The sequence below is a fragment of the Sinohyriopsis cumingii genome, unplaced genomic scaffold, assembly GCF_028554795.1.
Source record: "Sinohyriopsis cumingii isolate HCF-2022 unplaced genomic scaffold, ASM2855479v2 utg002092l, whole genome shotgun sequence".
Classification (NCBI taxonomy): domain Eukaryota; kingdom Metazoa; phylum Mollusca; class Bivalvia; order Unionida; family Unionidae; genus Sinohyriopsis; species Sinohyriopsis cumingii.
Genome location: NW_028316127.1, coordinates 98,009 through 219,190, shown reverse-complemented (window position 1 = coordinate 219,190; position 121,182 = coordinate 98,009). Strand labels below are relative to the sequence as shown.

The 121,182-nt window shown below is 34.8% G+C and overlaps 2 protein-coding genes across 2 annotated transcripts; both read left to right on the top strand.

The window, feature by feature from the left end:
• The first annotated feature begins 6,978 nt into the window (after positions 1 to 6,978).
• On the top strand, positions 6,979 to 55,121 carry LOC149771162 (transient receptor potential cation channel subfamily M member-like 2). The gene is made up of 9 exons (XM_089948792.1): positions 6,979 to 7,111; positions 19,053 to 19,203; positions 21,200 to 21,288; positions 43,365 to 43,521; positions 44,821 to 44,998; positions 48,456 to 48,619; positions 49,497 to 49,695; positions 51,998 to 52,104; positions 54,994 to 55,121. The coding sequence occupies exons 2-9, from the start codon at positions 19,093 to 19,095 to the stop codon at positions 55,114 to 55,116; spliced, it is 1,128 nt and encodes a 375-aa protein (XP_089804918.1). The 5' UTR covers positions 6,979 to 7,111; positions 19,053 to 19,092; the 3' UTR covers positions 55,117 to 55,121.
• Positions 55,122 to 56,090: 969 nt separating this feature from the next.
• On the top strand, positions 56,091 to 116,556 carry LOC149771161 (transient receptor potential cation channel subfamily M member 3-like). The gene is made up of 13 exons (XM_089948793.1): positions 56,091 to 56,262; positions 66,160 to 66,209; positions 69,847 to 69,981; positions 78,290 to 78,344; positions 82,791 to 82,832; positions 92,527 to 92,639; positions 94,496 to 94,596; positions 95,455 to 95,680; positions 103,636 to 103,743; positions 105,221 to 105,252; positions 111,230 to 111,428; positions 115,634 to 115,762; positions 116,503 to 116,556. Exons 1-13 carry the CDS (start codon positions 56,091 to 56,093, stop codon positions 116,554 to 116,556), a joined length of 1,416 nt encoding a protein of 471 aa, XP_089804919.1.
• The last annotated feature ends 4,626 nt before the right edge of the window (positions 116,557 to 121,182 follow it).

The window sequence follows — 121,182 nt, the reverse complement described above, 5'->3', positions numbered from 1 at the left end:
TCACTTCAGATTTCTGCATATTTTGTCCCTTATTTATTAGAAGGGGAGAGGGAACCGAAAACTGAAACAATCGCGATGAAGTTTAGTACCATTTTAAATTAATTTGGAAAACGGGGATTATTAATAATATTTATCATTATTTTCATACGCTGCTAGTGATTAATGATTGGAAATTCATCATTGATCTATAGGCCTAGACTCGCATGGCACAGTTGCAAGAATGTTTGTGTTTGCGTATTATTGTGCCGGTATTGTTTGGTATATCAAATTGCTTTACACCAACACGTTAAAAAGCCATGCTATATATATATATATATATATATATATATATATATATATATATATATATATATATATATATATATATATATATATATATCGATATGGTTGTATTTATGCATGTATGTATATATGTGTGTCTGCACATATATATGTATGTATTTATGTAAGCATGCATGCATGTATGTGTGTGTGCACACATATACATGCACACGTACGTACATACATACATACATACATCCATCCATACATACATACGTACATACATACATACATATATACATAAATACATGTAAGGGTAATATCGTGTTCTATACACTGTTTTTTCACGATTTGCCTTCTTTGTTAATGTGTGAAAACTAGACAGACAGAATTTGAAAAGCTTTTAATTGTATATTTGCCGCCCGATGCATTTGTATCCCATTTGGATGATCTCGATTACTTCTGCGAGACAAAATGTATGCCTCTGATTTATAGCGTCGTACTACTTTGCAGAACAATACTTTTTGTTCGCCCCAAGTTTCTTCGCCAAAATAGAGACCCCAATCTTTTCGAACCACCTCTGAATTTTAACGATTGGATTAACCATATAATTGATAAGCGAATGAAAAAAATAGTTTGAAACATTCTCAAGATATCTGTCAATCATTGTTTCATTGATTAACAAAATTAGTCTGAATGACAGCTAATAGCAGTTATTGGCATACATTCCTGGTATGATCTGTATGACAGACCGAGAAGTTTCGAATGCCCTAAAGATAATGTCGCATAAAAGGTCAGTAACTCCCAAATCGTCAAGGGAGCTAATGGTCAAATATGTTATAGAAACTGTTTATCGTCCTCCCGTCTCTCTGTCTCTTTCTCTCTGTCATTCACACACACTCGCACGCACACGTGCACATGTACACAGACACAAATACGTAAATGCAGATACATATAGTCATTTGTCCATTTTTTTCAGTTTGAAACAAGTTACTCAGACGATGAATTAGGTTATCTTAATCGGCCTGATCGGAAAACATTGCTGTTATTTTCATAACCGCGATCATTTAACTAATCTAAAAATAGCAAAAAACGAAACTAAATACATTACATTACTAAGTTAACTGCTGTCATAATTTGATTAATTTCAAATAGTGTTATAATACCGGTTTTAGATCTTGGTTAATGATCTAGGTTACAGCCATCTGCCCCAAATACCTTTGTCCTCACATCACATGCGTATTTATGCGATCAGTGAAAGTTACCAACAGGTGCCAATGCAAAAGGATAGTGATGTGGTTTAGAAGGCCGTGACCTAGATCAGGTAACCAGCAAATGCCTCTATTAAAATACTGCTTATAGATACACCCCAAGTGTCAGGTGCAATCCACACGCAGGGGCTTGAGTGGTATAATTGTTTGAACAATGTGTGAATGATTGTACACGGTAGGAATGATTGTGCACTGTGGCATCGGTTTACTGACAGTGAGTTTACATTAACGATCGCAATTACGGCTATGTCACGTACACAAAACTTCTGAACCAGATCAAACCTCATGTGCGTGGCAGCTCATTTAACATGGCAAATTTAGTTAGATAATTTTGAATTGTAGAAATCTTCGTGGTAGGACTAAGCCATATTTTTGTTAGCAAGTATTCGACAATTTGTGCAAAAATATAAATGATACCTGAATTAAAATTTGGTGCTGTCTTGGCTAACTCGTACAAAGTTAGTTTGCTAGTATGGGCGTCTTTCGAAGTCTATAACTATCGTCGTGTATGTTCCTTTAGCGTTTGATAAATTATTGTGAGAACGTCCTTGACCAACTTGCATGCACAGTTCAACGATCGTACTTCTTATACCCTCCAGATGACATCAATATTCTTGCCATGGAAAATTTTCCTTCAGCGTTGTATGCATACTTGTACATTGCCATTATTTATTCTGAATCGAGGTTGTACAGTATAGTACTATCTTTTAAATACACCTATTCTCGATCTTGATAGATCGCTGTTGATTGTTTTGTCATACTCTGGCACTCGAGCGACATAATTGTAAGCAAGTCTGAAAGCTTCTACGACAAGACGGCAAATAAATGTCTCTCGAAATACTCGTTGTTATTAAATATCGCGGCTGAAATGCAATCTCGTTGGCGATAACATATCCATATTCTGTATGCAGCTCTGTCTTCCGCAACAACGATAACCCTGCCTCAGTAGATTCGTAGAAGTCGAAAAGAGCTTTACACTCACCACCGAATCAAATGATGCCTATCGCGATCGAATCCTTTTCATACCTGTAATAGTCTCTAATGTTACAGGTTTGGTCATACTTTGGGTAGAATCCAGATTGACTTAGCAAAAACTTGCGAAACATCGTATCTACAGTATGTTTATATCTTATGGTATTATGAAAGAAAATCTAGATCTGGACAGCATATGTGGCAAATAATAAGCAGGCAGCTAACTGACGTCTCAGAAATGGACACTTACATTCCAGAATCCTACTTATAGTGCCGTTTAGTATATAGTCATTCGAATTATATTCGTCTATTTTGTGATGCAGCCGTTGTTTCTAGTTCCTTTCCCTCCCTTGGTGATACCAATATATTTTCTGATGAATGGTCCACTTAATGTTCCCAAAGATAAGTCTAAGTTACGAAATCTTCTTTCTTTCCATGTCTTTTTTTCTGGCTACGTTTTCATGAGATGCAAATGAACATTAAGCAAGGGTTGTGATGAAAACAAAGCCACGCATTTTGGTTGGCATAATCTAGTACCAATCTGAAGACTTCTGTTTCATCTGATCCGCTTTCACAAGATTATGTGAGACAGCAGTCAAGTCAATTGCTTGTACTATATATTCTCCAAAACGGAACAGAAATATATTCTAGTTTAACATAGTTATTTTATGCAGGCATCTGCTATCATCATCACTATCAAATTTGTTTTAAATCATTGTATAAGCTTCATGTAGCCATCAGTTGTACATAAATGAGATCAGCAACTCTAAATGGCAATATGTCCATAGACGGCTCTTGAGCTCACACATATTTTGTTTCCAAAAGCTCCTCAGATCATTTTCTAAGATGTTTATTCAGACAAAATGTGTTTTCATAGCTCGAGACCACAGCATAGCTCGCCGATCATGATGAGAATACTTATTGTCTGCGATCTTGTTGTCATAATGGAAAAAATAAGGAAAGTCATTGGGAAAAACTAACGGTGACCTCGGAGCTCCATTAAAACATACTAATCATGTCTGTTTTAACATTTCGTTTTAGTGTTCTTAAAATTATATATTTTGCTATAGAGATAACATATTCGTTTCATCCATGATATTTTATCCTTTACCTTAATTAATATATCTTCTACTTTACATCTTGCACTTTATAAGCACCTTTTCTCCTTCCCAGTGTTTTAAATTTGTCATTGGCTACTGTATATCTAGATATATGATTTCTAATAACACAGGTAAAGGCATTTACGCAACTTTCTTACTCAATATATAACAATCTTGAAATTAGTCTTTTATATACGCAGTCTAATTCAGAATTATATTTGAAATAAATTATAAATTTCAAATCAGCTGACAAGTAATCTCTGTTATACTTGGAATGTATATTGATACAAGCTTCGACATTTCCTTGTAAACTAATAAAAGACAGTGAGCACACAAATGAAGATGTTAATATGATTGGTAAGAACATAAGTTTAGTTCCCATAAGGCATGTCACCCTCTGAAATGAAACTTCCTAGGCAACTTGCAAACCGTTCACTGGAACTTTAAAAAATAAGACGTGAATGTTTGAGGCATCGAACAACTTGAGACCAAACATTCTCCAGAGACTGAACCTAACTTAAAAAAATCAAATGAAACAAAAATATATATTTACATCGGTTAAATAGCACGAGCATTTTTATTTTATAGATGGTAGAGAGAATATTTTAGGGACCTTTCTCGCTTGGTCCAAAACAAAGTTGTTACTGATTTTAAAGCTCATGAGATGACAACTCTGTACATAATATGATGACGTAGACAAAGAGTATTAACCTGAATGACGAACAACACAACAGCCTCAACGAAGCCTGGCAATTTCAATCTGCAATATTCAACATGGTAAAACTCTGTTTACAGACAATCGAAACCCTGAAATGTTTTACATTTTTGGGAAAAAAGATGAGACATCTATTTCTTACAAACAAACGTCAATTGAAACGAAATAAAATGTAATTCACTATGTTTATCATTTAGTACTGGAACTCATAGTTTGAAATATCATGTTTGTAATACTTGTTTAGGACGTCATTTAATCCACAATCAGCTATGGATATTGGACAAGTCGTACATTTAATAAAACCATTTCACTTAGTCGATTCAATCGATCACTTTATACTCTCTGTCTCACTCTCTCTCTCTTCATCTCACACACACACACAGACACACACATACTTTATTGTCTGGAAACCGTTTTGTATTCAGTTCAGAATCTTAAATCGGCACACTTCAGGTTTTTCTATATAATCTACCTATCCATGTTGCTGTTTCTATCTGTTGAATATGTATGAGAAAGACCATGTTGTGATGTTAAAAATACCTTGCATCTTTGCATATAAATATTATTTCAAAACATTTTTTTTTAAGAATCTGCTATATAACATACAAAGGGTTATAATTTTAGTGATTTAGTGTTTTACTCCTCAAATTCATTCAGTTCACCGCTCCCAACTGAATATATAAGTAAAATTCTAGACGGTAATTTGACAGAGACTAACTATCGTACAATGAATGAAGTGTTTGAATTATTGACCGATTATTCTATATCCAAGATAAAATTTTGAGCATGTCAATACTACTACTACGACTGCTACTACTACTACTACTACTACTACTACTACTACGCCTACTAATGGTAATTGGAAAATTATAATTCTATGTCATGATTTTCAGGATATAGTTTAAGCGGAGATCTATCTTCATTTGAAGAAAATACAGAAAAGGACAAAATATTGTTTGTTCAATTATTTTATTATCGCACGCAAATTTGTTTTGTTAAATAGCCTTAACGATAGCCGTCGGTAAGGCATTGTCATGGGAAAAAATAACACCTACACTGAATATTGTTAAAACGTCTAATTGCTGATTCCCTTCTCGTATCTCTCTCTCTCTCCGAAAAATACAGTATTTATATGTAAAGTCCATCCGCACTATGTGTTAATAAGCAGTAAAGATACATGTGTTCCCAACGTACTTGAGGACTCACGGTAGTAATTTAGATCCCATAGCAAACCTATGCGAATTTCATGATATTAAAAATTGAAACACTTTACATTTCTGTGAGCTCATGACAGCATATGTGTGGTAAAAGCCTTCTGAACTGCAGCATTTTCTGGATCTGTCAATAAAACCATCTCTCTGGGTTATATTCAGTTACACCTAGGATAAGCTGTCAAAAGATTCAATGTACTAAAATCTTACTTTTCATTCTAAAACAATCATGGCCAGCCTAACTCGTATAAACTCTATTTTATCTTCACTCATTTAAAGACTGGTTCCCATTTGTCCATACAATTAGTACCGTGAATTAATTAGGGTTAGTATATAGCATTCATACTCCATTCGTTTGTAAGTACCCACATACCGATTTTGAAAACGAAAAGCATCAATAATGTCCAAAATGCACAAAACACACTCAATTCATTCATTAATTTATAAGTTCTAACCTGATAGTCGCCAGGTGGTCCTAAACACTATCAATTTGTTATCGTTCAGATTCAAGCCAGAGTATCTTTAGTCAGCAGGTTGCCATATTTGCATGGGTTAATCATTGTTTTCAAGAAAAAGATGTGATGTTGTCTACGATAATCGCAATAATTCAGTAAATTTTGCAGTCAGATCTCTTTTAATGCATGTGTACTAGCATTCCTTCGTTTTAGTTGTTCAATTTATTTTATAAATATTCAAACTATACAGTTACACTATTGGATGCGGACACAGAGTTACTGAAATGGGCTGTTATAGTAATCATGAAATGACAGTGAGCAGTCTGTCTGCTTGTTTACATTTTGTAATTCCGTTTACTTTGACATGCAACTCATCGGAGAGTGCTAGGAACCCCTTTGTGGCAGTCAGGTTAGAAATAATAAATCAATCAATGAAATGACTAAGTTGTTTGCATTGTCATATCCTTGATGCTTTGTATAAAAGCTGTATAGGGATGAAAACAAATGGGAGGGACTGTATTTAAAGCGTGAGGGTTTTATTAGTTTAGTGAGTTATTATCATAGCCTGAATATTTGCAATTAGTGCTGAAGTGATAACCCTTATATATATATATATATATATATATATATATATATATATATATATATATATATATATATATATATATATATATATATATATATATATATATATATATATATATATATATATATATATATATGTATATATATATATATATATATATATATATATATATATATATATATATATATATATATATATATATATATATATATATATATACCACAATGAACACAGACTAACATTCCCATGACACTTGTTATTCTAGATGTGACAGTTTTATTATACCTTGTTAACACACGCTTAATCGTTTCAGGTGTTACCCTACATTATTTCTCATGAGAGTTGATCAAAGTCTACTAATGTCATTTCTGGATCAATGAAAACATAGTTCTTGACTATGTTTCATGCTTACTTTAACTGCGCTCTTCGACCCTGCTGGTGAAGATCAAGTCTGTCACAAGGTCTTCATAGCCATATTCGGAATCATTCATCGACGGGTTCAAACTATCAAAGCTGCTTGTACTGCTTTTACTACTACTGGTATGTCCTAATTAAGCTCCGTCTCTCGTTCTTCCTATAGTATTTATGCTATGTCTGTCTGTATGCATAATTATGTAAATATAAAATCTGAGCATAAATTGCATCTATAGAATGCCCATGCCGAAAAAACGGTGTAAGGTAGATAGCATCTTGTATTACATAGTTGCTTCATTTGTGAATGGTTTCGAATTTGCTTACTGAGCAGACAGAGATAACGTCTGTGAACTTTTGGGCGTTTTTATAGGCATTGAACGTATTTAGCAATAAAGTGCCTGGCCTCAGAGCAACTATAGCAATATCTTCCAACCACCTGCTATGTTCAGATAATTAAATAAGCTCATGTTGTGGCTAAAAGGTGCCATTTAACACCCCTTACCAATATTGTAACGTAAATTCGTAATGTTTTGTTCCAGATATGATATTCAGTCCTTCCAATTTCCAACATGCAGCACATCATTTAATGTGCAGAATAATAAGTTGCAATGCAGTTCCCACGAATGGGTTGCACATTATCAAATTTACCCGAGAAACCTAACCTGTACTCTGAATTAAATTCACATTCACTTCATGTTTTTCATTCACTGAATTCACCAACGTCACGACCAATTAGATTTAAATAAAGCACATTTATCGGCTATGATTTTCATAGCTATTCCATTAGCATTTCTTAAATATTTATGACTGGATACACGATTGCATTGACATATTCTAGATATGACCACTTAGTACGTTGAAATCATTACATTTTGTTTTCAAACCAATCTTGTCAACATTAACACAATAAAAAAATGTATGAGTTCCATAATCAGCTTGTGCAAGTCATCATAACATTCATTAGATATTGAAAGTCACACGCATTGTTTCCTTTTAATACGTTTTCATTTCAGAATCTTGTTATAAGATTTTTAGCTGAGAAAGTTTATTTCTTATATTTGTTGATTTGAAGATAACGTCTGTAGAGTGCTCATATAAAGACCACGTTTGTATAAGTATTGTTTGATTTAATTTTGATAATATAGGTGAAATCTTGGAGTTGCAAGCATCAAAACAGTACTTTTGAAAGCTTCTCATGTTTTCTACACATCATATTATTCATTAGTGGAAGAGTCATGAAAAAGCCCAGTCCTGCCCCCTTTATGATGGAAAGGGAACTATTTTCAAAATGTGCATTGCCTTTTCCCAACACATCAACCAATTGTTATGCTGATAGAAACATGAAATTTGTCAAAACTATATCTGAGATGTCACTAATGATTTTACAGTTTGAAAAGGGATGGAGCACATATGCTTCATGGACTTCAAAGAGTAACCTAATTGCTGATTGTTCTAATACTAAAATATGAAAGAACGTGAATGTGTTTTGTAATACTGTATTTCTTGATTTCATTACAAAGAATGCAAAGAAACAGTTTCACTATACATTCCTTTTACTTAATGCAACATTTTAAAATTTAAGTTGGCTTTATTCCTGTGTTCCAAGACTTCTACATTCTCCATAATTAAGGCATTTGCACACCCACTACTTCCACTATGCATATCATGCAAAGAAGAGTAAAGGTAAGCATAATTAGGGTATTTTCAAGCCTAACCTCAATGTTTATGTATCGTTTCGTTTATAATAAAAGTCATTCAAAACGTTTCAAATTTGCTATAAGGCAGTGCTCTACAGTATTTCATTTTGCATGATGTTATAATTTTAAAGAAAAAGAGTTTCCAAGGCTTTACTCACTTACTAGTTATTTGAAAAAGGCCTAGTATATAATATATATTGTTGTAGGAACCTGTAATTCCCTTTACTTATTTATATGATTTATATGCTTGATTTGGGAAGTACAGTATACAGCTAGACGTAATTTCAGATATGCGCCTATAAACAGAATGTTAGACCCGCTTGGTAATTTTAGTTCGGGACTTCATCGGGAGATTTGCCAAAAGGAGCCTACAGCGCTTTTTAATTTCATTTATTTGGTAATTAATTTAAGGCACTTTCAAAAGCTGGTATTATCAAGTCATGCACATTTTATATTCGTTATCTTATAACTGTAAAAGATAGTGTACTTTAGATAAGTCCTGGCTGAGTTTTGGAGGACGAGGAATCAGACATTGGATTAGTTAGGTGCTTAGAGCAATAAGTACAATACCTAAATAAATTTCAGCGTTAGTACAATCAAGTAACATAGATGTTTGTCAGCATGCTCTCCATTACGCATGTTGCCAATGCTAACAACTTCACCTTCCACAAATCACTCTGTCAGAAGCTCATAATATATGTCGAGAGGCCCCATAAAGGCCACATAAGTATTATTATTGTATGATTTAATTTTGGTTTTCTATCTGAAGCATTCAAAACGCATTTGGAAGATAGTCCTTGTGAAAAATTCTTATATTTTTGTCTCCATAGAAGAAAGTATTCACTTGAGGCAAAGTCCCATATAAGCTCCCCCTCTCTTAACACGGAGAAAATGGAGCAATTTTACAAATGCACTTTGCATTTTGTTAACATAGCAACCACTGTAATGCTGAAAGACACCCTTGCCACAATTTTTCCTGAGACCTCATTAATAAATTTTAGATTTTACAACATAATGGAATATATAAGGTTCATGGAGGTCAAAGGTCAAAGAAAGAGTCAAATGTTTGCATATCATTTTAGTATAAAACATGGAAGAGATCAAATTTGTTTCTTCATCGTATATTGTTTGATTTCATTGTACAAGAAACATTATAACTATCATATTCATTTCATTAAATGAAACAGCGCTAAGCTGACTTCACTTATGTATTCGAAGACTTCTAATTTTTCCACAATTAAGGTCATTGCAAAAGCAATGTTTCCACAATACATATTGTGTAAACAAGAGAACAAAGGCTTAATTAGCCTATTTTTGATCAAAACATCTTTGCTAATGTATCATTTTATTGAGAACATCATAAATGATGATTTGGAAAAAAGAAAATTAGTTACACAAATATTTATATTTGATTTAAGGTTTTGCTCAACAGTTTCGTGTTTTGCTTAGGTTTATTTTTTGAAAGAAACAATTATCTAGAATTACTAGTTATAATGGGTTTTTGAAGAAAGAAAACACACACACACACACACACACACACACACACATATATATATATATATATATATATATATATATATATATATATATATATATATATATATATATATATATATATATATATATATATATATATATATTTGTTGTAAGAACCTTAATCCACTAATTTTGGTGTATAATTATATGCTTAATTTTGCTCGTTGAAAATACAGTTTGCCCTTAATTCAGATGTGCACCTATCAAAAACAGCAAGCTACACTTGGTCATTTGCACTTTCTGGACTTCAGAGGAAACTTGTATCATTTGCACTTTCTGGACCTCAGAGGAAACTTGTATAAAAAGAGTCGATAACTTGTATAGTTTATATCCTTGGTAATTCATTCAATGCGCTTTTCAGCTAGTATTGTATATTCTGGCAAATTTTATTTTCCTTACTTTAATAACTGCAAAATATACTGTACTTTACACTAATTATGGCTGATTGTTCCAGCACATGGAAGCTGTTATTTTGATTAGTTTTATGCTTAAAGCAGGCATAATTTCCACAAGTACAATAGCCAAAGACGTTTCAGCCACAGTACATGAACATAACATAGAAGTTTGCCAACATTCTTTTTAATATGCATGCTACATATGCATGCAACTTATCTTACACAAGTCTCTCTCTCTCTCTCTCTCTCTCTCTCTATCTCTCTCTCTCTCACACACACACACACACACAAAAATTCACAATACCTTCACAAAGCCCATATAAAGACCATGTATGTGTTATTATTATTGTATGATTTAATTATGATCGTATAGCGGAAACACTGAAATCACAAGCATCAACACAGGACACAGTCCTTTTGAATAATCCTCATGTTGTATTTCTCCACAGAATAGTATTCCTTTGTCGCAGAGTCTCAAACAAGCCGTCCCGTTATGATGAAAATGGAGCTATTTTAAAAATGTACATTGCAATTTCTCCACGTAACAACATTGTTATGTTAAAAGACAGGAACATGAAACTTTCCACAATTATTCCTTAGTTGTCGCTACTAATTTTACAGTTTGAAAAGGAATGGAACAGGTATCGTTCGTGGAGATCAAGTTCAAAGGGTAAAATGTTCGCTTATTCTTCTGACACAATAATACCTGCTTTTTTCATCTTCGATTCTTAATTTCATTATAAATGACTGAAAAGCAACATCTTTACTATATAGTTTTTCACTTGATACAACAGTTTTAATTTTACGTTGACTTCACCTCTGTGTTCAATGACTTCTTATTTCCCCATAATTAAGTTCACTGCACACACAATACCAACATAAGGCATATTACGTAAGCAAGAGCTAAGTTAACATAAGAATATGAAGAACGTTAATATACCATTGCGTTGAGAATGTTATAAATGATGATACGATCATAAATTATAACTGCAGAAATATTTTTATATGTCGTGAAGGCCTCATTTTACTTGAATAGTTGAAAAATTGAAGTCGCATGCTTCAAAAGAGTCCTTTTCAATAATTATCATGTTGCTTTCCACATAATATTAGTACAAGTTCTCTCACAAGCGCAGACCCTCCATGACACAAATCATTAAAGCGTTTCCTGTATAATTAGATAGATTACAATCTCAGTCACATTGAGGCTTTGTTCAACATGTTCTTGTAAAGTAGTTTACTATAGACCCACCTCAGATATGAATGAATGAATGGTGTTAAAACTTGTAGATACAAATCTGCATTAGGGTAGTTTGACACCGGGCGAAAATGTGAGAGTACTTTCTAAACCGGATGACCTGGTAGTCTGCGCTTTGCAGATCAATGAGTTCGCCAATATGAGTAATAATGTGAGAAAGCTTCAATGTAGCTTCACGTGGGTGAGTGGTTCTTTCCGGGAATTTCAGAGTTTCTCCATACACAATATACTGGCCGCAATGACTAGCCCATCATGTGCTAAAAATTCGTAGTTAACCCAGAAAAACTAACCATATAGATATATAAATTAGTTTATGTTGCTAATATAATTAATTGTTTCCATTTATGCATTATATTTCATTTTGTCTTTGATTCCTTTACCAAATTTGTGTTCCGTCTGTCTATTTGTTTCCATTTATTCTTCTGTCGTCGTTTGTTTTCTTACTTTGTGTATCCTGATATTTGTTCTATTTTCGCACTTTTGACATCTTTTCCATACCTTTTTCTTTTATAAGTATTGATTTCTTTACTATGATATGTTTGGACAAAGAGCTTTTACGGTAAATAGACCAAATGTCACGGTGTCATTACATAATCACATTTAATAATACTACAATACTGAAACAAGAAACTAATTATGACTTTTCTTTATTACTGGATCGACTACAATCTGCCACTGCTTTAGTTCTACATGGTCGTGTGAAGAAATTTTAGCTAAAAGTATCTGAATCTTTAATATAATTTTGAAATTTATTAACGCACAATATGCCATTATGTAACTGTTAAAATGTTAAAAACATTTTAGTTTGGGCGTGCAGGGTGGTATCAACTTATTTTTCTTTTCTTTTCTTCTTCTAACAATTAGTGCAGCAAAGGTCATATAAGCAGAGTTGATGTTGGTAAACCATGGGGTTTAAGGAAAACAAGAAAGATACAGAAATGTGTGTTGGCATCCGTTAGTCTTGAGAGACGATGCCAGTCTTGTGTTTCAAAGTGAGCCGATCTAACTCCAATAACCACTGACTTTGCCGACAGACTGAATACCAATTATTGTATTTGACGTAAATAAATTGCTTTAAAAACACGTGATGAGATCATCACATAACAAGGATAGTATTGGAAATACGTCAGTTTAAATTACAATTTCACGTTCACATACAAATATTAGCAAATTTCTGTTTTACACACGGTACCACTTAAGCCAGTATCAAACTTCGCTTTGGATCTTTCATAGCACGCCCAAATCCACACTACTTTGGTTTATACCGGATGTTTAAACGACTGTTTTTTTATAATTAGTACATAAAACCTGATATATCGATTGATAAGCAAGTTGCCTGGGCAATATCGATCGCTGTCTCATGCAATCTCAAAATATGTGCTTGCATATGTTGTATATATCCATAACAATGCAAGTAGTGATAATACCGGTAGGCTCTTATAGGACTCTTTGGGTCACTGATATACATCATAAAATCTATACCCCCCTTTGACTGGTGATTTTCCGGAATTATTAAATGCTGACATGCACGGATCGCATGTGGCCCAAATTAAATCATGCCGTAGAGGCTGTCAAATGTACCAGAGACCCAAATGGGACAAAAAAGCAAATCACCACTGCTGTTTGACACGAACGTGAACAATTGTAAATGAGTAAATATATACTGCATAGGAAAGTGTCCTTCCGAGTAATACTGCATGACCTAGTAATGTAGTAGTATCCTTTTTTTACATACTCATTTTGATATTTTACTTAAACCTTAATTATAAAAAGTACACTACCAGAAACAAAATAACTGAATTTTTATTTTTATTCCAAAAAAATAAGTACACATCCGAAGATTCATCAATACACAGTAAAAACATCAATGAAAACATAGCACCGCTCAGCGACCTTTGAACGCGGTCGCGCGCTTCAATTTAGTTTTAAAAATATTTTCGTTTTGGTTTACTTAAAATTGAAATTTAGAGTCATATTGTGAATGAATACGCATCGAAACAACTTTTCCATTTAGTCTGGAATGAATGGATATTGCTGATCCAACTGAATTCCGCTTGTGATGGACTGGACCTATAGGGTCAATTTCGTACAAAGTTCATGTGATTTGAGCAGTTGACTCAACTGTACCTGTGTTTCGGTTCTGTCAGTGATTATTTAGAATAATATTGTGGGGAAAACATGATTTTATTGCTTGAAATTATCAAAAAAATACATTGTGAAGAAACGCATGATGCATAGATGTAAGTATATTTATTGTTATTTGTATTGTCAGCTATTGTAGACGTACTTTTATGCCCTGTCTCATGCATGTTCTTTGTTTAAGGGACCCCAGCTATGACCTGTATGGTTTCGTTTACTTTCCTAACATTTTATCAAATAATTAAACTTGGAAATTGCAAAGCAGCCAGAGAGTGACGGTCAATTTAACCAGTTGAAACAAGACTTCTTCCGCGTTGTGGTTTATTGGCTCTAATGCCATTAGTTTCATCCAGAACCATCAGTTGCAATTTTTCTGGAATTTAGGTTTTCGACGGATTTGTAAAATGGTTATTATCTGATAGACATGTGATAGCACTTGGCCTCATTATGCTTTAGTAGGCTATTTCTATTATATTTGCAAACTGTTCCGAATGGTTCTCTTAATAATTGTTTAAATGATCAGAGTGGTATTTTAAATATCACGTCTATATTTTGTCTTGACTGAAAGATTCATTTGCGAGTCAGTATACTCGTTCACATCGTCAGCTTTATATTTCTACTTTCAAAAGGACGAAACAGCTTGTTCAGTTCATCCACTAACAAATCTCATGAGTCATAACTAAAGCGACTTCCACATGAGCGTACATCGTATTTTACAAACTCGTTCCTAATTCCCGCTACTATTTAAGACACACGTGTCGTGCAGTATGAAGCCATGTTGCATGGACAAATATTGTACGATACTGACAATGCAAAACTAACGAAGAAATATATATATATATATATATATATATATATATATATATATATATATATATATATATATATAAAGAATACAAATCAAATAACAATCCTTTGAAGTGGTTTTGGACAGCACTTTTGCCTGCTGGTATCCGTCCCTATACCAATGCGATTTAAGCCCCTGTGTATTCGATTTCATCGATCACCTTAGCTAGAGTAATTAGAAGTGAACGACGACATCAGCCTTGGCGAGTTGATAGGCGTTTAATATATCACACAGATCGTTGCTGCATACCATGTACACCTCTAACGTTTGTATCATGTCTTTCGAACTTGATAGTGTGTTAAATCACACGGTGTTTAAAAGTATTCATAACACATTGACATATACAATTTGATAAAACCGACACCTTATTAAAGCCATCTGAAAATAACTTTGCCTGTGCTGTTAAGGTCTTTGGTAGCGAAACTGTTGGGAATGCTCGTTGTATCGTCAAAGAAATGACAGAACTCGTGCCAATCCAGGTGCATGCAATGTGCACATTCATTCAATGAACATCAGTAAAACGGAAGCAGACAACCATATATGCGCTGTCAAGAATTATTTTTGGATAGGGCTGCAAAGCTGAGTGAAGTAAAAATATAGACATTGTGCGCCTTTAGCATCCCGTCATAAATACCGCATTAAAAAGGCGGCGTTCTTGTTGGTCTAATAACATTTGCAATCTGTCATCCTGGGAAATACAATGTTGAACTTGGTCTATTTCATCCAGCGGGTCAAGAGATGCAGCAATAGCTACGTCATTCAACTTCCGTATGAGCTATTAAAATGTTGTTCTCCAAGAAGTGTACACTATCATTAAGTATGACTCTGTTACTTGGTATCAGAGGGCGCCGACATCGATGCCGATCTTGAAAGGCTGCCCCGTAGCAAGTATCCCGGGAAAAAATCAACTGTGTTATAACTACTGCTGACCAGACATAGGGATAACAATCAACTAGATGCCGAGAGCGGACCAAACGCTCTACCGGCCCTAATAAACCATGTAGATGGTGTCTGCTTTCAAGACTACCTGACATATTTTCATATCAATGATTTCACCGGCAAAACGGTGACGTAGACATTGTCCATGACCAAAGCAAGATTCAGTGCTAAAAAGTGGTCTTGCTCGTAATACTGGTTCTGCATTAACACATGCATATATATTAGCTCTGCGAAAAACACTTACTCATCTTAGTGTTTTTTTCTTTTCTCGACATTACCATTCTTTTCGGCATATTTAAAAGTGCAGACAATATGAGCTATGGATATTTGTAATGTACGACCAAAGCATGGATGTGACCATGATACAACTGAAAAGAGACCCATAAATCAATTTGAAACCAGAGCTGGAGAGAAAGAAGTATCCAGCTAAGGAATAACTCTATATTTGGTAAGACCATAGAAAACACGTGGGTAGATACCTTGATTGCCAACGAGGCATTTTAGTAAAAAATCTATTGTGACATTATTTTTGTCATTCTGTTATTGATCTCGTAAGTACGCACTGTGGAAATGGTCTCTTTAAGAACCCCAGGTAATATTATCTCATTTTACTGTGGATGGCAATTTGTTTACCCGTTTTTTCTCCCTTGAGATGGATGGTAGCGCTTTTCATTATAAAAAAACAAAAGTTTTGTTTCAAATAGACAAAATTATTTGTGTAAATTAACCTTTACATCTGTGTAGGTGTTTAAACTTTCTTTGCGGAGCTTAACATGTTTTGAATTTATTGTTCAAGACAATGAATTGACGGTCTGATAATTAGAATTTGGCGTGGTCATAGGCCTTCTGCAAAGCAACACATTAAAACGTTTATATGTAGGTATTATATTTGTGGATAGCCTATTAATGAGCTACATCTAACTGACATTGTGTAGTGTTCTTATACTTATCAATAATGCAGTTTTGTAATCAATTAACAACCTAACTCAAATTCTAAAACGTGTAACGGCCTTTTTCTCAGCACTGACCTTGTCATATAGTAAATTAAGCAGCAATGTCTTATTGAAATATGTAATGACTATAAGCTCGCCAAAGGCTTTATCAAACTCTATCCATTCCTTTTACTAAACTAGTTTTAGTGTCCTTTATATTATATTTATACCACTACTTTGATAAATCCAATGATCATCTCCACCTCGCACGACGCATCTTGAGTATGGCATTTTTTTGGCTACCTTTTCTGTTCTGTAATTCATGAATGGCATACTATCATTTTTTCCAAATCATGAATATGATATTCCTAATTTGAATGGAGACGAATAATAGGACCTGGCAAACAATTGCATCATACACGTAGCGTCCAGTCTTTCGGTCTCGTCTCCAGTCTCTCACCTTTCCACGTGTCTTCCGCGTCATCACCGCTAAGAACAGCTATTAAAATTTGCAACAAAGTCCTCAAAAAGATCGTTGTCACTTATATCAGCGTCGCTCATGTCTACCAATGAGTATTTCTGTCACAATTTAACAATGTTTTATCAAAGTATTGCATACGTTGTTTTCTCCGCCAAGGTGACTAATATAACGTCTGTTTTCAGCTAGTTCCACGGAGTGTCTGTTGGTCTAATAACCTAACTTACTCTCCACTCTAAATCCAGAAGGTTAACTGTCTATATTAAGGGGTTACCAAATGCCAAACACCTCGACGGAGAACAGCCACCAACCGACACCTCCGAGGTTTACCACAGGTCATCAACCAGTTTATGCCAGCTGCGACGAAATAAGCATTTAACATTCACTGATGTTTCATACGTTTTCGCTGACTAGTGTTTATTAATTGACTACAAATTAAAGATTGCCTGCTACCAATAAATGTGTTAATGAACGGCCTTGTATCATACTGTTTTTAGTGCATTTTTTTGCTCAGGGTGTATTGGGTATAGTGGTTGGTGGCTGCAGGCACGCCAATGTATGCATTTACCAGCAGACTTGTATTCAACACTCCATAGTAAGAATTTAAAACAATCTAATCTATATTATAATAAGCTTCATGATATTAAACGTTTTGTTTCGTATGTCATCAATCAGATATTACACATGTGTCGGCTAATTTGCTTTCAGCGTGGATTCTAGGTGTAATTAACTGAGACTTGACATTACGTACACAATCTATTTATAGTGGAGTAATTTTACGCAATCATGTATTTGTTGAATAACATCTATTACATTTTGTTGCTACATTAAATTATAATTTTTCTAGTTTTTCAATAAATGTCATTTTTGTTGGAATACTACTCTACAAAATCTGATGCCAACTATATTTATCTCTGTGTGATTGAACTACATGTGAAGAAACACTAGTCTGAAGATAGAATAAGACATTTGGGCTACCGGAAATAGTTTCAGTTTTTTTAAGCTTTTTATTATCCACCTAGAAACACGTGATTTGAACGTACTATTTCTGGCAGTTTAGCAAATACTGTTTAACGATGTACATACCATAACAGCTATCCATATCAATTATAATACTAATTTGAAAACAAAAATAACACATTCATGTGGGTTTGGAAGGATTCGTGAAAACCACTCTTTTCAATTAAAACAGTACTGTTTTTAAGAATTAGCTGCCAGAGGCAAAGCTCAGTACTAAATTGCTCTTGCTTTAAAACATATGGCTATTTCATCTGATATTACTGTACGAAATAAATTCAGAGAAATACTTAAATGGATAGATAGCAGAAACATTTTATAGAAAGACCTGATTTTTAATCAGAACGTTCAGGGCTAATACATTCATTACATTTGCACATGTAACCTACAAATGACAAAATGTTAGGCTTACCAAGTGATTAAAAGACAGGCAGCGGTGGATTAAGGGGTAGATGTGATTTGATGGATGCATGATATATTAGAATCCTCTTGCCACGATGATGATGTACAAGAAAGGAAGCAAATATGAAACGAGCTGTATATTAAAGATCTGAATTGGAATATTATATAAAAATTCAATACTAATAATTAAATCCTTAAATATTACATTTGATAGTTTTTCACGAATCTCCCAAATCTTCAAATTGAATTGAATACATGTATTATATCTGACTGCACGAAAATTCATCGAGTGTGTCTGAGTTTGAATGTTAATATTTCGCTTACATCAAAACGTCCTATTTCATGTTTGATATCAATATTATTTACCTATAGTCACTTTTTGTCAAGACCTAATCACTATCTATCACCTCTGGTTTTTATTTTGTCCAAGATAACCATACAGGAAAGGGAAGAGATCATACCTCAGGACCATGGGATCAGTGCTAAGCTCCAGAGAATATAATACAGGCGGGATATCGAAGATGATCACGAGCAGGAGCACGAAGTACAAGCTTCAATCACAAAAAGCGGCTGCTTCTGTTGTAGGCATATTAATAAATACAATCTGGAATATTCTTTGTACTTAAAATATATTAATATAATTAGAATATAAAAGAGGCTTGAAATCTAGGTTTTAAAAAAAAATACTGCAAAGATTAAGCTGTATGGATTTATTGATATTAAAGCATTAAAGGATCTAATACTAATTTGTTGCATTGTGATCAGATTTGTAGTCATTAGAGTGCAGTTCAACTAAAATATGGCTCAATATATATTTTTACTAAATTAAACGTTAAACCAAACATTGAATTCCAGTTACATTTCCTTTTACCGTTTTTGGTGCATGATGACTTAAGGTAACAACAATTTCTGACTGGAATAGAGTAAAGACGACGATCCTATGATTGTTGTATCTATACTGGAAAAAAAGTTAAATCGTGTTTTATTTCGGAGCTGAAACTTAAAAGCTTCAAATATCATTTTAGGTTTCGTATCAGGAAGGTCTTACAGATAGGCAAATTGTGTGTTGTTTTCAGAAAAGAAAAATAGTACAGTGCATACAATCGCTATAAGCATAAGCAACACTAATACGGTTATTTTCTTTACAATGTACATAAGAATACTATTTTTAAGCGTCTGGTATAGTTTAAACATTATATTCATCCTAGAGCGTTGTTTGTAAATGTGTTTAGCTTTCTTACAAATTTTATTTTCGCTACTAAATTAAGTATTGATGAAATATGTTGTGGCATTACTCTATCCGGTTTGTCAATTTGCTGTATGGCAATAATTTATCTGAACAGTATTAACTTACTTTAATGGAGATTATTTTAAATGATTTTTTAATCAAAAACAGATAAATATAATCTAATTTAACAAAAAATATTCTTGCATGAATGGTTTTAAAGTTTTTTTTATTATGCCAGTCAAAAAATCAAATATGGCTGTAGATAAGCTGTAGATAGTAAAATATCCAAATCCACTCAATAACCTGTTCTGAATATTGCTTAAAAGTGTGTGAATAAATTTGACCGAGGATGTAATTGTTTCGATACCTTTTACGTATACAACCGATGGCATTCTGCCATCAAATCTCGTTTCTTTTACTATTGGTGGGACGACATTTACATAATTTTCTGACATTTTTTGATCCACATGAACACAGAGAATCCTTGCCTAGTGGCCTTGCAGTATAAAGAAAATAATTCTGATATGCGATCGCGTATAGATGAAGATACGAAAGCTAAAAAATCTTTACGAAACAGTTTTTATAATATATGCAGAAAATAGCGTTAAAACTGTTTCAACATAAACCTATCCAGATTTAATGCTAACTGCTATTGCATTTGTACATAAATCAGACGTCAAAATGTAGTAGAATGACTAACAAAAGAGTTTTGTGATGAGTCAACATACTAATACACACACTATTATTATATCATATGTTTATAAAATGCTTCACTTTTTGTTTTTGCATTTAACTCAAATGTACACCGTGATGGCCTCCCGTTTTTGTATAGTGGAATCACAATGAATTTGAAACGAACGTTGGGATTACATCCCATATTACTGCATAAGCCTAGCTAATCTTCTCTGAAAATGTTTCTCTTTACGCTTGTCTTTTGCATGAGAAGTTATTGAATGCATTTTCATGCTTTCATGAAGGAGTGTTTTACGCAAAATTTTCCTCTTCTTGAAATTTGCAAACATTTCCGACAAACTTACCAAACGTTTCACCAAGATGCGAAATTGTTTTCAGTAGATACAAATAGGGTAAGATAAGATAAAGATTAAGGATTTGCGTGCCTCATTGGCAGTGGTATGGTTTCAGTAACTAGATGCTTTCATTCGGAATTGTTTTCACAATCCAAATTTGTTATGAATCACAGATATGTTGCTGCTTGTCAGGAAGTATTAGTATGCCATTCTATTTTCATTTTCAAATACGTAATTTTATATGTCATAAACGAATGTGCCATCATGAAACATTTATTATTCATTTTTCATTGACTAATTTGAATTGTGTTCTCTTTAAAGAATGAAGCCTGGTGGAAATGGATCAAAGAAAACATCAACATGAGAAAATGTATATATTATATGCCGTCGGACGATGAAAATAACAAAGAGTAAGATCTTTCTATTCATTTGCATTGTGTTACAATATTTTACTAAACACTCAATTTATCGTATTTGGCTGATCATGCATTTAATATGAATTCAGCCTCCATTTCAGTATCACATACTAAGACCAGTTACTATAAAGTTTGTGCTGACATCATTAATACAACCTTAGTACATACAATCAACTGGATACATTTTAACTTGTTTTGAATTTCATTCAAATTGTACATTGGACAATTAAAAATACACAATCGTTAAAAAAACAAGGAGGCGTGATGATCCAAATTGTACATTGGACAGGTAAAAATACACAATCGTTTAAAAAAACAAGGAGGCGTGATGATCTTTACTTATCCATATGGCTTATCAGTCGTGCTGTCTCTGCCTATCAGAGACAATCGTGCAACATAGAACTACGAAGGCACAACACAAACTAAACAAAACAAACATGTTAAACATAATATTCAAGCTGCAAGTAGTGTTCCACGACATGATAATCCAAGATCATATTGTTTGAACTGAGAGGTATTTTTCCAGCCTTTTCAAAACATGGCATTGATCTTGTTGAGACATACAAAAAAACAACCAAGAATGCTATGATATCATCGTCTCATTAGAGATGCATCTGAATATTCTGTTATCAAATCGAACGAAGCACTAAACCATATTTGCGAACACATAATCCGTAATTTTGCTTTGTTGTTGTTATTGTGGGGTTTAAAGGCATTTTTCAGTACACGATAGGCTATATATGACGTCCTATATAACTAATGGGGAAAGAGCCGGGAAAACCTCGGAAAAATCACCGACCTACGGAAAGCTACTGGCAAGCTTTCTCACATATTCATATTGAGCAAGCCTGAAACTGGAACCCAGGTACTATAAATTTTCACATGTACTTAAAATATCATATGTTCACAAAATTAGGTGAAGAATAGAAGCGATGAAGACAAATCATAATGAATATCTGAGAATTTAACGAAAAATAGTAAAACAATTGCTGAAATAAGTGAATTTAATGCTACTGAACCAAAAGAAAGGAATTATGCATGTATTACAAGTGCAAATGAAACACAGAGTTCGTAAAAAGTACCCATTTATTGGTAATGCATACAACTTCATTTAAAAAGGAGGTATGTACATCTACAACTACTTGATCATTTCACATTTAATATCACTGCAAACCGTACACATGCCTAGTATTCATAACTTTTTAACGTGCGCCAGACCATTGATGGTATTTATTTAATTAATTGATTGACAAATTTCAAGGAAATCAGGAATTTATCGGAGAAAAATGGTTAGCTTAAGCAAATATTTTTGTCTGATTTTATAAAGCTTTCTACTTACATATGTTCAAAAACGATTAGTCGGATCGAATATGATTATTAAAAAAACACTCCGCAAGAATGACATTTGGAAAATTATTACTTCTCATGATTGAACATTGCTGTTCGCCTTCAATCATTGATAAAGAGAGGATTTAAATGTACAATATACAACAGGACTTTATTGGGAACATGGATCTAAACCAGCATATAATAGTAGATGAGAGTCTATTTTTATCACACGATCTGTTACATTATAGTACAGTTCTTTTGAGAGTGACACTTACATATGAGCTTAATGTTATAAATGCATATTGTGCAATGCATACAGTATTCTTGCACACGGATGAAAATCTCTAAATATGTTTTATGATCAAAGTTGACTTCAAAACACATGGAAAACATCGCCATTCAAGTTGTCCAGAAGGACTACAACAATTTGAAATCCCATGTGGTTGAGCGCAATGTCTCAAATACATTTATTTATTCATGTGGCATTGGTAAGTAATTCGAAATGGCCATATTAGCTAGGGTTGCGTTATTACACGTGCAGCTGCCTCTTTTTAAACATACTCTTTTATCTGGAAATATTCTGTACAGAATGTCAAAATGACTATGCAGCCGACCATAACTCAACAAGCGCGAATAAGCATCTAAAATGTACACAGATGTACTAAATATTAGTAATAGTCATTTGATGTACTCTCAGTTGTATTTTCTAAGTGACGAGGTAAACCTAACAAGCACACAGCGTTTGCGAATGCACAAGTGTACGCAGTGCATGAACAAGAAAGACTTCAACATATTGGCCTTTCCGCCGAGTTTACAACGACAGAGTCGAATAAATCAATTGTCGCCCTCCACCACCTCGGAGTAAATAATCAACTTCAAGTGGTGGAGCAACCACAAACGAGCAAAAATACAAAATTTCTCAAGGCGTTTCAACATATGCGACCCAAAGAACGACAGGTGCGGTTAATGAATCCAGGTTAATAATCCTGGTTTCCCACTTGCGGGGGACCATCGCCTGAGAGTGTGTGGCTCCGAAACCATTCGGGATATATGCTTGATTGACTATTTCATAGCTACTAAATCGAGATTAGTTAATTGACATTTGGTTTATTGCAAGTTGTACCGGGTAATTTAAGACCTCTGCTTGAGGCTATATATAGAATCGTCCAGGGTATTCGATGAGCTTTTCGTATGTTTGAGACCCTATGCGGCCTCCAGAAAAGTCGCCGATGCTTTACTAAACGCCTTCATAAAGTCATCCCGGCTGCATTTCCAATTGCTACTAATGCAGCCAAGTTTGGAACCACAGAAGCCTCAGTCACCAATAACGCTGCAACTGACTAAAGAAATGTAATGATTCTACCTTTTTTGTATTAGTTTCATAGCGGCCTGGACAACTGTGATGTCATTAATGCGATCTCGCACTCGTACATATTGCACTTGTAGTGTTGCAAGCTGCTTTGGGCCAAGGCCAACCACAAATTAATGATAAAACCCCATTTGTATTCATGCCTTTTTAGTTACAACATAAATAAATACGGAACTTCCATATCACAATTAATACCCCACTTCGACTACTTCCGCCCTCCAACAACAGTATATTAACAGATACACGTACATTTATACATCTGCATAGGAGCATGAGTAGGCAATACAACCACTGGTCACCTCAGTTGCACATGCATGAAGTGCATATTGATCATAGATTGTTTAGGTCTAGGTGTTCTAGCAAAAAGTAATAAATCGGGTACAAATGAATGAAGTCTTCTTGGAAAAACGATGTCAACGCTTTGGCAAGGCCCATGAACGACACCAACTTGCGATATACACGTACGATTTGGTTGCTTGTAAAATGTTCCAGTAAAATGCCTTTGAATGGCTCGTGATAAAAGTGTAATCGTAGAGAAACTTCAGATACTCCTAATTTTTCAAATTTCATTTGCGTAACTGTCTGCCCACTGCGCGCTCCATGTACCGCTTTGAATACACGCATTGATGCGCCTTTGAAACTTTGTTGAGCAACTATTTGCCTAGATACACGATAAGCGTTGACTTCATGAAATGAGCTAAAATTGGTTTTACATATTCGTTGGAGAAGGTATCCATGGTGGATAATGCAGTGAATTCCGTTTCGTCTTTGTAGAGACAATCCATGAGTGCGCCAGACAATGGTGGATTTGAGCGTGATAATGTTAGAATACCAAACTGACCTCTGCTTGGTATTCGCTCTTTAGGTTCGTCCCATCTATTAGTTTATATCTGAATCGGTTATATTTCAGTGCATACGAGGATTTAATAACACAACCATGACTCAGATATTCGTCGACAGATGGAACAAGATCACCATCACTGTCAGCATCCGCTGTCAATTGGCTTAACACTCCCTTATTCAAGGGAGCAACATTATTATCGCGGTCAGAATCCATTATTTGTATGGAGTGGTAAAATTAATCTTAAGCAGAAATGAATTTTATATTTAGCTACGAATGACATTACTTTCGTAAATATGAAATATTTGAAAAAACTTAGTCATGGTTCGTCCATATTAGTAATCATGCATCAGGCTGATTATTTACAGATGCTGTTACTTTACCCCTCCATCTGTATTAACCGAATATGATAGATACATACGATCGGGACTAGAGTGTCGTTAAGATATGTGATTTAGTTATATCAAATGCATTTAAAGTAACAAAAAATTCGACCATTTGATATTAAAATAATTATCAGTTTTATTCTTCATTGGTTAATAGGTTATGATCTAGAATTAGAGTATGTTTAATATTGTGCGAACTGTTTAATACCATTACCGGACGTTACTCAATTAGATATGGTATTGCGCATCCAAACAGGTTTTACAGCAAAGTGACAGTGTTTAACAGTAGTGCTGTTATTACCAACCTATACTTATGCGATCTTGTGATTTTTCAAGATCAATCTGGTAAATTACAAATGTCTAACGCGGAAATGTAATATAATGCTCTCTAATACAAAGGCTCTATAGCGAAGAAGCTTCCTGCACTCAGTGAACACGGGGACGTGGGAATCAGAGACTGATATGTATGTTACGCCTATGAAAACTTAAATTGAGGTTGCTAAGGCTGTGGGCAAACAATACTTGCATGCAAATCTAGCATACTTGACCCTGATGGAAGATCTATGTTTATCAAAACCAATAAAACAGTTTTAAAAATTTGAACATTTGTTGTTTATTATTTCTCCTTCATGGGTCAACAATTTGTGATATGATGTAAATGTAATTACAGCATTTGGTAGCCGGGTCATTATTACGTTGTCGAGGTCGCCTAATTAAATACTACATTATCATGATGATGATCATAGATGAATTAGCTTATATCGCATAATCATTGCTGTATCTCGCGAGTCCAATATTCTTCCTGAAATGTCATGGTTATCAAGAACTGATTCGACTATTTTTTCATCATTTGAATAACGCGCACTGTTGAACATAACCAAACTGCCATTCTAAAAAAATCCAAATATGGTAACAATCATCACCAGCAATGTTGTGATGAATAGGTTTTCCAATGATAGAAAAAAACTAGATGTCTCATGGACTTTTAATTATACTTTTAATTGATTAGGAAACGTAGCTGGTATGAATACTGCTGAAAAAGTTGGCTTTTGATCCATCAACACCGGCACATACATGTCCAATGCGGTATCAAAACAATAGTTGAATTGAGGCATTGTTTATATATTTTCGATTTTGTCAAATACCTAGGTGCTTGCCACTCAATTCTGCTCCCTATTGTTATTTATTTTTGAGAGGCTTCGTCAGTAGGTTTACCAGCCTCAACCGGTATTTTTTATGTAGATGGCAATGTAATCGAATTAGGTTCAGCCGTTTTTGATGACGCATTAGTCACTAATCTCTGTAGTAGATTTCAAATTAATTAAACCGCTCGCTATCCCAGATTTTTCAACCGATCCGCGATCACATGTTTTGAACTATCAACGACTCGCATTGTAATTTGTTTAGCAATTGGCGCAGCGCGCAATGACAAATCCGAGAGCACGTTTGATACCCATGGAATCAATGCACGATAAACATCACTAAGGCTAGTGTTGCAATATATCTGGAAAATGGGCTTTCACACGTTAATAACGCGCACACTGATATTATACGTGATCTTAAGATTATCATTAAATTAAATCGCATGCAGATCAATATTGTTCCGTGGTCAATATTTTACTACGAAGATGAACAATGTGCCGTCTTGATCAACGAGTGTAAAACGAATATGCGAGAAACGATTGTTCTGACATGGAATTTACACATGCAACTCAGGAGTAATTGATATTAAAAGAACTAGTTGCAGAGTTTGTGGAAACACAAATAGTATGCTATGTCCGTCTTTTCAGATCCGATTTCATAACTGCTCCTTATAGCATCATTGATACAGGTATTAAATGATTTGAATTGTTGATGTAATCCTGAAAATGTCAGGCGTGATATGATAGCCCATGTTTATAATTAGTTTATCATCTAAAATGGAGTCAGGCCAATCTAAAACGGATCTTATTGACGACCATTTAATATCAGCCGCAGATCGTTCTGAATTGATTGAAATGACTGAAATTAGCGTGGGGTCATGTTCTCTTATCTAAGTTGTAGGCTCCTTTTCGATCAAAAATTTAATTCGTCAACGAATTTCTTCGTTGCATGGATGGATTACAATAGCATTTAAGTTGGTGTCTTTGATGAAAACACAATTTTATTTTCGCACGATGACCACCAAACGGATGTGATGAATGCAATTTCGATTGTACCTGATTCACCAGCAACACCAGCTGTGGATAAAGTCACAATAAATGATGGCTGTAGTAATGAGATTGTAATCATTGAGGAAACGTTTGAGGTCTTCTACAACAACACGTTTCATCGCTGCATAGATTGCAGGTAAAGTCACTTCATAATTATCACCGGTATCGTAATATACGTCATCAACGTCTTCAGTAAGTATCATGCTATTTTGGTCCATGCTGTTCTAAGTGAACGATCCTTGAGAAATCGATGAGGCCTCATTAATGTCTCATAATGTGGCCTCAGCCTGTTGCATTGCTGACAGCGCGAACTGATCCCACATTTGGTTCCATTTGGTCCACAATGTCGTTGAGGTCACACAATCTACAAACACCTCTTCCTTCTGTTGTTTGTTGCTTTCACGACCCTATTAAATTCTTTGAGTTTTGGGTAGGATCGTACGGATGTTTAGAGTGTGCTTTTTGTTGCAAAATGTTGCTGTTAACTGTTCTCTTAAAGGTTCTATACATTCTTGCCATCTTTGTGGTTGTTCCTCATATGCACGGTGTCGTTCATTTTGAAATACACCTTGTTGTTGTTTCTCATATGCATGTTATCTTCTCAATTCTTGTTTATACTCGTTAAGGCATCATATATTTCCTCCATACATTTTCACCTTCCTAACTTTGTCCTTCTTTAAATACTTTTAACCTTTTTACAAAATGATTCCACCGCTCACCAACGCAATGCTCCTTTTTAGTAAATTCCCTTAGCACTATATTGGTCCATTTATTCTCCATGTATTCATCACGTGTCTCTGATGGTAATTTTGCCATGTTCTTATTCAAGTTGTCCGGACAGAAAAGAACGATATGCACAGGACTTGTGAAGATTATCTCAGGCATTGATTCCTTAAAGTAAGGAGGTGTTTGCAACTGTGACTTATACTCACGTGGCAAGTTTGGCATCCTGATAATTTCCTTTCTTTAAATCCTTGAGTACACTTTAATAGGCTTGGTCATCAGCTGAGGGCACAATCTCGTTTCAGTAATTGTAAAATGATATTTAATGGGTTTTTCCTGATCAAGCAGGACTAATCATTATTGCGTGAAATGAGTGTGGAAATATGTCGCTGAGATTTGGTGCATTTGTAAGTGCAGAGAACTCGAGGACAATGAATTTCCATTTGGTGATGCCATTGAATAATGCAATTACTGCATATAATACAAGCATACTGTCATGAACCTGCTACAGCATTTTGGATAATAGGCAGGAATGTGTGTGTTAAAAACTTTCGAGCCGCAGTTCTGATTAAGTTGACACTGTAAACACAAATGCCTCCTCAAGACTCTTCAAAATATAAAGAGTATATTTAATAAATATATTCAATACCAAGTTCTCAGTCTCTGCTAAGTAAAATTTACATAGTATTTCGCCTATCATTTAAAATAATAACTCACCATTCGAAAGTCCACAATCTGTTTCTAAGAGAGGCACCGTTTTATTGTTGTTGCTGGTATTAATACTTATCTGCATCCGAAATCTTGTCCTTCTCTTCTTACACTTCTTTCTTTCATCCAACTTATATTTCCTTCACCGCAGTTTCGCTGGCACCCTAAAACCTTCCTGTAGAAAAACAAGATAAGGGACATAACCTGTTTAACTCTACCATTGAAGGTAAACCACGTTACTATAATTGTTAATGAGTGGATTATATCCAAAATGTATTACAGTCCTGAGTTAATTGAGAGGTGAACCATTCGCTGTAAACTTTGCAAGCGCGGCAAAGGTCACCTATAGGTTGGTCAAACATGTCACGTAGCAAATTTACCTATCAGTGCCAAAACAAAACTGACCTATGTCCAGATACCGGATGCTCATCGTAGTGATCTCTTATTTCTTCCACATCATCTTGTACATGAACGACTAGGATGCAAACGACAACTGTCGTCTACACACATACAGGTGTGCGTTAACTGATCATTCTTTTTCAAGACGATACAAAGATTATGTGAGTGTCGCTGATGCACTCGAACGTATCTATGCCGCGTACATTTTACAAGGCGACGATAATTATGTGACGATACAGGGAAAGAATGTATCGGATATGCTACTGCGTTATTAAGAAAACATCATGTGAGCGTTCTTGTTTGCCATGCAAAATACATAGTAACCATGCTATGGTGGAATTATTTTATCTCACCCTTGAAGAGCGGCTATTCGGAAATCCGTTTGGCAAGTATTATTTTTTGACCTAATTGTAAATCGGTAGTACGACTTCCATTAATCATGACATCATTGAATAATACAACTACAAATGTAATCCGATTTAGCTGCAATTGTACAGAGCAACTATTAATCAAAATATAATTTTATAAGCACCACGGTTATATATAATAGTAAATAGTTTTGTTCGGTATTAACTATGTACCAGGACAATTATAAGGTCTTCTTCTGTTAGACCAAAACCAAGCAGAGCATTTGTGCAAGATAAATTGAAAGCCCTTCCAGCCGATGATGTATTACCACCATGAAACATTTTCTTACGTTAATGTATCAATGCACGAGTGCATCAATGAATCACAAGTTGATATGCAGACGCATAATGACCAAACAAATATGTCGTAATTCCATCGGGAAATATTCATTGTGTACTGTTAATCGGGGACTAACTCACCTAGTTACATAGACATACACTCATGCTAGTTTCCGAGACTAGATGATTTTAGCTGCCTGTGTGCATTTACATCATTTTCGAAGACATTCCACATACATATCATACTTTAGATCCTGCTGAAAAATAACGATGGGATGTCTTTTCGCCATTTTAATCCTCTTGCCAAGGCCTTTAGAACCACCAGTGAAACCGCTTTGCTGTCTAACTACAACTTAATCCATTTTAGGTCAACGTCAAACATATTCTTCGATTAGTTGCCTCTAGCATTCGCATTTGACTTTGCCAACAAACTCTATATTAGGAAAACTAAGCAACACATGTTTTTCAGACAATTGCTGCTGTCAAACTGGCTCCCAACCGTGCATGATGCGATTTCCAAATGCACATCAACGGTGGTTATATGCGTCAACAGCAGTTGATGCTGGTAATATGCATGTTGATACGATATTGGTAAAATGGTTTCATCTTGTCGTAATAAAACTCATTCATGAACAGCATTGACAAGTCATTTGCTGCTGAACCAAGAGAGAGAGAGAGAGAGAGTAGTTTTGCCCACTTGAGTTTTGCTGCTGACTATGAACGGATATAAGTCCACAATCAATTATCTTTCAGGATTTAAAGGACATATCAGCAATACGTTTTCATAGCTTATCTTGTTCACTGTCACAAACAAGGTCGACTCGAATCCGTTTTCGTAAATTCTCCATCGGTTTGCCAAATACGAAATTTGTCGAGAGTTTGAAGAAATCTTTGTCAGTGCTGTTGGTGGGGGCTGTGGGTAAATCCGCATTAATCTTTGCATACGCCGCCATCATAGCCCTTTTCCAAAAGAATCACTGAATTATATTTATATTCATATTCGCAGGTACAACAGTAGATTTCGTTCTTTCACCGCATTGTCGTCCTGACAACTGAAACAACCTTGGAAATATACGTCATGATTTATCAATAATTGCTCATTGATCAGGTGGCAACCAATCACCAGACACTAACTTTGCTTATAGCTTTAGCTGGTGATTAATGAGCGTGGCGATGTTCTTTATGGTATTTTAAATCAAATTCATTGAAATATCCGTGATCGTAGTTGCTGTTGTAATCGTGTATGTGAGTTTTGTCAACATCAGCGGGATCAGTCCACAATAAACCACCAATTGGTGATGGATGCATCATTGCTTGTTCATTGAGCTTTTTGTCGTAAAGATGCAAGATGTGACTGTTAGGGGCAGAGAGATCACTCTTTGTGTTGTTTGAAGTGTACCTCGATGCCTTGCCTTTGGTATTCCGTCACTAAGTGAGCGCCGGATAAGTATATGCATATCCATATCTGTCGACAAAATTCAACTCAATTTAACTTTTTATAGTAGTGCATTCCAAACCATATTAGGTGAGGTAAAATAGTACGATTACGCTAGATCGAGCTTCTACGTTTGCATAGGAGTCATGAAATGACTCTAACACATCAGAGACTATTACATTGGTGCGCATATACAGATCGAGATAGCCACCCATACTTTTGCGAATTAATTTGGACCAGACTTTGTTTGCTTACGTGCAGACGATGCTGGAAATACCCTCACAAAGCAAAACCCATTTAAATCATTACTGATTATAAGCATATCGCCGAGGGAATGGAACTGTTGCAGAATCTATTTTCATGCAACTCCGAGCGATTTAATAAATACATCAACGACACAACACTGGCGGCTCAGCTTGATAGCATTGTAACAAAACCCGCATTGGACTTGTTCATCAATTTGTGCTGCATGCTGTATGTTTATTATGTATTGATCGTTGAAGCTGAGCTTTCCATAGAAACATTGAGACAGTCCGCACAGACGAGATACTTTAACTGCATATTTGCTAGGTTCTGACATAATCTTACTCTGTGGTGTTTGACTGATTACACCTTAATAAAAGTTATGGCAATCAAGAAGTTATTGAGTGCTAGAGGTTTGCATGCAACGTCTCGTCTGTCTCTATATTTCTTACCCTGGTACTTATTGTGTCGGTTAAGCTACTTGAAAAATATTTTATCAAAACATACTGAATTGAGCCAAGAAATACATTATACACATAGATCTGCTCACGTTGACTATGTCGGGATGGGGTAGGCGGATGAAAGTTGTTATTTTACGTGAATGCATTAACATCGATACCCGGGTTCAGTGTTGCAAACGTCTAGAGTGTTGGCTAAGTAACCTGCAACAGAAATGGCATATTCCCAAAAACTGTATTCGTCCTGGTATTTCTGATATTTACACGCCTGATCTCGATGATCACCAGCCGGGTGTAACGTGGATAGTTTTGCCTGTTTAAAACACCGATCGTCACTGACTTTTACATTATCACCGACCGTGGCGGAACATTGGTGTTAATAAATAACTCGAACTTAAAAAAGGCTGGTATGGGGAAATATGCTCTTTAACTCTATCTTTCAAGAGGATCATTCATATCAACGATTGGTGAATTTGTCTAACGTATTGATAATCTTTACGATTTATTTGTTGATTTCATTGCGGTTGAAAATCGTAAATGGACCACCGTGAAACCACGATGATCGATTTTAAAATCATTCAAAAGCTACATAATCAAAACCACGCCGATAATAACATCCATAGCTCCGTAATATATATATATATATATATATATATATATATATATATATATATATATATATATATATATATATATATATATATATATATATATATATAGAAAAGACAGATGAGTGTGGACGCCATCGTTATATTAAAACGAAAACATCTTTCTCGTGTTGTTTGCTGCACCAACTACTACATTCGTTTGTTATATCAACCATTTTTATCGTCTTCATCATCATAATCATTGCAACATTCATTTGTACGCAACGTTAGCGCTCTTTTTTGTTTCTTGCACAATAGCAAATAATGACTTTTCGGGTATTTTACCAAACACAAATCTTAGCTGTTCCAAGATGATTCTTGAGTTACTTAATTTAGGAGCATGTTCCGGATATGAATTCGGAAAGTAATATAGTATCGTTTGGTCTTCTTTGACAGATGTGTAAGATGCTGTCAAATAAAACACCGATATAATATGTATGGTTTACGCTCCAAACATACTGCGGCTTGACATCTCCATAAATTATTTCAAAATATTATGCTCATCTATTTGTGAACTTATATATATATATATATATATATATATATATATATATATATATATATATATATATATATATATATATATATATATAACAAGATTATTTATATGAGATTATAAAAACGCTTGTGATTTTGAGCTGCTACAGAAGAATGTTTTGCAGTGACTTGACGTGTGCGGTCAGTGTCTATTAAGCGGATGGAATCTGTAATCCCAGATTTGAAGCAGGCATGAAAAATGACATACTATGAATAATTGATGTCGTCTCTGGTCAAATTAAATTACAAAGCATTATGTGTTTGCCCCTAATTGTAATTAGTTGCAAAAATGGATCATAAGACTAATTTTAGTTTCTTGTACAATCATCCTAAGCTTGAAGTTCCTCACTCATTATTTGAAAACAGTGTTATTCCGCAAGTATGGTTTGAAGATGACTCGCTAGCATTTCATGGAGACCAATTAATCCACTAGGAACTCGTAACAAATTAGTACAAGAACTCTAACAGCTATGATGAAGGCATGCATGTACATCTCTGTTATAATAAATTAATCTGAAATGTCATTCCATTACTTTTTTTATAAACCCATACATTATATTAAGCCGTGTAGTGGTAAGGAAAATTGTCCAAGGTTGTAATTTATATGTCTCAAATATTAATTAGTCCTTCCACCAACAAACACACTATTGGTTTTTCACGTTGATGTTATCAATTGGACCGTCTCTTGTATAATGGCAAAACATGTTCTATTCCGCTTTGACAATTATAGACACACCAGACTACTCCATATTTGGTTTAACGATTTTGTTTCCAAAAATTAAAGGCATAGAAATATAGGCTGTTTGCTTGATTTACTACATGTGTATACATGTACGCTGATCTGACTTTTCCCTCCCATAATACCCGATTGCATACCAAAACTACCACCAAGTGCCTATGGAGTGCCGGATTACCAAATATGCAGGGCAGGCACATCGACTTCGGATCAAAGTAATATGTTTTGGTCTTAAAAGAAACTTTCAATCAAGCTTTCTTAAATTGTTTCCAAACGATAGAAGAAGAAAAAGTAATCAAAGAAACGAAAACTTTACGCTAAAGACTGCTTAGAGAAAATACTATTTTAATGAAATGTACCCATTAACAACTTAAAGTACATAAGTCATAGAGAGGGACCCCAAGATTTTGACTGCCTATTGGCCTCGACAGGGTTTAATCTGGCACTGTGCTTATGTGAGAGAAAATTAGTTATATTCTTGTACTAGCGAGTGCATAAACCAGTATCGGGAAAAATCATAAGGATGTAGATGAGTACCAATAATACCAAATACTTACACATCTCAATAATCAAAATGCTACTGCTCCATTTTTGTTTAACTTTGCTGTGCATAACTGATGTGAATTATATGTGAATAATATTTATATTCTGGACTAAATTTATATTTTATATTTTATATTTTGTGGATTTGAATTTCTTGGATTATTCTGAAAGATCTTCTTGGATCAATGGACGCAGTGGGTGAGTGTGACACTCCATTTAATCATGTAACGTGTGAAAAAAAATAGAATGCATATTTGTCTTGGTCATCAACAATGTGCAAAGGGATGAAAAGCTGAACATGATATTCTAGTTTTCATGTGTATATGACGTTATAAATGGCAGAGATATCCTGATAGATGTATATATATACACTTAGTGCTCTTTTATGTTGTGTGTGATTGTTATTGCGAAAAAAGGAGTTGAAATTCGTACACGATCTGTGATTCGTACAGGTTCTGATTTAGTACTCATAATTACTATATATGACGATATGCCATATACATGTCAGAGATTTGCCATCTACAGTCAGATTCTAGATAAGATCTAAATTCACACTGGGGCATTCGGATCAAGATGTTGGAAACATGATGTGTGTGTATGTCAAATACATTAAGTATCGTTGTTAAATACTATATGTATTTGTGAGATGCTTTTGTGAACTGTTGTTCACGTTAACTCATTCCAGTGTAAATGTGTACTCAGTCCTAGTGCCAGTAGTTATATCCTTATATGTGTTATATATTTAGTTTTTTAGTGAGTAGATAGTGAGTAGATAGTGAGCAAATCACATATGTACGAATTCAAAATATTATGGTAGCGGATGCGTTAGCTTTGGTACCTTTACCATGTGTTAATTCTGAGTTAAGTTCTGAGTTAGACCAAATATCATTCATCATTCGAACAATGAGAACAATTTCAGTTAAGTGATGCACGAGAGGTAACAGAACATACAACTGTTACATATCTGTCCTAGCAGAAGAGGGCTCACATTCGTTAGTGCAAGTGCGTGCGATATATAACAGGTATTAACCTATTTATCAACTGTATACGGACTTCACTATAAACCGTTGAACATGAATGACAACCTAGAAATAGATGAGCGTTACAGTGGTGATGAAAGGTCCGGTTTAGAAGAAGACTTAATAGCAACTCAGACCGAAAAAAATATATACCTTCAAATTGATTCGAAATTTGGAACTCTGGACAGAGATGAATTTAAAAAGAAGATGTGTTTGGAATTGGATGTACAGAGTTTAAAAGATGTAAGACTATCACTTCACGACCTGGCTAAATTGGAAAATGTCAATTACCCTGTGACTCGTATAGTTGAGAGAACAGTAAGATGTGATAGTGCTCCTCTAGAGGAGAGATTAGCTGAGGATATATTTATTCTATACCATTTCTTAACAGGAGATAACAACTTATCTGAAGTGAAAAGCCTTGCGTCGAGACAGAAGCCGAGCACGGGTACGATTGATAACAGTACATGCGTGAGTCAAGCATCTAAAAGAAAAGGATCTAACAAACAGTCTCAGCGATCTGAACCAAAACCAGAACAGGTGATAACGTTATCAGATCACAATTCAGTATCTTCACTATCAAATGATAAAAATGACAGTTCAATAACAACAGAGAACTTATACAAGATAATAGACCTAAAACATTTTATACAAAGCAGTATTCAACAAATGAAAGATGACATTAGAAATGAATTGAAAACTGAGCTTGACAAGATACGTAAAGAACTGCTCAGTAGAGATGTTAACTCGACTAGGTTACAATCAGAATTAGGAAGATGCAAAGAGGAAGAGAAGAAGTTATCACAAGACAACCTGGCCTTGAGAATCTCACTCAAGGAGAAGAATAACCAGCTGGAAACTATAAATGCTCACCAGCTGTTTCTACACCAATTGCTCGGTGATAAAGTATATAACAAGGCTAAAGAAAATGTAACTTCAAAATGTGAGGCAGAAACTCAGACATTACTAGCTGATATAGTGCGTATGGGCAATCATTCAAATGAAACACAAACGGAAAAGAGGGCTACAGCGATAAATGCTCTGGACTCTGATTATATCAAACGGCGGAAGCATTTATCGGATCAAACGGAATATACGGCCAAGTCAACTGACTCAAGGGAAGGAGTGACGTTAACACTGTCCACCATACTCAATACCTCCAACGAAGAACATACATTAGTTAAAGATAACGGTGTACGTGATTATCACCAAGATCAGAAATACTCGGCACGAGTACACACAAGGAACAACGATAGGGAGAGAAGGTCACCATTAGCAAACAATCCGGGCACCTCATTGAAGGACACTGATAAAGTAAACAAACCGATTTTAGTTATCACAACCAACAGAAACTGCAGACCACATAAACGAATGAGGAACTCTTATGAACGTCGAGTTCTAATGTCAAGAATACCAGTTGATAGAACAAGAGAAGAGATGAGAACCTGTATTAAAAAACACGCTAAAATTAAAGGAGTAGAAGTAATTGACTCTCAAATATTAAAGCATTGGCGAGTAAAAGGAGGAAAGGACACTTTTACTGTTTTAATCACGGTAGATAAGTTAGACTTTGAGAAAGTTTTAGAGGAAGGTTTATGACCAAATTTTGTATGGGCAAGAGAATGGTATGAGGATTATGGTGATAAGGACACCCATCAGTACTGGCGTAAATAAATAAAGGAGCAGTAAGTAAAATACATATATTATGGTAAATTGCTATATAGTCTTTGCAATACTTGTGTTGAAAATCTTTTTTTCGTTAAGTCAACTAATGTCTAGTCATACATTTCGTTTGTTGACGTGGAACGTAAAAGGAGTCATGTACGGGTCGCCTTACTTGTATTCTTTGCTAAATGAGGTAGATGTTGCTGTACTTACTGAGCATTGGCTTCTCCCGGAGCAGCTCAGTTTCCTAGATAATATACATCCAGATTTTAAATCATTCGCACGCTCTGACAAAAGACTAGCAGTAAATTTCGAAGAAAGGCTAAGGCATACTGGGTTCGGGGGAATAGCAATCCTTTATAGGAAATCACTCCGCGTTAATCCCTTGTCGAGCGCTGGCAGTGACAGAGTTTTAGGGATAGAGGTAAAATGTAATGATAGACTTAAATATTTTATATTTCGGAGCACTTTTGCCATCAACTAATTTTCCTATTGCAAGTTACTCCGAAACAATAGAAGAACTAAAGGATCAGTTTGATATTTTCTGCAAAGAAGGCATTCCCGTACTTGCCGGAGACTTCAATGGTCAGCTAAGTTCACTGTTTAGCTCCAAAGCAAATTGTTTAACATCAAACGCTAGAGGCACTATTCTGGAAAAGTTTCTGAGCAATAGACATTTAATATCTGTCAATCCATTTGTGAAGGGCCAGATTTTACTTTTTTCTCAACTGATGGCAAATCAAAATCTTTGATAGACCATATACTATTGCAAAAAAGTAAATTCGATTTAGTGGTTAAGGCAGAAATAATAGATGATCATCCTTTGAACATTTCAGATCATCTTCCTGTAAAAATAGAGTTGGTCACACCTTTAGTACATAAGGCACCAATGGCTGACGAGCATATCATTCATTCCATAAATTGGAAGAAAGCCTCAGCAGAACAAATAAATAGATATAAGGAAGCAACACGCAATGAATTGTTAGCGCAAATGCATAAAGCAGAACTAGCGACGAACGTCGATATTGAAATTATTATTCAAGACACGGTAAAGATTTTACATGAAGCAGCTTCTAAGTTTCTTCCCATAAAGAGGTTTTGCCCATACGCTAACCCCTACTGGAAACTATTAAACGTAAAAAAGTTTCACACGGAAATGCGGCTGAAACGCAGGGTATGGATTTCTAATGGTAGGCCAAGAGGCTGGGAATATATATCATATGCGAACTATAAGAAAGCGAAGAAATTGTTTTCAAAAGAATTATTGAAAGCTAAAGAAATATACGATAGAGAACAATTTAATGAGCTTGAAAAGGCTGCAGAGCTCGATATTTCTACTTTCTATAAGTTTATACGGAATAAAAGAAATAAACGCGATTACATTCACGAAATCGAATCAAACGGAAAAATCGTACGCGATCACGACTCTGTTAGAGAGTTATGGGCAAATCGTTTTTCCAGTTTATCACTGCCTGACAATACTTATCTGTACGATGAAAATCATTACCAGATGGTCTTAGCAGAGGTCAGAAAACAAACTAAAGAAACCTATTCAAACTTTGATGAACTTGTTGATAAAATTCCCACTAGAGACGAAATCAGTAGTGCAATTAGCTCTGTCAATAAAGATAAGGCATGTGGCCACGACGGTACTGTTGCTGAGCATTTACTGTTTGCGGACCCTCCAAGCAGTGTACAATTACTTGAAATTATATTCACAAAAGTGTACGAGGCCGAGAAGTACCCGTGCCACTTTAAACAAGGTTTGGTTATACCAATATTCAAAGGAGGGGGAAAGAACAAATTAGATATGAATAATTACCGCGATATAACTATAATTCCAGTGCTTCAGAAAGTTCTAGAACAAATTATATATAGTAGACTACTTATATTTTCTAAGCAGATTTCTTTTCCAAATCCGTTGCAACATGGTTTTGGAAATAATTGCGGTAGTATCACTGCAGCGTTCTGTATCAAAGAATCTATATGCTACTATTTGGATAAAAATACTCCTGTCTATGCTACATTTCTTGATAATGCTAAAGCCTTCAACACAGTTTGGCATAACGGGTTATTCTACAAGTTGTACAGACTTGGCATCAAAGGGAAGACCTGGCGCATCATGAAAGATTCGTTTGAGAGAGTAACAAGCTCTGTTTTATATGCGGACAAGCTGTCCAAACGCTTCGATATTAGGCAGGGTGTAGGACAGGGCCGTATCTTGTCTGCCTGGTTCTTTCTTGTAATGATAGATGATTTGATCACGGAGTTAGATCACACTTTGCGAGGTCTAAATCTTGTTGATCTCCACCTGCCTTGTGTCTTATTTGCAGATGACACAACTGTAATGTCTAACTCGCATCATTCAATGCAACAGCTGCTTGATACAATTTCCGACTATGCGAAAAGGTGGAGATTAAGATATAATGCAGATAAAAGTTGCACCATCTTGTTTACTAACAAAAGAACGACTGGTATACCTTCCTTTATGCTCGACAAATCTCCAATTCCGGCAGTCAAAAGTAAGACGTATGCCGGCATACCTCTAAAATACAACTTAAAACCAAACGATGCGATAAAAGAAGCATGTGATAAAGGCAAACACTTGTTAAACTCTTTATATTTTATTGGTATCAAAGATGGAGGAATGAACCCTCTAACAAGTCTGAAGATTTGGAAAAGAATTATTCTACCCTCGGTCCTATATGGATGTGAACTATGGTCAGGTATCACAAACTCGAATATAGAAGAACTTGAGTTATGCCAGAGATATGCAGCGCGACGTATGCAAGCTTTCGATAAATATTCGCCTACGAAGGCAACGAGTAGTACCTTAGGACTCTGATCAATGGAAGCATACATAGATAGGATTAAATTTCTCTTTTTCAACCGATTGTGTAAGGGCGATTGGACTTTTATCTGGAAAAAGATTTTCATTATGCGCCTATGTCAATATCTGAACAACCCGCTAAAACAGACGGGATTTATACCTGATATTGACAAAATAACTAAGAAATATGGTATGGGAAGTGTTCTTTTAGACTATGCAGAAAGAGTACAAACTGAAGAAAAACTCATCTGGAATCGACATATTATTGATATTATCCAAATCCATGAAGAAACTACCTGGAGAGCAAATATGGAACTAAGGGATGATTTAATTCACTTCAGAAACATTCATTTGGACTTAAAACCAAGTAATATATGGTTTCTTGGGCGTAAATTTCCATCCATGTTATGGCCTCTCTCTGAAGTAATGAAACTATATATCATGCCTGTTGGTAAAGTTATGGTATGCAAACTCTGTGGAAAAGAGACTGACGACAGAGCGAAACATCTTATTTTAGGCTGCGAAATGCTGCTTGAGGAACGAAACGTTTTCTTTGAGAGAGTGATTGACTCTTTAGAAGTGAGAGACGGGGTTAACTTATTCAATCAAGAAGACGATATATTGTTGGAGACACTTCTTGGAAGCAGGGTTGACTGCATGTCGTCTATTGACGATGACGTATCAGATAGGCTCATGTTGGTGACCGCAAACAGCATAGGTTCATTCTACAATAAAATGTGTGCCCTACTATCAGCTAACATGCCCTAAAATGATATTAAAATTAAGTAGTAAATTAACATTAAATATAAACAATTAAAGGCCAAAGTCTTCTTGTCAAATCCGCAAATTTTGTTGTATGACAGCTGTTTGTGTGTGTGTTTATGTATTTGTTTATGTATTTGTTTATGTTTATTTCCAAGAGATTTCTATATGGTTTTCTGTATTTATATATCTCATTTTGTAAATGCATTAGTTGACGATGTATATATCATGCTTGCGTTCTCGTCTATGATGTGTCTCATAATCCTATGATATGTATAATATGTATCTTAGCAACCTGATATACTCTTTGTTGAAGAGGTAACTAAGTCATTTAGACAGTCAGTCATAGATAAATGCATGCACGCACGCATACGCGCAAACAAGTATATATATGCATAAATACATGCGTCATATGAAGTAAAAAAAACTACATATAGAATTACACTGTTATAAGTTTTTCATTTCATTTTCGTTACTATCTCGAACTTAATGTTAAGCACATAACACTATAGACGTATTAACTTTTCGAAATATTATCATCATCAAGCAACTGTTAAAAGATTAGTGCCTTGCTCCGCCAAATGACTGCAGATTTGCATAATTGCAGGCATTGAGATATTTCGTTTTGTCAATACGGTAGCTGACACAGTTTTACTTTTGTATTTTTGTCAATTTTCTGTTTTATTTTATGATCTTGTATTATCATGAGTTTGTTTATTCTGATGTAATCTCTTTTTAAAGAGGAAATAAAGTCAGTCAGTCAGTCAGTCAGTCATACATACATACATACATACATACATACATACATACATACATACATACATACATTGTCGTGGATTTGTGCATGTATATTGATCATCTATTCATACAATAATGTCATCCTTGACAGTTATACTGATATGGATCTGCTATTAAAACAGATAAACTAAATTCTCTTCTGAGTTTGCTCCCCAATACATACCTTACATGTAGGATATCTTTTTGTTCCGGTGAATCTATAAAGTAGCGCAGCCATGATCATTTCGTAATGGTTCAACAAATTTGTAAAATGTTTTGTTGTTGTTGCTGCTATCTTTGATGGTGTTTTTCATTTTTGTTTTAATATCTGCATTGCTTAATATGTAAGTATGCTGTTAGGCAGACATACGATCCTTTAGTAGTCTGATCAATGAAAGTTCCAATGATTGGATTATAATTGTAGTGGGCATTTAGGACGTCAGCATTTTAATTAATCAAACTGTAGGAATTGAATAGGATACTGATATCAGACAATTGAATTGTATACTATAGTATGTTTTTATCTATATCTAAAGACATTTTTATTTGCGAATCCATTTAGCCAGTTGGTTACATGCACCTGCCAAACATATCAATACAAAAGTACTCTATGAATCCGTTAAATCGTATCCTTATCAAGATGTGGCCATTATCCGAAGCAGCTGTATATAGTTAAACCTCAGAATGGAGATGATTTCCACAATAAAGTATGTATTTTGTGAAGAACATATTTATGGTTTTACAAGGGTAGACGGATTCTGCACAATTAACTTCAGAAAGTGTCCTGCAATATAATGAGCTTTTTTATTTTTAAAATGTGTCATCTGTATGGACTCAGCATTGGCATAATTAAGTTCATGCACATTTTGAATAATGAGAAAATTAAATTTTGTTTGCATTATATTACGTGTTTCTGTAAAGGTTAGAAAGAAGCAGAATCTTCGATCTCTACGGAATCACTTATGCAAAACTTATCACTTTATGTTCAATGCATCAATATTGTCTTTACTAAACGTAAACATGACAATAGTGAGCCTGAATGCATTGAGATCAGTAAGCGTTTGTATAAACTTTAATATCTATAATTACTGTTAATCTGTGAAGTATACCTCGAAATGTGTTTGGAAGTTAAGTGTCTATTCTGTAAGTCGAGTGAAGTGTGACTTTACGTTTGACATTTAAGGAAAGGCTCCACTTGCATGTGACTGTAGACTTAATCCATTCCTATGTCCCATGCATCACTGTAGTCAAATTCAAAGCTACAGAGTAAATCTATATCTGGAATGCAGACAGAAAGATGGCCTTGATCTTTCAATGCCGTATCAAGTTCGTTCTTTCCTCCCACTCGGGGAAAAACACGTGGTGTTGTCTATGAAACAACTACCACCTTATTTTTTTTTTGATAAATTGTCCTAGAAACTGTATGATGTTGTACTTAGCGCGAAAATCGTTCGCAGTGTGTTTTTATATAATGAAATAAAACCCTACATTCTAATAGTTTTAGAGAATGCATTGTTACGTAGATTTTATATATTTTGTTTTATCTTGTTTTATTTAAATTGTGAATGAAATTTGAAGGATTTATGTTCCTAAAGTTCTTCTGCAATTCTTTCAACATTTCAGTTTTATAATTTTATTTTAATAGGCACTATATATCAAATATTTTCAAATGTGATCTTAAAGCATATTAATACATTGTAGAGGGATATTAAGTTATCTTTATTAATCAACACTGCATGCTACCTTATCGTGCCACAATGCACAATGTGTACTTCTTTGTTGCAGAATTTGTAAGTGTGGGACTCTCAAAAAGGACCATGACACCATTCAAACTGCTAGAGCTAACGAAGAATGGAATGTTGATATGGACACAGTGCCTGTACCTACTAATGCCTTTGGGAAGATTCAGTTTGATGATGATGTAGCAAATATTGAAAGAAAAGTAAGATTGACTGTATACCAGTTGATCTCTCTCGCCGCAATTGCGACATGACACACTTGCAAAATTATGTATACAATTAAAACCTTGTTCTCTAAAATACAGGTCATATGTGTATTTATATGAAGATTACAGCTTTTGAAAATTTCAACAAACAATATTTTGTCTTAAAATTTTAAAAAGAACTTAAAGCATTGTGAAATAAATTCCAAATAGTCCACAAAGTTCTATCAAAAGTCCTAATGAATAACGTTCTGATTACGTTTTAGTGCTGTTCCAAAAAGAGATCCAACACTGTGTTGATATGCCTGTAGTCTTAAATGTATTGATATACCTTTGGACTGTGGTCTGATGATGTACCAACAGTCTTTTGATGAATCTGAATATGATCCACGATGTCTGAATGCAGTATAATTCCATCTTCATGATTTTTTCCAAGAATATTCTTAAGAACATTGGTATTCCACAGAATAGTATTTTTTAAAAACAATTCCAACCAAATCAATAATTGAGCGCAACAGTACTAATGATGTCTGCTTCAAATGTTATCGCATGGATTAATAATTGTTCTAGTATACAAAATTATAAAACACTGTATTTGACCTAGGTCACAATTAGTATTTCTTGGAACTACTCTGGTACTTTAATATAATTATCCATTTTAAGTCACACACACACACACATATATATATATATATATATATATATATATATATATATATATATATATATATATATATATATATATATATATATATATATATATATATATATATATATATATATATATATATAGTTACGCATATTTAAATTTTATTGTTTGCTAGTTTTTAATCATGTGTTATGTTTAATTGTAATTTGTAATTGACCTTGTGTAGAATCAGGTTAATTGTGTACATGACTGTGGTACAAGACACAATGGCCATGTAGGCATTCATAGCCCATTATTTCACTAACTGATGCAAAACATCATTTGTTATTTGGCAATATATATATATATATGTAACAAATGAAATGCTATCTTTTGCACCAATCAAGCAATTATTATCTAACAAAGTACTGATTTGTAAGTAAACTTGTATCATAATGGTAATCAGCCTATTCAAATGATAACTATGTGCGTAATTTTAGCCGTATTATTTATTTATTTCCAGCTAGATTTCACAGTAATAAGAGATAGCCACCTATTGGAGGTTTATAGTTTAACATACTTGAACAAGGCTGTAAAATTATAATTAGTTCGACATATAAACAATCAAACACAAAAAGTCAACATATGCTATATTATTTTCAATTTCGCAGTTTGTCCGTGTTGACATAAAAACTGAAATGCCAAAGATGATGACAATGATGAAAATGTGGGGAATGGAAGAGCCAAACGTGATCATTTCTGTGACTGGTGATGAAGAAGACTTCAAGATGGACACACGTGTACAATTAGCGTTTGAAAGTGGCCTGATGAAAGCAGCACACAACATGGGTTTGTATTTAACATCTTGTTTAAGATTATTTCATACTTGTCCTATACATTGTAACATGATATTACACAAACATTCGTCTCATAATCCTTTTGATTTGTTTAATTATCTGACATAAAATGCATTGGCGAGAACATTAACATTCATCAGTGTGGTTTGGTTGGGGTTGCGGTAATATAATACAAGAGAACCGGCATAAGTCATCAAGCCAAATAAAAAATGTTTGCTAGGCCATTAAGCTTTTCTGTCACTTTGTTGAAAAAAGCAAATAAGGAAGAGATGAGTAGTGGTAGTGGTAGCACTGAAAAACCAGGTGATATAGGGTTCCCAGGGCACCTGTTTATTAAATAGTTGCTAAAGACAATTATTGAAACATTTGCATATTGATAGTAGGCCACAATCTATTTTATGTGGGAAACGGCTCATGTTGATTGCCACAGGCGTCTGTAAACTTAGAATGGTTCCCTCGGAAAATCAAAATAATCTCATTTTCAGACACTAAAATAGCTTAAAGATGGTCTTTAAAGTCCAAATTCAATATGGCAGCCAATCCCACTTATAAACAATTCAAGATTATAATTCTTTTCAGATATCCTAGAATTTAAGTTATGTTAAATATTAGGAATACATGTATCCTTGAATATGATTGTCAAATCGTATTATACATTTTGCCTATCAACATATTAATGCTTTAAATATCCTCTAATATATCGTGAAATCATATTATCAAGTTCAGGTGCCCTCAAACTTCGTTGGTAAATCGTATTAAATGTCATAAAACTTCCAATGTTTTGGTTACAGCATACAAATATTTGATGTGCTTGGCTTGTATCATTAACTCCTCTAATACACTTCCGTATGTCTATATCTGTATCATACATTTTAAGAAATAGAGTTGTGAAAAGGAAATACATTAGCCAACAAAACATGATGTTAAAAAATGGTACATATCTTGTAGTTTATGGTGACTCCCATGCCGAATTTAAGAAAAACTCTTTTGAAATTTTTCATTATTGCCAGTAAGAAGCACTCAATTATGAACAGAAAAGCCTTGATCAGCCTTATTTCTCACCCCCTCTCCATTACAGTTAAAAATAAAAAATAAGTATAAAATATATTTACAATAGATACAAAATTAAATTAAACAAAAATGAAAGATAAAATAAAAATGACAGACTGGCATATCTATATATATATAACGAGAACATTAGAAGTAAATCATAAAATCGGCCAACCTACCTAAAGCACGTTCATGCAGAAGGTGCATAAGATAGGGTTTAAGGAAACATGAATTATTTCCCCTCTTATGTTACGTGTTTAGGCTCGAATAAGCAGTAACACCGGAAAGAGTGAAAGGAACAAGATTTCAAAAATAGGATAATTTATTTCCCTGTTAAAATATTTTAAAAATGAAAAAAAAATATTAGAAAAGAATCAAATCGAAAGATAATCCAAGAATAATCCAAGAATAATATTTTGAAGTCCAAATAATAAAATGTTCTATTAAATTCAAGTTCGAGTCCCGACGAAGAATCCAAGATGACAGTCGATGTCGTATACAGTAACGTGTACTATGTTGAAAAGTTTACAGTTCCTTGTAGAAAAACAATAATTAATCCTCCGGTCTTGGAAATCCAAATTAATTTTTTAAGTAATGTCTTTGTTTAAGAATTCTTTATGAGCACAAACAATTTACAGAGAAACGAATTAATCTTTTAGAATCTGAAAAATGAAAATGTAACTCAAAAACTTAAAACTGGTTACAGCAGAAGAAAACAACTTGACAAGTGATCATGTTTACATATAAAAATTACGTAGCCCCTGTATGTTCTTGATAAAACCCAATCATGTTGCTCAGACAAAATCCTGTTTATTTGACGCTCAGTCAAGGCCAGAAACAGTTTATTTTATTATTAGGCATTTATGGAAAGATTCAGGTCAAACTGAATTTTCTGGAAAATATCATATTCCGAGCTAACAAAATTACATTAAATTGACAGGTAAAGAAAAGAAAAAGATTGCAAAACCCACAAGCAATCAAATCAAAACAAGCACAAATTAAATCAAATTTAAATTATATCAAAAATACGTGACACCCAATCTTTAAGGCTTTAATAGGCCCTATTGCATCATACCTCCCAAATGAGCAAGGAATTATGCATTTATAAAAGGGTTTAATTCTTTTGAACAAACTTATATAAAATGTTTGAACTGTATAGTTTTTTTAAGAATAAAAGATCACAATTGATTGTCGACAATTGTAGTGCCTTTCATTTGTCCTTGGATAATTTATTTCCTGCATGCAGTTAGGAGAATTCATACTTTATTTTCCACCGTCTTTTTTCTTCACCCACCATGTGCGTTACAGTTTTTCACCTCACATCCACACTCATTACTTATATGGAATAGGACCGTCTGCACCGCTTACGTACACCACTGGCATGTGCCAATAATAAGTTGTCTTTCCTCTGTGGAGCCATTTGCTTTAATTTTTTCCAATCATTCGTATTAGCATTATAATGTTTCCAATTAATTTTAACGTGATGTTAATACATTGAAAATGATGTTACTGGAAAAAGCAGCAAAGGTTGGAGCAGGCATCTCAGTGTTTTATTTCGACGCTTGATTGGTATGGGGTACGGGTATTTTGAAGAAAGTGTCCGGTCGCGAAGATTCTTTTCCTGGATTTATGGTGACCATAATCAGTTGACAGGGATAATCATTTTCAGGAGGATCCGTCCTTTTGTCAGTAGGAGTATACAAAATGATTTTTAAGTTGGGCCCCTTCCGCTGCTTGAACAAGTGTAACATTATTGGATGATTATGTGCTAAACGTACTAGTGTTAATGTCAATCAATGGCACTTGTGACTAGTTTGTTATGGAGTCCGTGCGCTCAGAAGTCAGTTGTACCAGATGCTGATAAGCTTGGTTCAAACTGATTTTCCAGTAAAAATCAACGTGCACTGCAACAACGCACAGTTGTAATTGCAATCATCAGATTTGTTTCAAATTCAAATTTCAATCGGTAACATCATTGCCGAAAACGTACGTATATATTCCATTGTTAAATGTTGATAAGTGATTAACCATTATATCCTAACAGTTTATTTTTTTACCAGAATTGTCTTTGTGCAGGCCAGTATTGATCTAGAAGCATCATAGGTTTTAGACAAACCCTGACTAAAGGGTCTGACAATGATCGGCTCAAGTAAATACATGTTACACCAGAACTTCCTCTTTCGAGAATGCTTTCTTAGTATTCTGCTTAAATCAGCTAATTCCTCCAAATAAAGGGTTTGACGTGGCGACAGTTGTATTCTGTTTAATGTGATACACTAATAGTATTGTCAGGTAATAAAGTAATTCCAATTACTTAGCATTGCATGGAATTTTATTTGTGCCTTTTGATTTTCAAGATATAGATGGGACGTAACATAGCACAACTACGTTTCTTTCAGGTGCCTGGATTATAACTGGAGGGACCTATGCTGGTGTTGTGAAAAATGTTGGAGAAGCAGTAAGAAAGAATCCAATGAACACTAGAAATCGGAAACCAGCTGTTGCCATTGGTATAGCACCATGGGGAGTCATTCAGAACAGAAGGGACCTGGAGCTCAAAGAGGTGATATTATGTGTGATATGATGTTGTTTATCCATGTAATTTTTAAAATAACTATTAAGTCTGTTCACTATGTTCTTTGTTGCATGTTTGTTAAAAAGTGGGAACTTTTACTGTACAAACTATCAAACGTAAATAGAAGATTTTTAAAAATAGTTAGTGTCATTGGCACTATATAGCCAAATTCGTACTGATGTGATAATTAAGCCCTATAGATACACACATACTGCTCTGCCATAAACAAGCTGATACTCAGAATATAGTTAATTTAATTGACGAAGATATGGGTCTAAACGTCTCCACGCCTGCATTAATCCATTTACTTTTTCTTTATAGGAGAATATAAATTTGCTTTATTCAAATTTAAATGACTAAATCGATTCTACGTTTGTGAACCAATGCTGGCAGACTCTGGCATCAAGCCCTGTATAGGATGCCAGTCAATATCGGTTAGACCACGCGAATATAATGACACCTACACACAAATATAATAACTATATTATCCCTAATTTACAACTGCCCTAAATAGAGCTTGATCAAGGAATTACATCACTGACCTTGCAGATACTCAGTCTAAGTATCTCATAATCCTAATTCCGCCATTCTAATTAATATGCAATGATATAAATGATATATTACAAAAATACCGTAAATCCGTTTTGTGTGCTTCAAAGTTCATTTTCAAATAAGCAATTAAAATGACTTTTCTGTGGAAACAACATAATTCTTTTCTTCTTTGTTAGATAATTAGTCAACCCTCACTTTCTCAACCATGCTAATGTCTGCATAACATAAAAATGATAAATTCAGAAGAAGAAAAAAATATCAGTTAAACAAATGGACGATTTTTTATAACTTGTGATACTTTATCTTGATATAGGGGACATCTGAGCCTGCGAAATACCATATCAACGGGAAGCCAAATTCAAATGAGTGCTTTCTGGACCCAAATCACAGTCACTATATTTTAGTGGATGATGGAATCCAGCACAAGATTGAAACTGAGAACGATAGTATCAGTGATTTCAGGGTTCGACTGGAACAGGCAATATCCAAAATGACAACAGACAAAAAACATGGTAATGCTCTTTCTTGATATTTAATAATTTCCTGCATCCAAGCAATGTCTGTCTGTAAAGAGTGATGACCAGATCTGCCATCACTTAATCACATACAAAACGAGTTCATTACTGAGAATGGTAAGCAGACAACGAAAACTTTAAAACGTCTGGGTTTCAGCTTTAGATTTTTTGTTGACCAATCACAAACAATGTTATTTTTGTAGTTCATTAAAAAAATTGGCTGATTAGGGAAATTCACTCTCACAATCAAGTTAAAAGTTTTTCTTATATTCAGGTCTCATCTGACATCACATTATCTATACGTATCACAGTTAAATGTACTTTTTTCGCATGTACTGCTCATTATTTTTAATAATAATAATAATAATAATAATATTATTATTATTATTATTATTATTATTATTATTATTATTATTATTATTATTATTATTATCAGTGGTAAAAATGTAACGTAGAAAAAGAAGAATTTAGTATCTTCCGGTCTTACTAGGTGCAGAAAGGTTCAACATATTCTGGAGATGGAAGTTAAAATAATTTCAAGGAAAAGATAATATTTTGGGACATATTTATTCAATTTCATCTCATACTTATATTGTCATGATAATGAAGAGATATGCATTCGTTCTAATGTACAAATTCAGTCCTAAACACTGAAGTATAATTTCAAAACTTAGTTTAAAGATTCCGATCTTATGCAATGAGCCAGGCTGAATGTAAATGTTTGGTAATGTAGGCAACATCTATAGTTTAAAATTATTTGTGTCATGTTTTATCAAAATATAAAAATAAATTCACACATAGAGTTTGTATGTTTAAGAATTGCTGTATTTCAAAGTCTTGGTTTCTAAAATGTTTAGACCATCATCATTCCTCTTTGTTCAGACTGGTACTTCGGGTCTTCACGGCTGCTCTCTATCTAGGGCTATCTGTTATTCCACCTTCTTTCAAATGGGGATGGTCTTAAATTTGGTACAGAGTGTTCTACACAAGTCATGGCTGATCATTCCCTTCTGCGTTTGCCTTCAGGGTTCCAGTCCAGGGCATGGCGTGCTATGTCCGGCTGGACTCTCGATAGGGTATGTCCAGTCCATCTCCTGTTGCGTTCCTTTAAGTTGGATATTTATGTATATAATGTCATTTGCCAAAATTCCTGGTTCCTGATTCAATGTGGCCATCTGATGTACAGGATCTGTTGGAGACAAGTAGTGACGAAAATCTGTAGCTGGTGTTTCAAGTTTGTTTGTCTCCCGGTCTCTGCCATATGAACCAGCGCAGATGAAGTCACTGGAGTTGAAGTTTTGTTTCTCCAGTGGCCCGAGAGTGCTTGCCTTTGGAACCCTCATCTGTCCTCCTGACTTGTTAACAATGATGCCAAAGTATTGGAACTTAGCGACATTCTCAATAGCATTTCGTATGGTCGGCAGGTATCTCTAGGCTGTTAGTTTGGGTTCGAGAAAATAAGCTCCTTAGCTGCATGTGCTGGAGTGTGTGCCATCAGACTAATATCATCTGCAAAGACAAGTCTTCCAGTATATGGATCAGGGTTTACTGTATTCGTTGTGGTCTATTCGCACCTTTATCACCCAGTGTATCATTAGTGAGAAGATACATGGTGATAAAAGCATCATTGCTTGCATACACTAAATATAGTATAGGCATTGAAGGTGGTCCCAATTATAGGCTAGATTACAACATTAAGAGAATCTATAAGGTCCTCCTGAGTTGTGCATTATATATCGTTACTATAATATGAGTTATTTAACAAATATTTGTTTCACTTATATAATTATCTATTGCTTCTGTGTATTTCTTATCAGCAACTCACCATGCCCAATTTGAGTATTTCTCCTAAAATATAAAGATGTCATGATGCCTTTATAAATAGCATATCACAGATAAAATAAATCTACACCATCGAGTTGAGCTGTATATACTCCCTTCGCTAAATTATGTATTCTTATATTCCAGCATTTTAAAAATCTTGCAGTGCCAATAAATGTACATCCTCACACTCTCAAAAGTTTCCGATATCATATTGTTGGAGAACACAATTGTGACGTTCTTGGATTACTTTTTGGTTTAACGGTTATTCTATCTAGCAAACGTTCCGATCCAGAGGAACGTCTCAGGACCTTGTAATTTCAGCAGCGTGACGTTTAGTCTGAGGCAACTACATGAAAAGGACAAAGATTGATGTAAAGTAACGTGTTCGTGGCATATCATATATGAAGTTAAAGTATGCCCTGTAAGCATGCTGTGTTGAATGTAAAATCTGTGTTTCTTATACCATTCATTGCAGATGTCCTACCAGTACTTGTATTAATAATGGTTCTAGGAGGACGAAGTCGTACATTGACGACAGTTAATAATGCTCTGAAGGACAATACACCGGTTGTCATTATAGAGGTAACAGAAAACTGAATTGTATATAAATTATAACATTTAATACTGCAGTTACACTAGAACAAGATGAATCAAATGTGTATCACCTAGACCGGGATCGTCTGCATAGAAGATATTCTTTTTACTGTAAATTTCAAACAAACATAGTATAATGTTGTTCAGTTAGAGCAATGGTCAACCTAGGTCTACATTAATTGCATTCGTATGCAAATCATGTATCGTTATATCTGATGTGCGTGTTTAGTAGGCTTTTTTGATTGAAAACTAAACCTATGATGTTTACTACAATAAGGACTGGTTGTTAAATCCTTGAAAATATTTGTATTGTGATGATGTTTCTAGTCCGATTTCTTGTTTGCAATATAAACAAGCGAAAGTGTTATAGCCAAACCGTCCAATACAATCGTACTTTTATAAACAATATTCTTAATATGACACTTTAAAACATATAGCATATAACATGTTCATGTGTTTACCGTGTAAACAGTAAACAGTTGTGATTGCCATATCATCATGGTATATGCTCTTGAAACATTAATATTCCTTTGCTGTTTAATACAGTTAATTGCCATTGATATGATTTGAAAGTTAAACGCAGTACGCGATAAATAATCATCCACTTATTGACAGTAGCTTGAGCTATTTTGTGTTACTGGTACCTTCAACATTGCTGTAGTTAGCAGGCATATATAAAGTTTACAAAGTGGAACAACCCAATTCATTAGAAATTATACAAACCAAAATTTCCTATTAAGAAAGCATGGGAACGCTGTTAAATATTATTGAATTGTTTGTGATCAGCAAATGTTTGAATTTCCTCTACACATGTAATTCAATAATAAGCTAAGCAGAATGATCTTGGTAGATAAAATTTTAATGCTAGGAGCAGTATGAACTGGTGATCCCTTTTTGCAATGAAAATGTTAAATATCACATATAATACACAAACAGGAATTGCAAGAGCTGACAAAATAAACAATTTGGCGAATGCATATTTTACACCGATTCACAGCAATGCAGGTGTGAAAAGATCATTTTCAATGCTGAAAACAATTCAAAAAGATCTGTAATTAAGTATGAATAAGTAGATCACCCAGTTAGTGGTGAGAAAAAGTTTAGCGTTAATGAAACTGTCCAGTCGTTTTTTATAGGCTTGCATGACCTAATAACTTATTCTCAATTGTACAACATTGCTTATATACAAACAGTGCTATAGATTGACACCCACAATAATCCAAACGGTTCAAAGACATGCAAAGTTTTGGGAAGTTTGCTTTTGATTGGGAAGTTTGCTTTTGATTGGGAAGTTATGCCACAAGTATAGGTAACACTTAAGGTGCAGACGACTAATGCAAACATACTTAAAAGTTGACTGATAATAATAGAATATTAGTTTTAAATATAGAATTGAACAGCTTTTCACATATGTGGTCCTTTGTCCAATCCCATATGAACGATTCAAGGTGGTCATTGATATTCTCAATTTTCTCCCATTTTCTTAAATATCACACTAACATTAAAGTGCATTACATATTAATACATATTAATTTGTTGCAACCTTTTTAAGTTTGTAAGTTACGAATCATACAATCCAAGGTAACCTTGACTATCACCAGGATAGGCATTTACATTGAAACCAAATTTGTTGTTGACAAATGTAACACTTTAATCGGGGCAACGTTTTGATTGATATTTAACATTGCATACAATTAAAATGAAAAATGAATTTTGTTATAAATTGAATTTATACATATTACGTAGTGCAAGTTATTGCAGTGTTTGCCATTAAGGCAGCATGCCTTCTAATAAGCAGACAATCTAATCACAACAGGTGAAAATACTTTACATATCAGTACACATGTTGCCATTACAAAACTAGCTACTATAATGAATTATGATTTTTAATTTAATGGAAGGGGTCTGGAACTTTTTATTTACGATTAAAAATTATAGTGATTTTTGTAAATTTCTCCTAATTTAGGAACCATTAAAAGTCAATTCTTTAGTAACTGTTGTAGTTGTAGTTAAACACGGCAGCATAACTGGTGCAGGAAGAACCTGGCAAAAAAAAACGGAAACAACCACCGACCCACTAGAAGCTACTGGCAAGCTTTCTCACATACCCACATTGGCCGAATCCATGACTCAAACCCACGCACACAGGTGAGATGGCAATGATCGGTAACGGTGAGCGCTTTAGACACTCGACCTATCCGGGCCTCTCTTTAGTAACAGAACTAATGAGTGAATACTATAAACCATGTACAAAGCGATATAATTATGCAGTAAATATGCTTACTGCCAAGTCATCTTAAGCATCTAATGTGGCTTCATGATGTTATACCACATATGACAGTAGTCAACAATTCCAACATATCAGATATAACAAAATATTGAATCTTATCAATCATTTTCCATTTTTATCTAAAGTATTATGTAAAACATTTATAAGAAATATGGAACATAATTTATATCATGATTTGGGTCCTTTGCTGATTGTTTTATTCAGAGTTGACTGTTTTCTAAAAGTATGAGAATGGTTTACATAACAACACACAAAAGGCATGTAGAATGTGTGAATGGTCTTTCTTCCTTGAACATGGATACATTAACACCAAGAGTTTGAACTAATATTCCCATAATGAAATATAAATGAAAACAAAAGTTTGAGTATACACAGAATATTCCGAAAATGCATAACATATACGTAGTTTATCGGTTTCACAAAAATGATTGAATTTTGTTTCTTACATGTGTTAAGTCATGAAAGTAAGCTGGAAATATTTTCGTATTAGGTGAACACTGAAAATTCAAGACCACAAAGGAGAATGAAAAATTGTGTTCCTCAATCATCGGAGGAAAATATGCATCTTTAAATTTTGTTTATTGCAGGGATCTGGAGGAGCAGCAGACATACTAGCTTATGCTTTCAAACACCTGGCAAAGGTTGAGGATTACGACAAAGATAATGAGGGACAAGCAAACATGAGGTTTATGAATGCAAATTCTCATTGAAGATGAATAAGTACATTCTGTGCCGTAAATTGTTTGTTGGTATATGATGGCTCATCAAATTCTGAAAGGTTATATCACGCCTTGGGAAGTGTAGTAAAACCAAGTTTAGGCCAGCACAATTGTGGTTCTGAGTCTGATACACTAACCACGGAATTAAGGCAGATTCGATTAAAATCTGGATATTAATCGCAAATGAAACACAACGTGTATATTGGTAATACATGTGCAAATTATTAGGTATTTGGAATGCAAAATAAATGTTTGCGAATGTATGTAAAATAAAAACGAAAATTATGCATTCAGGTTTAAAGACCAGCTATATATTCTAAACACGTTGTCGTTACCTTGTGAACTTATCACTAAGAACAAAGCTGTATAAAACGTAATGATATTCTTATTTTGATGCAAGCTGTTTGACGAAAAATATAAATGTAAGAAGTAAGGCATTACGTCATCACCCATCATATGCAGCATTTATATAAAAATTATTTTAAGCAAATCAAAAAAATGTCTTGTTGAATAGATTCAGCATAAAAGTTCTGATATATGATAGATTTAATAATTTAGCAGACAAAATTTCATATATGGTATTTTAGCTAAGTTATTTCTGTAAGTGGATTGATAGGTAGAGTTTATTTGTCGGTCCATCACTCGTTTTGAAGCGACCATTGTAGAAAAGGAAAAGGAGCCAGTCAGTATATAATAATATTGAAAAAATGGTAACGGAAACATGGTATGCAGCATGTTTGTGACAAACTATGTGTTTAATGATACAGTTGATGATCAATATAAACTTTGGGTCGATAAATACATTGTACAACATATTTATATTAACAATTTAACACTTATTGTTTAATTAGTTGTTAATATTTTTTTCTGGAAAATGGTTGAAACGCTGAACTATGGCTCAGTGAGTATCTCTTTAGTAATGGTTTAATAGATAATACATTTGTTTCAACAGAACCGAAAAGCATATGACAAAAAGCCTGGAATGTAAGATCAAGGATAAAATGAAGAAGGAAAAGATAGATTGTAATATCGATGTAATCAAGGAATGCCTTGCCAAGTCCGATCTTATTCATATATTTAAAGTGGGCAGAGATAACCATGGCATTGATGCTGTCATGCTTAATGCATTGATGAAAGGTAAATGATTCTTGCAGTGAAATATAAATGTTTTGATTGCCTTACTAGATAATTATATTATGATATCGTATTTACAGTGACAAAAGTAGCCGTTCCAATTTTGCTTGTTCTAATATTAGTTTAAACTCATCACCACACTAACTAAATTAATTTAGAAATTTCCATTAGATTTCTACAGCTTTAATGAAACCAAATGAATGCGATATACGTATACCTATTCCAATACAGTAATGCATATGTTAAGCATAGACTTGAACACAAGATATACAAACGTTAAAAAATATAATTGATTTTCTCGGAGTCTGCTGTAACAGTAACATCCAACAATAACTGATTGTTACAGATAGCTTAGTATTATATGTTGTAGATAGGTAAAACATCTCAGCTAGTCATGTGAGATAGGTAGACTAGCATGATAATTGTTCATAAAATACTTTTGTATATTTTTTATAGTTAGACTAATTTTGGATTTGTTACTTGAATTAGCTTTGCAGTTACCTTGATATTACCCTTTTAAGTTTTCTCCAGAACAGGATTATGATGATGATTATACCTAATTTACGGCACTAAACATTTAACCATCTATATGATTATGAATGAGGTTTTCACACGAATGTGATGTTGCAGTAGCTGTTGAGAAATAAAATAAATATAAGAGTCGATTTTTGATCATACATACAGTGTGGTCATAATCGAGTCGAATGTATTAGTGAAAAATAGATTCTGCATAGATTTGCTGATGCAAACTATGGAATGCGAGGAGAGTGTCACTTACATATACAGGATTTCTTATTAACCCCATGGATTCTTTGTAAGTTTCTTAAAAACATTTGATATTGCTAATTCGCAGTCATGATGTGACAAATTATGTGCAGATGGCTGCAATACTAGATTATATTTGGTAAAACTACTTATATTCATTGTGATAGTAAACAAATATATATTCATTATAAACATATAACGTAAATTGCAGCCTCTGTACTATACCCGTTAGTCCCGTTTTTATTCATGGAAGTCCTAAACGTTTATATCCATACGGGTAGGATAAGAGAATATGAATGTATGCTATAATAATAATAATACGATTTATTATTGAAATGGGATCTATGACCATATCTACCGTATACATGAATAAGCGATACTGATGAGTGGTGAAAAGTGGGCGTTTGACCCTTTTGACCCCTCAAAATATTTTGAAGGGATTTATGCAGGTCTATCTTCACATAATTAATTTACCAATCGACTAGAGTATAAAGAATACAACGTAGGAACTGAGATAGCTTTATTGTTTGGATGCATTATATAGATTTCTCAAAGAGGCTCAAAATACTCTGTATGCATTCTCATAGATATTATATAAGCACATTGATCAGACGAATAATTTGGAGGTGATCTAAGAAATGGAACGAGATAAACTAGGGCAGATTTACTAGCAAAACACGATTATAAATATAGTGATGTGAAAAGTAAAGTCGCAAGAGAAAAGTAATAATTCGCCCACTGAATCTAAAGTTTTTTGATAATTTTAGTGAAACATATTCCAGCTGTAATAAAGATGATATCGAAGAACAAATCAAATAAACAAATGCTTTTGTGTATTAGTATGGAAATCAAATCCTATCATGCCAGACGACTGTATTTGCGTTGCAAAGTAATATATTACGATGCAGAAGTGATGCAGCGTAAGTATTTGATAAAATCAGTAACGTCAGTTGTCGAAGATAAATATCTGAAAAGCAAAGATACATTTTGCAAGACGTTTGACATTATTAGATACGTTCAGAATTCTGTCAAAATTCATGCTGGTGCTGTACTCAGTGATGGACCATTTGAGATTATCGATGCAGACTTTTTCATGAAAGATATTATATTTAGCGCGCGCAAAGCAATTTCGCTATCAGTACCCTGAAATAGCCGTAATTAATTATTTGACAAGGGCTGATCAACAACTTAGTATTAATTGTGCTGACATCAGATTCCATTGGTTTTGTATAAAGTAGCACCGGAGTATTATAACAAGATAACACAACACAGCAGTGTTTACGCACAATTAGATAAGCACTATCGCCTTTATATAAAAATATCCACTAGGAATAATAAATGCAAAGGTTCCTATGTTGGAATATGCTAACTTTGTGCAGAACATGGCATTACGAGCACAGTGAAACAAATACGGTGGTGTTACGTAATGGACCAGGTACATGACATGTCTTACATATGGTATCGGGGTCAAGTCATATAATCAATTTTGCCGACTATGTCGATTTGTTCGTGAATACCATTTGACGCGAGAAAATAAACCGATACCTGTCATTGCACAGACATATACAAAAGACAATAAAATAGAAATAATTGAAATCATAGGTACTACTGAAGCGATTAAAGTTTTTAATCCTGGTAAAGCTCAATCCTTAAAATAAGTCATTGATCCACTTAATTAGAGGCGCATGCCTGCCGAGCCTGAGCTCAAACAGATCGCACATCAACACGAACTATACATACCATGTTGTATAATAAAGGCTGACATATTTAAATTATTGAGACCCACTTGGTCCACCATCGCCACCACCGGTTGCCACTGCAACATCAACGATTACTAATAAAACAACAGCACAACAACTCGAACAATTTGCGATTGATAATAATATCTGAATACCAAGAGGTGCAAGAAAAGTTGACAGCCTTGCGTCATGAATTAAACAGTCTCAGTAGTTTTACATCTGCTATTGCTACTGAAGCAGCCAAGTATTTTCGTGCAAATCACAGCAAACATAAATACCTGAAAACAAATTTCAAAAGGGCAAGGGCAAATAGAGAATCACGTGGCAATTATCCAACCCACATACAAACCAGGCAGATACACCCAACAAATGTTAATTCATACGATTGCTGGAATCGTATCAGTATTACAAAACTTCGGACAGTCTAGTGTTTAAGCAGACATTGTTCTTAGCGCCTATTTGGTTATGCCACTTGACATGGAAGGATTCAGAACTAGAAAATCCTCGATTCATAGTGGTGGCGTCGTAATTTTGAACAGTATAAATATCAGCGCCATCAACGATAAAATTGGTGAAGAAAATAGAAAAAAATTCTCGAAACGTTGCAGAAACTCAAGAATGCAGGATCAGGATGGACTCCTGAAAGATAATAAAAGCTGAAGTACAACTCGAAAATACTGGCAGCTCCTGGGTAAAGTCAATTTTACTAAAGTCACACTGAACAAATTTAAAACACTTAACCCAGATATCTCAGTTAATGTGTTCACTTACAACACAAGCTTTAAACCGTTTGCATTATCCCCACATCGGCAGCATGGACGAATCTAGACTGATTTGTTATTAGAAAGTGAAATGATCGAATCAGATTCGGTATCTCACTAGATATGGATAAAGAATCTTGCTCGGCTGCTTAACCAACACAGTATGCATCACGGTAAGACATATCCATGCAGTTGTGGCATGCAGAGGTGGCATGTGTGTATTTTGCACCCATCAACTGCTCACCAGCCATGAGCAGTGGAATCAGAGGGTATATGTTGGGATGCATTATTGTCAATAAGCGAGCTTAAGCAGGAATTGCTCGCCGATATTGACCAACATTTGTCCATCGGGCGTTCACTTTGTTGCAAAATAGCAATGATAGGTCACATTTACACTCGTGCCAACAATCCAAACATCGGCGTGTATGACGCCGCTCTCTTTATCAGTATCACCTTGGATATTGCGAAAATAACCTCTATGAATTTGCGATGATGCAATCGCTGCCAGTTTGGTAGATTTCAGTGGATTGATCCTGCGCAAGTGGATATAGAAAAGCATGTGCACGATTACAGCATTAACATCTACCACCGATCCTTCTTTGAAGTTCATAACGAATACCCCAAACATTTACACAATGTGCACAAGGATTATCCGCTGACACCAGAACCACATGGTTGTCCCAGTATCAATGCTATATCGTTGATGAATATGGATCAAATACACTGAATGCACCAAAAAAACTAGTACCAAGTCTATGGACCAAACACAATTATGAACTGCAGGTACGAATCATACAGCTTTATCTGCGACTGGTTGTGAGTATGACCAAGGTCCATCGAGTACTCGTATTTCGCCAGCAGCCTAGGATGGCTTCGTATATTCAGATGAATACGGATCTGAGAAAAAAGGCTACCAATGACTTTGAGAAGGTTTTTCTTGAAGATCATGACAATGCCGTGTTTTGAAAAACCATTGGGAATTTGTGCAAACGAGTCCGCATAGATCTTGTCCGTGATAGTGAACAAGACAAACTTCGAAGGCTTGTCGCTGACTCGGCATTTGAATCATGAAAAATCTTTCCTGGTGGTCTTTTTGCCCTTCCCATTCAAACAATGAAAACTACCGCTGAGAAATCCAGTTTATGTTGGTTTGTCAGTACTGGACTTGTCAAAGCTGGTCATGTACAAGTTCCACTGCGACAAGATCATTTTACATAAATCGAGTCAAGATGATGTACACCAACATTGACTCGTTGCTGACACATATTACCACCGATGATGTGTGCGCGGACGTGGCACAACCATGTTTAGTAAAATAATTTGATACAAACGAGTATCCAAAACAACTGCCGTTATTTAGCAACGCAATTGAAAAGGTTGTTGGTAAGGTCCAAAACTAATGATCGGTGAAACCAGTCGAAGACTGTGGGACTGCAACCGGAACTGTAAACAACTGTTGTTAACTCCTAGAACATTTGTTTTGAAGGATTTCAAGCACAAGCTGTACTTGGAAATTCTTTGAGACTGACGTGAGTTCGTATACACTGCAACTATGATATAGTGCCAGAAACATCGCATAGGTGTTTACCGAGGCACCAAAGTGAGTTTGTTCTCACTTGATACCAAACCATGGATACTACCCGCTGAATTACCACTTAAGCGTTTGGTCATTGTGATGTTGTCAACCGACTTACGATTGAAGTCCACGAACAGTCACTAGAGCATTTACCGCGTTAATACAAATCCTGCTGGAACGACTTCCATTCGCAATTATACTCACACAAATTTCCTGCTTGGTTGTTTTAGTCCAATCGGGGAAGTTCTCGGAATATCAGTTTGTTAAGTGATAGTAAATACATCCACGGATCATACAGTGTCAGCAACATGACATTGCCCACCTTCTCCCTCTTCCGGCATATATATATATATATATATATATATATATATATATATATATATATATATATATATATATATATATATATATATATATATTCTGAATAACAGTGACACTCCTATCTAGAATCGCGAGACAATTTGCTTGGTAAATAAGCCCTCAACATGGTCTTACTGCCCCAAAAAAGTGTTCTGACGTTTCAAGTTACATATCTAGATAATAACCAGGAGCCAAACAAAATGTTATTTGACACCTTATTAGTCACTGAAGTTTCTTTGCGGTTAAACGGACAGCGGGAACCCTCAGGCGAAATCCTTCATGTCTATGCATCCGACGCTCCTCATGTTGGACTTGCATATCGCAGTATGTGGTCGTACATGGGCCGGTATCAGAACGTCGACACTGGTGTATTTAATTTCCCGAAAAGACTTTCATACCTTGTACCCAATGTATTAATTTTCTTTGGAGCATCTGAAGTTGTTGAGGTAATTAGTTGTCGACATGCATTTGTATGCACCTGTAACTCCCGTTGGTGCTAATTACATGTGATAAACTGTGATGATTTCTGAAAAGCCAATGTTATTGAACAGTGCTGGTGGTCGAATGAAAGTTATCGATGCACCTGTGGCAAATGCATAATTAAACCTGTTATGAATTTTAAAAATATTGTCTTATCACAAAGTGAAGGTGGTCGTTTGTGCGAGGCAGCTGGGACAAATACAAGCAAGTATGCAATCAGAAACAATAATGCGTCACTCTGAAAATGGCAATGTCCCCATGTGGCTAATTTTGAAAAACACGAAAAAACGTCGGCGATAGTAACATTATCCAAATCTGCTGTAACACAAATGCATGGAACTGATGGAATATTTTGATTGCTTGGAGCAAATCCAGCGTTGTTAGCAGAAGCGGCTGCAGCAGGTGCAGAAGCTGCAACGTTAGGGGTTGTTGGAACTGCATGGCAAACGCAATAAAACTTAGTCTCGATGTCTTTATGCGAAATGAATTTTCATCAATAGTGCCACGCACACGTGAACCCGGCTTCGTCATACTGGATTTAACAACAAGACCTGGCACTACTGGATCTCATACGTAAAAACATCTCAACATCCCTTGTATTTTAATACGAATGGACTTTGCCTGTTGAAGCTGCTGATTATGTAAGCCAGTACGATGGACCTGGATAACATATACTGTTTCGTTCGACTCTGCCAATACAAATTCTGTTGGATAGACACATATACGGACATCTTCTTCTTGAAGCGTTGCGTGCAGTTGCTGAACACAACCCGAAACCACATATTCATTTCCATTAAAGTACATTTAATACTCCACAAAATTTCCATTAACATTACGGAAGTTAGTGAGTTTGACGACACGGTATTGATTTGGATCTAAGACGATTTGCCACCAAAATGATTTGTCTGAGTTTACTAGTTGCGTTGTTCATTCGATTCAGGTGAGCTTGTGATTTTTGAAGATCAAAATGGTAATTTTAACCGGCTAATGCTGACATTCAAATATTTTTTTATGACACCAGAGGTACAATTGCAAAGAACATGGCTGAGATCGCTGAAAACGGTGGAACAATAGACGCAGGCGTGTCGGTTGAGTTTATCAAAGGCACTGTCGATACATCTGAAAGTGCAACAAACAATATGTGCAATAAGAAATTGCTAACGTGCCCTTAAACACCACGTGTAGTAAATTCATGGAGCTTTGCTATGGGAATATCAATCAAACAAGACAAGAAAAATCTGACGCAATCGTAGTAAACTAGTAAATCTTATATCTACGTCATAAAAATAGTCCTAATAAACCTAAAGGTTACATCTTAAAGGTGCTCGAGCCCGGAGCATACTTGTATCGCAACATAACTAAAGTCACGTGGGGTCGAACGGCAATGGTGTTAAATAACAAGCGGCATTTTGATCTTAATTATTTATCAGCAATATACAAAAAATTACAAGACCAAGCAGTATATGCATGGAAAGTTACATAGTTGCTTTATCATCACCGTTGATCACTGGAGATGAAACTGAATGTGAAGCACTCCATGTTTATCGTAACGGGTACGTAATCGTCATTGGCATTTATGCATTTGATCAAATTATATCGTTGTATAAATACGTAAGGACCTCGTTGATTAAGGTGGAGAATCTACCGACGATGTGTAGGATCAGCTGGCAGAGGATGCAGACACCGATAACAATTTTGCTCAACTTCACGAGGAATATCTGGGGAAAAGTGGTGTCACCGTATTATCTGTCATATAATTTTGTTAAAGTTCCAGTATAAATTGCTCGTGGAACCACCTTGATATATTATTACTAACTCAAGGATGGCTTGGAATCATTACATAAACAAATATTTAAACGTTGACATCACATAGAGATGATAAACTTCTAAGGGATTGTTTATATAACAGTAAAGTGATATTCACCGCTGTATCCACCTCAGTTACGGACACGAATGAATATTTTACACCACATTAACTCAAGTGAGACGAAAATAACTAGGCTGTTAATCTACAACAAGGACGATCTTGTTCGTATAAAAAGTTATTGAGCAAAAACTATCTTTTGAGTAGAAGATGCTGGCGAGGTTGGTGTCTTATTCAATGAAAAGGGAACAGAAAGCACAGTCTCCGGAGATTTATGTATTCTTGAGGCAGAGGTTTTCTATAATTGTATGGCAATTGTTCCGGCAAATAAAGTTAACTGGCATGTGTGCATATTGCGCCTGGACGTGATGAGACCGGACAGGGTCTGCCTGTCGAACAATTGTGCTATGCGACTGTATTATTAGACAAACTATGATGTACCCTCCTTCTTACCGACGTCGAAAAATAATCGAAGTGGAAAAGCAGCTTCGCGGTGAAATTACCATGAAACCGCGATAATTGTAAAATCGTGAAATACAAACGACCACATTTGATCGTAGATGCTATTTGTGGAATTGCTGTGGCAATGACTTACGTCTTGGGTTTACTGAAATCACGTCAACAACAACAATTGTAGGTGCACTAATTTGAATTATTGTTGAAGCTATAGCAATGGCAACCGGTTTGTCTGGTGGGGCTAGTGAATTAATTTCGATGAGACTGCGTTTACGAGTACGCTCCTATTCCAAATGACAACCAACCATACAGAGCAGTCTCAGTACAACCATTGATCTGTATCCAGTGGATATCGATGATAAAATAATCAATATAATCGTCAATATAATCGAGTTTCAAAACTGTGCTGGCGGCAATGAATATCACAGGCTATTAAGAGCATAGATAATGACTCGAAAGGATTTTACACATCAAAAGTCGAATATAAACAATCTTCGCCTGTACAGAGGCCTCATTGTTGCGTGAACGATCGGCTTTATATGACCACGTTGTTTGGAAATATTGACCTTTATCGCGTGTATTATCAGAAGATATGTTTTACATATCGATAACAGAGGAATTAGTGGTGAAATACTGTTTGGCAATTTTTGATCCCGTTGAATCACGGATGCACGACATAGACTCGTCCCCCATTACTAGTCGCATGCGTAGATTATTAAATTTCTAAGCATGCATTGGTCGCACTGGGCTAGATAAGTCATGTGGATAGAAGCTGTAATGTGTTTCAGGGATGCAAAGGGGCAAAAAGGGCAAAACGCTCACTTAGATACTACTTGAGGGGCTGTATATGGCAGAATTACTCCACATACCTGTTCTATCTTACGATGTCATGTCGAATCTCAGTCTCTGAGCTTTAAATCACATACAGAATACAATTACGTTTCTCAATTAATCCTTGCTAATGATTGTTGAGTCAACTTTGGTAGTTTTGAAAAAGATTATAACGTTTGAATCTAGGCCTGACTTTCCACCCACAGTCTTGACATGCATGTTGCGGCCACCTTCATGTTTATTATGTACGCTAATTTAAAGTTTGGTACATATCACAAACTCTAAGTAACCTAACCTTGCATGTGTTTTGCAAAGATCACAGCCAGTGTTAAGCCTAATAAAATAGTATATAAATGAAAATCATAGAATATAAATAAATATAGGTTGAACTCAGTAATTTCATGCATACACCGTACGATATGTAACCTGCCCCAAAGTGTTGAAGGTGTCGTAAAAAATGGAAGTTGTTTGCATTTAGTTCTGATCAATGTAAATAGAATAATGCGTGAAATATATAATCACATAATTTGCTAGGAAAATAATGTTTTGCCCAGAATTTACCTCAGCTTTGATCCATAACCAAGTAAATGTCCATTATGAAGACTACTGATTGATTCACAGATCTATATAATATTATTTAAAAATGTTTCCTGTCTTCCTCTAATTATTTTTGAATCATTAAATTCTACTTGTTGTTATCTATCCATAATGAGTAGTACTCAGTACCGTATAACATACACTTGGAGGAAACGTTATAGTGGATCTAATCACATGACAAAAATGTAAGATTCATATGCAGAACCATGACATCTCAAGTTAGAAGATTGCGATATATTTCACTAATATCTGATACTTACGTGTCTAGCTGCCCTCCTTTATATCCGGTCTACATATCCATAAAACAGTCGGTTATCAGATAAACACTGAAAGTTTTATCATTTGAAGCAGATAAAGGCGACACTTCTGATATTCCCCCACCCATATCCCAGTGGATATAGGGTATTCCACTCAATACACGAAATGCTAAGAAACATACATACACTGCTTTACAGTTTTGATATCTTTCAGCCAACGAGGACCTGGTGAAGAATAACATTGCCGCAGACAAGAAAAAGATGGTTAATCTACCTCTGTCTTTCCTTTCACATTTTATCTACCTACCTACTTTCAAAACAAACGATTAACTTTCCCTTCCTTTACAAAACAAGATAAATAGTCTTTATTGTCGATGTTGCGATTTATGTCTAGACATAAAATTTGTTTCTGATTCATTTCTTGTAAGATTCATAGAATTAAATTATATAAATCAGAATTTTCCATAAATGTCAACTAGAGATGAATCTGTTTAATCTGATGTATTATACTTCAAAACTTATAAAAATTGTAATAATTATTATACTTTAGCGAAAATCATTCAATCTCATTACATTTGAAAATCTTGTGCCGGTGAGAAAATAAAATAACAGTGTGACGAAGAGCTTTGCTGTTGCCAAGATAACAGAACTGGATATACGCAAAATATGAAGAGAAATATTCATATTTGGAGACAATATGTAGCTCACAAACACGCTAATTAAACATGGATATATATTACAAAAAGCTAAATAAAAGTTGAATATGTGTATACGATAGTAAAACCACTACGCATGCCAATAATCTTAGAACTTGAATTCGTCCATTTTCTGCCTTTCTGTTATGAGTCACAGGTAGAACTGAGGTACATCAAAAACGTATGCGGTTCAAGTTATTAAGCAAACATATATCCATATTAATAGAGACGGTTCATGAGGAAATAATCTTCATATAGCACCCTAACATGATGCATATATAATCGATATATTTCCTTCATCTCCGTGATAGTTGGTGACTTGTGTTTGTCTTCTATGGCTCAGAATGCAAAGTAAGTCATCATCATCAATCCCTTAACCCAAGAGGTCGTTGGGGCACCAAAGTTGACTATACAACCAATTTTCGACATCTTACCTGTTCTCTACTGCTCTTTGGGAATCTCCAAACCCCATGTCTGTCAATTCCTTAATGTTTTGTTCCCACCTATTGTATGTCTGCCTCTTCTTCTGCACCCTCGCACTGTGCCTTGCAGGATTGTTTTTTCTAGTCTAGATGATCTTGAGACATGATTATACCACTTCAGGTTGCTCATTTGTACAGTGGTCAAGAGGTGTTCATAGGATACGGTGGACCATTGGATCTTGTTGTGGACTTTTGCGTTGGTTACATGGTCAACTTATTAGATGCATAAGGTCTTGCGGTAGCATCACATTTCGAAGGTTTTAATCTTTCTTTGGAGATCTGATGTGAGCGTCCATATTTCATTAGCTGTCAGAAAGGTGGATATGACAATCGAGCGCATCAGATTTTTTTTTTGGAACCCAAAACAACTGTTGGGATATTTCCATATTGGCCTCAATCTTGTTTTTGCTGCTGTTTTCTGGGCAATCGTGGAAAGTATTTTTGGTTTGGAGCCCTCATATGAGATAATTGATATCAGGTATTTGCAGCTTGCGACTCTTTCCAGCTTCTGTCCATTGACCTTTATTTCTGCACTAATGCCTTTGGTAGTGTTTGTAATCAGTTTGATGTTTTGGCGCTAATCTCCAAACCGTATGCTGTAGAGGTCGTGTCGAGGCGCTCAACCAAGTCAGCTGATTATTTTCATCTCCTGCTCAACAACCAATATCATTTGCGAAACGAAGGTTGGTGGTTGTTCTTTCTCCGATGCTGACAGTGCCCTTGTGGTCATGCAAGGCATCCTCCGTGATCCATTGATCCTTTCCAGAAAAAATATTGAAGAGCGTAGGTGACAGTATACATCCCTGTCTGACTCGAAATTCTGTTTGAAACCTATCTCCTCTGCTGCCATTGATGACGAGAGCACTGTAGGTTTTGTCATAGAGGTTCTCAACAACCTGCACCAGGTTTGAGCTGATGTTGTACTTCCTTGTAAATGCCCATAAGGCCGCATGTCATATCCTATCAAAGACCTTTTTGAAATATATAAAGACGTGGTATAGATTATGCTGATGCTGAAGGTATTTCTCACAAAAGAGTTTGAGATTGAATATTTATTGTGTGGTGCTCCTTCCTGCTCGGAAGCCTGTCTGATCTTCAGCAATAATTTTCTATGCTTGAGGCTGTACTCTCTTGAGAATTATCTTCAGCACGGCTTTGCTTGGGTGACTGATCAGACTGATGGTTCTGAAGTTTTGGCATAGCTGTCGGTTTTCGTCCTTGGGACCACGGTGACCAAGGATTGAATTCATGCGGCGGGCCATTCTCATGTCTATCATATCACGTTTCAGGTTGTTGTTAGGACTGTGACGGTCTCTTCTCCTTCTTCTTGAATGGGCTGTGTTGGTATGATGTGAACGACGGCTAACTTTCTTTTCTTTAGTGATCTAACTGTAATTTCCACTTCCTCATGAACAATGTGGATTTCATAAATTTCTTCTGCCTGAGGGCAATAAAGTACTCTCGGATCTCCTTGGGTTTTGTGATTGTACAATTCAGAACAATATTCTGTCCATCGCTTTAGGATCTCTTGATCTTAAAAGAGGCATTTCCTGATTTGTCTTGGATGGAGGTAGTTTTCCCTTGTTTATATGTTGTGAAAACTTTCACCAGTTGATATCCCAATTTGCTGTTATTTCTACTCACACTGTCGTTGATTTTGCAGCATTGTCTTTCTATCCAGGATTCTTTTGCCTTTCTCATGCTTTTCCTGGTCATTTGTATCTCTCTGTATTTTCTAGCTCCTTCAGTATCTCTTTGTCCCTTTTTCAATTCTCTGCAAGTAAGAATACCAAATATGAAAATATGGTTTTGATCTTTATATATATCCCTTCTAATAACTTTTTTCTTTGAACCAAAGTGGGTTGTATAACAGAAAGAAAGAAAGATGTAGCTAGGTAACGATACTGTACAATGTAGAATTTCTACTAGCATTACACATTGTTGATATTATCTGGTTTTCAACTTTTAATTTTTTATTGTTGATTCATAATTGGTGCACATGCTTTCATTAAGAAGTCAACATGAAAGGGCAATTTGTTTTATTCCTTACTGCTTCTCAAGATCATATAATTGTATTTTTTTAGAATAGCAATTTGGTCAACACACGTTCATAATAATGGCTGTTTCAACAGGAATTAAACCTTTTAACTTTATTATGTTTCAAACAGGTTATTCTAGCTTGTTTCCGATAGTGGAAAATATTTGTATTGACCTAGAAATTGATGAACCATAACGACATCTGTTATGTTATGTAAATTTATATCAGCGCAAAGTATATCCTTGATATTTCATTGTTTTAGTAGTCGTAGGCCATGAAGCAAATTTAGAGAATTATTTAAAAGAAATTGTGCCGGCTGCAACATATAATTGTATTGGTGCCTGTTTGTCTTTTTCTAGTCTTCTTGGTTTAAACCGTTTGGTTTCAATGTTCTAAGGCAGCGTATTCAGTAAGATTCCTTTTCTTTCTTGGTTTGGGAACTCCAGTTGGGGTTGTGAGCAACTGCAATAAGTGTTTGTCTTTTTCTAGGAAAGAAAAGGAATGTTAATCATCTGATTACACCAAGAAATTAAATTTCATGGGACAAAACAATTTACTTTAGAATGCTTATATAAGCAACAATCACTGGTGCATCTCATGACTAAGTAGATGTTATGCCTGGATTTAGTCTCTTCTTGTACGTTTGCTGATCAAGCTAACTGTGTCTGTAAATTGTACATTTTCAGACCTTCAGTCTAGATAACATGATGATGCATGCCATACAGTTTGCCAGTGCGGATTTCGTGAAGCTACTTTTAAATAATGGTGTCAAACTCGAGACGTTTTTGACAGTCGACAATCTGCTGCAGTTATACAACAATGTAAGTTCACGACAAAGCCGGTGAGAACATTTTCCTTTTCGATTTAAGGTGTGCATGACAGAGTACCAAATTTCGTTCAAGCAACTGGTACGAATAAACGTTGTTAAAAATCAGCTAATGCTAGTAATGCAATATACTAAATTGAATTGGCTTGAAGTAAAACCAGAAATAAAATTGATGATTTCTATTTGGACACTGTTATTTCCACGTTATAAAAGTTGTACAGCAGAACCAGTGCACCCTAGATACAGTTCAGATGAAATTAACCGCTACGCGAAGTTACATGTACGCCATTTAGCAGCAAAAATTACAAACTCAGAAGACAAAAAATATTGACCAATTAATAGAACAGTAACCAAGCGATATTGATTCAGAACTGGAAATTGATTTGACTAATTGTATCATTTTCTGTATGATATAAACATCAAAAAACAATTGTAAACCTGTGATCAGCTGCAGAGCAGTTTTTCCTCTTTTTTGACACAATTATTTGTCATATTAAATATGGACTGCAGTATGTTTAGTTTAATAAACGTTCTCTTTATATGCTGATGACTTGTTTGGAGCAGTAATTTAGATATTGGATTCAAAATCAAATATACACAACTTTAAATAATGTATGTAGGTTAAGCCAATACTGCAAGATATTAGGAATGATATCGATTCGATAATGTGTTCGATTAAACTTATATTATTTAAGAAAGAATTTATAAAATATTGGGGATATTTACGCATTAATGACCTCCGTCACCTCTTTCCCCTCAATACCACAACCTTTAAGTTTTTAGACAATACACCTTCTTTTTATAATGCACTCCCCAACAGCACAACTTCTTTTTTTCAGTCAAATTAGCACCATTTGTTTTCTTCACGATCATCCATGTTTAGTAACGCACGCAATACAAACTATGCAGACAAAGTCAATACAGAATATATATTTGTTTACGGATGCTCGCAAGCTAAAGACAAAAATCACCATTTCAGCTTCATAAATGGAGATCCCCGTAGCAGACCGCACACTTAATAATTTGAGTATTATGATGCCGTCGAAATGAGTCACTAAAAGTTGAGGAAATCATGAATCACAAATTGAGTGAACATTCAAGTAAATGAAAATTTGAATATGTTAACTTGCATTTCTTACTCAACTCTGTGAAGATTCGAGAGTAACATCACAGGTTACACAGATTTAATAAGGATAAACCAGGTTCCATAAGTCTAATGTTCTGTGTCATATGATTTGACTATACTTAATAGGTAACTTATATGTGATACAACAAAGCACACCTATTTAATGGGTGGGTTAAAAGTTAAAATTATGAACAAATATACTCTAAGAAGGGTAACAGTTTCAGAAAACAAACTCAAATTCTTCCTATACAATTATATTTTAACATATAGAAAAGAACGGTACTTTCATTTGGAAGATAATAGGACAAGGTATTGAGATTAAAACAATAATCATAATGTTTGTAAAATAACCTTACCTTGTGGGCTTATAATGAATCATTTATGGTACTTTTCAAGTCTTTGAGTATAGGGTTAATGTTTGTACTGTACTATGTTGTGCTGGTTTTCAGTGGCATACAAAATTGTGAAAACAATATGACGACTTACCCCTGAATGATATTTCTAAAGTTTAACTTTAGTGTCGCTTTCTTTCTATCCAAACAGTTTAAAATCACCCAACAGTCAACACGTCCGTTATAAGTTAATAAGTGCTATACATTTTAGTTTAAAAAGATAATGTTGTACTTTCGGTCTAAACGTATGAAAATTAACTTCACGTTCAACAATGAAATAGAAATGATAGATGACTTTCAGAATATGGTTGGACTATATTTCTTTTTCAGAATATGTTCTCAATTGTTTTCTTCATTGATATTCCAGAATAAAATTCAGTGGCATTTTTAATGTTTTCGTTGTCATATGTCTAATGTCTGTAATGTTTATTGAAGATAACATGACCAGCACATGCATTTGTTAGTATCATTATCGCCCTACAGGGACCTCTCAACAAGATATTTTATTTTGGCTGCAAACGCACATGTTTTTTAATGGATGCAGGTTTATGATGCAAATGTTTAAACATTTCTGGAAAAGATGGACGCAGTTTGCTGACACAATGTCCTCAAATTGTTAGTATTATTCTTCCAGTATGGTTTTAAGTTCTTATGAATGTTTCGAACTAATTTCACAGGACCTCTTAGGTATTTCAATGCAAATGAAACTCTTTATAGTCATTTTCCAAATTTGTGATGAAATCTGATGCAATAATTATACATCTGGGTGAATCAATACTGTCTCACATATGTTCAATTTTTATGACAGGCAAAGTTCTCCTAATTTACATTACCCGATCATAAATAATAAGGGGCATGAGTACTAAGACCTCGCAAATCCAGCACTCCCAAGTTATATCTTTTTAGCTTATTAGCTAAAGGTTATCGATCCATCTTTGTGGCAGGTAGGTAGAGTGACCTCCCCATTATAAGTGGATTGGCGCTAATTCATGAGATACTTCAGTTAATACCTCTGCTCGTCCTGAGTAGCACGCTCTGTACAGACAGACCTCTCATTTGTTAGGTTTTCTACCTTAAAGCAAGCACTGGGAGTTGTCTCGTTGACGAAAAATAATACCCCGTTCATAAATTTCCAACGTTTTTGATCTTTATTTCTTCGACGACAAAGTATATTTTAAGTGTCTTTGTGCCTCACACACTTTGGTAACATTAGTAAGTACTTGGACTTGTTGCGATTGCGTTCCCTCATATTTATATAGCTATATTTAAATAGACGTAGGTCTGGTGCGCAATATAGACAACTAATATTGCAATATAAGTTCCGTTACTGTTTAATATATACAGATATTTTTTCTATATTAATATATTGATATAGTCTTAGTGTCCACATCGGGGTTATATATAATGCTTGTACCTGTATAGGCTAGAATTTGGACTTTCATGCCGGTAACATTCTCTTATAATTTGTATTTTAGCATCCGCTTTGCAAGAATCAATCACGAAGCTTCATGCATTTGTATGTGCATGTATCTTGTGTATTATATAAAAAAACTCATCTATCTGGCTGCATAGTTTCCACAACATCAGATATGTACAGAAATGTTCTATATCCTTATTTTAGTCATATAATCGAATTCATAGTTACTGTAAGCGACACTTTAAAGATTGCACTTGTATAGACAATAAGGTGGTATGTCCTACATGGAACATTTATTAGAATTGAAATTTAGTGTACACTTTGTAGGTAGATTATTGTCATTATGTATTGCTATGCACGTACAAGTTCATACAAGAGGATATGTGCAGGGCTACAACCTGTATATTTTCTCAGCTGTATTTTCTCTGACAGATCTCGACCACTTGCAAGATCAGAATGAATTTCTACATATGTAATTTACCCTGGTTATCAATCCACGAAGTCAAGTCGAAATTGCATTTAATCGAGAGAAGTCAGTTCAGTTATCACTGAAGGGGAAGTCACAGTCACGTTGAGAGACGAAGACTTCATAAGTTTTCACGCTTGGGTTCGATACCATATCACTCTCTCACAAGTCCGTTTGTCATTAACGGATATAAATTGATGCACGAACGCTCAGATTTACTGGCGCCTACTACCATGGGAGGTCTGTCTCCCTAATCATCTAAACAACTGTTGCCTGCTCAACTTTCCGGAAGTAGTTTACTATTAACTAAAAGGTATAATCTACTTACAAATTGTTTCCATGTTATGCCAGAGTTACCGATATTCTGAGCTGCTTGCTTCGTCAATTGCATTAGAAAATGGTCAACTGATATTAAGCTTATTAAAGAAGCCCTCATGAATAAACAGTTCTCAGAACCAGAGGTAGAAAATCGCACAAGCGAGATGACACCCCCCAATTTAAATGGAGTGCCTAAGAGCACATTGTAACACTATCGACATCAATATCTCACATGTATAGCTTCCTACTTTGTCTCCTTGGCAACAGACACCATCAATCACAAACAGAGACTTCCATTGCACTACTAATCAAACCATGGAATCATCGTGGAAAACAAGATAACGGAGAAAAACAAAGACCGATCGGATCTTCTGTCCAATAGTGACTACACACGTCTTTCCAAAGACTTTAGCCCTTTGTTGTAAGAACTAACCAGGCTGAACTTCTGTCAAGAGCCTCCTTGGTTCACGGCACCCAGACTCAGTGAAGAAAAAGCTATTTCAGTGAATTTAAACCAAATGTAGTTGCAGCAAAATGGGTCAGTATTACTCATAAAGGCACTGCTTTGATTGCCACAAAGAGGCTAGTGTGCATGGGGAATAGGAGGTTTCTATTTAATTTCTTTCTAATGACGACCCCTCATCTCAAGACCATCTATGGAACCCATTGCAAATTCTGAAGTGATACTTAAGAAGGACCGAGACCTCGCGCCGACACAGGTGAAAGTCTTTCGTACGTCTCACAGAGGGAAATGATGACATATGAGCTAGAATGCGTTCGACCTTGATAAAGTGGGGAATTCGTTTTGTAGATCGGAAAATAACCGCAGACCAAATTAATGTGCTTCACAGATAGGTTCATGAAGTTAGGGCATTTGCCACAAACATTGCAAGAGAAACTGAACCCCTGATGGCATTATCCATGTCGTGTGAGGGAGTTTATAGTGTTTCAATATCATTATAAAATGCCAATCCCGTCTGGTGAAACTAGTAGCCGTGGTGCATAGAGGTTACCTTCCCATATCATTTGACCGCTTCAGAAGGATGTGGCTTAACGACTACCTCTGGATTTGTGGGGGACGGTGCCTTCCGCTCCAGTAGTAACTGATATGTTCGCGGTATTAAGAGCCAATTTTTTTATCAATGGGACATCATTCTATCAAACAGTTAATTAGGTGGCCTGATAACGTTTTGAATGTTTGCTATAAGGATGTTTTCTTTGAGGTCGCCATTTGCGATATGGTTGTAGTTCTCCCTAATATATTATGATCGCATTACTAGTATTAAAGAAATATATACTATTAGAAAAAGATTAGTTTCGAAGAAATGTACTGTGACTTACAAAAGTACATTTCTAGAAATGGAAAAATCCAAATTTGATTTGGTTTGGTGATTTAGGGCACATCAACACAAGTTCTTGGTTATTTAGTGTTGAGGCAATTGGAGTAAAGTTCCTTGCCTTGTTTCTTTAGAGATGTACTTAAATAGTTTTGTATTTTTGATTAGCTTATGAAGCCAAGCATTCAATAATTGCAGTCTGTGAACGAAACATAGTTTGCTCAGAGAGGATTACACATATTTTGTCTATGATTTTTGGTATTCTAGTTATTCTTTATTGTCCAATTCATGTCATTTTTAAGATATGATTCGCAGGAGCTGATATTATGAGAGACAACTATAATAAACTTGGCGTCGTCAGTTGCATATTATATTTGTTATGCGCAGTGCCATACTAGCGCACTGTGAAGTGACCCTGAAATTTGTAATCTCCAATTGGTAGTTCGCACATCCAACAAAGAGTAGAAGCGGTGTTTCGCTTTATCCTCGTTCTTCAGAGACCGCCAACATTTTTATTTGACCCCCAATTTTCATAGGAAGGCTTGGTGTTTTCTCAGTGGGCTACCAAAATTTGATGGAAATAACGGTTGATGAGCTTAAATACTTTTTTAAAAATATCTATTTGCTTGAAATTATATATTTTGTTGCTGAGAATGATACTATTCAACATTATCATGATTATGCGATGTGGATTACGGAACTATGTCTTAACGTTGAATGTTGATGTTTGAGTAGAGAAAAAAAAACAAGTAAAACAATTAAAACTTGGTAAAAGTATCAGACCTAATAAGCTGATAAATTAATTTTTAATTATGTTATTTATTGTAATCATATTTGTTATTAATGTTACAAATTATTGTTAACAATCTACTAAATGTATTAGACACCTTTAGCACAGTAACTAAGCAACTTTGTTGACTGAACTGAGAAGTTTATGTTGAAGCTCAGGCTGGTTTCTAACAAAATATGTTTACTGTGGATAACATTTTAAAACTTCATGGCTTACTTACAAATTCTCTAAATTCAAGTAAAAAAATTATATTGACTTTTACAATTACTGATTTTGCAAAAGCCTTTGAAAATGTCATAGTACATTACAAGCTTAGGAAATAATGGGACAGATATGTTTTGTTACTACAATACATTTTATACATTAAACGGTTAATAGTAGACATACAAATAGCAATATCTGGTCCGAGAAATATGTGTGTGAGTGAATACACAAGGTGAATGTTTATTATCTATTTATTGTTGACGTTTAAACGACTTCAAAGATTAAGGTTCCCTAAATGAGATTGCAGTGAGATATTTAATTATTCGGAAAATATTCTTTATAATTTGTGAAGATCATAAAAAAGTGTCCATTGAAGCAACTGATGATTGAAAATGGGTCCAATACTTTTATAATATATATCACCGAAACGTAAATAAGAAAAGTAACCGTTATGGTATAACAATGAATTTCGAAGCAAACTGGGCTTTCAAATGGTTCAGATATTTTGTAATAAATGTCACATAAAATTAAGTACAAATAAATAAAAAGTATTATGGTGTTTTCAAGGGTCGAAAGAAGTGCAGTTGCAGTTAATGACCTATTTATATACCCGTTGGAACTAGAAATAGTTAATAACGTTGACTTTCTTTGCATTGTGTTAGCTTAGGTTGTACATTTATTGAATGAAACCAAAGGCTTGCTGGACAGACAGGCTAGTTAACCTTTTCTTGTAGGTGTAACATTTTTGTACATAACTTAGATCATATATTAACATTAATGTTTTGTAAATTTTTTGATATTCAGAAGTCCCAAGTTTGAAATATAACACCAAAACTGCGATGCAAGCAAATGGAATGGAGAGTCCACTTAAATGTTTGAAAAGAAGATCTGTGACTCTTGATATGTTGCAGCTAGATTTTATTTATGGTGAATTAGGGACAATGTCTCTATGAAAAAATATATACATGTACAACCGTAGTTTGAAGCATTAGTAAAACTTTTTTAGGCTTAGAATATAAAATATGTTTATTTTGATTGCATTTAAAAAATATATTGATCTGAAGAGTAATTATATCAGTTAGTATTTATCACTTGCCAAGCAACGTATTACCTGCAAATGTTGTTAAAAACTGGCATTAAAGGATAGAAGATTCTTTGAGATATACTTTGTCTGTGGATTTGACTTGAGAGTTCAGACATAAAACATATCTAATTTTCGTTACGGTACAAATAATTTTAAAGGCTATTTTAAGATGGAGGACATCCTCACGTAATTTCCATAATAAATCTGGCATATAAAGGATACATCATCTTACCCATATTAAACACAGTTAATTAAAACTATGCAATTGATTGCAAAGTTATTCTCTCTGAATTAAATACAGAGAAGTTTATAAATCTAACATTGCTCGTATGCTATGATTTAAGCAGATCTAATGCTTCAAACTACGGTTGTACATGTATAATCAATACTATAACTTATATATATATATATATATATACATGTGTGTGTGTGTGTGTGTGCAACTGCTGCCAAGTGAAGACCAGATGTTGAATACACACCAACAAATGGGGACTTAAAAGTCAAATGGGGATCCGAGTCAATATGTAATATGATACATTACAATTAATGAAGATGAGAGAGGGAACAAAATGATTCTTGTATGATTTATCGATGATGAGAGAGAGCAAAGGCAGATGATGAATGAAAAAAATTACTTATATTTAGCATTTATGGTAATACTGACGTTAGAGAGGTACAAATGATACTTGACCTGATAACTATACAATTGATGATGATGAGGTGAAAAACATGGTGGTGGTGAAGGATAAAAAAGGACAGTGAATGAATATTGTCCCTACAGAGCAAACTCACCTTTTTACATGGAAGTCCCTATTTCGTCCCCTTCAGTACTCACCTTAACCTTTATAGTAAAATCCAGCCTTTGCCAAGGAATTCTGTGTGTGTGTGTGTGTGTGTGTGTGTGTGTGTGCGTGTGTGTATTTTCTTGAACAATAATGCAGTTGATTTATGATTTACGATCCATTTATAAAATTATGTACATTTATTACCTATTTGTTAATTGTCTCTTAGTGGTAAATTCGCATTACTTCATTTACAACATGCATATTTTTTGCTTTAATAGAAGTATATGAACTGACGATAAATATGTCATATATTTGGAAAGCTTAGTATATGATGCATTACCGTTATATTTTTTATGTCCATTAATATATTTCTTTCTTCACCAGGCCCCTTCAAAAAGTATTTTCAAGGATTTGTGGTCGAAGAAAAAAGAAGAGGTATGTTATTTGACCATAAAACAAATTTTAATTTTAGAATATTTCTCAAATTTTCGATTTAAAGTTGCAGCTGTGGAGACAGAATTATCACTACACAACCAATCGATGCATACTATGAGTTATCCTTTGCACTGTTTGATCCCCAAACTAAATAACAAAGACCTATAAATGTGAGAATGTTTACATTGAATGTCAAGGTTGTGGTAGCAAATCAAGTTTAGCCTTCGCACGAAATTTCGAATCAGCATGTATGTTCTCCTAACCAGTTTGAACAGAGATCAGGTGATATTTGACATTTATGGGGCCATATTTTGCATGGGATAAATTACAGACTCGTTCAATATCAATATTTTAGACTAAAAAATCCAGCGGAGGATGATAACTCTTAACATGTAAAGGAAAATAAATTTCAATTCGACGTCATTAAATCATCTTGTCTCGCGTACGCGTTAACGCTAATTTCGCTAAAAGTTAATATCATTTAACCTGTTAAGAAAGGACATAATGCCCATACAACTGAGAACCAGACTGAGTGTTTCCATGATGTAATGTGACATTCAATTGTGGGTTTTTAGAATTTTGAAGTTAAGACGTTGTTCTAATCATCCTATGGCATACATTTAGGGACGATACTTTGTAGAAAACAACACAATTATCTCTGGAAATGTAAGTTATAAAGATAATTTGTATATAATAACATATATTCGGCAGCAATATTAATATTGCCCCAATTCATTACTCCGGAAAATGCATTACCTCACCACATTGTATTCGGTTAACTTTCCTTTATACTTCCAAAAGCAGCCTTTCTGGAAAGACTAAAATAATATCTTTCGGTCTTTATATTATATTGAAAAATGGAAACAACTCTCAAATATTACCTCCCTTTACAACTTTTTGGTGGCTTCCATTTGAAAGGATATCTTGCAGACGATTCTATAAAAATATATTGCTTATATTTAATTCATTAAATTTCATTTTCATTGGTACAGTGACAGAAAAAGAACTGTTTTATATGGTTCATAAAACAGGTAATACAATCAGGTCAATTTCGTCTTTGCCACATTTGATCTCAAATAGCAACACACATTTTTCCCGGTGGATCTGTATCTTAAGCATATTCTCTCATTGTAACTCGTTATTCAATATAAATAATAGCATCATACTGCCACAAGTCCATATTCCATCAAGATTTAGCACACACAACCAGAAAACAATGCCACTGAGTTATCGGTATGTGAACTCGTGCGTAGCGGTCACAGTCGCATGGCAACCAAGTAATTAATTCTCATATATCTACACATTCTGAATCCCTGTTAAAGAAATGAAGGTATATAGGATTAATTATAGAAGATTACAAATATATACCAAATAGAATGGAGAGTACCAATCTCTGGATTCTACGGAAGAATGCCTAAAAACGCTAGGCAGAATTACTATTTAATACAAATAATAATAACATATAGGTTAGAGAATGTTAATGCGTACCATGCAGAGATTCGAACCCAGATCCGCGGGTAAACGACATCCATCATCTTTCCTGCACACATCAGTCCATGTTCCATCACGACTCATCACACATCACCAAAACAATGATGCTACTGAATCTGTGTAATACGCATTTGTTTGTTGCAGACACACTCAAATGGCGACCTAGACGGATGGGTAACCCGACCATCATTGCATTTATTGCTATTGCGAGTGTTTACTAACTGGTCCGGTCGACAACGAATGGGCGATATACGACTGCAGTTGTCACGATTCACTTTTCGCTGAATGTCGAGATGTCCATCCACGTGTTCATACATCTATGGTAGTCTATACCAAATGCTCTGCACTAGGATATTTCTCATCCGGACCAAACATTGATCTCTCAGCTTATGGTGGACAAATTTTACTCATAAAGGCGTCCTCCAGAGTCTAACTACCCTCTCCGAACCGATATTGTAGTATACCACCACTTTTAATGGCAAGTACTAAGGACAAAATGATGCATCTAGACGATAAGGTGTCATCATTGCAACACAGAATGGTCTGTCCATGGACCCAATTTGTACAAATGGACAATCGACAGCTAGACGAAGTGGATAAGATGGAAATGCTTCATTCATCTGATCGTACAATGGAACGGACAGAATTCAGCTCTAATGCAGCTCCAACATAATGGACGAAACGATATTATACAAGACAAAGATCTTTCCGATTTGAATTTCGATTTTAATCTAACCGGACCAGGCTCAATTTCCAAAAATGAAATCTCCATTGGTTCTTAACGTGGCCAACTCATGCATGTTAGAGATCCTGTTATCCACATCACTCAGCTATCGTATAACCTACTTTCCGATAGCACTTGCCACATCATGCATAGTCAGTGAGCTAAATGCCCTCTTGTTGGATGCAACCTTCATGCAGTTACGCTTGTCCTAATGATACAACCAAGTTACTTTTCCAAAAACAGGTTGCCATCACTGGGTAATCACCAACACATTTTTCGCTTCCTCTCATCGATCAATACGTTGATAAAGGCGAGACCCCAAAATCCCGTGCTCTCTCTCAAGTATTATCTGATTTGCTTGGAAGATATCCATATAGGTCTGCCTCTCAGGTTTTGAAGCAAGACATATCACATCAACCTTTCGGCGCTTGGTTAAAGGGAGAATATAACTGACCTCTCTTGGGAGCAGGTGTACACTGACCTCTCTCAGGAACAGGTACGCCCCATGAAAATCTAGGCTTACGAAATACGCGCAATTTCCATAAGCCTGGCAATCGAACGTTACGTCTCCTGTCGAGACGCCGTAGTCAGCTGGATGACATGCTGAGACCACTTTCTCAGCTTTTTGTGTCAAAGAGAACTGAGCAGTTGTAGCTGAAACGACAATGCAATTCTGTAACTTGGCGGTATTGGCCACATTCATTTGATTTTCCTGGAAACACTTTAAAGGTTAGACCAAATAGGTACAAAATCTCATAGCGTTATACCCGTATGCATAAAACTAAGGTATCCCGTTGTGAAAAATAACATTAGGAGAATTTAATCAATTGGTAATAAAAGAATGATTACCAATGGTGACTCAGGTAGATGTGGGATAATTAGGATTTCCTCCACCACTTGCATATTATTCTAATGTAATGTGGTCGGGTAGTCTATCTACCGAAGAAAGCAAATATTGTTTGGTACATAAAGTTTCTCCTGTATTACTTACCTCATCACATTAAAAGCATCCCTTCTACACTTCCCCTGCGAACATCCTTCAAGGTGTCGATCAAGTAAATATCGTCTTTCAACCGCATATAAATCTAGCTGTATAGCTCTTTGAAGGGGTACATAACCTATAAGCTTTGCTTTCGTTTTAAAACCGTACCGACATAGTTACGTTTTTCCGTCTTTGCGTGTTCGGAGTGGCTGTATTCAGAGGCAGCAAAGACAATTATTCTAATGTAATGTGATCTGGTAAGTACTATAAGAGAAAGAAATATATTTCTAAAACAAAACCTTTTTATCATTATGTAATATCCTTGGCCCATTGTCTGTTTGATCTAAATTCTCGTCACTTCACTTGATTTCCAGCATGCATAATTCGTGCCCGAAGTAGGTTATATGGCACTGTGGATGAAGCATACCAAAGTAAATATCATTGTTATTGTAGTTGTAATTACCGTTTGCTTATGCATATTGTCACAAACTCAAAATGCTCAGTGAAAATGTGCCACCTAATAGATGTTTCATCCTTACGACAACATTTAGAATAAATCGAAGCTTATCAAATGCTTCAAGTATTGCATCATGTTTTTGCTTTGTGTTTAAAATCACAACTGTATTTGATAAACATAATAAACATGGTTCATATGGTAAGACATAGTAAGTATAGTATGAGAATTATATGGTAAACAATCTCCATTTATTTATATAATTTACCTCAATTAAATATTTGTTGTCAACTTAAATTAATGAACATAGTTTAATATAGCCCTTCAACAACACAGAGCGATACGTTTTGTTTAAAGAAAAATCTCAGCCATATCGACCTTGTTTTGCCCGATAATCGTTCTACTCCCCGACTCCAAACTTGAAATAATTGATCCCAAATATATGTATCATTATTCATTGATGAAAACGTGGAAAATGTTTAGAGTGAAGTCTTTACAAATACGTGGTACCAACCAACCATGTACACAGGTTCCATTTTCTAAAATACGTTTCCGATGTTCGGATTTCTAAGAAGTAAACTGTTTTCGAAACTTTTCCAAAGAAAATCTAAATATGAAAATGTCCTTTATTATAAGAAATGAGTTCGCGTCGACACTGATATGAATTATAACATGACTCATACTATAAGAACATATGTTGTTCTCATGCATTTGTCGTCTAGACCTCTTACACATTTCTATAACTTGATTCATATATAAATTGACTTCTGGTACATTTAACTTTTCTTTTATTTACTAGGTCTCTTTAAAACGTATGTGCAGTATGAAGGAAAAGGAGGAGGTATGATATTGGACAGAAAAAATATATTTTATTGTTGAAGATTAATGTACCCTTATTAGACTAAAAGTTGCATGGTACTATGTTGCAGCATTTTTTAATCTAGACAGACCTGGGACTGGCAGATAGCGTCAGCAATACAGAAACAGTTTATGCAAAACTTTGCACATTTGTTATCTTTCGCAGGAAAATTAACACTTATTGATATTGGAATGTTTATATTTAAAGTCAAGGTGATTATTCTTAATGGACATGTATCATGACATTTCGAGTCAGGGCTTAGATTTCCTTTACCAATTTCAAAGAATTTTGATAACATATGTTACACTCATTTTGTCAATGGATGAGCCAGGCTAATTAAGTAGTCGGCAATTTGGAATTCATGGTGAGTGCTCTTCCTATCATTTCCGAACAATCAATTGACATCATTCTGACAAAATCCATGGAGACATGGTACTTATGTTTCCATTTTCCTAAAACGATCCATATGGATTGCAGAGTTGGTAGCCCGAATGCCACTTTGACTGAATTTAATTTGTTTGCATTGTATATAATATCTGGATAAGAACTGTGTTCAATTACATTACAGTGATTACTACGGAAGGCATAATTGTATTTCTTGATAGATCTGTATTGTTTGTTTTGTGTATGCATTAACCTACCCAGATAAAATTATGCGAAACTTACTATCAAGTAATATATTAATTGAGTGCAGATGCACAAACAGTTATGACTAACATCATGAGTCTTGAACAATTTAAGTGCTGTGTTTTAATTGGCATATTTTTCTGATGCATCATTCCCATATCATTATCATCGGTATAAAACAATATCACGTCAATACTACTTTCTCTCGCCTAGTCAAAGGTCTTTTTAGCGTAATATGGTATGATATGGCCCTACCAGGTCTGATTAAAGTTTGTATTTGATTTGCTATCCTCATTATGGTGTCCATAGCAAATACATTGTTCAAACATTCTTGTCATCACCTTATACAGTTATGATGAATCTTGAAAATATTAATGTTCAATAGGTTAGTGTTAAAGCACCATGATCTCCGAGTAAATATTGGCAAATGTCCTCCTGCGGGTCCCGGGTTGTAGAATTGGCCAGACGTGCCTCACTTCGTGTCGCAAGAGGTGACTAAGTAGAGTCAACCTGTTTGCCGTGGGTTGCGTCGCGTGTTGGGGGAGGAAAGGATCCTGGTAGTTGATCAGAGGCTTTCCGATGCAGTACACTACTTTGGCCTCTAATTCCTCTAGACAGGTGGTCGGGATGGGCCGGATCTCGACAAATCGGCTGGTTACGTCGAGACCTAGGAAGTCTTTATTTACTCGCTCGCCTACTTTATATTTCTCTTTGTATCTGTCTTGATACCACCGTTGTCCCTATAGTATATTCCTTTAGCTTTCTCTTTCCCATGTCCTGGAAGACTTCCTAGAAGGCGGTTTCTTTACGGATAAATCAGGAGGTAATTTTAACGAACCAGGAATGTGGTGGCTTCACGGGCTAATCATAGGTAATTATATCGATTGAGTATAGAATCTGTGTATCCCTGGCGCTTGAAAAGTGTTCCCTTGTTTGTCACCATGGTGGGCGGAAAGCAGGATGCTGAATTTTAAACAATCCTAAATGGAAAATCAAAAATCAGAACAAACGTACAAAACCTGTATCAGACACAGATGACGAAAATTGTAGTGCGGAGTCATTTTGAGGCTTCATGGTTATACAGCCTAAAGATGCCTCAAAACCGCCTGCCGCACTATCTCCGTTTGTGATCGAAAGAAAATCACAGGATGATTGGCACTGCAAAACGTATCAAAAAGTTGAAATCGGGTTGCCTTCTTGTTGAGCGAAATCGACGAGGTAAAACAGAAAATAACAAGAAAATAAAAATTTTCTTCGATATCCCAGTAACTTCATTCGCTCACACAACAGTCAATATGTCCATAGGCTTGATTCCCTGTCGTGACTTGCCTGGAGTCAGCGATACAAATTTAATTGAAGGGATAAAAAACGAAAGTGTCACTGCAGTCCGTAAAATACGCATTAAACGTAATAACAATCTGCAGGACACCAACATCATAGTACTCACCTTCAAACATCTAACAGTACCCAGAGTGGTCAAAGTTGGCTTCTTGCAAGTGAAAGGCGACATATACATTCCGAACCCCCTTCCATGCAATAAATGTCAGAAATATGAACATCACGAAAACCGCTGTTCAAAAAACAAAATATGTGGCCGACGCTGAGACCATACTCATCAGGAATCTGATTGTAGAGCAACTCGACATTGTGTCAACTGTGGAAAGAAGCCCACGCCAATTCCATGGATAGTGATACTTGGAAACAGGAGAAGGAATAGAGAGGGTAAAGAAGACATCTAACATTCCCTATCCAAAAGCCAACAAACTTTTACAGGCAACAATAGTCAGCCTGGTCATTCCTTCTCCGCTGTAGTGAAGAACAATTCCAAAAAAGCGAAGGATACTCAAACACAGATTTACCCGATTCAGCACCAAGCTCTCACACCCATTATCATGCACAAAACAACTCGGCATCTACGCAAAGAACCTTCAATAATATCCCATCACCGAAATTACCAAATAATAAAAACAAATCTCAAGGAAATAAGCAGCAAAATGGGTCAGATGACCCTATCAAACTCTATAATAGGTTTGGAGACATTGAGAGCATGGATGCAGAAGAGACTGCTCCATGCGTTGAATGTAGGTTTAGACCTACCACCAAAATATCCCCCCACTTCCTTCAGAGAAATAAACACACACATTGCCTTCGCGAAAAGTCTTACCTAGCTCCACAATCTTCACTTTAAGTTTAAAATGAAGGACACCATCATACAATGGAACTGTGGAGGACTTAAAGCCAACTAAAACTGCTTTTAAACGAACATGATCCTGCAGTACTATGCCTTCAGGAAACATTCTTGAAAAATAAGGACAACATCACACTTAACAACTACTCCCTGTTTAACACCTACTTTCAAAATGTTGCCAGCTCCTTGGGAGGAGATTCTGTTGTTTTGAAATATAGAGCCCCTCATATCGTCGTCCTTTAAAACAAACACTTGCAAGCTATTGCTGTAAGCGTTACTCTATATCGAGCAATTACCGTTTGTGCTATTTACATATCACCACACACCAACAAAGTACCAAATAAATTAGGGGGGCACTGAGTGTCCGAGTTTTCTTAAGCCCTCTTTGTACGGATCACTGCCATCTCACATCTGTCCGCGTCGTTAGAGCCTCCGATTCGGCAAATATGGGTATGTGAAAAAAGCTTGCCATCAGCTTCTCGTGGGTTGGTGGTGCTTTCCAGGTTTATCCAGGGTTCTTCCTCCACCATTAATACTATAGCCTATCGTGTGCTGAAAAATGGTGTTAAACCCCACAACAACAACAACCAAATGAATTATGCAATCGTGTTCAACAACTTTCAGCGACCTTTGTTTCGCTCGGAGATTTTAATGCCCATAACCTCTTATGGGGATCAAATTACATAAGTGACATAGGCCACAAAGTAGAATACTTTCATCCCTAGACAGAATTTGTGTCTATATATCACCAAATCAACAACACATCTACACCAGGAACGAGTACAAACACGTGTATCGATTTGACAATTTCTTCTTCTTCGTTGATATTGGATTATGTATGGAAGATCGCTGATGACCTTCATAGCAGTGATTACTTTCTAATCTACCTTGAAAATATCAACTCTACTACTGATGACGCAATTTCACAATGGAATATAAAGAAGGCCGAATGGGCTAAGTTTGAAACATTCTGGAAAACTAGGCTGAATAAGGATACAGTCTTCAAAGTTAATAACCCTATTCAGCATTTTACATCTATTGTAATAGAGACTGCAGAATAATCCATTCCCAAGTTCTCACCGAACTGTAAAAGAACCCCCAAAACCTTGGGTTGCTAAGGAATTACGGAAGCTATCAGACAATGCCGAGAAACATTGACAAAATTTAACAATCATCCGACACCGGCAAATTTAAGTAAATACCGTACTCTTCGGGCCAAAGTTCGCCGTACAATCAGAAAAGGAAAAGATAATCATGGAAGAAATATGCTTCTTCTTTGAACTTTCGTTCCTCTATTAAGAAAGTTTGGGACATTATCCGCAAATAAACGGAAAGAGAAAACACAATTCTCTCCGACATCTGAAGCTAAATAATAACAATTTTAGTTCAAAACTTGACATAGCAAATTTTCATGCTGACAGTTTCTCTAAAAATTCCTCATCATCTAATTATTCCGAAGCCTTCCAAAGAGTATAAAATCAAAATGGTCACGTTTAAAATTCACATCCAACAACTCGGAAAGTTATAACCAAGTGTTCTCACTATTGGAGCTAATGGACGCTTTAGACAAGGGTCATGATACATATGCTGGGTCTGACGAAAAACATTACCAATATTTGAAACACCTTCCAGAATCATCATTAACATCTCGTTTGAAAATCTTCAATGATTTATGGATTACTGGTAATGAACATAAGATTTGGACAGAAGCAACAGTAAGACCAGTTCCCAAATTAGGTAAGAATAGAGCAGATCCTACCAACTATCTACCCATTGCACTGACAAGCTGTGTCTGCAAAATAATGGAACAAATGATCAATTCTCGAATTGTATGGTACATCGAAACTAACATTCCAATATCTCCTTTCCAACGTAGCTTTTTTTGTATGGCCGTAGCTCCAGTGACCATTTTGTTGGACAGGAAAAACATATTCATGACGCATTTATCAATAAGGAACATTTAGTAGCGGTTTTCTTTGATTTAGTACAGGCCTATGACAAGACATGGAAGTACTGGGTACTAAATTACCTGCACTATCTGGGTGTCAAAGGCTGTCTGCCCTCTTTGATATCAAACGTTCTCTCAGACAGACAAATTCAAGGTACGAATGGACTCTGCCATCACTGATTTGCACGAGTAAGAGACGGGTGTGCCTCGGGCAGTACTATATCTGTGACGCTTTCCAACATCAAAATCAATAGCATCACCAAATGTTCGTCTTCTGTTGTGGACTGCCCGTTATACGTTGATGATTTTCTAAAGTGTTATCGATCAAAGCACATGCATACAATTGTAAGACAACTACACAAAATATCAACAAGATTCAAAATTAAGACACTACTAACGGTTTCTAATTCTCGAAGTCAAAACCGATATTCATGCATTTCTGTCAGTTACGAAGACATCATGATGAACCTAAACTCAACCTGGAGAGAACGCCTATTCCAGTTGTTGAGGAACAAAATAAGCTTTTAGATATTTTCTAAGAAAACTGACGTTTATTCCACACCTAAAGAACTTGAAAGCTAAATGCTTGAAATCTCTAGATCTACTCAAAGTAGTAGCGCACACTGACTGTGGTGCTGATAGAAAGGTCATCCTTAATTTATATAGAACGTCTATTCGCTCCAAACTGGACTATGGTTGCGTTGTTTATGGTTCAGCTAGGTAGTCATATTTAAAGATGCTTGAGCCAATTCGTCATCAAGGACTAAGACTCGCTCTGGAAGTGATTAAGACATCATCCTGTGAAAGTCTCCTTGCTGAAGGAAACGAACCACTTTTATCACATCGTGGAGAAATGCTTTCCGCACCTTAAACTCTCAAATTAAGATCAAACCCTCTCTGAACTCTGTCTTTTCTGCTGTTTTGCAACTCGAATACTAAAACTTGTACGAAAAAAAGCCAGACGCGATACCTTCCTTTGGCATTAGAATATCATCCAGCCATGACAGTACAAAATTAATTTTTCCAAAATTCAGCAACGGTCCATCTCCGAAACATCTCCCTGGCTACTTAAACAACCAAAAGTAATTTTTACGATTAAACGATGGAACAAGATCTCAGACAAACTCTTTTGTCTTCCACAATTCTTATCATCAACTCCTCACCGAGCTGACAAACTACAGAAGAATTTATACCAAGGGATCAAAGGATGAGGAAAAGTCTGCTGCAACTTTTATTAGTGGAAAACACACAATACAAGTTCGCTTACCAAATGGCATATCAATGTTTTTTCTGCCGAAATCAGAGCAATAGATCTTGCTCTGCAAGATATTGAAAACAAACGTATTTTAAACATCATCATCTTCTACGATTCCCTATCAGTACTTCAGTCACTACACAATAGAGAACTTGAGCATCCATTGTTGACCAATGTCTTCGTCAAAAAATACTAAGCTGAGTACCTCCCACATTTTTGTGTAATGTTGTTTACCTAGCCATGATGGTATTAAAGGTAATGAGAAAGCAGATCGGGCTGCTAAAACGGCCCTAACTCAAGAACCATCTCATTTTAAAATACCGTATACTGATTTAAAACTTAGTATCAAAGGGACTTTACGTCAGAAGTGGCACACATCATGGAATGATGCAGTGACTAATAAACTTCACGCCATCAAGCCAACCCTAAGAAAATGGACTCCTTCCTACAAACCATCCGTAGGGAGGTGGTAGTCATTGCAAAAATTCGAGTTGGTCATACGCATATGACCCACTCACAAATACTTAAAGGCGAAGACCCATCAGAGTGTGTTTCTTGCAATGGACCATTCACTGTTAAGTACTTTATGATGGAGTGTTTCTACCTGCAACCTACACGTGATCAGTATGACAATATTCATAACATGAAGGAGCTTTTTGATACAATAAACTTCACTTTTATTGTGAAATCCTGGAAAGAAGTTAACATTTAGTCTCAGCTATAAATTTTACGTCATCACCTTGTGCAGTTTTATGTAATGTATATACCGTCCCATTTTCAATACCGTTTCATTTGTCTTCATTAACATACAACATTTACACACCCCTTGATCGGGAAGCTTTATTTTTTACCGTTACTATCTTATCGTTTTAATTTCAACTATTTGGTTTTGATATCGCTCTTCGATATGAAACCTTTTATAATATTTAAACGATCGTACATATAACTTTTTGTACGGCGCTAAACAGCCTAACAGTGCTGGTGCATCGTTAGAATAGAATCAATCAATCAATCTATTTTGCAAATGGGCCAACATGTAGTTTTAACATTTGTTGACACATCAACGGAGTTGACTTTCATTAAGCTTTACAGGAACCATTCAAATTCTGTGTTTTACTGCATTTGTGTTTTTTTGGTGTCTTCTCTGCCGAATATACTTCCATCTAAAGTATTGTGTACACTTTTTTAAGAACCACACATTAGTATTGTAATATTGATTTACATAAACCAGATTGTGATCATTAGGACATGTTCTTTGTCTTGTTGTGGCTTCCCCGGCAATCATGTGACTCATATAGTTGACTGATTACGAACGTATTAGTGACCACTCCTTATTAACCATTGGGGCACTTTCTATAAAATGTCTTTTCTCTGTTCTATGACATTTTCTGCCATCCCTAATTATTTATGGATTCCACATATCTGGCTTCTATTGCAAAAAAAAGAAAATGATTACTGACATCTAACAAATAATATTTGATTAACATTTGCTTAGGAAACTTTCGTATGTTATGGAATGCTAACACTGCATTTTCGGTTATCACACTATTAAACTTCATATTTTTGTATGTTTCCGCTACATATTGACATTTGAATTTAACTTTGTAACAGCATTCTCTTTGACATTCTAACAATGTCCTAACAAGATTTATCTCTTAGGGCGGTCTGCAATCATTTGGGTTTATAACAGCCTGGTTAGAAGTGCATTTGAATCATAAATACCAGATCAGTGTGTTCAATGTTAATGGTGTAGAGGAATGTGAGTAGGATTGGAGATGTAGTGCATATTCTGGTCTCTTGACTGACAAGCGTGTTTTGTGGCTAGACCTTACTGTATTATTTAATGCATACACTACATGTCAATGCTAGCTGATTTTGTGTAGCTAATGCTGTTTCTTAATATTCTTTTTATGGTGGAGTTAGAACTTGGTTAACTTGATAGGCTATCATTATTAACTTCATTACACTCTAAGCCTGAAATAAATTTATATGATCCAGGAATATTCGAAAGTATAGTTTATATGGCACTGATATTAGGTGGACATAAAATAATGTTATATGTGAAACAACTTTTGATTTAACAAAATATTAATGACAATGACATTGTATTGGTGTGATTCTAATAGTATTCATTGTACTGTTATACTGTATGGATGAATGTATGGTTGCTGGGAACAGATAATTATGGACCAAATAAACGATAAACTTCTGTGGAAACATTGATTTATATTACTCTATAATATAAATGAATCGACATCATTTATGACCTGAATTAATTAGGTGTTTCTTTATATTTCCACACTGTAAAATCAACACTATAAGACAATTACACTGAAGGATGTGATGCACTTGGTACAATATTTAGTTGGTGACAACTATCTCCAACATTACACACAAGATCGATATAAGGATAGTGATGATGCGAACGAAGATTCACAGAAAGAGTCAGATGCAAATGAAGTCCAAAAGAAAGACCACGCTGTCAGTGGAATCCAAATAGATGTGAATAAACTCGAAACGAAACAACAGAATGTGAATGAGATCCAAACAAAAGATCTGACTGCAAATGAAGTCCAAGCGAACAATCCAGGGTCGAATGAACTCCAAAAAAATGAGCAGGATGTGAATGAAAAAAAAACGAAAGGTTGTGAGTGCTTTCTTCTCTATTACACGTTTTCATGCAGCAATATATAACTAATTATCTTGACCTTTCAAGAACTATTTATTCTTTAAGTTTGATAAGCACAATTTATCAAAGAACCTGTCTGTGACTAGTGTTTTGTTTTTCTCCTATTTTAATAAATCCAGGCTTTAGCTACTTGTACCGAATGCTTGATTCTACCCATCAAAGTGGGGTTATTTTGTGCTTCCTGTGCCACACCTACGACTTACGACGCACGTGCACACATTTAAGTACTACCTCACAACATAATCGACTCAACGACCGAATTATCGACCAGTCAAAACAGATCAAAGTGAAGCTGGCACACATTCATTTGAATCATGTTAGTCAATGTAATTAAATCTAGACAATTCTCATACATTGGTGCGAGTCTCCTTTATAAACGAATGAGACAATTATGCCAATAAAGGAGCTTTCTATGTTCATATTTAAACAACATAATGTATATTATGGTCACTTTAAATGTATTAAGTGATATTTACTTTGTGGATACAATGATTTTCCTAAATTATGTTGCATTAAAGATGTTAGTCTGGGGAAATCACATTTCATAATTAGATGTTTAACTAAAGGTGACCACCTCATATTATTTAGCCTTTGATATTTGTATATGACAAAATCAATTATAAAACAGGTCTGAAAAATATGATACTTCTGAACCTGAGTTTGTGTTTGAGTTTGATAATTTGATTTTGAGTTTGAAAATTTGGGTTTGAGTTTGAAAATTTGTTTCAAAATCACAAACGATTTTACTTTTCAAAGTTCGTTCCTGGTAAGATCAAAGTGTTTCTGACTCATTGTTATGATCTATGTAAGGCAGTGTGATGAGACATGTATATCGAGTATAGTTTTGATTATGCTTGCTTTACTGTTACCTTCTGGACATTGTGACGGTCAATTTGATAATTTTGTTTAATAATGGTATTTAAATTCTAACCTGTTCATAAAAGTTAATATGAACTTTTCTCTCAAAAGGTGAAGAGTTTCCGAAGAAACCCGACTTTGAGAATCCCTGTCATGATCTCTTTATTTGGTCAGTTCTAAACAACCAACAGGATAAAGCCAAGTTGTTCTGGGATAATGGAAAGGTAATCATTTTATATGAATAGGCTGTCGATTTGTGGACATCAGTAACGAGATAACGATATAAAAAAGTTTTGTCAAAGTGCTTCAGCCTGTGGATATGTCTCTCCGTCAATTCCTGACAAAGCTTGATGTACCATCTTCTCCCACAAAGCTTGGAAGATCGTAAGAACATACTGCTTTCTCGTTTACATTTTTGAGGGATATTTCGTTACCGTTTAACACATTAGGGTTACATTGTATTTTTAGAGTTGAGACTGACATCGCTTTCCCTTCCCCACGATTTGTAGGATTTCAACTAAACTTTGTTTAGTATCCAGTTTCACATGTTGATCATTGTTGACTAGTATTGTGGATCAAAGTGGAGGCGTAATATTAAATTACTATATTACTATTGACCCTTAAAGACAAAACCTACAGGCCTGATACATTAAATTCTCCTAGACCCCATATTGGCCTACTTAGCATAATGTTAAATTTTCATATACCTAGAATGGGTCATAATGTTAAACTTTCTTAGCATTACATTTCCAAAAGCGCTATAAGTACAAAACAGTTGTAAAGATAAATTTATATTGAGACTATAACGGGCCATCATTAATGTCACTTTCAAATAAATCTCACACTGGCCAGCATGGCCTATTTCTAATTTATGATGTACTCCATATTGCCCCACTATACAATTCTTATACAGATTTATGCTTTTCCAGCTTCAATCGTTCATTGTTGCTAATGTTCATAGGGCATGCATGTGTCAAGTTAATATAGTAGTGAAAACTCCAGATATTTTATTGCAAGCTCATATTGGATAGAGTTATTTTTATTACATATGTATATAAGATTAAGTGTGCTTATCCACATTCTGTGTTTCATGAATTTTCAACAACTGTTATTTTCAACCTCTTAAAAGCCGCTTGACCAGGTTAACACAAAATAGAAAATGGCACTTTGGCATGAAGATCATTCAAGTGTAGACATCAAAATCATATATAATATAACTTAAATAACATTATGTCCACAGCTGATGAACATAATTTGGCCAAATAAATGTAAATAATACCAATATGATATAATCTGCATTGCCAAAATTATACAGCCTCAAAAGGCTTCTTTACAAAATAACTATGACTGAATTATGAATACATCTGCAAACATTATCAAATCATGAAGGCCTTTACATTTTATAGATAGGAGTATGATCATCGACACGGCATGTGTGCTATTACTAAAAGAGAATAAGAAATAAAACACGACTGTAATTACTTTCAAACACGCTACAACAATTCAAAAATCCGAAGCAAAGAAAGTTTGATTACGAACAAAACTCTATCACCCTAAAGTAAAATAAGTAAACTTGACCCACTATGAAGTTTGGGCTTGTTGTTGAGTTTAATTATAGTGGCGTGCGCACAATTGCCACTTGAAGTTTGGGGGACACTATACAAACTTTTGTGTTCTTACAGGTGAAATGGGCAAATGATACTTCATCCAAATGAGCGATATCATAGGAGACTTAGGCGTTTCTTTTATTTGGAATCGTTTTGACATAATCTACGATGTAGCTTTCAGGCGATGGAAAGATAACATTAAATTACTCGAGAAAGGTCATTAATACAATTTTTAATAATGCAAAAGTAATTGTTTTAGGAGTTTAGGAGGGTATGCTATATTTTCAGCCTCGGCAAATGTGAGCCACCACTGAGATAGATCATCAAAAATAAGTCCTGAATGATATTTTGAAAAACATTCTTGATACATGTAAAAGTAGAATATATCTCAAGTTAATTTGTTTCAAGTATGAAAGGTTGTAGTATAAAGAAAGTCATCTGGACTATTTATAATATCAGTATGCATTTTACAGGATAAAATCGCTGCTGCCCTAGCTGCACATGCTTTATTTTCTGCCATGGAAAGTCAAATTGATGATCGAGAATTACTAGAAGGAATTGATGACAATAGCACGTAAGATTCATTGCAACCTTTTACATCACATGGAAAACAGTTAGTTAATTATAAACAACATGTTAGCTAATATTTCCATGATAGTTAATTGTAAACAACATGTTTACGTGGCAGGAGTTCAAGGTTTATCATGTCTACAGTTAACTTGCTTTTGAAAATTTTCTCATTCTATTACGCCATAGGTCAAGTGAAAGTATTCATTAATACGGATTTGATAAACACAAAACAATCATCATTCTTGTTTTGGATTCTTATGTGAGATATAATTTGAGAAAAATTATTTATTTAGAACATTAATTGATAGTAATAAAGTCTTAATTAACTTTCACGCCTACTTTGGGATTAGTGTGATCTCATTCAAGGACATACTGGAATACAGCATTGTGTTATATCGGAACATTCAGTTTTATTGGAATTCTTTCGAAACATTCTATATTTGTCTATACTTTTTGGACGTGTGATACGGCATTAAAAATAATTTAGACCTTAATTCACTATAATGTATGTGTCGTTTGAATACTCACTTTGCATTGTACTGTAGGCAAATAAATTCCTTGTTGATTGTATGTACATCTGTTTATTTCACTTATTACTGTTGCATAATGTAAGACCTAAAGTCGAACACAGTGTTCGTTTTTTTAAAGTATGAAGAAGTTTTCCCTATTGTCTTTTCTGATCTTTGATTCTATTATCCTTTGCCACAAGGTCAAGAAGCATGGTAACGTTTCCTCAACTCTACAGCTCTATCCTAATGGGCACATTCAGATTTCATCACGTTATGCGTTCGAAGACATTGCCTAGATGGGCATATGACACAGTTTATCTGTTTCTGTTTATTATTTTTACATGTGTTTACAGTGAGTTTATGGCATTAGCCATAAAAGTTGCGAAAAAGTGTTATGAAACTGATCCAAAAAAAACACAGCATCTGATGATTTGTAAGATGAAGCAGTGGGGTAATGCAACATGCATCGAGATTGCCGTGAATGCACGTAACAATGAATTCGTTTCCCTACAAGCATGCTATGATGTCTTCGACGAAATCTGGATGGGAGGATTGAAGCAGGAGAATAGCATAAGGAAAGTAAGTAAAATTCATCACTGCATAAGATTTAGCCAAATGAATTAATGCATACGTTTAGCTCTGCTTGCCTTAAGTTACAAGTATAGTGACTTTTCTGCTATGTCCTGGGTACCGCAGGATCAGAAAAGAATGCTGTTTGTATTGAAAATAGAACATCATCTAAGCACTTATACACCTTTATTGAATTTATTTGACAATAAAGCTAACCTATCTGATTCGGCCCACTTAGAGGGGTGTCTTGTACTGAAGGTTGCATGCATATCTTTATAACTTAATTGTTTCCATAAAGTGCCTCATATCATTTCACAATTACTGAATATCACGTGACATGAAAAATGCTTGTTTTCCTTTTGGTAATATTTAGGATTTAGAAGAAGTAACTCTTCATTTTAGAGACCTTATCAAATGCGATTGCACTTATTGACATACCATGCAAATAATTATGAAGATCTTGATAAAATATAAGTATATCCACCTTTATTATCTCTGCTTTCATACATTAAATCTAAAGACACATGAACACAAGCACAAGATCGGTAGGAAGTTTAAATCTTACTTTCGTCTCTGCAGACAAATGCTTAGCTAATGTGATTGTTTCAAGTTAGAGGCAACACAGCTCACATTGAAAACGCTTTCACAATTGTTTAATTACAGTTCTTATATTCACGTCTTAAAAGATGCATAGACATATGTGTATTGGCTCAGGAAACTAGAGTTCTGGGTCCAAAAAAATAAGGACAGTTCTGGCTCAGAAAAAGGTGACAAATAATGGATCGATGAAAAATCAGGAGAGTTTTGGGTCAGAAATAGAACAGTTCTGATTCAGAAACAATAAGGACAGTTCTGGCTCAGAAAAAGTACGGACAGTTCTGACTCAAAAACAAATGGCTCGTAAAAATAAGGATAGTTCTGGCTCATAAAGAGAACAGTTCTGGTTCAGAAAAAAATAAGGACAATTTTTGGTTCAGAAGAAATCAAGGTGTTTCAGTGTGATATGAAGGTGAAGTTATGAATTGATAAGACAAGGTATCTAAATGTCTGAGTTTATTAGCAAAATTAGTGAACTGACTCATAAATGACAATACAAATGATTTTCTGGATAGATATAGTTTATATATTTTGACAAGTCCCTTAATTAAAATTTTTATATTACAGAATATGCCAATTAGGACGATGATATAACTATTATATGATATAAGGTCAATTAGAAAATAAATCACTATATATATAGTAGCACTTGTTTGGTAGACTTGGACTTTTTTTTTTTTTGATATCGTGTGGAGTCTGAGCAGAACAGAAATGCTATATTCGGCGGCCCTTCTCATCAGAAGTAGGTCATTTACCTATACTAAGACGTGGAGTATACGTTTATGTTCCATATATTTGTACTTTTATTTAGAAGTTAATTTGGTAAAACATCAGCGCGGCCTTAGCACGTGTTATCATATATAACGTTACCTGCCTGAGCAGGTCAGCTGGCACAAAGGCATTGTTGTTATTTTCTTAGTATTTAGTAATGACCATATTGGCTGTGATGCAAAACTGCTAGATCAGCAGGATACCCAAAAGCAATTATAAGCTATTCCACCAGCAAAGATGATTGCTATTTTTGTGTTTTCATGTGTCTCTCTCTTGTTCGCTGCAGGCCAACGGGTAAACTTTAATATGAATAGAATGAATCGTACAACTTGGTTTATTACCGGCTGAGGAACATATCGTAGGACAACACCGAAGGAGTGCACTATCACCTACTTTCAGACCTTTGTATGAAAATTTATGATAACGCAGTAGTGAAAGAACTGATTCATTGCGCAAAATGTAGTATTAGTACAGTCTGTGAAGAATTATAATTATGCTAATATATCTCAATCTTGATGTAACATCATGTCTATTACAGTATTGTCATTTACAGCTAGGAAAGGTTTCTAGTCAACCGAATTAACACATTAATTTCAATATCAGAACATAATCAACGATATAATTAGATCGGTGCCTCTCTCTCTTCATGAAATTTTTTATGGAGCATACTTGCAGGGATCATAAACAGTACACGATGCCCATTTTATCGTGCCCACGTCCACTCCCCGGTAGAATTGGCCCGACGTGCCTCACTACGTGTCGTTAGAGGCGACTAAGCAAAGGCAACCTGTTTGCCGTGGGTTGCGTCCTGTGTCGGGGGGGGGGGGGGAGGGGAGGAAAGGATCCTGGTAGTTGAACAAAGGCAATACACTAGTTTAGCCTCCACTTCTTCTAGACGGGTGATAGGGATGGGCCCGGTCTCGACAAATCGGCTGATCACGCCGAGCCCTAGGAAGTCTTTACTTGCTTGCTCACCTTCTTTATCGTTCTCCTTGTATCTCTCTTGATACCACCGTTGCACCTACAGTCTATCTCTTTAGCTTTCTCTTGCCCAAGTCTTTGAAGACTTCATAGAAGGCGGTGGCTTAACGGATCAATCAGGAGGTAATTTTACCGACCCAAGAAGGCGATGGCTTTACGGGTCAATCATACGTAATTGTATCTACTGAGTATAGCATCTGTGTATCCATGGCACGTGAAAAGTGTCCCTTTGTTGGCCACAATGGTCGGTGGAAACACAGGTGCTGAATTTCAAACAATCCAACATGGAAAAAAGAAGTTAAAACAAACGTACACAACTTGTATCAGACTCGGATGACTAACCATGTAATGTGCAGTCATTTCCCCGCTTCATCATTGTACAATCTAACGATACCTCAAAACCGCCAGCTGCACTATCAACGTTTGTGGTCGAAAAGACAATCAAAGGGTGGATTGGCACACCAAAAAGTGTCAAAAAGTTGAAATCGGGTCGCCTTCTTGTTGAGTGTGCAAGCTATTGCTGTAAGCGTCACTCTAAATCGAGTGATTACCTTTGTTCTATTTTACATACCATCAAACACCGACCTAGTACCAAATGAATTAGACAGTCTTGTTCAACAACTTCCCACGCCGTTTTTATTTACCCAGAGATTTTAATACCCATAACATTTTTTGGGGATCAAATCACATAAGTGACGGAGGCCAAAAGGTAGAAGACAGTATTTCTAGAAACGATTTGTATCTATACAACACGAAATCACCTACATATGTACACCCATGAAGGGTTACATACACTTGTATAGATTTGACAATTTGTTCTCCTTCGCTGCTTTTAGATTATGAATGGGAAGGTCACTGATAGCTTTGACAGCAGTGATCATTTTCCAATCTACCTTGAAAAGATCAACTCTGCTATTGATGACGCAATTTTATAATGGAATATAAAGAAGGCCGACTGGGATAAGTCTGAACCACTCTGTAAAACTATGCTGACTGAGGATACAGTCTTCAACGTTACATCTGTTTTAATATAGATTGCAGAAGAATCCATTCCCAAGTCCTCACCGAACTGTAAAGGAACCCCAAAACCTTGGGTCACTAAGGAATGTAAGGAAGTCATTAGACAAAGCCGAGAAGGACTGAAAAAGTTATCAATCATATGACGCCCGAAGATATAAGTAAACACCGTATTCTTCAGGCGAAAGCCAGCCGTACAATCAAAGAAAGTAAACGAGCACCATGGAAGAACTATGCTTTTTCTTTAAACTCTCGTTCCTCTATTAAGAAAGCTCGGGACACTATCCGCAAAATAAATGGAAAGAGAAAACACAATTCTCTCCGACATCTGAAGCTGAATAACAAACATTTTAGTTCAAAACGTGACATAGCAAATATTCTTGCTAACAGTTTTCTAAAACTTCCTGATCATCTAATTATTCAGAAGCCTTACGAAGATAAAAAACTCAAATAAAAAAGTCACGTTTAAAATTCACATCCAACAACTCAGAAAGTTATAACCAAGTGTTCTCACTATTAGAGCTTATGGAGGCTTTAGACAAGGTCAATGATACATCCGCTGGGCCTGACGAAATACATTACCAGTTTTTGAAACACTTTCCAGAATCATCATTGACATCTCTTTTAAAAATGTTTAATGATTAATGGATTACTGGTAATGTATCTAAGATTTGAAAAGAAGCAACGGTAACATCATTTCCCAAACCAGGTAAAGATAAGGCAGATCCTACCAACTATCGACCCATCGCACTGACACGTTGTGTGTGCAAAACAATGGAAGGAATGATCAATTCTCGGCTTGTATGATACTAGGAAACCAACAACTTAATATCTCCTTTTAAAAGTGGCTTTCGTTTTAGCCCGAGCACCGATTACCATCTGGTTAGACTGGAAACAGTTATTTGCACCGCATTTATCAAGAAGGAACATTTAGTAGCGGTTTTCTTTGATTTAGAAAATACCTATGACACGAGAAGAAAGTACTGGATACTAAATGACCTGCACGATCTGGGTGTAAAAGGCTGTCTGCCCTCTTTAATATTAAATGTTCTCTCAAACAGACAATTCTTGGAACGAGTGGGCTCTACCCTCTCAGAAATGCACGAGCAAGAAATGGGTGTGCACCAGGGTAGTATTCGATCTTTGACGCTTTTCAACATCAAAATCAATAGCATCACCAAGTGTTTGGCTCCTGGTGTGGATGGCTCGTTATAACTTTATGACTTTCTAAGATGTTATCAATCATAGCACATGCATACAATTGAAAGACAACTACAACAAAATATCAAGAAGATTCAAAATTAGACCAGTACTATCGATTTTCAATGCTCGAAATCCAGAACGGTATTTATGCATTTCTGTCAGTTACGAAGACATCATGCTGAACCTAAACTCACGCTGGACGAAACACCTCATCGAGCTGTTGAGGAAACAAAGTTTTAGGTCTTATCTTCGACAGAAAATTGACTTTATTCCAGACCTAAAGAACTTGAAGCTAAATGCTTGAAATCTCTCCACGTATTCAAGTAGTAGCGCACACTGACTGGGGTGCTGATAGAAAGGTCATCCTCACTTATATAGAACGTTTATTTGCTCCAAACTGGACTATGGTTGCGTTGTTTATGGTTCAGCTAGGAAGTCATATTTGAAAATGTTTGACCAATTCATCGTCAAAGAATAACACTAGCTCTTGGAGAATTTAAGACATTCCGGTGTGAAAGCTTCCTCGATGAAGCGAACTAATCACCTTTATCACATCGTAGAGAAATGCTTTCCGCACAGTATACTCTCAAAATAAGAACAAACTCTCTGAATCCTGCATTTTTCTGCTGTTTTCAACACAAATACAAAACATTGTACGAAAATAAATCAAGCTCCATACCTCCTTTGTCATTAGAATATCATCCAGCCTTGAGAGTACCAAAATTGATCTTTCCAAAATTCAGAAAAAGACCATCTCCAAAACACCTCCCTGGTTACTTAAACAACCAAAAATATTTTTAACGCTACACGATCGAAAACAATCCGAGACAAACCCTTCCATCTTCCACGACTCTTATCTGGAACTCCTCACGAATTTAAAATCCACAGAAGAAGTTATACCAACGGATCAAAAGGATGAGGAAACCGCTGCTGCAGCCTTTGTTAGTCGACAACACAACACAAGTTCACTTACCAAATGGCATATCAATCTTTTCTTTTGAAATCAGATCAATAGTTCTTGCTCAGCAATATATCAAAAACAAACGTATGTTAAACAGTGTCATCTTCTCCGATCCCCTATCTGTATTTCAGTCACTACGTAATAGAAAACTCGAGAACCCATTATTAACCGAAATTCTCGTCAAAAATACTGAACTGAGTAACTCTCACAATATCGTATACTGCTGATTACCTAGTTGGTATTAAAGGTAACTCAAGAACCATCTGACTTTAAAATACCTTATACTGATTTTAAACCTATCATCAACGAGTCTTTTTGTCAGAAGTGGCATGCATCATGGAATGAAGCAGTGAATCATAAACTTCAAGAAATCAAGCTAACCCCAGGAGAATGAACTCCTTCATACAAAACCATCCGTAGAGAGGAGGTAGTCATTGCAAGAATTCGAATTGGTCATACGCATATAAACCACTCAGACATACTAAAAGGCAAAGATCCACCGGAGTACGTTTATTGCAATGAACCATTGTTAAGCACTTTATGATAGAGTGTATTGACCTGCAACCTCAGCGTGATCAGTATTATAATGTGCATGACAGGAAGGAACTGTTTCATACAATAAACATCAATTGTATTAAAGAATTCTTGAAAGCAGTGAACACTACTCTAAGTTATAACTTGTTTGCCATCACCTTGAGCATTTTTATGTAATTATTTTTCCTTCTCTTATTTTCAACAACTCTTCATATGTCTTTATTAACATACACCAATTACATTCCCTGTTGATCGGGAAGCTTTATATATTGCCATTAACCATCTTAACGTTTTACTTTCAACTATTTGGTTTTGATATCGCTGGTCGATATAAAACCTTTTGTCATTTTTCAATGACCATGCATATAACCATATTTATGGCGCTAAATAGCCTGACCTTGCTGGTGCGCCGTGAAAATAATAATTAATCAATCAATCATTTGATGTAATTATAAATAAGCAGATAACATGATGCTATCAAAAAACATTAAAATCTTTGTATCAGTATTGGGAACTCTTTTGGTCCTCATTATAGGCACATATTTTACAAGCACATATTAATGCATAACTAGAACCTGCGTTTAATGAACTTGTTGTTGTTGTGGGATTTAACGCCATTTTTCAGCACACGATAGGCTCTATACATGGCGGCCAGTATTAATGGTGGAGGAAGAGCCCGGGAAAACCCCGGAAAGAATCACCGACCCACGGGAAGCTACTGGCAAGCTTTCTCACGTATCCACATTGGCTGAATCTTAGATTCGAACCGCCGCAGACAGAGGTGAGATGGCAGTGATCCGTAACGAAGACCACTAGGCCACTCGGGGCCCCTTGATGAACTTGAGTATACTGATGTTTATTTAGCTGGTCAATGTTATATGTACTATAGTCCAGTTCATGTTTTTGAAAGTCAAGGTTTTGTGATTACTGTTAATGTTGTACTTTGTTTTACCTAACCTATCATATTCGTACCAGCAGTGTACTCAGCAATATTGTTTAAATTTCGGTCTTTAAATTTCAAGCAGTGTGAGCGATAACTATTGAGCATGAACTATATAAACTGACAGTGTATCCCATTCTTCTGGATGTATGCCTTTCCTCAATTAGATTTTGTACAAAGTCAAGTTCATTTCAAAATCTTGATTGTCTTTAGTTAAAGTTGATCCACTCCTCTGCTTGCTGAAGGGAGACTTTGACCGCTGGATACGGTCTAATGGTATGTGCTTCAAAATAAGAGTCTCATTAGCATAACTGTATCTTCATGTAGGTAACCTGCTTATCTTGTCAAGACATGGCACCAGTAATTCAAATCTTTGCAAAATCGTTTTAATGTGTTCGACTAAGTAAGTAGGAAAATGTAATTTGGTAGGTATATGCTTAAGAACATGTAGATATTCTGATTATATATCTTTGTCAACACACACATTTTCTGAATATGTTCAAGCTTGACAGTTTGAAGAAAACTGAACGCAAAAGTGAACAAAAAACCCACTAGAGGACAACAAAGTAATATGCTATTCACAGTTGCTTGCATATTTTGATGGCCATATAGTATTTGTATGACTAGTTAAGTTTTTTCTAACTTTGTAAACATTTTGGACCGCAATTTTCTGTCTCTATTGGGTGCAATCGGGTTTTATAACTTAAATCGAATGTCATTGTCGTAATCATTTTACAAGATCAAAGTCATCTGGCAGTCAGAGTTAAATTGTTGGCTATGTTCTTATTCCTTTTTGTTTTAATATGCATGCAACATAAATCCATACAGTATTTCTAAATAGGTCTGATAACAAAATCTTGCCTATGATTGTAACGGTGCTGTGGTAGTTGCATAAGGGCATGTATGTATTGCAAGCAGTTAATTATTTAGGGATACATCTAATAATAATTCCAATTTCAGCTACTGCCATGTATGGTATTTCCTCCTCTGATCCTGCTCTTGGCACGCTTTCAGGAAAAAGCTGATCAGCTCAGTTCAAGTATTGATGCGACGCTACGGGAACGGCAGGTTGAATTACTGCTATTTTATCAACTACTCCTAGATTTTATATGCGCTAACATGAATATGGATTGAGCATCTTTCATTACATTTCCATCTGTCTACACATACCTTCTTGTTTATTTTTGCAGGTCATCGTAATATGGACTGTTGGAATTTTCTCATCATTTATAGGAATTATTGTCCTAGATCTTGGTCTGCCAACATTATATTAGATCTAAATTTGGCATGCGTATTTATATTGTAAAGGCCGTGATACATTTAACTTCCAGCATCATTTACATGTAGTAATATCACAACCTGCTTATCTTATATAACATAGCAATGATGTATAAAAAAATCAGATTTTAACATGCAGCTTTATAAGCATAACAATGTTTGTTTTCCAGCGTTTTGCATCAATTGCAGGAATCAATTTTGAACGAATAATTATACTTTAAATTATTTGTATAGCATTTCACAAAATCATTGATATCAATCTCGATACACGATTACCCACGACTTGATTGATCGTTATTCTGCTTGAGGTGTATCAGTTCGATGTTTCGGTAATTCATTTGGCAATATGCTTACTTGCACCTTTTACCGTAATGCACTTGTTTTCCAGACTGTAACAATTGGGCAGAACTTGTGTTAAGACTTTTGGTAAAGCATTTACATTTGCTTATATTTCTTAAACCCTAAATAGATTTCTAAACACTTGATCTTAGTTATTAAACCTAAAACAACTCATTCTGTAGCATGCATGTTTGTCCTACAACCTATCAAAGTCACAGTCATATAAAGTTATCAATAAGGGCTTGGCTCAAGTGTTGTTTCATTTGCTTATTCTGCCTAAATCACTGATTAAATTTTTTTCATACCTACAATGACACATTTTTAGTCATGACAGTTGAATTTTCATGATGTTCACTCAAATGTTTAACATTGGGATCAACGTCAATGGATTTCTTGGAATTTTGTGATTGTAGGCTCGACTTGCAGGCCCTGACCTTTGTGTTAAATTTCAAAAATGTTTTGCGCTAGCTCCGTCCAGGTATTCAAAATGAGTCACTTACAAGATTTACACGAGTTATTCATCTATTCTAAACAAAACGCAGGTGCTAAGTGCAAAGTTGACTGAGCGTCCAACCAATATAATTTAAGACGTTGTGTTAGTAACAGTTAACAAAGTAAATCAACTATACAAACCATGTTTCCTTGTTAGTGATGTTATTGCAATTGATCTTGTTTTGTAAAATACACAAAAACGTCCTTACAGTATATACTACACCCTTTGTATTCACCACAGAAACTTGGGCATATAGGTCTAAGTAAATCTTGGAATCTAAATGTTATATTTCTACTCATCGCGTTTTGTGTTTAAGTATGGCTTTGTTTAATCTTATGAGAAACTATTTGCATGCTCTATTAATTGCTTTAAGTATATATGTTCATATTCGCGTTAATTTCTAATTGCATGTATCAACGGATGTGTGTAATCCAGAAGTTATCTTGCTGTCGTTCATCAAAACTACGGTAAATAGTCTTCTTCGGTACTTCCATATTGTATGCATTCTTAATTTTAACAACGAGTCTTGACACATCTTTTCCTTTATTAATTAGTTCATGATCAACAATAAATAGCCACATTTTAGGTATCAAAGAAGCACATTCTTTTATTGACAATCATTGTATTCATCTGTAAATTTACATACAGCTTCAACTAATATTGTGGTATTGACCTTGAGAGGAAAATATTCATATTGATGTTATGCAGATTCAATTCCTTTACAAACCAGTAATATGATTTTCCAAAGTATATTAGTATTAAAGTTTGTAAACATCTTCTTGAAACTGGTTTAGCCCACATGTCTGCCACTAATTATATAAAACGTCTGAGCTATCATTAATTAAGGCGAATTGATTTTTTTGGGATATTAGATGCATGTCAATATTATTTCTTTTCCCTTGAAGATTTGTAGGGATATAGAACATTTTCCCGTCAAGAAACCCTAATTGATATATCGGTATTAACGTTTTTCAGCTTAAAAATGACAATATGAAGTTTGTATTTTATTGTGCATTTTGTATCACTTTTTTCAGAATAAAATGCAACTAATACAGACCACATGCAACATGAATTAAATTGATTTCTATAATGATCCATCCTAAGTTAAATGTAAATTCTTTTGATAGTGTTGTATAGCCAAACGTTAAATTAAATTAAATATTTTCTAAGTTTACTTCAATATATTAATCCGGTTAGAGGTTAAATTTATGACATTTTCAACAGATACTTTTAATTCCAAAGGTTGGTAGTGTACGTACTAGATTTAGTTCCACTTAGCTCCATGTATATACTTCAACTGCCATTTTTACGCTTTGTACTATTTATTATTTCTAGTTCTCTACACAGAATGTTTACAACCGGATGTTTCACAATTTAAAAAATATGTTTACATTATTATTATAATTGTTTACAGACACATAGAACTAATTCACAAATATATGAGTTATGAAAATTTATTTCAAACAAATTTAGGTGGTTATTATTGCTAGTTCCAAATGGTGTTTTCTTCAGTTTCTGGGTGCTACTGCAGTTGTTGGTTGTGGTGTTTGTACTGATTTAGTGTGTCGTTGGGCTTCGTCACTGACCTAATTGTTTAACTATACTTGTTATAAACCAGAAGAGCATATAGGTTGGTCTGTTGTCCGTCATCCGTCGTATGACTATCCATTCGTCAGCACAACTTTGATGTCACAACTGCTTCCTCTTAAGCTATTTGGATGATTGCTCTGAAACGTACACACATTGGTCACATGGCCAAGATGGTCCTAAATGAAAAACATATTTTTACCATAGATGCCTACCGGATAATCTTGGGATCCATCTTTCAAAGATCTCTTACGATATACATTTAGTCCGGAATCACGACCGTGCATATCTGACCAGCAGCACAGCCGACAACCATCTTGAAAATTGTGTTACTGTTACTTATTCTGAACTGATAGTGATATCAGCACAGGCTTTCCTCTAACCAATTACAAGTTGGTCTTAAAAGAAAACGGTACCTTTGTGATGTCCTATTTTGCCGCCGATCTAATATTAATTATAATCATCACTTTAGCCAGCTGAAAATATTGTTATCGTTACTCCTCAGGAATGGATCGTTCTGTCAACATATTGTTTTCGTAACGGCCTTCTTTTCGTGTCTGACTCATCCTGAATGGAAATAGTGCTGCACTGACGTTCAATGTGACCGTCACATTGGTCATCTTGAAAATCTTTTTATAGCCACTGCTTCTGAAAGAATGATTGAATCAGTATGTGGCTTGCACAAGTTTTGATGGTTTGTGGCTAGTCCAAAATTAAAATGCTGTTGATATGGCATCCACTATGGCAACCATCTTACAAATCTTATCATCAGAAATCTACATAAACATAACGTCATATTGATTTGGGGTTTTTACCATAAGAGTTCTCATGACATCCGGTTGGTCTTAAATTAAAATGATGCAGACATGACGTCTAATATGGCGGACACAACAGCCAATACAAGAACTTGTTATTGCTACTCTTACCGAATGGAAATTACTATGTGGAAGATTTTGATTTCACCAAAAGACTTCTTATAATAATTGATTTACCTTAGCTGAAAATGGTGCCATAGGTGAATCCAGTATGGTTGTCATGACGACTAGTACAAATCTTACCACTACACACCTTGGATATACGATGATTATGGCATGATGACATGGGTTTGTCAGCAAGTACTAAGCGAAAATGGTGCTGGTTGCACATCTATTATTTCTGCCACAACGATTGTTGAGTATACTCTTGTTAAGCGCTATGCCATGATTTTGTTTACCAAAACATGTGTACTGATGTTTATCTGCAATAAATGAAAATTGTGTGAAGCTGACATTCAAACTGTTTGCTACAATATCTATTTTGAAAATATTAATTGTACGATATATTGATTCTCGCTGCTTTGGATAGCAACAAGGTTAAATTCCTCACACTACTGACTCGTATGCGACATTTGACAGAATATACTATGCTATATTACTTCAAGTCCCCAGCATGTATTTCTTAAACAGGCTTACTATAGTTGAAGCAATTCAGCCATGAGTATAACCCATCTAGAACCTGCTGAGAATAAAATCATGTGAATACAATGACATCTGATGAAAATATACTTAGATATAGAACAAATACGGAACAACTGCTAAGTATATTTAATTTAACTTTTTGTTAGTTATGTTTTAGATATTTTAGTACATGCTATTGTAATGTAAGATTGTAGGTTGGACTTGACCTTGTTCAAAACTGAGGTCATTTATGCTTAACCCAAGTTGACATTTTTATTATTCAGTGTAAACAAATAATACATAATTAAATTATTCTCTCTATGATTGAGCTTAATATCAGGCTTATTATTAATCGAAGACGTAAATATGTTTGGTTTGATCAATGGTTTGGAATTTCCTTACTGAATACTAAAAAAACCAGATTATTGTGTTGTAAATATTTAATCATTCTGGAAGGTTATTTTTCAGTAGGTAATAGTTGTTTTTAGAAAATGTAAATAGTAATCTGAGGTCAAGTAGAGATAAATTGTAACTGTGAGGACTTCATATTTCGTGCTGTAACATGTATTACTTACAAGTTTCATGTTATAAGTTGTGACCAGTAGTTTTCGGCTGGAATCTTTCATGTTCAAATTATTGAATTCAAGTGATTATTTTCTCTGGAAATACAAAAGTGCTCTGATAAAATTCTTGGATAAAGACATTCACTGGAAATTATACTAAATTCAAACCCGGATTTGTATTACTGTCATTCAAAAAAATACTGTTGACGTATCGACACTATATAAGCTATAAAAGACATGTCATCTCCTTCAGGTTTTGAATGTTGTCGGAAATTTTACTGTATTTTACTTCGGACTTTAAATTACTAGTACTTGTGTCTTTAAATCTTGGAGTATTTTGGGATTTAATTCGCAGTACTGTAAGTTAATTTTTCTCATTTTCACTTTGTATTCTAGGGAAATAAATTATGTGTTACATTTTACAAAGCTTGTTGTCTCTTACTCTTTTCTGGGACTTATTTTACGAGCATACACTTGAAACAGAGCACTTTCAATTTTAACTTTTAATATTGTTATAAATATTAAGAAGTTAATAATACAAATTGTGTATCAACAAATTGGTCGAGGTTGATCTTAAATCTTATCAAGTTAAGGTATGAAATAAGAAATCAATGCTACGTCATCAAGAACATTAAATATGAGCAATACTTTTATTAAAATATTAAAGGTCCAGTTGAAGACAAAGATGGTACTATTAAATGGTATATTGACCAAACCAGAAAAACAAACAAAACTGCTGGAGATTCAATTAATAAAAAATTTGTGTGCAGACACTAGTAGCTAATATATAAACATAATTGATATATGGTGCCTTTAAATCTTAATCTAATGAATATAATCTGAATTCATTTAATATTATAAGCACAATAGCGATAAACCATTTGTCTCCTACAATATCTTGAAATGTAAATGAAGGCAAATAACTAATGGAATAACTTCATAATGTTTGTTAATATCTAAACCCACTAACCAATCAGGGTGTGAACGATTCAATGAAGTTAAATTTAACCTGATTAGGTTATGAATGTCACATATTGAAATGTCGCTCTCAATGGCTAGAATCACAGACATAGAAAAGTTGGCATGAAAAGATATTTTAAACAGATAAAAGTATATTAGAACAAGTTAGCTGTTATGAATGAAATACAAATATGGAAAATTACCAAAATGCAACAATTACCAAGACATATTTTTGTTGAATCTCAGGATGAATCAGAAGTAAAAGGCAACATGAAATTAATTTTGTATTTGATCATGCAAGTGTAATGTGATCTTTGCTAGAATTAAAATGTTTACTATCCTGAACAGTTATTACAACGCACCGTTGATCCAGCAACTACAGTTATTCAAGGGGCAATCGACGTTTCGGGACATCGACACTGGAACTAATTTAAATATATTTTGCTTATGGGATTATATGCCATTTTTCATTTGACAATACTAAGCACGGTAAAAGAAAACTTATAATAAGTACTAGGGATATTGCTTTGGAATCAAATTTCAATTTTAATTTTGCAGATGTATGATGTCAGTGTTATGTACTAATTGTAAGTGACCGTTACCTAACATGAAACTTAATAAATGGCGATAACAATGTTATGGTATGATCATATATTATTATGAGCTATGCTTTAATTCTTTTGTCAATAGTACTATTTGGATTTTAAAAAAAAGGAGTTAATATTAATAATGTTAAATACAAAATATATCAGAGATGGTCATTATAAAACTTTCCTAGTTAAAACTCAATTCCAGACATTAATATTTGTAAATTATATAAATTACATTTTGAATACAAAGATGTAACAGATATACTAACACAAGAGAAACGCGTACATAATGCTTTATTTGTTTATGAATGAAACCTGTGCATATTCATTATGTGATCTTGCATTTGCTAGTCTGATTTGAACGAATGTAATTATAAAAGAGTATGATAAACGTATTAAATATGCTTTTTTTAATGATTTTGGTTGAATATGATACAGGCCAGATCCACATGCTGATCTTCTATCACGTTAGCTGAGATTATCAGTAATCAGTCAACTATGACGTCTAACATTTTGACCAGACCTGTTATGTTTTTAAAATATTGAATGTATATGGAGGAACTGTAAAAATATATAAAGAAAGAGAGTGTCTTATTCCCATTATTACTCAGGATAGGTTTATACGATCAGTTCACAAATAAATTCAACATTCATGGACATTTATACATACTTGTGCTGATCAAACATATTTGCAAGAAATATGAGATTAATATATGACATAAATTCATCAGGAGCAGACTGTTTGAAGTTCTTATGATACATTATCTGCCTTAAGGTCAAGGTCAATGGGACAATTTAATTATATGATCTTTATATATGACCTTGTTTAACTTTTGAACCTGTGGAGATCTTGTAATGAAATTTTAATTTGACATTTTCTAGCATTGTCATGGCCACCTACTCAATGTCAATGTTACAATAAACCCAATGGCAATGTCGCCGGCAAGAGTTTGTGACACGACAAGATTAACAGGCGCCATTTATAGAACATTTATGAAAAATGTGTGAGATCAATATGAAGAACATACAATCTTAGGTTTGCATCTCAAAGTTTGTGGTGAATGTTAAATATGATGTCTGTACAAGAAATTATGGTTTTACAATATGAGCAATGTTTCAGATCAGACAGGCAATATTGGGTGCGTGCATTTGGGATTGACAAAGTCTCCATGCTATCTAACAATCGCATATAGTGTTATAAATACACAAGAATGATATAACATTGCAAAATAGGTATCCATCATTCAAAATTTTAAAATATAGACGAAGTGTTCGAAAACCCTTACAAATGTTTTTTCTTTATTTCAGCAAAGTAGATCCAAACAACTTGATAAATGGCACATCCGAGCAAGTGAATTACAAACCAGATACAAATGCAGCAAATGAAAACATACACCAAGCAAATGGCAATTCAAATAGAACAACAAATGGCAAGAGAGTCCTCACAGCATGGGAGAAAGTCACAACTTTCTATAACGCACCCATCATTATATTTATGTATAATGTTGTAAGTTTCAAATATCCAATGTGCAATTTATTATCCAGACTGTACGCGTGTACATTGTTATGCAATTTAATACTTGAAACGACGCATTTAAACATCAGCATCATACTGTATTAGGCACATACACAAAATCTGCAATATATTATTTAGCATCAAGACAATTATTTTCGAGCCTGCAACCTTTTCGTCACGTGCTCGGCACGCTAATCACTATACCTCCAATGGTCCTGCCTCCATTGCTCACTTTTTATAATATGACAGGAAGGCGCATTGCATATATTTATTATAGCTGCTTTGTAGTGCTTTCACAACCTTATTAATATTTGCATGCAGATGCTCTCTGTTAAAAATATTAAGAAATTATGTAGGTCCTTGCACTCTGCACCTAAGCTGCTAAAGAAGCGAATCTGCTATCTGGAAATTTACTTTCCAATTTGTGAATATTATCCCTACGCCGACCTACTCAGAGGGAACCGTTTGTACGCTAAAAGTAACAAATAATTTCAAAATACGTGGCCACATTGCTTTATTTGTTTTCAAAAACTTCTCGGACAGTGTTATGTATATCTTCATCGTAATTTAAACTAAACACAATTTTTGTTAAAGTGCTAACATGTGTGTTTGCAAAGTATAAAGTTGTTCATGAATATTCTAGTACTTTCTTTGTCAAATCTTCCATTTCTGAGGTACGTAGTTTTTCACGTTGTTAAGCTACTCATCGTGGTAGATGAGTAAATCATGAATGCAGATAAGATATTCGGACAGTTCAGAGTAATATAGATATCTGCTGCTTTTCTTTTTCACTGATTGTATTTTCAAAACATTAAATTTAATATATTTATGTTCTGAATTGTGCTTATTCTTATATGTCTAAACGTTGATTGATTTTCAGATGAGAATAATTCAATAACTTTTATTCGAAGTCAATAATTCGTATCAGATTCCGCTATTTATACTGTATTTACTATAGACAATAGAAGAGCGCAAGTTAGATAAGTTCATGAAACTAATTAAGTTACCTATTTTGCTACATCATTTTGTTAATATTAATATTATTATGATATTCCCTGGTTTTGGCATTAAGTTCATTAAAATATAATTTGACCAAACGTCAACGTAGGTCCATGGAAATGTCACCAGAGCTTAATGAAATAATGAAGTACTTCCTAGGCATTTTTATGTTTGCTGCCACTTGGCGCAATGTTGTAGATGTCTAGCATTCAGTGCATAATAACCATTGTTTTGGAGATTGATTGGACCTGTGCCACAAAACATACGTACATTTTATGAACTGTGTGCCCCCTACATAAAAGCGCATCCTATCGATTTTGCAGACCATAGGTCAAAGGAAAGATCCCAAAGAATGAGGGAGAAAAAATAGTTTTCACACGTTATAATCTAATATACTACCTGAGCATCCATTAGATAAGTGGGGGCCCATAAATTCATGTCAGTATAAAAGGTTGCCAAAAAATGTTTCCAAAGTATATTTTATGACATGTAGATGGAATGTCTACCATAACTAGTCTAATGCATAAAGTTAAAGCATTGGCAAGTAAAAGTATATCTCTTTGATCTAAATGATCATCCGGTGTGCGACGTTTGATGCAGTACATGCAATTTGATCAAATTATGATGACAAGAGAGTTTATGTTATATCATAGCAATACCCCCAGTCAATACTTGCCATATCCTGAGGCAGTGCTGGTGGGTTTTTGGGTACTCAAAGAAAATTTGTTGATAGCTCATTGGGGTTAGAGCATTAGACCGCGTCAACTTAATACGTCCTTTCATACATTCAAATTGTAGATCCGCAGAGAAATTATATAAACGAATAAGAAAATTCTGTATTTAACGTCCAACTGACAGTGGACTATTTTGTATTTTCTTTATTTAATGCAGTCTTGGTTAATCTCATTATCTGAGAGAAGGCTAAGCGTAATACAACTATAATTCGTGGTTATAAGGGTAATTCTTGTACAACTGGATCCGACTGTTGCTCAGAATTCACTTAAGATATTGTAGTGTTATTCCCAGAACAGAAAATTAACTTTTTGCATCTGGATTGCTGTAATGGAGTGCCAACCATCCTGGGTAGTGCTGCAGTTTTGAGGAATGTCATATACTCCATAATAACTAATGTAGATATTATGTCTACAGCGTACGCAAATCTCAAACGTGACCACACCTACGCTGATGCTAATGACAAAGTGAAAATTGTTCCATTTTATTTTATTTTAGTGTTGCATAATTTTGAAAAAGTCATCGTCTCCTACATCACGGATCCTTTACGACCTTTTCTTATAAAAAAACTAAACCATACTTGTATACTGTTCTGATTACCTAAATAAATGTGTTTTACGTTTTGTACATTGAGTAAAATCTGACTTCAATGATACGTTTCCGCTGATTACACACTTGCAAATGATCTGGAACAGTGATGGTTTAATCATTATTATTGAACACAATGATATGTCAACAAATGTTCTCCTCTATGACTGGGCTTAACTCAAACGAATTGCTTTTTTCCACTTACAATAATTTATATCTGCAAAAAATAACAATGTTCTAAAGACTATTCTGCTTGTTGTCATGGAAATGGTGGTTACATATTTGTGATCACTTTTCTTTACTCTGACAAGAATATCTGCAAATTATTCCTGATGCAAAATAATGCGCAGGCCCTTCTACGATAATCCAAAACATGAAAAATGCAGTAAAATGGTAAGTGAACACATTCTATTTTAAGAAAACTAGCCTTATGCGCAATGATTTAAATACACTGTAGAATTACATTGCAAGGAACTATTTCTAGCAATGCGACACATCCAGTTTAAGATTAGTTTCAGCTATCGTTCCATTTTTAAACCTAATAAAGAATACTAAATGCATTTTCAATATTTTATGCCACAAATATTGAAAAGTATACCAAAACAAATTAGAGAAAGTGTGACTATAAATGCATTTAAATACGAACCTATTCAATGGACAATATAGTCAAACATGTTTAATAGTATAACTTAAAGTATACATTTTCAAACCAACTACTTGTTACCTCTCTATTTAAGTACTGTATATACACAATATTACTAAATGGAACATGTTCTCGTACAACGTTAAATAACCAACTTAAATAAATAAATCACTTATATAAATTTAGCGCATTTTAAATTTTATTTATCTTTCTTTTCAAGTATGAGGTTGTGAATTGTTTGGGAGGGCATTTTTGTTTTCTAATGAACGAATTAATAATGATATTTGCCTTTATGTATTCTTTGTGCCACTAATTACTACGAATATGCATGCAAATATGCATATATTATAGACAAAATGAGGAATAGTTCCATGCAATAAATCTTGTCAAACCTTTGTAAATCAACGGGTTACTATTATTGTTACTATTATTATTATTATTATTATTATTATTATTCAGATGACCGTGTCGAAAATTGGTTTAGAAAGCATTTGATTTCATGTCATACCTAATGAGGCATATTGATAAAATTGCATCTGTATATGCAGAGAATCATTACAATTAAAATTCAAACGAATTTTAGTCTATGCCATAAAGTTCTATTATGAACGTCCTTTATGCTATACTCGAGCTCTTTTGTAGTTCTTTAATATTATAGATCTAAATAAAGTATATTCCCTTATCATATTGAAATGATCGATTTTCAAAACGTTTTGGGAAAATAAGTTTAAAGAAATTACATGAAACTAATTGTTACTGTGAGTTGAAATGAATTCTTGTCAGAACTTTCATAATTACGGGCACTTTATATATTTGCTTTTGCATGTGTGTGTTTTGATGCAGGTAGATACACACATTTGAAACGGAAGAAGGCTCTTTTCAATTATCAATATCTGTTTCCATGAACCGTTTTATTACTTGAACACATCCACACTAAGATCTTATTTCATGAAAGTGGTACCCACGTTTAAAACCATATGAAAGATGATACTATTGCAATGAGAGTGTTATTATAACGTCCGACTTTGCGTATAGTTCCTTCATTATAAACGACATTCATTTCAGTTTTTTATAAATCGAATACAATCAATTGTGACACTTTTGTTTTGTAGTTTGCTGAATGCAGAATAAAAAGCCAACATGAAAGGAATATATAGTAGCTCTGAGATTTTAAGTAAAGGCGAGAAGCACCTCTTTGCAATAAACACATTAACAAGATTCTGTCTCATTTCAGAAATTCTTCATAGCCTTTCTCAGCCTGTACATCTACTTTGTAATCAGTACGCTGGAGCCAAAGATTTCAGCACTAGAAATTATTCTTTTTGTGTGGGTAACTTCCTTCCTCATTGGAGAGATCATACAGGTTTGTGCACTTTACCATATATATCCTGTGTAATGTTTTTAGTATGTGATTTAAAAAGTGCATACAAGCAGCAATATCTTTGTAAGAGGGAAATACTCTGTAGTCTGGAGTTCCAGTTAAAAAGAAAGCATAAAATATATAGCTTCGTGTTTACACCAATGAACATATATAGGCAAATATTTATTTTTACGGGGACATTACCCACTTTGTGAATAGTATACATGCATTCATTGACGATTACAGACCGGCTATGCGGTTTATGTACAGTAATATTCTCTATTGTAAGTGGTAATATATTATTAAGAGTGGTTAAACCAAGCACAAGCACAAACGTATCTGATAACAATAGGGCAATCCTAGTGCTAATATTTGGTCAATATCTAAGACCTGTTCAAGATCTCGTACAACGTTTTCTCTTTTCACTGTCTAATTTGTGTACAAATTCTAACGCATGTGATAACTTTTCCAATGTCCAAAGATATTTTTGGGTTTTAGTAATGATCCCTAATGTAAATGTTTGTTCTCTAAAAATTCATATTCTTCAAATCTCAAACATGTGTAGTTTTTATGCAAAGTTTGACACAAATTTCACATGGAAAGCCAATGTCCTGCAACACAGGAGATGGAAAGAAACGAAAATGTAGCTGATTGAATAATTGATTATAATATTAATACTATTCATCTGTATATTGAGATGCATGCACAGCTTATTATTTTAATATACAATTTTTCTTGTACAGATGTGGAATTTAAATATATTATTTAGATATGCTGAAAGTCAGACTATTATATGAAAGAAACAGTGAATTATAGCTAGCTTTTTTAAGCTTCAAAGACTCTTGTCAGTGCTTGCAACCGCTAAATAATGTATGTGCACCATATTATTTCAATGTACTGCCAATCAGGCCATAATATTTACCCTGTGCATATCCTTGGTGCAAAACGTTTCAGTGAAGTATGTGCGTTATGTATTGTGTCATTTGAAACAGGTTTTTTTTTTCAAACTATCTGGAATAGCACTTTAGGAAAATTGATATGCCAATAAACTGTCATATTTATATTTATTTTAGCTTTTTTCTTAACAAAGAATTCCATATTTTTGTTTTAGAGGGACACTATATGCTTCTTAAAAGCTGACATTCTGTATGACCGCCCTCACTGTCATTTGTATCGGGAATTTAAAAAAAATTGTTCTTCGTACATTAGCCTTTGTCCTACTTAATGGATTTATAAGCGTCCTAAATAAATATGTCTTTACTTTTTTTAGTGGAATAAAGAGATACCATGATATCTTAAACACTACTGGCTTTGTGTGAAATCGAGAATTATTCGTCTTTGTTGATTGATATAGCACAACCTTGAAAACATATTAGAAAACATACCGCTCATATTAAATGCTATGAATATTATATATGTTTCCATTCGTCTCTATTATATATTTGGGCAGTCCTCTTTTGTGCCTATGCTAATAGTGACACACAGTATGATTTTGCAACGTTCTACAACATGTACAAAATACTGATATAGGTCTATGTCTCTCTACACGTGTGTACTTTGAAATAATAGCTAAACAAATATGGCAATATTTAAATTGCTGATATTCGATATAATTGCAATGTATTCATATTCGATCGTTTTGTTAAAGCAGAAGTTACAGATTTAATGGTAGGAAAGAAATTGTATTTGTGTTGAAGTATAGCAATTAAAGCCACTGTACCTCACATTATAGGTACTGTTGCAAGTCTCTCCTGTCAAACAAATAAAAATATATCATTAACAATAATTATTGCTTGTTTAAATTAAAACAAACAACATAAAATGAAGCCATTATGTGTAAAATAAACACGAGCAGAAACAATGTAACACAAAACATTTAGAATAACTGCCATTAACTCGATCTGCATGCTATTACTAGCAATATAATTTGTTTTTTGCTATATCATGATCGTGAAATAGAAAACAATGGTCTTTCTAACGGAAATACTCATGCAGCCGCCCCGGCTGGCCAGGGTGGGTATCGAAAAATGTCAAAGCCAATGACTTTTGCATTAAAACTCCAATGCTTTACTAGGTGAGAAGACAAGATAATTTAAGTATAATTATGGCCAAATACGATTGCATATCGAACATATCAATTGTGTATCGTTGAAATCTAAACCCGTTTGCACTCTGAAACATTGCAAATTTGTTTAACGCATATACTCCTTTACATAAATGGGCAAAACTGAAGACCGAAATTAACACATTAACATTGTTTTTGTTGTTTGCAAGTACATGAGAAATAGTTGAATCACAAAAGACATAATCGGACTCTTCGCCTCAATATTGGACAAGGCCGAACAATAAATAAACAATACTCTTCTCAAGTAGAAGCTATATATTCTCTAAGAATTTTAGTTTAGAAATTGAATGTTCTTTCATTTGTAATTTGCAATTTTGAAACCATTTTATAAAAAAAATAAAGAAAAACGTGTTTCCTATAAAATCGAATATGAACATGCTGAAAATTGTCACCCTGAGTATGTTTGCGTATTATATATAAAGGTGAGGTCAGTTTAAGTTTGGTTGGGATATTATAATTACCACCAAGCAAAAGCATATTTATTCGTGTTTTACAGTCCATCTGAAAATTGTGATAACCACTTGCCTTTTTTAAACAGGTTTTAAGAATACCTGCATCGTCTATCTGCAGAAGCGTCCAACTTTACATAGCAGATGAGTGGAATGTCTTGAATATGCTCACAAATTTGCTGTTTATTAGTGGAGCGGCTGTTTTGATGACCCGTCCTCAAGCAGCTGTTTTAGAAGCTGCTCGTGCCGTTTTGGCAACAGATCTTGTGCTTTTCTTCCTGAGAATTCTTCCCATTTTTCATGCGCACAGAAAAATAGGACCAAAGTTGGTGATGATCACGAAAATGGTATGTAGCCATGGTATCCGATTTTCTCAAATTAGTCAGTCTTTTACTTCCCATGATTTTTATTTACCACACCATGTAAATCCAAGGGTATATTATTAATTAAAACCATATGACTGCTTGTCTTTTGTTTGTATGCATGTCTATAGACATGCACAATTTTTTTCTCAATAACATAACTTTTTATCTATGATATGTATTTCCATCAAACTTGGGCTGCCTTTGACGAAACGGTGTATAGACACATTTTGCTAGTTACACATTTTCATTCCAAAATATTGTCCTCGGATCTATCATGCCGCAGTTATTTTTAGGTCTGAACCAAGTAAACTATGATTCTTTATCGTTACAACATGATAAGTATATTTTCTGCATATTTCTTCGAGTTATGGCCCTTTATCATTCCGAAGATGTATTGCTTAAGCACTACCTTGTGAACACTTGGGCTAGCATTTAGTAATTATATTTCAACCAAATGTGTGTTGAAGATTTATCTCAACTAGTGTTTGGACGAGTTTATTTACAGGCATATTCTGAACACATTTCTTAAACTGTTGATTCTTGATCATCTTATCATATAATTCCGCTAATATATCTAAGAATTAAGTCTCTTGATACTTGTAAAGGTACTGAAACATCAGTCATGTTATTTACAGTATATATGTTGTAAATATAGGATCTATTTTTAGATTTGGACCGAGGCAATGAAATTCCAGTCAAGGGGTTACATTATTTGTCTCCTCGCGAGGCTTGCCGAGTAGAAAGGCATATAATGTCACCCCGCGACCTGGATTTCTTTGTCTCGGTCCAAACCCCAACTTAGATTATTTTTCTTATCCAATATTTTCCTTTCAAGTGAAAAGAACTCTTCACTAGTGTAATATAGTTCGCGTGAAAATGTTTACATGTGGCTCGATAATACAAATATGTTAATGATCGTTGTGGTGTGACCGTTGCATCCGAAGTACATAGTTTTTACGTGTGAGCAAAGAAGAATAACAACATAAAACGTCGCATAGTGATGAGGTATTATCATATTTAATATATGGATGTTACGTGAAATTGACAATAAATAATTAATATGTATTACAAGAAATTGTTTCATCAGTTCCAATTTTGAAAGGTTATATTGTAAATAATGGAACGATACTGGCTACTCAGCTCTGTTGCTGCTATACTTAGTACGAGCTATAACGAAGAGTAACATCTTGCTTTAGACTAGTCATGGGTAATTAGAGATCTGTGTCACTATCGTATATAACTCTCCTTTTCTTCGCAGGTGGTAAAATTGTTTGTGACATACTTGTATTGTTCTCAATATTTATTGTAAAATTACCCCCGTGTACAAAAGACCCTCCAAATACGGCCCCTAGTGGGTAACATGTGCTAAACTTTCAAGTTATCGGATTTTTTGAAAATTTATTTTTCTGTCTTGGAAATATGGTAAGTGCTATGGTGAAATTTGCTGACGGATTAATGTGTTGACGGATAAATGATTCATTCTGGCTGGTAAGTGCATTATTTGTCATTAAATATGGTATGTACATTTTTGGTTCAACTGGGGTAGAATGGAGATGCTTAACAAAATTAGAATAAAGCATGTTTGGCATAATACATTTCAGGCTGTTTCTAAGTTTTCGGTAGTTTTTAAGAGAGTTCGGAGGCTATGAAGTGTATAGGTATATAGTATCTGTGCATGGAGCAATGCTTTCTGTCATAGTTCATTTCAAGAAGCATTGAGAATTTTATCCTATTTGTAGCACAGTCATTTTTCAGGCAAGCCTCATTAAATGTAGCAAACAATATGGAATTGTTTCACAGGAAGTATTTAAACCTAGTTAGGTAGCTTTTGCGAAATTTAATGACGCTGACCTAACAATGTACTGCGCTAGGCCTGGAAATATGATGAAATTGACCATGCTGTGTGAAACGAACTATCATAATAAAAAAGCCCGACCTCGTATGCCTGTGTGTCTTTGTCTCTCTCGAAATGTTTTTGTATGGTGTGCTCTAAAATAAGGATTTACCTTAAGTTACTATGCTTTTGTTATATATTTGTTGTTGTCGTTTTTGTTGTTGTTTGATTTTTGAACAACTACATCAGGCACAGCAGAAGACAACAAGGGTTTCCTTTTTTAACAGTAGTTCTGTGGACACCTTGACTGACACAACTGGTCTAAAATGACTAGAATGTGATAAGAAAAGTAAGATTAGCAAAACAGCTAGATTTCTTTGTCACATGGGTGAGAAAGCTTCGTCTCATCCAGAAGTAGCCCCGATGAGATCAATAAGGAGTATGCAGCTTGCATTGTCAACATTTAAGGTTCTTGATCTACTTCAGAATCGGATTACTAATGGAATGTGAACACTCCACTTTTTGCACTTTTGTTGGCTTTCATTCAAATTTACTGTGTAGTTTTATCTTAACCACAGTACATACCATTGTGCCGATGGTCCAATTTATGCATATTTTACAGGCATTTGGCCCTAGGTCAACGTAGATAC

Bases quoted from the DNA above. Each gene is read 5' to 3' on its own strand.
- LOC149771162 (XM_089948792.1), top strand. From the start codon at position 19,093: ATGGGATCAGTGCTAAGCTCCAGAGAATATAATACAGGCGGGATATCG. The intron at 48,620-49,496 runs GTGATATTATGT...ATCTTGATATAG, and splicing joins GGGACCTGGAGCTCAAAGAG to GGGACATCTGAGCCTGCGAA. The intron at 49,696-51,997 runs GTAATGCTCTTT...CATTCATTGCAG, and splicing joins GACAACAGACAAAAAACATG to ATGTCCTACCAGTACTTGTA.
- LOC149771161 (XM_089948793.1), top strand. From the start codon at position 56,091: ATGACAAAAAGCCTGGAATGTAAGATCAAGGATAAAATGAAGAAGGAA. The intron at 92,640-94,495 runs GTAATCATTTTA...TGCATTTTACAG, and splicing joins TGTTCTGGGATAATGGAAAG to GATAAAATCGCTGCTGCCCT. The intron at 111,429-115,633 runs GTAAGTTTCAAA...GTCTCATTTCAG, and splicing joins TTATATTTATGTATAATGTT to AAATTCTTCATAGCCTTTCT.